General features: G+C 39.9%; 1 protein-coding gene across 1 annotated transcript; it reads right to left on the bottom strand.

Moving 5' to 3' along the window:
• Nucleotides 1-29,365: 29,365 nt before the first annotated feature.
• On the bottom strand, nucleotides 29,366-138,290 carry LOC137162252 (macrophage mannose receptor 1-like). Its single transcript, XM_067561855.1, has 53 exons — nucleotides 138,163-138,290; nucleotides 134,230-134,391; nucleotides 133,062-133,175; nucleotides 125,595-125,741; nucleotides 124,133-124,315; nucleotides 122,693-122,847; nucleotides 119,248-119,361; nucleotides 117,922-118,037; nucleotides 116,189-116,337; nucleotides 115,015-115,214; nucleotides 113,730-113,857; nucleotides 111,773-111,860; nucleotides 110,717-110,861; nucleotides 107,358-107,393; nucleotides 107,091-107,254; nucleotides 105,182-105,249; nucleotides 103,458-103,558; nucleotides 102,962-103,104; nucleotides 99,910-100,024; nucleotides 96,235-96,416; nucleotides 95,498-95,600; nucleotides 93,275-93,504; nucleotides 90,031-90,196; nucleotides 89,475-89,624; nucleotides 88,036-88,152; nucleotides 86,298-86,465; nucleotides 83,422-83,463; nucleotides 82,240-82,465; nucleotides 76,554-76,570; nucleotides 72,450-72,851; nucleotides 68,256-68,420; nucleotides 67,329-67,395; nucleotides 65,504-65,593; nucleotides 60,430-60,530; nucleotides 57,018-57,220; nucleotides 56,544-56,671; nucleotides 54,844-54,931; nucleotides 54,142-54,286; nucleotides 52,319-52,357; nucleotides 52,044-52,207; nucleotides 51,012-51,079; nucleotides 49,960-50,060; nucleotides 48,639-48,784; nucleotides 48,363-48,477; nucleotides 45,628-45,824; nucleotides 42,235-42,337; nucleotides 40,764-40,993; nucleotides 39,087-39,252; nucleotides 34,832-34,984; nucleotides 33,805-33,921; nucleotides 32,545-32,712; nucleotides 31,321-31,362; nucleotides 29,366-30,649 (listed from the first exon to the last, which is right to left on the bottom strand). The coding sequence occupies exons 1-53, from the start codon at nucleotides 138,221-138,223 to the stop codon at nucleotides 30,438-30,440; spliced, it is 7,200 nt and encodes a 2,399-aa protein (XP_067417956.1). The 5' UTR covers nucleotides 138,224-138,290; the 3' UTR covers nucleotides 29,366-30,437.
• Nucleotides 138,291-139,080: the final 790 nt, after the last annotated feature.

Raw genomic sequence — 139,080 nt, 5'->3', positions numbered from 1 at the left:
CATCTTCAGAAAGTCAGTGCTGTGGGATAAACATCATATTATGTTTGAGAGCAAATCAAAAGTCCCTTTGTGCAGCCTATGCTACTTCACAAAAATATGCACAAATCACTTTTGTACTAAATGACCAGCTCTAATAAAAACTGAGGATAAGCCAGTGTTTATCCACACTGCTTTGCCTTACAGCGCTCAAAGTCAGGTTCTCAAAGTCTGACCCATGAATCACTTATAGGTGATCTAAGGAGATACCTTTATCACAACAGGAAGTAGTCTGTCTTATACAGTGATGGTTTGCTGCTTGTTGTTGCCCAGGGCAGGACTTGTATTTTTTTAGGCCTTTAACCCATGATCAACTTTGTAGATAATATTAAATTGGAGACTTAGCATACAGAACCGAACAATAGTGACCTGAAAAGCTTAGTGCACTAGGGCTACAGGCAATGAATGGAGATTAAATAATAAATGCAAAGTCCTTACAATCAGGGAGATGAGGGAAACATGATGTGATCAAACAGCCCATCTCATTGCATTAAAGCAAGTTTCCCCCAACACATTTTTCTTCAATACATTGTTCTAATATTAATTATTCAGGTAGCCAAGAATTATAGCTGCTGCTGGAAGAATTAGCAGAGGAGGGAGCCAAGTAAGAGATTTGTTAATTTTAAGAAATGATCCCCCAGTATGAAAAAGTTTGAGACTTGCTGGCTTACATTTTAGTTTTTAAGTCTTGTTTGTCTATTTGCTTCCATTTGACAGCCTGCATGTAACGTTCCATAAAACATAAACTGTGTATATCTCCTCATAAGTATAAGACCGTAAAAAGAATAATTGTTTATGCTAAAATTTTAAAAAACATATGCAGAAGGTACAAAATCAACTACTATTTTAGCTGATGAAATACAATTTAGAGTTAATGCTTCATATATTGTAGTTGCATAATTTTATCCAGCTCAGGTTCTTATTTTATCACATTAGAGGACAGACTGTTCATTCCACTCATTGTTGGCCACATAATTCTTTGCATTTCTAGCTCCTGGAAGAGCACTGCTGTACTTTATTAGTGTGTCAGCGAATCTATCATCTGTTTGTAGTTGGCTGTGTCCTTTTTTTTTTTCCTGTAGAGGAAATAGACTGAATCCAGCTCCTATTAGAATTAGAGGGACCAGAATACCTACAATCCAAGTTGTATTATGAGCAGATTCAGGAGCCTCTTCATGCTTTTTCTCTCCTATAAGTGAGTGGAAAACAATTGCTAAAGAATATGAGAAATTCTAGGACTCTCACAATGGAAAGTAATACGTTTAATCTTAATTATAAAAGTAGTTTATTATGCCTGTATATTTCCAGTCCATGGAAGTATTTTGCACATAAGGACAACATATCAAGGGAAATATGAAACCTAAATAAAACTAAGCTTAATTAAAACTTAAACCCAATTTCCTGCATTCAGAAACAAATGAGGCATAAAGCTGTAGGATTTTTACCATTTTAATATAAAAAGATTACAATAAATAATTTTGTTTGTAGGATGAAATTTACCCATGGAAGGAAGTCACCTACCCATCACTTGAGTCCCATTTAATTTTTCAAATATGTGCATCTAGGGTGAAATTCAACCACAAAACAGGACTTTAGTAAGGGCCTAAGTTCTGGGCCTCCACCTAGGGATGCATATCACCCTTACTGTATGTGGTTTCTTTTTAATTTACTTAAAATAAAATAATCCCTTCCTTTCCTCTGTGGTGGCTTCTCAGTTGGTTCCATTTCATTAATTTTCAAAAGGAAAAAAAAAAGACACATACTGACTTTATAAATATTTTCATTTTACACAAAACTATACAGCAGCAAATACAGAATTAGTCCTTTGTTCATAATGTTGGTGCATTTATGAAATGAAACCAATGAAGATGAACAATGTGACAAGAATTTTAATTTAATATACTGTGGAACTGGGCCAAAATACCAAAGAGATCCCTTCCATACATTTTAGTTAATCAGATTATATAATATTCAGAGAGTTATTTTTCTAGTTACAGAAATATTTTCATGTTTGTTTGGCAAGTTTAGCTGGAAATTACTAAAAACACATGCAACATAAATCAAGTCTGAAAGTAAAGTTAATTCCAATTCAAGAATATGACACATGATATAAATGGTAATTTTGTAGAAAACATCAATCCCACCTCATTATATACTGCTACCTCTTCAAGAAATCGTAGATTTTTAATCTGAATGTCCTCCAATATTTGAAGCCAACACCAATTAGACCTTCAGGGCCATATTCTCAAATGCATGATTTTCTCTGGTTTCTATTATTTTTTTCCAGTTTGCCTATTCTGGATAATTACTATACTCTATTTTTTAAAATTAGCATCACTCCCCAGCATGTGAGAGACAGATGGATAGCTGTCCGCTTGAATGCAGATTACAACTGTGAGCAGAGGGACTCCTTCCCCGTTCATACATATAAAGGAGATACACTTATTTCATCACTGTCTGAGTGCTTTCCGCCATATCCAGCAACTAAAATGAAGTCTTCAGTGGTGCACAATGTTCAGAAACTGTCGCTGTTCTGATATCATGTGGGTGAATGGGGTACTCATGTGGATGGTCCTGATGTGGCCACTACTGAAGCCTGAAAAGCAATAACCTTTAAATGGGCTGGTCTTGTTGTCACTCCTTTCAGAGATGGGGCTAAGATCTTGTGAACTACTGTGAAGAAAATTATGAAGCATGTGAAAACATGCTGGATGTCTTTGAAGGCATCTACTGAATGTACCTTAGCTACTTGGGATGGATTAAATTTCTATTTTGTCAGAACCTTTGATGAGGAAGAGCACAGAGATGCTGCTGGACCACGGAAATGGAATATTGATGAGCTTCAAGAATCCTTTGACGAAGGTGTATTTATTGTTTTTGAATGCAGTGCTGCTCATGTTTAAAAAGTTCTACTTACTCCTCCAAATCTTTTGCACTCAGCAATGATGATACTATACAAATATATTCTTTTGAAATCTGTGCAATGCTCTTTGATAGCTGCAAGTCAAAATGCTATGGAACAAAATTACAGACTCTTCTGTGCACTTACTGACATCTGAAGTGCTTGTGGGCTTTGAGACGTAACTATTCAGGAAAGAAAAACATGAGCAATACAAGAAGCATATAAAACATTCTTGATAGAAGCTGTGCAATTTTTTTGCAGAGCACTGTATTACATGAAAGAGGCAATGCCTTACAAAACCCTGTATTTAAGAACCTGGCTTCTGTTAATCCAAACAGTCATTTGTCAGCATCTTTCTCGGATATAAAGGTGAAATTGATAAATTTCCTGATTTGACTAGTGAACAAGAAATGGATTCTCTGCTTTCTGAATTTAGCAGTTATCAAGTCTGTGATGCACTTCCTGAATATGAGAGCACTATGAGAATTGATGAATTTTGGCATAAAAATATCTCATTGAATGACCCAGTAAATGGCCACGCAAGATGGTCTGTGCTTTCAAAACCTGTAAAATCCATATGTTTAATCCTCCACAGCAATGCTTCATATTAAAGACTATTCAGCATAGTATGGAAAATAATAACTGACATGAGAATTTCATTGGGAACAAGCCCTCTTATCCAGTAACATGGGCTCAATCAGTATGAAGAGGAAATAGTGGTGAGCAATACGCTATGTGCCATTCCAACTGCAAAACTCGGTATCTTTTCCCACCTTCAGTGTCACTAGTGGCAGCCTTCACCTGAACTGTGCAAAAAGGCAAAATCTGCCACATATACCAGTGTGGCGCTGGACCCCAGCTTGCCTTGCTAGTCAGGGACATCATCTGTTTGGTTTAGTCAGGCCACTCTCAGGCTGAACAGGCAGAATTCCATACTCTATTTTGTCCATCAATGAGGCCTAATTTCTGAAGCACCAATTTTGATCCATTAATTTCTGGTCCCCTCGTCTTCCTGTTTCCTAGTCATAATCTTAATGCAGTCCTTGGTGGTATCAGTCGACCTTCTCTGTTTAAATTAACTCAGTCTTTCTGTCTCTTACATTGTGATGGGGTGCCTGCCCCTCAGCGCCACGAAAGGATTAAGAGGGCCCTTGGAAAGGTTTTGAATAGAAAGGAGCTGCATGGCAGCCAATCAGGGCCCAGGAGGCCAGTATATAGGGAGTGACAGAAGAGAGCAAAGACAGTGCCTCCCAGGAGCTTGAAGGGGAACGAATGGCAGTACCCTGGACAGAGCAGTGGCTGGCTGCTGGGAATCAGCAGAGCCAAAGCCCCTGAAGCAAGGGCAGAGAAGGTACTGGGGCTGCGGAGAGGCAGCCCAGGGAAAGCTACGGAGGAGTTGGGGGAGATGCAGTGAAAGGCTTTCGCACCTAGAGTCCCTAGGCCGGGACCTGGAGTAGTGGGCAGGCCTGGGTCCGTCTCCCAGCCCAATATTGCCATAGCACTGCTGGTAGGATTGCAGTGGCCACTGTGGGAAGTGGCCTAGAACGGACTACAGAATCCACCAGAAGGGGGTGAGCACAGACTGTGACTCGAGCAGAGGGCTGAGTCACGAGAGCAAGGGTCAAGTGGAGACAGGCACGTGACATCGCAGAAAGAGGCGTCTGCCTGGCTGAGAGCTTATTCTCCAGATAATCAGCAGGAGGCACCAATGTGGGAAGTTGAACGTGCTACATACATCTTTTCTAAAACACTTTTATATATCAGATCATTGTGACAACTCATGAAAATTTACCCACTTTCCACCAGTTAGGCTCACAATTAAAGGAGGCCTGCTAGCCCTCAATTATTACAACAGAACCTATGCCCTGGCTAGGATTTATTTAAATAATTCATTATTGTTGTCCTTAACCATACTGACAATAGTTTTCGTTTTGATATATTTAGCATCCCTTATCAATTCCATACATTTCATATCTATTGATTTGTAATCATTGCTACCAGCTTCCTCTTTTTAAAATGTTATGTATATATTTTTTTTTATTGCTTGCTTTCATCACTTAACCAGGATGATTTTTTTTTTAACCAAACAAGCCTTCTTTTGTGATTGCAGCATTTTGGGAGTTTTGGGCATCTAACAAAATAAACAATTCCCAATTGTCATTCACATGCTATGTTTAATTTTTTCCTCACACTCCATTTTGCTCCTGATAGTTTTCAGCTTTGGGAAACTGGCGTTTTTAAAGCACTATGTGTATATATTATTGGTTGGGATTATATATCTGTTTGCACATAACAAATGAAATTAGGATATGATCACTCGCACCGAAGCTACCGTCAGTTTTTAGTTCAGTGATCAGTTCATCTTTATCCATCAGTATTTGGCTAATGTAGAATTATCACAAGTTGGTAGCAATAATTTTTGTGTTGGAAAGTTATCCTCTATTTAAATGCAATGTTTTAATAGTAGCAGCAGCATAAGAACTCCAGTGTATGTCCCTAGATTTTAATTCCCCATACTAAACACATTTTTCTTACATATTATAGATATATGTTTAGGAAGCCATTCCGTTGTCTGATTTTGTCTATAGCAGACCCCCCACTAGTATCTTGTTTTGTGATTTATCAGTAGATACATTGATCTATAAGCATGGCAAATCCTGTCCTTCTGAATGTAGAAGGCCACCTTCTCCCCTTCTTTTCACTTTATCTTTCCTAAATAAGGTGTATCCCGTGACCTTAACATTCCGATTATATGAAGCATCCCATCAGGTTTCAGTAATGTCAAATATATCACATTTCTTTCAATACATGAGTATTTCAAATTCCTATTCCTCAAATTCTATTACTCAGACTTCTAGCATTGGTACATAGGCAACTGAAGAATTTTGTCTGTTTACATTCCTTGATTCTTTACATTTATTCTACCAATGGCTTGAAGTTGGCACTTTAGCATAATCTAAAGCGATATTAGCCACTCGGACTGAGGATTTAAGAATCCATGTAATAAGGTCAACCATCTCCCACACACCCCCTCATGGCCGGGGTGGCTCTGTGTGCAACCTGCCTCAGTTTCTTCTTCATTTAGGTCCTCAAACTGCACACAGGCTTTTTATGGCCAAAATACCCTTCCTTGGGGCCTAAATTTATTAACAAACTCAAAATGGAACTCCAAGTCCTAAATGAAAATTCAACAAAAGTCCACACAAACAAAAGTTTCTCTTCTCATTCCCAGGCCGAACTGGCTGGTGTTTTTTTTTTTTTTCCTAACCCCATGAAGTTTGGTCTCCCTGGCTGTCAGCCTTCTGGCTCTGGTTTCCAGGCCTAAACTCTTCCACCAGTGAAAGGCCTGCTACTCACTGCAGTTCTTCTGCCACCTCTACCACAACTTCCTCTGATTGTCTCTCCCTGAGCATTGCCATGATCTGTGCAGCTTCCTGCTACTTTTTATAGGGACCAGCTGTGCTCTATCAGGCCCCAGTGAGAGGTGTTAATGAAGCACAGCTGGGGGCTGAACCCATTCCCATTTAAAAGGCCCAGTTCACCATGAGACAATCTACACAAAGGAGCTGCACCAATTTAACAAAATCAATTTAGAAATGGGCTTAGCTGAATCAGTGCATTTTTTGTATAGTTGGGCCTTAGGAGCTAGGGCCCAGATCCACAATGGTATTTAAAATACTAAATACCTTTTTGGATCTTGGCCTAGAAGCCACCATCTACAGCAGAGCTACCCAATTGCTCTCTATCGTTCTGATGTAAGGATGGCGCCAAGAGCTTCCAGCCAGTCCCTTTGTTGACTACACAGAAATGGCTGGAATCTGCCAGCCTCTCCACTACTCTTCCTGCTACTCTCTGAATTGTGCTGCTGGGGAGAACAGGGAAAGAAAGGCATCTGCAACAAAAGGATTTTGTTGCTTTAAAGAAACAAAAGGGGGGGGGGTTAAATTTGTGAGGCATAGCCCCATTAACCACTCAATACCAGCCACCCCTAGGCACCCTGGTATGGGATTTCAGAGGTCTGAAAAGCCTGCGTTAGAGTGCTATAAACGTCAAAGTTAATCCCAGCTTTCACCGCCTCTTTCAACAACCATTAATTTTGATTTTAAAAGCAAATAGATGCACTTGAATACAACCCGCAGCCCAAATAAAAAACAGAAAACAGTCAAATGAAGCTGGGTAAATCAATTGGCACCCATTAACTTAAAAGGAAAACCATAGTAAGTGGGTTAATTGCCTTAGCACTTGGAGGTTAAACTTTTTTTTTTTCTTAATCTGTATCATGAGGTTACATTTCTTTTGACTCAGATTTTTTTTTTTTTTTTTTTTTTATTAAAAACTGATTGTTAATCTTTGAAAAGGCCTTCAACAAAATGGGGATAAAGCTGAGGCACATTAACTTTGGACAGAGAGTTTATCCCAGGCCCAGTTCCAGACCCACATCCAATATATAATACATACAAACCTAATTTCATTGCAGACCAACTGCACTGAAACAACAGAAACCACTTAGGCCATGTCTACGCTGCAGCGCTAATTCAAATTAGCTTAATTAGAGTTTCAGAAGCTGATTTATAGAAATTGCAGCAGACTGTCCACACTACACTGTTTGTGCTGGTCTCTTGCATTTACACTGGCCAGCCTTAATTCAAATTATAAAGCAGTGCAATGTGGGTAGCTATGATGGTTGTTTGGAAGAGTGTCCTCATCCCAGGATGCAACGCTGATTCCCCTACCCTTCACCCCCGCCCCAAACAAACAGGAAAAGGATTTTTGTGCTGGGTTTTTTACTCCCCCCGATCGCCATTGCTGCAGAGACATGGAGACAGCTGAGCTCTGCACTGTAATTCTAATCGTTACAAATGCAATGTGGCTTATCATGGAGTACTTTAGAAATAGAGCAAGAAGGCAAAGCAGGTGCTACATCTATGCCACCATGGCAGCCATGCTACAGGCAACTGAGCAGAACAATTCCCGATTGCTGCAGGCTGTAACATTTCATCTGCATTCTGTGGAGTGCAGGTTCTGGTGCAGGGAAACAAGCACAGACTAGTGGGACCGTATAGTTATGCAGCTGTGGGATGATGATCAGTGGCTGCAAAACTTTCGTATGCGAAAGGCGATTTTCCTCGAACTGTGCTCAGAGCTGTCACCGTCCCTGAAGCGCATGAATACTCGCTTGAGACAGGCCATGACGGTGGAGAAGAGAGTCGTTATCACTCTCTGGAAGCTGGCAACCACCAACTATTACTGCTCAGTTGGGAATTAATTTGGAGTTGGTAAATCTACAGTGGGCGCTGCCATGATTCAAGTGTGCAGTGTCATCAATAGACTTCTGCTATGAAGGCTAGTGACTTTGGGAAATGTGCAGGACATAGTGGAGGGGTTTGCCACGATGGGCTTCCCAAACTGTGTGTGGGGGGGCCATTGATGGGATGCACATCCCCAGCTTAGTGCCTGCACACCTCGCAACCGAGTACATAAACCACAAGGGGTACTTTTCCATGGTCCTGCAGGGGCTCGTGGATCACAGGGGTCGTTTCACAGACATTTATGTGGGGTGGTCTGGGAAGGTGCATGACACTCATATATTTCGTAACTCGGGACTGTTCTGTAAGATGCAGGCGAGCACTTTCTTCCCTGACCAAAAAATTGACGCCAGGGATGTGGAAATGCCCATAGTGATCCTGGGGGATCCTGCTTACCCCTTGCTCCCTTGGCTAATGAAGCTGTACACCGGGCACCTTGACAGCAACAAGGAGTGTTTTAATAAGAGGTTAAGCAGTTGCAGAATGGTTGTAGAATGTGCCTTTGGGCGTATAAAGGGTAGATGGAAGAGTCTCCTCACTAGGCTGGACATGAGTGAGAAGTACCTCCGTTCTGTGATATCTGCTTGCTGTGTTCTTCATAATGTGTGTGAAGCCAAGGGGGAAAGGTTCCTCCTGGGTTGGGCTGTGCAGGCAGAAAGACTGGCCACCAGTTATGATCAGCTTGATGAGAGCACTATTCGGATAGCTAACTGCAGAGCACTTTGCATTAGGGAAGCTTTGAAAACCAGGTTCTGTAATGAGATGCAGGAGTGATTTCTGTTCAAGTATGTTGTTTGCCTTTGATGATCCTCCCCCGCCCCAACCCCCCTTTGATATCTGTGCCTGACAAATCCCTCCTGATCAATAGCATATATAATAAAAAAAATGTTTTTGAATGATGCAAAACATTATTTTTTAACATTCATGTCATGGGGGAAGGGAGGGGAGTGAGGGTTCATTTACTGTCTCCAGAGGTAGGGTGGTAGCTTGCTGGGGTGGAGAAGAGCACGTACTGCATCCTGGACAATCTCCTCTGAGACCTTGTGGTGTGAGGGGAGGTGGAGGGCAGCGGAGCCCGCATTTCAGGAGCATTGTCCTGCCTCTGCTCCTGAAGGTCCACAAGACCTCAGAGCATGTCTGACTGATCCCGCAGGAGTTGCAGCATCTCATGCATGGTGCTGCGATCAGTCTCCTGCATTTGCCTATGAGTGTCCGTGACCTTGTCCATGATCTTGGACAAGGTCAGCCTCCACGCTCTTTGCTCTCTCTCTGCGGATGTTGAGGCATTCATGAGCTCGGAAAACATGTCATCTCTGGTTTTTTTTTTCCTTTTTCTAATCTGAGACAATCTTTCCGCAGCATTTCTTAAGGGTCGGTACACTGCCGAGGTGTCAACGCAATGAAAGAAAAATAACAAGGGAGCCAGAGTTAGCGGAGTGAAGAAAGTGATACAAATGTTTCTATTTCAAAAAGGAGACCATGAGACAATGTAGCTACAAGCAGCAGAGTTAATAAAGTGATAAAAATGTTACTATGTACATAATTAGACCATGAAACAATGTAGCTAGCAAATGATTTCCTCTCTCTGCTTGTATTTCAAACCCTTACAGAGCTCAGCTGCGTAGGGCTTGTGTCTGGGTGGGGGGGAAATCTCAGCTCGGATTTCAAACCCTTACAGAGACCAAGTGCAGACGGCTTGCTGTGGGTGGGGGGAAATGCTTAAAACAGAAGAAGCCATGATGCTGGGTACCTTGATTGCAGAGAAGATTCCTGCTGTGGGGGGAGGAACATGGCAGCCCTCCCCTGAAAAGTTTTTCCAGGCGAGGGAGGCATAACAGATTACATACAGTAAATTTTTCCAAGTGATAACAACTTATGATAAACGTAGCCTTTCTCAACACATAAATCAAATGAGGCCTGGGTTAGCACCCAGTACAGGCAATGAAACACCTGAGATCCCCCTCGTGCCCCCCCCCCCACCCAATGTACAAGGACAGAAATGCTAATAAGAAAGAAAACTCACCAGATGTGCCTTTTATGGGATCATTTGTGCTGTCCTGTGTGATGGTGGACTGCTCTGGGGTCAAGAATATGTCCTGACTTTCTGGGAGAATGGACACCCCGCTCTCCTGCACCCTGCTCTCCACAGCTTCCTCCTCCTTGTCCATGGACTCCCCCTCATTGATCATGGACTGTGAACTAGCAGAGGAATCGATGCTGCGGGGATTCATCGTGGTGGGATTGCCCCCCAGAATAGCAGGCATCTCATCATAGAACCTGCATGTTTTGGGAGAGGAGCCAGAGTGGTTGTTAGCTTCCCTGGCTTTCTGATACGTCTGGCGCAGCTCCTTGATCTTCACTCTGCACTGCTGAGCGTCCCTCTTGTGTCCCTTCTCCAGCATGCCCTGGGATATCTTCCCATAAATGTCCAGATTCCTTTTGCTGGCTCTGAGCTGAGCCAGAACTGACTCCTTGCCCCACAGCCGGATGAGGTCTAAGACCTCTGCTCAACTCCATGCTGGAGCGCGTTTGGGCTTTGCAGTAGCCATGCTGAGAACAGTGGGAAAGCTCTCTCCACACTGGCAGCAAGCACAGGAAATGAAGATTCAAATCTTCCCAGGGCTGCTGGGGGGAAGGGGGCTTTAAAATGGTGCACTATGGGATACCTTCCGGAGGTCAATTGATTCGAATTAAGTCTGTTTGCATCCACACTGACACTAATTCAAATTAACACATTCAAATTAGGCACTACGCCACTTGCAGAGGTGGTCTTATTAATTCAATTTTACAGGCATCTTAATTTGAATTAACAGTAGTGCCAGTGTAGACATGGGAGTAATTAATTTGAATTAAGGGACTTTAAATTGACCTAAGCCACCAGTGTAGACCAGGCCTTTACAGATTTACTCCCCTTTGATATCTTATCGAAGAAAGAATTAAAAGACAAAGCCGTTCTACTGTAGCTGGACTACATTTTCCTGCCGTTTTGAGAGGCAGAATGCATGCAGCATGTAATAGGGAGATGCACACTGTTATCTCTCATGGCAACGTATGTAATTTCTTCTTCATTGTTTCTACTAATCTAAATTCAGTCTTTCAGACAAAGTGTGTAGCTGCTCTTTTTCAATAGAAAAAAGGTTGATTAAAGTTAAAAGAAGCTTCAAAATTTTACAGTAAATCAGAAAAGACATTCTCAGCTTTTGCATTAGCTCAAACATATTGGCTAAGCACTAAGGGCTCAAATCCTGCTGAGTGGCCCCAATCCAGCAAAAACCTTTGTTTAACTTTAAACATGTACGAAGGCAATTTGATCTAAGCACATTCTTAAAAGTTAGAGCTTCTTAGAAATGTGTTAATAGCAGGACCATCATCTGATAACTTTAAATGATTATGAAGAGGTAATGCTTTCTCATTAGTTGAAAGATGCAACTGGCTCTTCATTAAAGCCTGATTGCCCACCCTAGCCACCTGTAACATAACTCAGGCTCTTTCTGTTTCAAAAGGTGTAAGCCTATGGTGTGACTAGCAGAGGAGATTTTGGCCATGTCTGTGGTGATTTGAGCACACTGTTTCTAAATTATGGGCATCAAAATTCTAGGAGTAAATCACATTTGGTGCAATCTTTATGCTTTCTTGTTTTTGCCACATCATCTCCCAAACATCTCGGTACAGAATCTTCTAATCTGGATTTTTCAAAACCTCTTCAGGAGTCCCCAGAAAACTGTGTATGAGAAGACGGGATCCCTATTTTGTGGTGTAATTTGACAAGGTGTTCATTGGGTAATGAGTTACAGAGAAGAGAGAGCGTGCGTGTTTGTGCGCATGTTCACAGGCGGGCATATATGAGAAGGCCAGTATGGAATAAATACTGACAGTACAATTTTCATCTGTGTTACAGTCAGTTATTTCACAGAAAATGTACAGGCTTAATAAATACTTCTGCAGATCTATCAGTGAGAGAACTTCAGGGATATATTATACACTGTGTATATTGTTTATGGGGCTTTATTTAAGAGTACTAAACAATGTTTATAGCATAACTTACTGCTGTGTTGGTATTTAAGAGGAAGACATTGTTAATTGGTGTAGAACAAAACTTATATTTTGTTTAAAAAAATGTATTTGCAAGATTCAGTCCCAAAGTGACCTGAAATGCTCAGTGTAGTGGCAATGACCATGGAAAGGAACCTAAGACTTGTGTCTTGTTTCAGAGCACTTTCCAGGGAGTGGTGGAGGATCAGTAAGAGCAACAACTATTACACTGTTATTACAATTCAGTTCTTTTATGAATAGACCTCTTGAAAATCACTATAACATACACAAGCTGTAGAGCACTTTCCCTAGTAAGTAGCAACTATGAGAGTAACTTGACAAGGATAGCAGGCAATAACCCTATGCAAACACAGCACATGATCACTAGCTAAGTAAGAGAAGCCTGGAGTGAGATCCTTACCCTCTTTCCAGCCCCTCTATACTAGTAAAAGGGCTGGAGAAGTGCAAGAGGGTCCTAAAGTCCCCATATGCATCCAGGGGAGGATTTCCCAACAGAAGCATGATGGAGGACAGCCACAAGGCTGCCTTTTGAGGACCCCCCCACAAGCTTTGTGTAGAAGTATGCTGGGGGTGCACTGCAGAGATTCCCGGAAGCATTCCTACTCATGTGGCAACTTGGGGAGGCTGCCAGAACTTAGGCACCAGGGCTATTAAAGTTATACCAAGGGCCTCCCCAGAAAACACGCTAGGATTGGTAGGACAAGGCCACTTTAGGACCCCTCTCCCTATGCTGGGAGTTTTATGGGTGCACTTTTAAGAGGCAAAGTACAGAATCTCACCCCAGCAGTCTATGGCCCCAAATCAAGAAAGAGCACATTAGCATGTGATTAAGTTTAAAACTTACCCATTTTGTTTTTGAAAAAATCTTCCATGCTTTCTTTATACATGATAAAGGGCACAATCCCAATTATTTCCCTTTTTCGGGTCATCTGGTAAATAATTTCCTTCTTTAAAAATTTACAATAGTTTTTCAGTTCATCTTGATGTCAATGGAAGCTGATGTTGGACTGACAGCAGTACAGAGTTTTATGGACTAAAATGCAAAATGTAATAATATGCATCTGCAGCACTAATAATTCATTAGCTCAAGGCCCTAAGACAGGAAAGCCTCCCTATTCAGGAAAGAATGTAATCAAAACCAGATGTATTTCAGAATCAGCTTGCATTTTATTTGTAAAAACAATGATCAAGGGTGTTGGGGTAGTAGGTTTAGTTCCATTATTATAATGTGAAAATCAGAATAGTTCTGGGTCCTCTAAAACCTCAGCAATGAAATTTTGATTTTGTGAAACCAAAGCTAAAACTAAGCAATTTGCAACTGGAGTCCAATTTGATCAGAATCACTATGACTGTTGGAGTGAATGCTGGGATAAAAGGTTTTAATATCTGATTTTTTTTTGTTTTATTTTTCTGTGTTTGATATTATGAACTTCTTTTAAACAAAAGAAAAATAGATTTGTATATATATATATAGATTTGTATATATATACTATAATATGCAGCACCACTGGCCTCTGCTGGGTGGAATCAGATTTGTTCAAATGTTTGTGAGTCTCATTCTTTAGCTAGTAGCTGGCTTGATTTTTTTTAAAAAAAAAGAGAATCTACTACAACTGACAGCTAGAGTAGATTTATCATTTACTCTAGAATAGTTACCTATGTTTCTGAAGCAAAAAGTCATGCCTTCAGTATTATTACTTATATATGAGGTTTAATTAACAAACAAGCTGTCTGTGTTTTTGGCTATCAGTTATTAAAATAGTTGCCAAAGGGAAATATTTGTTTTGGTAAATAAAATTACAGGAGAGTAAATTTCTTCTATAAGGGAGAATGACTTTTTAGTTAAATGAATATTCAGGGGGTATCTTAACTGTCTTGAACATGTTGCAATGCCTGCAGTCTCTAATCCATGTTAAATGTCCTCTCTGACCCAATGATATACATGAGGAGAGAGTAAGAGCAGAAGAAGAAAAACGAAGAACTTCTGTGAATTAATATCCTTCTCTGGATCGCCCAGTGCATTTTGTCTCCATTATATCCATTTTTTAGATTTTTATATGCAGGGAGCAGGGGTTGTCTTTACGTTATAGTATATAATAGCAACAATAATCAAAACCTATTTTCTAGAAAAATTTAACAGGTTAATGTAGGTTAAATGTAGTGATATAGTGGTGATTTAAAGTAATACACTATTGTTTGCATGTGTACCACTGCCCTCTGCTGGGTATGAATCAGACTTACTTAGGTGCTTGTGATTGGCCTACTCTGGAGTCCTGCCTATAAACAACTGTATGGAACTTCTGTTATGAATCCTTATACCACGGGAAAACTTGCATGGTTTCTGGATTTGAAATCCAAAATTTGTTCCAGGTTTATCAAAAGTTTAAGTAAAACCCATTTCTTCCCATGCATTTCCAGAAAGAATTTATGGTTTTATTTGAAACCATGCACAACTTGGTGGCTTTGCTTAATTTTACCCAAAAAACTAATAAAGGTTGGTGCTTTTTGCTGAATTTTTTTATTTGAATTTTTTGCTGGTTCAAAAATCAAGTGCTAAATGACCCTCGGGGAAGTAAATTCACAGACAAAAGATAACAACAAAAGACACCTGGAAACTGGAGCATTTCATTTATTTCTAGATAGTGTAATCTCTTCTGTATTGTTAGAGCTACCAGATATCTTTCTTTTCCTTGTGCATTTTTAAGCAGGTGGTAGTGTATTCTGTTTCTAACATTGTAGATGTATAGTTTAGCTGGGATCCTTAATATATGTAGCCCATGTAATCCTTACATTTCATTCTTTGTTGTCCTAACTTCAGGCCTGATTGTGCCCTGAATGGGAATGGAGTCAGTGGCTTCTATGATAGTGTTTCCCACATCACTCAGATCTTGCACAGAGTGCTCTATGCATCTAAAAATCCACACAAAAGAAATGGGTGATCTTTGGACAAGCTCGGGGAGATGCACAGCAAAGCTTACTGGAAAAAGAGTATAGCTTGAGACTGTATTACATTTCCAAAGTTCCCACGTCATGGTGGAAGTTGTGTGGGGCTGCTGCTAGCTGAGGAAGCTCTTTAAGTATTGCTTCAATCAAATGAATGCTTTAATAGCCTTTATGCTCTTTACAGAAAATTATGATTGTTCAGCTTCATAGATTGTGAAAAGGAAGTGTAAAGTGATTGTAGAATGAGCATGCACTGATTGGCTTCATGGAAGAATTATGAAAGATCTTAGAACTTGCTGGATAGCCCTTAAATCTTTCCAAGGAACAAGAGGCTGAACTAATGACCTCCGTCTTGAAAGGACCCAATCATAAACCATAATCTAAGTATTTTTTTCCGAAAGGCTTATATTATAGCTCTTTGTTTAATACAGTAATGATTAACTTCAGTCTTTAGTCAGTTAAAGAAACTCTATACCCCATAATTGAAATTGTTAAATTCAATTGTTTACCATCAAACCGTTCACAGACAAAGTAGTAATTTTCATCTCAAGATGTTGTCTTTCAGGTTCCATCCAGATCCATATAGACAGTCTATGTTCTGTTTTGGCTCCCCTCTGGCCCATTTTGCAATATACCTCATTCTCCACTTATCAACCCATTTCTAGTCTGTCTAAAAGCAAAATAAATTGAAATGCCTTACATGGTAATTGAGAGGAAGCATCACTATATAATTTTAAATTTGTAGCCTACAGTTTCCATTATCATTAATAGACTAATAATACCACATGAGCTTTTTAAATGTATTAACATTATTTATATATAAAACATGTATGACCTTTTGCACCTGGCAATGAGTGAAGTGTGCTGAACAAATAATGGAGTCTCTGCCCCACATAATTTATTTGGGGAAAATACAGATGGTGTAGTCATATTATGTGATGATAAGACTTTTTTATTCCACTTGTGTATTGGGATAATGTTAAACAGCAGCTACTAAAGTTAGAAATTTTTAAACTCAGATAGCATGCATCCAAGAGTTTTATAAAAGCTGGTTGAGGAGCTCAGTGGACCATTAATGTTGATATTCAATAAATCTTGGAACCCCGGGGACATTCCAGAAGAAAGCTAATGTGCCAATTTTTAAAAAGAGTAAACAAGATGACCTGGGTAATTATAGGCCTGTAAGTGTGACATTGTTCTCTGGGTAAGATAACGGAGAAGTTGAAATGGGACTCGATTAGTAAAGAATTAAAGGAGGGGGATGTAATCAATCAACATAGGTTTATGTAAAATAGATCTTGTTAAACTAATTTGATAGCTTTTTTTAATGAGATCACAAATTTGGTTGATAAAGGTAATATTGTTGGTGTAATACACGTAGATTTCTGTAAGGTATTTGACTTGATAACCATTTTGATTAAAAACTAGAATATAAAATGAACATGGCACATGTTAAATGGATTAAAAACTAGTTAACTGAAAGGTCTCAAAATGTAACTGTAAATGGGGAATCATCATCGAGCAGATGTGTTTCTAGTGGGCCCTACGGGGTCTTGGACCTGTACTATTTAACATTTTTATCAATGACCTAGAAGAAAACAATCACCACTGAAAAAGTGTTCAGATGACACAAAAATTGAGGAGCGGTAAATAATGAAGAGGACAGGTCGCTAATAAAGAGTGATCCGGGTTGCTGGGTAAGCTGAGCACGAGCAAAAAATATGCATTTTAATATGGTTAAATGTAAATGTATACCTCTAGAACAAAGAATATAGGCCCTACCTACAGCCTGGGAGGACCGTGTCCTGGGAGGCATGGACTCTGAGAAATATTTGTGGGCCATAGTGCATCATCACTGAACATGCCCCCCCAGTGTAATGCTGTGGCCAAAAGGGCTAATGCAATCTTTGGAATTGCATTGGAATCTCAAGTAGGAGAAGAGTGATTATATTACTTCTCTGTTTAGTACTGGTGCGACCACTCCTGGAATGCTGTGTCCAATTCTGGTGCCCACAATTCAAGATAGATGTTCATAAATTGGACAGGGTTCAGAGAAGAGCAATGAGAATTATTAAAAAATTAGTAAATCTGCCTTATAATGATGAAGCTCAATCTATTTATCTTAATAAAGAGAAGGTTAAGGGGTGACTTGATTACACAATCTGTAAGTACGTACATGGGGAATAAATGATTAATAATGGTCTCTTCAGTCTAGCAGAGAAAGGTATAACACAATCTAATGGCCCCAAAAATCAAACCTAATGCCTTAGCTTGTGGGGAGTGGGCAATGACCAAAGTAGGGGATTGCTTGGAAGAGCAAAGTATGGAGGGGACTGTTTCCCTTAGCTGTTACGGTAGCCATGAGGGCCTGTCATGAACTCTGAAACTGTTAGTGAATGAGGCTGTGGTGAAGACCGGGCAGCAGCGGAATCTTCATCACCCATGGTGGATGAACCCTTCAGATCAACGGCAATGGTCGCCATATAGCTGAAGGCGAAGTACTAATAGTTAGGAAAATGGCTTCAGTCACTGTGCTTCTGTTCCCCCTATCCCAAAGTGTTGAAGTATTTAGGGACAAACGATTCAATATGGCATGTGACATAGGAGATGGTCACAACGGACCTTTGCTGTCTAGGCAAACTGATGATGATGAATGGCTAGAAGCTAGTCCAGGGGTGGGCAAAATACAGCCTGTGGGCTGGATTCGGCCCCTCTAACTTTTCTGTCTGGCCTGCCAGTCTGCCATGCAGGAGCGCTACACTGGAGTGTCAGGCAGCTTTCGACCAGTCGCTACCTGACCTTCCTGCTTCTGGTCATATGGCTGAAAGCAGGATGTTCGGGAAGTGACCGGCCAAGAACCACTAAGCTGCCTGATGCTCCAGTTGCCAAGGTAACTGGAGCATTGGGCAACTTAGTTTCTCAACCAATCTCTACCTGAATTTCCAGCTTCTGGTCATGTGGCCAGAAGTTTGGGTAGTGACTGGTCGAAAGCTGCCTGACACTCCAGCATCATGTGGCCCAGGAGACTTACAGAATTTGTGAAGTGGTCCCATCTTCAAAAATTATTGCCCACCCCTGAGCTAGTCAAATTCATACTGGGAAAAAAGTGTACATTTTTAGCAGTGAAAGTAACTAACTATTGGAACAACTTAAATTATTTGGTTTTATATGGGAGGTCAGACTAGACAATCACAATAGTCCCTTCTGGCCTTGGAATCTATGATATATATGTTTGTTAGAGATGACCAGGTCAAAGAAATTCACCTTGCACTTGGAGCAGAAGGTGGTGAGGTTTGATGGTCCTTAGCTTCTGGTGGAGTTCATTCCACAATTTTCAGCTGGCCCTTGAGAGACCTTTGTCTCCTGCACAGATAAATATTATCCTTATTGTAGGAAGCTCCATTGTGTTAGAGGAACAAAGTTGTTAACCACAGTTTTCATCCTAGAACTTTAGATGATCTTTTAGATACACTGGGACCAGGCCATGAAGCACCTTAACGATAAGGACTGAGACCTTGAACTTGTTTTGAAATTCTATGGAAAGCCACTGTAGAGAGCTGAAGACAGGTCTGCTGTATTCACAGTAGCCTGTGTTGCTGAGGATGGTGTGCTGCAGTGTTCTGTAGCAGTTATAATTTCTTAAGTGCTGAAGTTTTCATGCCCAGATATATCGCATTGCTGTATTCTGTCCAAGAGGTGACAAAGGCTTGAATAACTGAGGTCAGGTCATAATTCACCAGAATGGGATGGCATCTCCTAGTCAACTAGAGATGACAGAAGCTTCAACAAAGATTTAGTAAAGGGAAATCATGCTTCAACAAGGTATTAGAATTTTTTGAGAGTGTCAACAAATATATGGACCAGGGAGATCCAGTTGATAGAGTGTTCTTGGACTTTCAAGAAGTCTTTGAGAGGGTCCCGCACCAAGGGCTCTTAAGCAAAGTAAGTAGTCATGGGATAAGAGGGAAGTTGCTCTTTTAGGATCAGTAACTGGTTAAAGATAGGAAACAAAGGGTAGGAATAAATGGTCCATTTTCAAAATGAACAGAGGTAAGCAGTGGGATCCCGCAAAGAGCTGTACTATGACCAGTGCTGTTCAACATTCATAAATGATCTGGAAAAAGGAGTAAACAGAGAGGTGCCAAAGTTTACAGATGACACAAAATTACTAAAGATAATTAAGTCCAAAGCTGACTGTGAAGAGTTCCAAAGGGATCTCATCAAACTGAGTGAGTCGGCAACATAGTGGCAGTGAAATTCATTTGTTGATAAATGCAAATAATGTATGTTGGAAAACATAATCCCAACTATACATGTAAAATGATGGGATCTAAAGTAGCTATTACCACTCCAGAAAGAGATTTTGGAGTCATCGTGAATTGTTTGCTGATAACTTTTGTTCAATGTGCAATAGTAGTAAAAAAAAAACCTAACCAAATATTAGGAACCATTAGGAAAGAAATAGAAAATAAGAAAGTGGCATTATGATATTTTCTATTTAAGTCCATGGTGTGCCCACACCTTGCATACTGCAAGCAGTTCTGGTCACTTTGTCTCAAAAAGATATATTAGAAAGGCAACAAAAATGATTAAGGATATGGAACAGTTTCCATAGACGGAGAGACTAAAAACACTGGGACTGTTCAGTCTGGAAAAGACATGTCTAAGTGGGGATTTGATAGAAATCTATATAATCATGAATTTTGTGGAGAAGGTGAATAGGGAGGTGTTATTTACCCCTTCACATGATACAAGAACCAGGGACCACCCAATGAAATCAATAAGGGCAGGCTTAAAACAAATATAAGGAATCACCTTCACACAACACACAGTCAACCTATAGAACTCATTGCCAGGGGATGTTGTGCAGGCCAAAAGTATAACTGGGCTCAAAAAGAATTAGATAAGTCCATGGAGGGTAGGTCCATCAACGGCTATTAGCCAAGGTGACCAGGGACACACCCTAAGCTCTGGGAGTCCCTCAACCTCTTTCTCCCAGAAGCTGGGATGGGTTGAAAAGTATTGGATCACCTGCTGATTGCCCTCTTCTATTCATGACCTCTGAACCATCCAGGACTAGCCACCGTCACAAGACAGGATACTGGGCTAGGTGGACCATTGTTCTGACCCAGTATGGTATTCTTATGTTCTGAAAGGGATCTCTTAGGCTCACCAAATATATATCATATAACAAGGGGAGATGAAAGAAATTTCAGCAGCTAAACTAAAACACTGTCTCATAACACACAGTATGATTTCACCTTTTTGACAATACTGCATGGGAAAGGTGGAACTAATGAAACGGGGTAAAAGTCTAAGAATAAATAATGGAGAATTTGTGAATAATGCACTAACTTGGCTGTGGCAAAGTAGCATCAGTGACACAGGGGAACTTCTTTGCCCGTAATAGTAAGAAAGAGAGAGTTGGAAGCCATTATATCTCCTCAGAAGGGATAAGGAGAAGACCAATATAAAAAGTTTAGAAATCTAGATAGGAGGATTCTTGCCAGTCCCACATCATTAATAATAATAAAATATTGTAATACTTTGCATTTCTATAGGTCTTGTAATTCAAGGATTTCAAAGCAATATACAGACAGTTCGTTAATCTTCACAATACATCAGTGAGATAGATATGTGTTTTCACTTTATTAGAGAGGGAAAATTGAAGTATCCAGTGTTTGACTTGTCAATTGTCACATAGCAAATCAACCATCAAAGGGGAAGGGAACTACACTTGCTTTCCCCATTACTTACCGCTGGAGAAAACTAGTGTTTTGCAAACCAACATTAATTGCATATTTGATGGACAAATGTCAACCTAAAGAGGGATGTTTAAGTGATAATTCTGTTACTCTGGTAGACAAAGAATTAACAAACAGCACAAGATGAAGACAATCCCTGTTTTGTTACACTCACTATATTAATAAATGAAGCATGTGAGCTTTGGAAAAAGGCTTTACCTCTCATCAGTTTATAGCAAGAGAATGTGTTAACCATAAATATAACAGCAATATGCCACTTTGTTCATAATCTCAGAAATTAATTATGAGGTCTGAATCAACTATCAGTACATCTTCTGCCACATTGTGTTTTATTCCTTTTGCATTTTATCTTATGGAAAAAGTGATTCTCAGGGTCTCACCTATTTTAGTTTGAATTAGTTCAGTTAATTGATTGTTTTGTTAGTATTCTAATTTAAAACAGAAAGTAACCTACCTTTCTTTATTTGACAAATCCAGTTAAGAAAATATTCATGTGGCACATCATCCCATTTTTATGGAATACTGTTTTCTGATCACTCCACAGAGTTAATTTTCATCCCCAAAGCTGGGGGTCTATTGCCAGATTTTATACTTCACCTATGGTATAAACACCACTTTAATTTTTGTTTCTTGTTAATTACAGAGTAATTGTACTCTTTGCAATAATACGTACTGGCAGTATTTTATTAAATCACTAGATGTCACTGTGTGCTGCACATTGTTCCAGATAATATATGGCCCCTTATATATAAAGCTAGATCAGACAGAAACTCAGGATGTGGGGGACACGTATTTGTATAGTTGTTTTCTGTAATAAATGCCTCCTTTTTAAGGAGGACCATGGTTCCATGATTCCATACATCATGAACCATTGGTCTGGATAACTCTTTTACATTCCTCTGCCATGGATGTGGTGGAGGCCAAATTATTCTTTCCTACCAGCACAACACCTGTGAAGTCTAGACAAGTGGAAGTTTGGAGGTGGTAGATAGCCTGGTGAATCCAAATGGCCTCTATTTGGAAATAGAATGAAATACAGTATTTTAATTTGAAGAGTATTCTTTCTACTTCACAGCTCCAGATATGACTCAGCTCCAGATATGTGACTGTGCTGACGGCAAGAAGGGGCAAATATGCTCTCTCCTCTACTTGTTTTTCGCTTGGTGACAAACTTGCTGATGTAGTTTCTAGATATGCTGGGTAACTTTGCTCAACTGCTTGTGGCATCAAGTGAGGATTTTTGAGTTCTTCCCAACAGAACAATGCCTGGCTGTGTTGTGGCAGAACAGAGAGCCTGTGGCAGCCTAGATAGACAATGCCCTTGCAAAATCCAGAACACACGAGAGCTCTGCCTCTGTAACAAAAGGCAGGTCACACTAAATGACTATAGTGATCCCTTCTAGATGTAAAAATTATTAATAAATATAGAACTACACAGTTGGGAACAGCAATGACCACTGACTACATTTCACTATAAAAAAGCTTGCAACAATGAGTGACAACATATTCCTTAATATGAGCGCTGTTAAAGAACTAGAGGAGGGTAACGTAAGAGGGAAGGGGAGCAGAAATATACAGAGAAAAGATTGCTAAAAGGACAATACATTTAGAAAGACAGCTCTGGGGAAAAAAACCCTGAGTCACTCACTGGAGAGCCATCACTCCAAACAAATCCCTCATACATAAGGTTAAGATTTTGTCACAGGTATTTTTGGTAATTTGGTCACAGACAGGTCATGGGCAATAAAAAAAAATTCATGGAAGCCTGTGACCTGTCAATGACTTTTACTAAAAATAAAGGGCGGGACAGGAGGGACTAATCAGGGATGCCAGGTGCTGCTTCAGCCCCACTGCTGCTCCTGCAGTGGGGTCTGACCACTGCTGCTCCAGCCCTGGACCTAGCCCTGCTCCAGTCCCCAGGGTCTGCTCCAGTCCAGCCCCAGGGGCTGCTCCAGTCCAATTCCAGTCGCTGCTCTAGCCTCGGGAGCTGACCTCCAGTTGCTGCTCCAGCCCTGCCGCTGCTCCTGTGGTTGGACCAGAGAGCTTCTCCAGTTCCTGTAGCTCTGGTGGGGGCTGGACCCAAAGAAGTCACGGAGGTACATTAAAGTCAAGGAATCCGAGATCTCTGTGACAAAATCGTATCCTTACTCATATGTATGAAAGGCTGAAGTGACAGGCCTTTCTCCCTAAAATATTGTCTCTATATATAATAACATAAATACAGACAAAGGATGTGTGTCTTCACACACAACTCATTTAAGCTGACGCCCCTTTTCTCCACTCTGGCAGAGTAAGGGGTCTTAAAGTGTATGTGAATGCACTTTAAGACTATTTTATGCTGCCAGAGGTGTGTGAGGTAACTGTGTAAATGAGAATTGGGACCAATCAGTTTTATGACTTGCATCATATCAACAACTTGGAAGTCTCTCTATAAAAATATCTTACCTATGGTGGGGACATAAGAGAATGTTTAGAGTGTTAAACCTGATACTCTGGTGCATGGCACCTATTCACAGACACTTCTGTACAGGAGAGGCCTGATGTAATAACTGGGATTCCAAATTTACCCTTATTTTAAGGTCAAGTGTAAAATTACATACAAGTTTGTAAGATGGTACAATAATCTATAATAACAAACGTTGATGTTAAATAGGGCAAATTGTTTTCAATAATTAATTTTAATAACTGGTGCAAGAGACCCAGACAGAGAGACTAAATTACTCCAAACAAACAAACAGACAAAAAGGCTCCATTGATATAATCTAAGGACTAGGCCAAAATCATGCTTGGTAAAAACAGAAGAGCTGGAACTGGAAATTAGTTAACCAAAACTGGTATGTCAGATTTGGTCAGGCCAAATTGGTGGATAAAATAATTAGAGGATGGACTATTCCACCCATCACTTCCTTTTGGGTCCAAAAAAAAAAAAAAAAAAAAAGAGACGTCGGGAGGAAAAGAAGGAACATCAGAGAGAGGCTCTTGAGGTGACCTTCACAATAAAAACTGGCACCCCCACTGTCTTCTGGGACCCTGGACCTTTTTTGTCCTAATCCTAAGAACTATCCTGACCGGACCGGCCAGAGAGAGGGACTCAGATAACATTGTCTCCTCTACTGGGTCTAGCTGAATTTCAAACACCACTTCGGATTAAATGGAATTGGACTTTAAGAGCAGCATCATCTCAGCTAACTTACCCAAAAGGACAGTTATTGCCATCTAAGAGACTGTCAAACAAGGGGTTTTTCTTCTAAAAACTCTCTCCAGCTATATGGAAAAGGAACAAAGACTGTTGTTAAAATGAACGCCTTACTTAGTACTTTACATTTCTACTGTTTTAACTGTTTTCCCTTCTTTTCTGTCTCTTTAATAAAAACTTTAAAGGATTTTTAATAGTGTGTTTGCCATGGTACTAAGCAGGCGGAGGTCTCTGAACCTTGTTTAACACTGTTTAATGTTGGACAGTGACTGTGTTACTTTAACACCTTTGGCCCATATATTCTGTCTAAATTAATAAAACAGGCCCCCCAATGCTGGATTATTATTAATTTAGTGGCAAATGATAAAATACTTGTGTCTATTTCTGTCTTCTTCTTTTTTTGCCTTCTCTAAGTAAAGACAATGTTTGTGTGGATTATTAACTGCTTCTTTGTCTGAAAATGGTTCATAAAATGTTATTACTAACATGTGAGAAATAAATACATTGGCCCATTAAATATTTTACTATTGAGTGTAAGTTTTCCTGTATTGTCAAAAAGATCCCCAATTTTAGAAGGTCCCAAACCACATTCTGAAATCTGCACATGAACAGTATGAAGGTTTTGTAATATCTAGACCCTGTTTTTTTTCCAGTGAAACCAACTTTCAGAAAATAGCCAAAACATTTTCGTTATGCTTACACAACATATTGTACAACACAGTGCAGATACTTGCCTTGTTGATTTTTCACTTCTTGCCCAGATATAAATCTTATTTCCTTCAACAGGAATGCTCACATGAATAAAGCAAGCAAGCAAGCCTGATCCTATGTATTATCTTTCTGGGGTTGAGAACCCGCTCCGATAGCTCACTCTCCCGGGCTAAGGAAAACTTTGCCTTTCTCTAAAAGGTATTCTTATTTTACTTTTTGGTGTCCAATATTCTTACTACTTGGCCAAAGTGCTTGGGGGCAGGGGAAAGATTGGCTCAAATGTATGAAATAGAAATTTAACATGGTTATAAAAGCTGATGGTTTTTTTTCAAATAATGTATTGAAGTAACAGAGACTCAAGTGGGAATGGAAGAATCGTGTAACAAGTCACTCAGCCCTACTTCTTAGCCCTCCTTCTATCTGCTTCATAAGTGCCTGAAATCCTGGCTCTGTGGAGGCTATGGCAAATATATTTTAAACCTGAAAATTAATCCAGCTCAGAGAAGATCAGCTGGCACTGACACATGAGAATGCCAACCAGGTGTTGCTACCCAGCTGGCAAAATGCCATCAACATCTTTTTAATTCCTTTTTCTCATTTAAGCTGGGTTTCTTTTTTGCTTCAGTCAAAGGCAGTATCTCCTGAGGCTCCCTTATCCCGGTCCCTCCTGCACCCAGGGAGACAGGGCTAAGGCATCCCTGGGAGGCTATGGGGAAGTTTTGGGGCTGCCTCCCACAGACATCCCTCACAGTGCATACTGTCTAGGCACCCTGCACATGCAGCCCCAGGGAGGGCGGGGGAAGCCTGGGAGCAAGGGCCAGAGAGTGGCACGGGGACCAAGCAGCTGCCCTGCAGGGAGGCAGAGCAGCAGAGCTCCTGGCTCAGCATGGCCTGGGAGAGGGAGGATCCCCAACATCCCAGTAGCTGGAAGCTGCCTCCCACCTGGCAACTTTGCCCCCTGCTCCTGGCAAGCTCCAGAGCTGCCACACATGTGAGAGGAGCAGGAATAGGGAGTGCACTTGGCCAGGCAGTAATGGCACTTCCGGCCACTATGCTGGCTGCCTGCAGTGTTGCTCCAGTGAGAGCAGAATTCTGGGATACATCCAGAGGACTGCCAAGACCCAAGACACGCGGGGGCTGCATGGAAAGGAAAGGAAAGGAATAGGGCTCAAATTCTAGGTCCTAGCTTAACACGGGCTCGGACCCTGCAGCCCTGCTGGGTCCTGGGACACTGGGTCTGAGCCCTAAGTTAGCACATTTGCTGTGAGGATGCAAGGGGGGTTTGGCTTGAGCTAAGGCTCAGACCTGGGCTTAAATTGCTGTGTAGACATAGCCTAAGAATAAGCCTATGCAATTTCCTGTGGGTTCATGGCTAGGAGTGAACATGTGACTTGCTAGTACAGCTCCCGGTCTTAAAGGGTTCAAGAGCTGTAATAGGTGCACTGGACACATACATGCACCCCAAGGTGCAGTGCTTTGATTTAAAGAACAGGAGGAATAGCACTATATATTTGCCCTATCCAATAAGATCAAAGGCCAAACGTAAGTATTTAGCCCCAGTTTTTTTGTGGCATATACCAGATCTTTTAGAAGGTGAAGTTACACTTTTAGTTCTCTTTTTTTCTCTTGCAGTTAGAAGATTTTAGTAAGGCTTTCAATACAGTCTTACATGACATTGTCATAGCATCAGAGAAGATTAGGGTTGGAAGGGCCATCCATAGGGACATGATAGGGAACTTAGGGAAATGTGGTTTAGATGGAATTACTAGAAGATGGATGCATAACTGGTTGAAAAACTGTACTCAAAGAGCAGTTATCAATGGTTCATTATCAAACTGGGAGGACAAAGCTAGTTGGGTCCCACAGGATATCAGTCCTGCACCTGGTATTATTCAATATTGTTATTAATGATTTGGAAGTAGCATATGCTTATAAAATTTGTAGATGATACCAAGCTGGGTGGGGTTGCTAGAATTTTGGAGGACAGGATTATAATTCAAAATGACCTTGAGAAAGTGGAGAATTGGTCTGAAATCAACAAGATGAAATTCACTAAAGACAAGTGCAAAGTACTACACTTAAGGAAAATTCAAATGTACTACAAAATGGGGAATAACTGGTTATGTGGTAGTACAGCTGAAAAGGATCTGCGGCTCTAGTGGATCACTAATTAAATATAATTCAACAAAGTGATGCAGTTGTGAAAATGGCTAATATAATTCTGGGGTGTACTAACAAGAATATCGTATATAAGACATGGGATGCAATTGTTCTGATCTACTCAGCACTGGTAGGCGTCAGCTGGAGGGATGCCACACTTTAGAAAAGATGAAGATAAATTCAAGACAGTCCAGCAGACAGTAACAAAAATGATAAAAGGTTTAAAAAAAGCTGGTTTATGAGGAAAGATTAAAAAAACTGTGTGTGTTTAGTCTAAGAAAAGAAGGCTGAGTGAGGACCTGAGAACAATCTTCAAATATATTAAGGGCAGTTATAAAGAGGATGGAAATAAATTGTTCTCCATGTCTGAAAGTAGAAGTAATGTGTTTACTCTGCAGCAAGAGAGATTTAGGTTAGATATTAGGAATATCTTTCAACTATAAGGGTAGTTAAGCTCTGGAATAAATTGTGGAATCCCCACCACTGAAGTTTTTAAGGTTTGTAAGACAAACACTTGTCATGGATCGTCTAGGTCTACATGATCCTGTCTCAGTGCAGAGGGCTAGACTCGATGACCTCGTGAGGTCCCTTCCAGCCCTACATTTCTATGATTCACACAAGGGACAGGTCTAGAGCCACAAATCTGAAGAAGTCAAGGGTCCCTCATACTTCAAGTCTTGGGCACTGGTCTGATTGTAAGAATTTCAGTATCTTCACTTCTCTTATTTGCTTTCCATCGTTCCTAAGAAACAGATGTATCAGCATTTGTTTAAAAGGGAAACAGATGGTGTTTCTCCAGTTCTGGTTTCTACTCTCTTTGATCAGAGTTCTCCTTTTTTAATTAACTTGTGTAAGGATTTAAAAGACCTGTTTTCTCTATTGGTAACGGAATTTACCATTTCTTCATTTTGGGATATTAAACTAATTTAAGTGTTTGCAGGCCCTTTTGTCTTTATTTCATGCATGTGTAATGCTTCTGTCAGGTGTTGTTGGCAGCAACAAGGGCCGGGTTCAATATTCAAGGGTCCATCTGAACAATACAATACCGAACCGGCTTGAGCACTCACGACTAATTTGGGAAAGCTAAACACCATCCCGTAGCACCTCTAAGAGGCAATACTTCCTCACTCGCAAGCCCAGAATCTGAATATAGCAAAGAAAACGTTTAATAAAAGGGGGAAAGGAACCTGGCATTAATTTGGGAAAACACCATAACAATGAACAAAACTGCTGCCCCAGAGTACATTGGGCAGTATCCTTTGCCTCCATTCTCACTTTGTGGTATGAAATCTTGTTTTTACCAGTAATCTGACTCATAGACTGTTGACTGGGTAATTTCATACAGAAAGTACCAGAATAGAGCAAAATCCTTCATCCTTTAGAGTCTTTATGAGTCTATAAATCCTTCAACATTGTAACATTTGGAGCCTAACCTCCCTGAGTCAGCCTCAGTCAAAAAGGCACAGACACATGTCCCCTCCACTCAAGTGCAAAGGGTCTCACTGGTTAAATACTGGGAAGAAACACAGCTCAAGAAGGAAATGTATATTGACGGGTTGTGAGTGACGGTGCCTAGCACTGTGGTGTCAGGGCACTGTTAATAAAGCACACAGTGAAACCTATCCCTAAAAGAAACTATTTCCACCCTAAGTTCCCTCCAGCTACCAAACAATAAAGACACCTAATAAAAATGATCATTATATAGCAAAAGCCAAATAAAGGTATGTCTTGTACCATATCTGAAAAGTGAGCAGACGTGAGCTCAGAGGAATTGCAGAGAAAACAAGTATCAGAGAAGAGGAACCCCCCCCGTCAAGGTTGTCTTGTCACCTACCCATGGGGATAAAGCAAGTATTCTGAGTAATATTACAAAACGGCATAGGAGAGAATCCGTCTCCCACTGCAGGTATATTTTGATGAGCATCTGCCTCCCATATAGTTCCTGCTGCAGATGAGTGTTCTCATTTGCAGGTTTTTCTCTTCAGGCCACTGCATGCCCTGCCCCTCTCCTATTGCTTAGAGAAAGGCCATTCTACAATTTGGCATAGAGAACAGAAGTCCTAGAATTTATAGAAAGATAAAATAAGCCAACAATAGTTCTGCTACAACAAAATGCTGGGATACCATACTGGCCCATAGCATCTCAAGCTAATCATTGCTATAACATCCATTTGATTGGAAAGCCATGGAGGGGCCTATACTGAAATAGACAAACAAGTAAAATTGAAAAAAAAATGGAAATAGTTTCTTTAAAAAAATTATTTGTGTATTCTTTTTATTTCTCTAATTTAAAGACCTGCATGTTGCACCAGGCAAAAGCCACAAATAAATACATCACTAGATCATATAAAAGTGGCATCTCAGCATCCTAAACTCCTCATTCCTAAGTATTATTGTCTAACGGACAGATCATTTTCTTAATTATTTTAATTGTTAATTTGAAGTTGTTAGGAAAATGTTCATATTCATAGACAATTATAGAAATGCAAGATTATAGAAAATTATACAGTCTCATTTCAAAGAACACAAGTTGAAGGCATGAATGAAGGAAAATTTAAACTTGGCTTCCACCCATTTATTTATATATTGATGAGGAAAATATTTTAGTTCACACGGCTGAAGTTTGTTAAGATTTACAGAAATAAGATTATAAAATCATAAGTTATGAACTATGAAATATTTCAGTCTTTGCACATTACAGATAATGCTGAACTAATAGAGTGGTGAAAAATTAACATAAAGGCAGCATAATTGTATTACTTCTCTCTGGAGAGTTAGATATGGATATCCCAAAGTTATCCTAACTGAAACAACTGCACAGGATAAAATTCTGATTCCAATGAAATCAATATCATTGACTTCAGTGGGGTCAGGATTTCACTCACAGGTTTTTATATGTAGAGCTGATCTACAGTCCTAAAAGCTAAAAAAAAAAAAAAAAAGTAGGGTTCTTTGGTTCTTTGAGCTGAAGTTGGCAGGATACTTTGCAGAAGGAATTGTCACTGTTTGCATGAACAAGATGTCCTTTACTTGTGATGTAAAACCTGGAGATAATTGAATGCTAGTTCACTTTGCTGTGTGGTTCATTTTAGATCTCTGAAAATTGGGCATTTGCCCAGTTGACAAATAGTTCATACTATATATTTGATTTGACTTTTAAATCTGTAGATCTAGAAAGTTTGCTAGACTATAAAAGGAAGAATCACTTCTACCAATATATGTTATGTATTACATATACATATATGCAGAGATTGTGAGACAGAGTACTATTTTGGTAAGAGAAAGCAATGTTGGCCTAAGATTTCATTTATTCCAGTTGCATAATTTTATTAATATTATATAATATGTTTAATCTTTTCATTCAGTTAGGCAACAGTGTGCTCATCTTGCTCCTGGTTGTCCACAGATTTTTTTGTATCACTCATTCTAGTTACAATAGATAATTGGTTTTGGTTTTTTTTCTTGACATAGAAATAGGCTGCACATCCAGATCCCGTTAGAATCAGAAGAACCAGAATAATTACAAGCCAAGTGATGCTGGTGCGCGATCCTGAAACCTCTTCATCCTTTTTCTCTCCTGTCAATGAACACAAAGCAATTGCTAGACACTTGAATGATATGAGAGATTACAAGAACGTGGCAGTGAAAGATGATATCGCTCAACACAATTTTAAAAAGCAAGTATGTTCTCAGTTCATGGAGATATTTTGCTAACAGAAATGAAGGAGGAATAAAATAAGCTATATTAAACACCACAATTAAAAAGTGAACTTAATTAAAAACGAAAGCCAATGTTCTGTATTTAGATATAAATAATGCATGTTGTTGTTTTATTATTTTGAAATGATATTAGTAATATTTATGCTGTCCAGAAACTTAGACCCTGTCTACACTTACCTCTGGATTCCACGGCAGTCTATGGGAGTTACGCAAGCTATGCAAAAAACTTGCATGACTCCCGTCGACTTCTGGGCTCCTCTTCTGCGTGCCGTCTTCACTGCACTGTGCCAACGGGAACCGTGTTCCCGTCGACGCAGCGCTATGCCACTTGCGAAGGTGGTCTTAGTAAGTTGATTTCTGGATCGACTAAGCGGGTCTTCACTGACTGCTCAGCCGATCCAGAGAAATCGATCTGATAGCAGCAACTTTGCCGCCATCAGTGTGGCCATAGCCTTACTCTAAATAATTATTATGCTTTTACTGTATTTAAGTTTCTCCTTACTTTGCTTAAAAAGAAAATAAACATACCTTTCTTCTCTGGTGGCTTCTCAGTCAGTACTGTTTCAATACCTTTCAAAAAGAAATAAAGCAACACATTTATTCCAGACACACTCACATGGATGGTCCTGATGGTACCATCCCTAAAGTATGAAAAGCTTTGGCTTCCACATACTCTGCTTTTGATGCTGTTGAACTCCTTTAAGAGATGGAGTTAAGAATGTATGAAGTTCACTATGTTTGGCTGTGTAATGCTAAGTATCTGACTCTCTTTTCTTGAGATATTGGGCAGGAAATCAGATCTTGTAGGATTTCCAATATTTCCTGCATCAGTCTCCAGTACAGGAAAACACCTAAGCATGTTCTTATCTTTAAGCACCTGTCTATGAGACTTGAGCACATGCTTTAGTGCTTTCTAAAATAAGAGGCTCTTCTGAATGGAAGCCTCAGTTGGTTTAGAAACACCACAAGAGTATCTTTGCTCACAGTATTAGGGTATTTCTATTTCCTATCAGTACCAGGTAGTGTAAAGATGCACAGAAATATAAACATTTGAAGTTAACCAGACTTTTCTAATCCTCAAAAAAATCATGTTTATTTCATGTTCTGAAGAAAGGTTCCAATTGGGTTTTCTTTTATTTAATCTGAACTGGTTCAATCATCCCTAGTATTTTCCCCAAAAACTATTTTAATACCAAAGAAGTGCAAACATCTTAATAAATGTTATTTATCAAAGACCTTATAGTACACAGGAGTTGTGGAGTGTTACAAAATTGACATGGGTGTGAATCACAATTCTGTACTCCATCAGCAGGTAAAATGATGGGGAATAAAGGAATTCCAATTCTAGCATAAATTAAAAGGAGACTTTTCATTGCCTCCATCACAACAATAATTTGTATATATATTTAATATGAGATGAAACCAAAGTTTTTACTTCTAAATCCAGTTGTGTGTGATATTTTTGGTGAAATCCTGACCTCACTTAATTCAATGGGAGTTTTGTGTTTAACATGGATAAAATCTGAAGTATAATGAAGTATACTTAATGAAGTATAAGTGATCTTTGACTACACCTTCAATGTATATGGTTTTATACATATATGCTACACACTCAATATCTGTAATACAAATATATCTTGACTATAGAAAAGCTTATGTTCTGTTATAATACTATGCTGCACACATTTCACAGTAGACACATATCATACATATTATTAGCCATAACCCCAATATATTGCAAATATCACTTACTCTCGGATTTTTTACAAATATATCCTCTTTTGTAAGAACATTGAGCATCATTCCAGTACCCAGATGATGCATACATTTCGACACACTTCTCATTACTAGAACTTGAAGGCTGTCTCTCATGCCAGTTGACATAATCCACTTCAGTGTTGTCACTCCATACCCAATAATCTAATGTTAAAAAGGAAATATATGATCAACTGTTTAGACTGAAAGAACGTGTTGAAAGTCTTAGAAGTATTTAAAATGCCAGAATGGAAGTATCAACAGATCAAGCCCCAGACTTTGTAAAGGAATCCTCCATTCTGATTTTAACCCCGTCAGGCATCTGATGATATTTTAAGCTTTGACTTAATCACCCAACCAAGACTACAACTACTGGATCACATGTACTAGTAAGTAGTCTTACTACTTCTATGGTCTGCATCCAGATTGAGTTGTTTACTCATTGTTTTTGATTTCAGGGAAATGTGTTTTACAGGACAGATCAGATCATAGTTGAATATTGTATTGGATAATATCTTAACTACAAACTCATGTCTAAGAAAGCTGCAGTGATTAGGAATTGACAAACAGAGAGCGCACAATTACCATAATTATTTCCAATTTTAAGTATGAAGAAAAACTGTGGTATGTGTATGCAGTAATTGTTGGCAAAATTTGTCTTTATGTTTCTTATATACTCACATGGCATTTATTTTGTTTCCTATCTCCCTTCCTTATCTTTCTGACTTCATCCCAACCAAATCCTGTTTTCCTCACAAGCATACCTAAATTCCTACTAGTTATTACAGATTAATGAGTTGTTTGAAAATTATCCCTTTTATAAACAGGGCTGGCACTTTAATCTGGACCTGGATTATTGTCAGTAGGAAACTCTTAAAGTGAGCAGAAATTTATTTACAAAAAGCACAGTATAGGGTTAAAACTGTAATACTGTACTCAGCTATGTATTTTTAAAAACATTTCAGGATAGTTTTATTGCTGGATAAAAGCTAATTCTCCAAGATTCCTTTTAAAATGAAGATAAAATGTCTGGATGTTAATGTTAAGGATGGGGAGAAAACTGGGAGGGAAAAGAATTTCTTATAGACATCTTATAAACACTTTAGTTACAGTACTGTATACGCATAAATAGTTAAAATACATACTATTCAATGTGTAAGATTGTCTCTAAATATATACTTTATATGTTATAACTTCCTAAAATATGACACCACATTTGTCTATTTATATTTCTGAAAATTGAAAGTAAGAAATTACCGTTCACATTTTTGACCATTCCTGTCCAAAAGCTTCTTGTTTTACTTTCAAGTGGCTTTATGCTATGTGACAGAAAGATGGATTCAGCATGGTCTTCTATAGAAACCAAAGTAGCATCTGAAAAGCATTAATAAGACACATTTAAGTTTTATCATTGAAAAAAATCTGCCTTTTGGGAGAAAAGTTTATTTTCTAAATTTTATGAACAACTGAAATTCTTGAGGCTTTGTCATATCATTGATTTTTGCACTAAACATCCACTGCAGTGAATGGGATTTCTGCATGTGGAACAATGGCAGAATACAGCTCTTCTTGTATTTTGCTTATTAGTGTAAAATTACCCTTTTTCTTGTGACTAAATTACCTATATTTCTATAAATTACTCTAGTGGTTTATTTTTAGAATACTTGTAGAATATGTATACTGTGTTTTTGCTATTTGCCCAACCATGTCATTGCTTCTTAGCAGACTAGATGCAGTGCTACTGGAAATCTTGGTACCCACTCTTGAGATTAAATTGTTATTAACCACTCAGAAATATAGTGTCTGATATTTAATCTTATAAGATCTGGCTAGAAGACAGAAATTTACTGGAACAATTAAAGAAACATGGATGGGTTAGGGATTACCCGCTAGACAGAGTCTCTATGGTTTATTATCCTAGGGAAGTTCTCCCAGATTTACCAATAGGGATGAGGGTTAGAGTGCCTTTCTTCCTTCCCCCTCCGCCCCTACGGCCATCTGCCACTAGAAGATGCTCACCAGCTTGGGAGATGGTGCCCAAAACTGAGAGTCTTCCACCTGATCTGGGTGTCTTACCAACTCCACAACTAGACAGTGAAATTAATCAATCTAGTTTTGTTATCCAAGGTGTGTGAAATCTATATAATAAATAAAAATCATTAACACTGAAAAAGTCAGTTTAGTTTTTTCAGTGAGCTAAAGTTTGATTACTATATTTTGGAAATATATTGTTTTTACATATGTCTAATTAAGTCTTCTCTCTTAAACAAAAGATAATACTCACCTAGTTGAGTGCATTCTCGGGAAGCCTGAGCCCAGTTTCTTGTATATGAGGCCTCAATGTAGTAGCAATGACTGCGGAAATGAATCCAAGATCTGTGTTCCTCTGATTCAGGGCATTTTCCGGAGAATTGTGGCAAATCAGTAGAGGCCATAACTGTTAAGAATGGAAACTTTCTTACTAATAATTTCCTTTCTGCTAGCAGCATCTCCCACAGTTCTGGACATCTGGGCTGCTCTCCTCTCTCTGCAGCTCACAGAAGCAGATCAGTATTTTGGAGCCTCTATTGTCTGGCCATACCCTCTCTGCTCCTGCTTGCTGCCTGATGAGTTATTCCTGAGCTGTAAAACTTACATAACACCATTATTAACAAATATTCCAGACGTAACAAAATAACTATGTACATTAGATCAAGGAAGATGGTCTAACCACTTAATATCTGATCCTTGACTAATGAGCCATCCAGAGTGGGTAGAATTGTAGGAAATGCAGCTAGCAGAAAGGAATATATCGGTAACAAATTTTCCATTATGCAGCCCAGCATCTCCCACAATTCTGGATGTCTGGGAAGCAGCAAACAGTGAAAGTTTGGTAAGAAAGAAATACTCACTTTTTATGAGCTTGCTCAAAAGTGTATATTATTTCTGGGCCACCATCTGCAGCACCTTCCTGCCAAAGGAGGCTTTTGCAGAAGATGGACGGTCCACCAGGTAGTACATAATGAAGGTATTCGCTGAAGATCAAGTGGCTGCTTTGCAATTTTCCAAAGTGTATGCGCTTGATTGTTATGCTCTGGATCTTGTGGAGTGAATCTTGATCCCTTCTGGGACAGGACCTCTAACGATTTGCTGCCTTCCACAGTACATAGGTTAATCTACCTAATTATGGAGGACTTGGAAGCATTCCCTGGCATTTTGGGTGGAAGGACATGATAGGGAACCCAATCATCTCATGGATTCTGTATGCTTGAGACAGATTTCAACACTGTTTTGACATCTATGGTGTGACACACATTTTCAGCTAGATGTTGTCATTTTGGACAGAACAAAGGAAGCACAACCTCTTGGGAAGTATGGCAGGAGGAATATACATTGGGAAGAAAAGATTCTGGTGTCTCAAGCACCACCTTGTCCTTGTGGAACATGCAGTATGGCTCTTATAGATAAGGTTGTCAGCTCTGAACCTCACCTGGCACACATGACAACTACTAAAAATCAAGACAATGGATAAATAAAAGATTGATATTGAAATCAGAGGCTCAAAGAGATGGCTTCTTAGAGCCCTCAACACTAGTGGAAGGTCTCCATTTGGGAACAGTGGACTGACGGTCAATCCCTGGTGAGGGATGCTACAGTGATGTTTACCTTTGGTGTCTCAGCAATAAAGCCCTTTGGATCTTGAATGTTATAGAGACCGAGGCTGTTCTTGTTAATGTGCATGCTCTTATCAGGGTTATTCCATTTATCCCTAATCACTTACTCAAGGAGGAGTGAAAGGGTATTTCAACCTCATGGGAGGACTTTGCTGTGAAGCACAACCTCTGTTGGCGGTGCCAGCATCTTCCCGGTTGGGGGGGGATTGAGGTGGGCCTTAGTTTCCCCTCACCATGAGGTCCAGCCCCTCTCAATGGCCCTGACTTTGCTCCTCTTCTTCTCCTTTAGGCTCCATGCCCTGGTCAGGCCAGAAGCTGAAGCTGAGCCATGATAAGAGCTGTCCAGTGAGCCCTGGCTGCTGTGGGGAGCCCCAGACAGCATGCTCCGGATAGAGTCAGAGGCTGCTCTCAGGCACTCTGCCCACGCAACCCAGGGCAGGTCGAGGGGCCACTGCTCCCCAAGGCGGCCGAGATCCCTGGAAGGCTCTTACCATGACCCAGGTCCAGCTTTCAGCCTGGCCAGAGGGTGGGGCCTTGGGGGAAAGAGGAGGAGTAGGAGGCGGGGCCACAGAAAGGGGTGGGGCCTTCCACTTCTAACAAGGTTCTGGTGGTGCTGGTCAGAGGACCTATATCACCTGAATTTTTTGTGCTTTTTCTCTCTTTTTAGTCTTTTTAGATTTTTAACCATTTTTGTGAACTTTGAGGTGTAGGAACTCTGCTACTGCTTTGGTGAGGCTTTTTGTGGCTTGCCTTCCTTTGAACCTGGAGCCCTTTTGACAGGTCTGTCTCAGAATCCATCCTCATTGAGTCCTATTTCTCTTGGAAGGGGGCAACTCATTGTCAGAACCCTCTTGGGTGGTTTGCGATGGAAAGGGGCTAAGTAGAAGCCCTGCTTCTACCCCCAAAGCATTCATGGTCCACTTTAAGACTTGAGGGGTATGTGCAGATTTTTGGCCCTGCAAGCCTCTGCTCTTTGTTCTGCAGGGATCCTCCAGGACTTACCCCTCAGTCAAGTGGGCAGAGTCCTCCTTGCTTTTGGAACCTCTCCCTACTTTGCACTGAAGCTTCTGGTCCACCTTTTCCCAGCTGGAGACATGGCTGCCTTGGTGGGCCTGTCTGTCTGACTCACAGCCCTGGAACTTAATGGAGGAAGGGACAGAAGACCTGGTGTAGGCTGGGCAAGCTGATCCTGGGAAGACTGCCTCATCTATAGAGCATCACTTGGATTTGACCCAGTGATTACTTGGCTTCCCCTCCCTGCCTGAAAGGGGAGAGGAACTGGCAGGAAGATGCTGCAGTAGAGGTTCAAGGAAGGTTAAGCCCCTGAAGGGTTAACTGAGTCAAGGAGGTGGGGGAGGAATGCCAAGGAGGGAGGGCACTGCTCCCCAATGCCTAGGCAGAAAAATTAAATAGATGGAGAAAGGGCAGGAGCAAAAAACCAGTCAGTGTCTACTGCTGGGAAGGCAGAGAATCGGGCAGCAAGTAGGAGCAAGGGGGCATGCCCAGAAACCACCTGGTGCCAAAACAATGATCTGCCTCCATGAACTGAAGAGAGAGGAAAGTAGCCCACATGTCCATAACTGTGGGAGATGCTGGGTCACAGAAACTATATGGTCTGAATCCAATACTTTTATGAATGGACTGACAAGATTTTGTGAAACCACAACCATCCTGGCTTTCCCATGGTGTACTAATCACACAAAATAAATCATCTACCACAACTTTCTGAACTTTGCTGGGGAGACTGTAATTATTATTTTAGGTAAAAATCCTGAAAATCAAAATCAAACTTACTTATCTAAATGAATGGGTTTTTCTATGGCAAGGGGTAATTGGGCCTGTTTTTTTTTTTTTATTATTATTTGAGTTTGCAGAGGGATTAGATGGGCCAAGTAGATTTGTAAGTGATTGTTTAGATGGATGATAAAAATAACTAGAAAAGGTGTATATTGTTTTGTTTTGTTTGTTCTTCAAGGATTTGTTTGTTTTGGTTTTGGTTTTTTTGGAAGGGAGCAAGAGGATTTTTTTTTAAATGGGGAAAACTCATTTTCAATTTTTTTCCACTGAAAAAACTTATCTTCTCTTATTTAAAGACAAAGTTAAAAAGTGCAATAAAGTGTTATTGTTAAAAGTGAAAAGTTTTCATACTAACACTTCAAAGTAAGGGTGTTACTTTCTCACTTACCTTTTTAACTTTTCCTCTCACTTATTCCGTGGAGAAAAAAAGGAAAAAGCTGAGTGAAAGTGGGCATTTCCCATAATCTTACAGTGAAAAATTTCAAAAATCTGAAAAAATTCCATTTCTCCCCCAAAAAATTATAGTTTCAATTTTTTTTGGAAAAAACATTTAGTTGTAAAAGAAAATATTTGTTTGTCAAAACCTTATTTCTCAGTGAAATTTTTTTTTTGTAAAAATTTAAACCAATTCTAAACTAAATTTAGTTATTAATATTGTCTCTCACAGCAAAGCAATATGGTTTTATTTATGTCCAAGAATTCAGATAATAAAACATTCAATCACTGAAACAACTTTGTTTATTTTGAAGAAAATTTGCATTCACTTACACTTTAAGATCATGCAGAGTTTTCTTCTCCCTAACCCTGGACAGACGCTTAAATAACCTACGTGAAGTACATGATGATTGCTCAGGTACATAGGAATTGAAAAGTGATCTTAATAATGAATAAACTGTTTGGCTTCTGGGAAGAATTTTGAGTTTTTAGAATTTGATAGCCCCTAAATTTTGTCTTGTTTTTCTCGCTTGAAGGAACACAATCCTAAACCATAAATCAAGTATCTTTTCCAGGGGCTTATTGTATAATTCGTCAGTATACCTAATGAAGCTCCAGGCTCCCCAGTACAAATTGTTAAATTTTATTGCTTACCATCAGACTGTTTACAGACAGAGAGGAATTTCTGATCACAAGATGCTGTCTTCCAGGATCCATCAAGGTCTAGATAGATGCAAGCTATTGTTTGCTTTGGCTCTTCCCTGGCCCACTTAGAATACACCATTCTCCATTTATCGATCCATTTGTAATTGCCATTGGTCTGGAAGCAAAATCAATTCAAGGGTGGCTTATAGCACAACTATAGCATTATATAGTATTAAAGTAAGATAGCATCAATATATAATTTAAAATTTGAAATGTACCAGTGAGCAACTCTTGTCAGCAGCATAGGAATAATAAGATGAATAATGTCACATTATGAAGGTATTATTATTATTATTACTATTATTACTATTAATATAGCACATACATGACTGGAACTGGGCAATGGGTGAAATGTGCTGAACAAATAAGATCTAATAATAAAGTATGTTATAAATTAATACAAACAAAGAGCAGCCCTTATAGCAGGAAATTCTTTGGGAAGGTGATAAATTTTCCCCACCTCCTCTCCTTAGACCTAACAATTATTATTAGGGGATATTCCAAGTATAATGGGTGACATGAAAGAGGGTTCAAAGTTGGGAGTAGGTGGAGTCAAACAAGAGGCAATGTGAGTACCCAACTTCCCTTAGACCTGCACCGACAGTATGGATGGAGGGGTTCTTAAGAGGTATTATTTCTCAAGAGCCATCACTATGGTTGTATCTATGTAGTCATGATTGTTATTCCATGTTGAGGAACATAACAGGTCAAAACATACCTATAATCCAAATATTCCACTCTCCACAAAGAAACTGAAATAAAATTCAGTATTCCGTTAGAGACAAAAATGTCTCTACCCATAATATGCCAATCTGGTTTTTATGGAAAAGTTACATGAATCTCAAATTCAAATGGGAAGATAAACCCATATACCAGCATGTGGAAGTATCGTATCTCATAATCGCTCTGCTGATTCCGTCTTGTTCCTGCTATCCATTGTTGGTATCTCTATAGCTATGCTTGTCTGTATCCAACATAAATCAGAATATGTTGGATGGATTATTTCCTAAATATACAATATTTATGCAACAATCTAGAAGATGGGGATTTTTTTAAAGTAGCCATTAGGGAACCTTGGATATGGAGTCACTGCAGAACTGACCCCTGGGATAAACAAACACATGACAGAGAAGGAGGGGTTTGAAATACTTGTTCACTATGTTAAAGAATTAGTACAAAGAAAAATGACCTCTTCTATCTGCTGCTGGTCTCCAGCTCCCACCTCCACTTTTGTGGGTCTTCCTTTCCCACGCTCTGCTTCTCTCCCTACCAAGTCTTTCAAGGATTCCCCACACCCACTGCTTCTCTGCTCAGCTCTCCTCTACATTTCCGCATTCTCCCATTTCTATGGCTTTATGTCTTTCCATCACACCTTGTACCTGTAGCTGCCTATTGCTGCCTGCTGCTTGTCTCCTCCACTTCTTCTATAGTCTCCTTCATCTCCATTTCTTGCTTGCTCTCACCCTTGTATTCTGACAGGAATTCATAATGATTTCAGGTGCTCAGTTTGAGACCACAGTGGTGCAGCTAAACCAGTCTTGTGGTAATAGATGCACCTACCATTTAAATAGGGAATAAGGGCTTTAATATTACCTGGAGAAGCAGCAACATATTTGCTGTTCTTACCGCATTGCTGTTAAGACCAATCCATACAGGTTCCCCATATTCTAACACCTGTAGCCACAGAAATGATTGGCTGTAGGGATCTAAAACACTGGCAAGTTCTGAGGATTTGTCCTTGCAGTTTTTTTGTGCCTCTTCCCATTTCATTTTGGAACGGATGACTAAATAGCTACTGTCACCACAACGGGTAAAGCCGGAGGCTGGAATTGTTGTTGGGGAATGTAGTTTGGGGTCTGTAGTACAAAAGAAAAAGAAAAAAAAACCATGCAAAGATAAAATTTGGGTGCATAGATTTATCTTGTATCAGTGAACAAGAAACATCTGCTGTCTTCAAAACGTAAGTAGTGTAGCATGCCGATGCTATGAACTATCAGGCTAAAGGTGCTGGGGCACAGCTGGGGCAAACCCAGACACAAATTAAGCATTGTACAGCATTAATTATTAAGGCAAAATCTCTTTCTCTGAACATTCATGAGCAATTGGTATTTTCAAAATAGCAGTGAACACTCTGAATGTATTTTGAGGTTGGGGAGGATGGTGAGGTGTACAAAGTGGTGTAATGCAGTAGTGGTTTACATCTAGAGTTTTGAATTCGTACCTGGGTAGACCAGAAGTGAAAATGAGTTTGATACAGTTTCCCTTATCCCTAGAAGTCATTTATTCCCAATACAGATCCACAACTAAATTAGATATAATTAGATTTCACTGCTCAAGAGAAGATCAGGACTAGCAGACTGTTATAGACCAACAATGAGGGTATACTCTTGAGTTGTGTATGGAATTTCACACAACATTAGCGCAGACCATGTCTAGATGAAACAAGTGCCACTGTATTACACCCTTAGCGTTAACATTTACATTGCCCACATGGTAAAACAAAAAATGAAAAGCAGCACTCTAATACTGGGAAATCTTACTAGATACTTAGTCGCGTTCATTATGATTGAGCTTTTCTTGCAAAAACTGAAAGCTTACTTACTAATAATGGTAGTTCTTCGAATATTTTTCACCTATACAGGTCCACTCTCTTAGAGATGCAAACACAAAACACTCTCATTATTAAAGTAAAAAACCTTCAAAAAGCAGTGACTACAGTGCATGCATCCTCATGGTAAGAAACGTTTGGAGAGAGGGTGAATAATAAGGGTCTGCAGCACGCGTGCTCCCTGGTTCCATTCCAGTGGCACAATTTCTGCTTCAAAGAGCATGCCATATCCTCACTGGTTACACACAAAGGGACATCTGGACAGATTTTGCAAACCATTACTCTGAATGCTCCCTTCTGTGCCATGGTAGAGAGGGGAAAATGTGACCTTATCTATTTATTTTGATGAAGCACACTAGCATTGCTCAGGCAGAGAAATTCATTTCACTTACAAACAGGGTTAATCTACTGTATGTAGGAACCACATTTAATCCATAAACAATTGGAAAATGAGTTTTTAGTTTGCAAAACTAGTGAAATAGAGCTCACCACTGTTCATCTGGCATATAAAACCTCTGTCTTCATGACATTCTTCATCCTTCCATTGCCCTATCTTATCAACAGGACTTGTTTTCATAACAACACAATCAAGCTAGGAAAAAAGCATATAAAAATTATCAAAAGAATGTCAGCAACAAAGACATTTTCCTCCTTCTGCAGCTATTCAGTTTCAGTGCCTGTATTCCTGCACATTTTAATGTTGTTGGTATTTTGTTGTGAAATTTACATTCCACAAAACCTTCTCCCTTGTGACATTTCTTTACAGCCAGCTTCTATTCCTATGGGCTGTTTCAGCACTGCTGCTTCCTTGGCTCTGCCTGCTTATCAGTTTCACATTTTTATTATTCTGGAGATACTGGAGAGTTACTGCTATTCTTGAGAAGAGAATTAAATGCAAAAAAGCAAATGTACTAAAATAGGACTATAAACATTCTGTCATGCCATCACCTTTACTGGTTAGTGAAGAGCTCCCAATTACATTTCAGAATTAAATTTAGGGTTAACAAGATGGCAAGGAAACTTTTAAAATAAGCTTTTAGTGGTGCTTATTGTGAAAGAAAGTACTGGTGAGGTATGAAAGGAAGATGACGAGACACAGAAGGAGAAAGGATGGTCAGAATCTTCTTGGATTTGAATCTTAGGCTAACTCTACACTACAAATTTACATTGGTATAACTGCATCACCCAGGGGAGTGAAAAATCCACACCCCTAGCGACACAGTTATACTGACCTAACCTCCAGTGTAAACAGCGTTGTGTCGACAAGAGAACTTTTCCTGTTGACGTAGCTACCACCTCTTGTGGAGGTGGGTTAACTATGCTGACAGAAGAAGCTCTCCCATTGCTGTGGTAGCATCTTCACTAAAGCAGGGAAGCTGCACTTCTACAGCTGCACCATTGCAGCACTGTATGTGTAGACCAACCCTCAGTTATTGTGACATGACTCTGTGACAGTCTGTACCCCTCTGTTCACCCTTTTATAGGACTATGACAAATCTTGTACAAAGTATGCCTTGTCAGGTATTATTTGAAAACTCATAATTTACTGATCATTATTGTCCTGGTAAAATATGTGTGTCAACATTGTATGTAAAATTATAAGATTCTACTGTATGCTGTTATTAAAATATATTCCTAACTGCAGAGCAGTCACAGACTGGATCTCCAGAAACAAAAAGTCTAGTCAATGCCTCAGCCAGATGTCAACTAGATCAAATTGGTCATCAACTGGTTAAATGGACATTCTTTGACAGGAAAGAGGGTCTGAGTGAAAAATCTACATTTTGACAAAGAAACAGGTTGGGGTTCCCACCCACACAGACTTTCTAACTCCATAACCACAGATGGAGATGTCTCACAGAGAAGAGAATGAACTATAAGAAAGGAGAAGAGATGTCCCAACTTATCTCTCCCTTTCTATCTATCCACGGCAGCAACAACACCTGAAGAACAAAGGAAGCAGCATTGGATAGGGGGAGAGATCCTGATTGAAAGGAATTTAGCAAGTAAGCTGTGGTGAGGGAGACACCTTTGCTTTGAATTCACTTAACTTGCCTTTTACTTGCCTTAAAATGCCTTTTACTTTTATTTTCTTGTAACCAATTCTGATTTCTTTGGCTCATTACTTATAGCCACTTAAAATCTATCTTTCTGTAGTTAATAAACTTTTTTTACTGTTTTATCTAAACCAGTGTGTTTGGATTGAAGTGTTTGGGAAACTCCATTTGAGATAATAGAAAATGATAGGTACACATACTGTTAATAAAATGACAGACTTTATATGAGTTTGTATTGTCCAGGAGAGGGTGGGGCAGTACAAGACATGCATTTCTGGGGGCAAGTCTGGAACTGGGAATTGATGGTGTTGCTCTTCAGTGTAATTCATGAGTCGCTGGCCAAAGCACTCATACAGTACAACTGCAAGTGACTTATATGCTGGAGGCTGTGTGTGAGCAGACCAAGAGTGGTAGCTCTCATAGCAAAGTAGTGTAAAGGGAATCCCAGGTTGCAGAACTGTGGGGACACAGCTGTTCAACTGTTCATATTGTACACTAGGTAATGTCACACTTTCCTTTTAAAGATATGTTCTGGACAGGATAGCTCTACATATCCATGAGGTCATGCTGCTCATTTAATTAACCACAATCTGGACCATTCTATCTTCTGTTTAGTTAGGTCTTTGGGTAATAATGTTGATAAAGAGGGAAGGACAAATCAAATGATCACACTTGTAAAAACTCAGATATTTTAAATTAAAAAACACTGGTTAAAGATGGCACAATACACAATTTACACCCAATTTCAAATAAAGTGTAAAGTGTGTGTATCTGGTGGGGAGAGGTGATGAGGGTGAGAGGAAGGAACAGAAGATGAATAAATTGGTAACAAACAAAAATAACAAGTGTGACATGTTCCTACATTTTATACTATCCTTACATTTTTTAAATCATTTTTACTGTTTTACTGAGCAAGGGAAAAATTCAGTAGCCCCTACTAATCAGGGACATGTACTGGATGTATGTGTGCACATGAAGAATGAATGGGTGGGAAAATGCAGAACAAACTGGGAGAGGTGTGGAGTGAGTTGGGTCTGGGGAATCTATCTGTGGGTCATTGGAAAGACTGGGAATATAGTGGTGTGAAATGTAAGTTGTGAATGCATGGAATGGATGCAAGAGGGGTAAACAGGCATTATGTCAAGGCAAATCAATGTATATGTGTACAAATATATGCTAAATTATGTTAATTAAAGTATACTAATTTTTTGTTTCAAATGTTGGCAAGGATAAATGAGGATTTTCCCAAGTGTTAACTCACCATAAAACAATGAGCCTGATTGCCAATTTCTAATTTCTCCCATTGTTGCTTCAGAAATGTCTATTGACCTTTTGAAATATCTTCAGACTAACTAGTCGTTAAAAATATTGGAAGAAAAAAAAAAGTGGAAGACGTGGTATCTTCCCAGCTCCATAAACACATTCTCACGTTTTATTACCCACAAGCTCTTCCAAAACAGATGACATCTCTTTTTATGTCAGTGATACTTAAAAAATGTTCTCTGAACAAATAGCTAATAGTTTTCTTTTGTATCCTTGTGACTGAAGTCAGCCCAATACTCCTACAATATTTTAGAACATCTTTGAAAAATTGCACTTTGTTCTTTTGTGAGAAATAAGGGAGTGATGAAAGCCACCATTTAAATTCTATTCTTCCATCAACAGAAGACCTGAATCTTGCAACATTACAACTCTATTCCTAAATGCAATGGACATGAATACAGGAAAAACAAAGAGGCCTAGATAAGAAGTAAAGTGAGCAGGTTACGTAAAATCTGATTGCCTTCTCCAATGTGTTTAATGAGAATCCCTAATTAATGTTTACCTGATACAGATTTTTGCCATCCTCTGGGTGCAGAGAATCATATAGGGTGATTTCTCCAACTACTGGTGAACCTGCAATCCAGTTTGTGTAGTAGACACCACTTCCATCTGTCCAAACAAAGTGTTGCTCAGAATTTCTATCATTCAGTCCAATCCAGATATCAGTTTGTGCATCTTGTAAGTGGTAAGTGAGGAAAGCTGGAATAAAGCCAACATTTTTTATTAAGAAAGGAAGATGCATGAGGAAGGAAGGAAAGGATACCTTGCACATGCCTTCCTCTAATCAAGGAAGATGCCAGCATGTCCAGAATTAGAGCACAGTTATAAAAAGAAACAAAACCTGTTTAATTATGTAATTTTAAATAATCTTGTAAGTGAAACATTTTACATCTTTAGATTAGTATCTGGTAGAGCAGAATTGGACCAGAACCATGGATTAAGACTTTTGGCTTGGAAAAGGCTCAGAGGGTGAATGGCCTGGATCTGTGGAGAAATGTGTGTATGGGAGAAGCAAAGCACCGAGTCTAAGTCCACTGCAAACCTATCAGGTCCTGCCTGCTCATGTTGTTCTCCACTCAGGAGTTCGAATTGAACATCCATATCTCTGAATTTAGTGTACTTCTGTGTTGTGCATTAAGGGGCACTCACTGACATGATGAGTTAGTGCACAGGAAGCCAGAAGGTGTTTCTGCTGTGCAGCAGCAGCTTGCTTTGCTATAACTCTCTGTATGTACACCACTACAGTGCACTAAATGTTTCCTAAGTAAGCCCTGAGATGCTCCATAGTGAACAGCACCGTAACACACTCAATTTAAAGAGGCGTGTGGATGGTAGTAGCAGCAGGTGAATGGTGCATGGAGTTGGTCTGGTATTGAAATAACTGTGATTAATATTGTTGTCCCTAGGCCTGACCAGTTAGCCAAAATTCAGGATGTTTCCATTCGAAGGAGAAATTGAGGGCTCAAGTCAGGGATTTCTTTGATGCAGTCCCATTTATTTATAAAGAATCTCCACAAATTTCTCTTTCCCTGAGCACAGTAGAAACAAACAGCAACAGGCAATTTCCTTGCTTGGTACTTCCAAGTTTATCTTGCCAGTGAGTCCTGTGTCCAAGGATCTCTGGCTCTCTCTGTCTCTTAGGGTCACACTGATGACTGTTCCTCTCGCTGTTTTTTTACCTCCCACACACAGACACACACATACATGCTGGGTTTCTAAAAATGTTGGTGGGGCCCGGGGTGAAGCCCTGAGTGATGGTGGACAAAAATTTTGAAAATATTCTCAGAACCCAGCTCCCTGCTCCAGAATGAGACATGGCAGCTTGGTAACCTGGATGGACCCCAGGGGAGCCCCTGAACCTGGCTCCTCGCTCTGGAAGGAAAAATGGTGGCTCAGCAATCTAGGTGAACCCCAGGGGAACCCAGGGGAGCACCCAGACCTGGCTCCTTGCTCCAGAAGGAAAGACGGTGGCTGGGCAACCTGGGCAGCCCAGATTACTGAGCTGCCATCTCCCTTTATGGGGCACGTCTGGAAGCAGAAGACGTGAAGGGGGCAGCTTCCTCCAACTCTTCTGCTTCTAGGCCAGCTCCAGAAGGAAAGATGGTGTTTCAGTAACCAGGGCTGTCCAGGTTACCGAGCTGACATCTTTCTTTCCAGAGCAGAGTCAGAAGTATTGGAACACCATTCCAGCTCCCCAAAAAGCTTTCTGGAATGCCGTTCCAGAGCGTTCCAGTGTAACTCGAGAGCTGGTATGGGGCCTTTCCCCTTTGCATCTCTGATACAGCCCCAGAACATTAATGGGGCCCAAACTTCACAGACCCCTATAATCAGGTGCCCATGCACACAACTGCACCCAGTCAATCCTTTAGCCCCTGTGTTTGCAACCACTCCCAGGATTTGCTGTGGTGCCCAGTACCTTGGATGGTAGACTCTTATTATTTCCTGCTATCACTAAATTAATGGGGCTTAACTGTTCCTCTTATTGCACCTGAAAGAAGGATGCGTACCCTCCACTTTAAACAGGTCTGCAATAGTCTGTAGATCAAACATCCACTTGATGGCAGCCATTAACACCTTCCAGAATAACAATACGTAGAGCTAATATCTTTTACTGGATCAAAAGAAGAGCTCTGTGAAGCTCAGAAGCTTGTCTCTTTCAGCAAGAGAAGTTAGTCCAATAAAAGATATTGCCTCACCCACCTTGTCTCTCTCAGGCTATGATTACACTATAGAGCTTACAGCAGTGCAGCTGCACCGACACAGCACTGTCCACTCCTGCACTTAGGTCAGTGTAACTTATGTTGCCTAGGGGCATGGCTTATTCACACCTCTGGGCGACATAAATTATGCTGACATAAGTGGTAGTGTAGACATAGTCTGAATTTAGTTTATGTTAGTAAAAAAAATAAAGGGGGAAACTACTACACCACTGGACGAACCTACATCCCAGTTGGTGTGGCATGGGAACATGAGGTAAGCACAGGCAAGCAACCATTAACACCAACACCACCCAATGTACCTGATGTGTGCTACTTTCATCCTGCTGGCGGGTACAATAAAGGAGTTTTATATGTTATCAAAATAAATATATTTCCCAGAAGGATGGTTGATTAATTCTTTCACCTGAACAGTAACAGGAAGAGACAGTATAATACACAATTTCCTTTCTTGGCATGCGTTTCTTTGCAGGAATTGACTGCTGTCTCATCTAATCCCTAAAGGGTCTACATACTGTACCTTGCACTTGTTCATTAGGTATGCTAGCCAGGTTTCCTCCCAACTTTACACAAGCTCTGCGTGCAGAAAACCACATAACTCTATCTTCATTTCTGGAGCCAAAAACTTTGTAACACTAGGGGAAAAAAGGTCAGCTATTTACTTTATAAGCAAAAGAAAATGGAAACTAATTCAATCGTATTAACTATAGTATATATTATCCAAAGTCAGATCTGGATCTGAATTTCTTCTATTTGTGTGATTAATACAGTATATTGTAGAAGTTTCCTATCATACCTTATTTCTAAACAAAAGCCACGTTTCAGGACACCCTCCTGGAGGAGAAGGTGCTGCTGTCACAGCAGATCTTGAGTTTACAGAACTATCGTGCCTTTCACAGATAAAGGCATTTGGATAACCACAGTTGATGTCATTCCACAAACCTGAAAGTCATATAAATATAGAAAACAGGCCATTGGATGAGTCTGACATTTGTGGTGAAAATCTATCACCTCCTCCTGTTTGTATTCTGTCTGTGAATGCTACTGACCATTCATCAAGTCAAGTGTCACCAGTTACTGTACTTGAAAAGTTAAAAAATATATCCTGCCTGCACTGCTTGCACAAAGGCTTTGAGCTTGCTAATTCTTGGGTAGTGAACTGTTTAGGTATCTGGACTTCAGTGTAAGTGGGAGCAGAAGCTATGTGGGGGAGAGTTACAGTTAAGCACTTAATGTACTGTCATCCTGTACTCTGAGCTGATATTTGAAGCTTTTGGGCATCTATTTCCTCATTCTCAAGAGTTCAGACTAAAAGAAAGACAGTGTATGGCTTTGTCAGAGGAAATATGGGATTAAGCACAAACCTCAACATGCTTATTAGGCACTTAGCTACGTTCCCCATTCTTTGGCCAGCCTTTGGCCTTGTCTACACTAGCACTTTGCTGGCAAAACTTTTGTTGCTCCAGGTGTGTTTTTTCACACCCCTTAGTGACAAATTTTGCCGGAATCAGCGCTAGAGTAGCCGTGTTATGTCAACGGGAGAGAGCTCTCCTGCCAATATAATAAAACCACCCAAATGAGCGGTGGTAGCTACGTAGGCAGGAGAGAGTCTTCTGCTAACATAGCGCTGTCCACACAAGTGCTTATGCCAGGAAAACTTATGTCACTTAGAGGGATGTTTTTTCACACCCCTGAGCAACAAAAGTTTTACCAGTATAAATGCTAGTGTAGACCAGGACTTACTCTGGTTATCAACTGGGAGTGAAATCCTGGCCCCAGTGAAGTCAATGGCAAAACTCCCATTGACTTCCGTGGGACCAGGATTTCACCCTTGGTGTCTGCAGAGCAGTAAACTTTTAAAAGAGGGTTGGATTCCCCTGAACTCCTGGTTCCACTCCTCACTTTTTAGCTTGCACTTTTGCCCAACACTGCATTTGCTGTGCGGGATCTAACCCCAAAGAGGGAGGATCTTTCATTATGGGTACATTTTTTTTTCCAAAGTTATCTTTCCTGCAAATAAAATGAAGGGAGGTAATTTAACAAATCTATGGGGAAAAGCTAGAGCCATACAAACCCATATACACACACAAATGTCAACATGTTGCTGTGAAGCTCACCAAAGTTTTTATTCATGACCACACAATTTTCTTCAGCATTTGCATAATTTGGCTCATTCTTGGCCCAAGCTACGTAGTGCACTGGGCTTCCATCCATCCAGCTAAAAAATCAAAAGAGCCTAGTAATTACTGGTTAAATTGTTTTCATAAAAGAGACTATGCAAATCCATTTGTTTTATTACAGAAATCATTTGATGGAAATATCACAAATATAAAAGTATATTCACTGCTTTGTACATATGATTTTAGTCTCAACTTCCATTGGGATTAAAGGTAACTAAAGCCCTGCACATAAGGTCAAGAATACAGTATACATTTTATTTTGTATTGTATTCTATTATCTCTGTATTCATAGCACTTACAGTCCCAATAAAGAACCCTTCATTAAAATGCAGATCCTTTAAAACATAATTAAACTCATTTCATTTCATTTCAACACAAAATATAGCTACCTGAAACCATTTTTATAACTCCCTTTTAAGGCTCATGTGATGGGATGAAACCTCATCTCAGCTGGAAAGAGTTAATAGCCAATTAGTTGCACCTATGCTATAATTAATTAGTGGCTTCTCAGGCAGAGGGTAGTGTAACTAAGAGGCATCAGGTGATAAGTTAATGGACATGGGACACCATCAAAGGCAGAGAGAGTTCAGTCTGAAGGGAGGAGACACAGGGAGCAGAGTGACTTCTGTGAAGGGACCTGAGACAGAGTCTGCAGAACTGATACCTGAGGAAGCTGTCCAGTGCCCAGTACTGGAGCTGGGAAAGAAGACTCCTGAGCAGCTGAGATTGGAAATTGAAAACAGAGCCCTGAGAAAGAGTTGATTTTTGAGAGATTTTGGGACATTAGTTTGAGCTCTTGTTACCCCAAAAGGGATCTGACTTAGATCCTTCTCAGCTGGAGAGTTGAATTGCACAGAGGCAGATGGGCCCATGGGTCACTGGAGATGAAAACTACTGCAGAAGCTCACCAGCACTTTATGAATCAATGCACTAAATACCAGATGTTAAATATTCCATGGGATAAAACTAGATATTGCTTGTTTACTTACATAAACTGTTGATCGACATCCAGAATTAAACCAATGAGATATGACTCCTTTTTGCTGTTCCTTAAAATCTAAACACAAGGATGTGATTTAATTAAATACTTCAATATATATATAAGTTCTTTGATATGAAAAGCAGATTCTTTTCAAATTATTTGGATTGAAATAATCTAATGGACAGTCAGTAGAGGTGACAATGACTTGTGACTCTGTGGAAGTATGGATCACATCTGCAAGTATTCAAACTTTTGCCTCATTCTCTTGAGTGCTTTCTATCTGGTTCTGGCTGCCAGACTGCTATAATCAAAGCTGTTAGAATTTATTCAGACCAGCCTGGCAAGCATATTCCCTATTTTAAGAGAATTTTTTTTTTTAATTTTAAGAAGAATCTAGTTTAAATTATTTAGGATTTTCAGAATAAAAAAGTCCCCTAAATGATTCCTTTTAGAACAATCCATTAATTTACTAAAAACAACGAGAGTCCTGTAGCACCTTAAAGACTAACAAATTCCTGTGGGCATAAACTTTCGTGGGCTGCAACCCTCTTCATCAGATTAATGAACTCATTAAATTAATTAATTAAATCATTAATTAACTGTGCCTCAAAATCTCCCTTCTATGCTTCTTCATATTCTCTCTCACACACCAAAAGCACAAGCCTAATGCACTGATTTATTTGGAATAATGACTTTATGATATCAACAATTCTGTTAGTTCTCACACTCTAAGTGCTTTGAAAGTTTCAAACTTGACTCAAGCAAAACATTCACTTGATTCAGAAGAGTATAACTGGCTGAGACCAGTATATTTGACTTTTGAGCCTAATAAGCGGAGCAGCAGTAGAATTTGACAGCTATTATTTTGAACAATATTTAATTTTCTCTTATGAAGCTGCTTTACATATGTCCATTTTCAATTAATTTTCAAATCTATTACAGACATTACAGTGAAGAAATTTTGTGAAAAGGCACATTCTCCTGTATTTCATAAGCATATGCTGACTGTGCTGAATTAAGTAATAAAGTGTTTGCTTACATATTTCCACAGAAATTTTCTTTCACTATTGCTCTCAATGACAACAAGGTCTCCAAAATTCTTCCTGCAGAACTCCTTAGCTTTTTCCAAAGGAACACTTTCTGTGCTGAAAAAATACTGCTTGTCCCCATATATAATCCATCCATCTTCAGTTACTTCATAGTCTGTAAGATAAATAATGAAACTCCATGTTCCATACCTGTTGTGCATTAAATTATGCTATTCTCATCATACAGTATTATTCTCCATGTAAGAGGAAATATACAAGAGCTTACTGGCAGAAAAGCTTGTTTGTTCTGGTTTTAATGGTGTTCCTGGAAAGGAAAAGAGAAACAAATTTTTCATAGTTTTCATGTTTGCTCATAATATTAAAAGAAATTTTTTAATCAACAAAACATCATTTTGAGGCCCTAAATTTTTAAGTTTAAAGAAAGCATGAATCCTTCCAATGTACTGGATTTAAGAACGGCCATACTGGGTCAGATAAATGGTCCATCTAGCCCAGTATCCTGTCTTCCGGATTTCAGCATTCTATCATATGATTTACACTATGAACTACTTTTACATTTGTGTAATAAAATGTGTTTTATGGGGGTGAAACTAACTTATCCCCTTAAGAAGAATAAGAACAAGTAAGTGATATGGTCCAAATCATTGGCATGTTCAGATTGACTCCTCACAGCCCCTACAATTTTAGCAGCAATAGAAATGGAACGCTGCTGTTTCTTCAACTGCTGCTAGACCTTTAACTATAGGGCTTCAAGATGCTCCAGAACTGAGGCACAGTTGCCAGTGGCCTAGTAGACAAAGAGGCATGTCTCAGCCCTACGGCAGATTTTGAGTCCTGTATCTGGCTAAAGGGGGTAAGCCTGTCTACTGAACAGTCTTGCCAGTTAATTTGTTAGATGAAGACCTACTTTAATTGTCCTTTCAATGTAAGGACATTCCGATGTAAGGAGGGGGAGGGAAGGACAGAACAGCTGGCTGCCACCTTAAAAGCCTAGGAGAGGGGAGGGGTGTTGTGCAGAGTTGTGTACTCTAAGTTGGCCAAAATAGCAAAAGTCCAACTCAGTCTGTTAAATAAGGTTGGTTATGAAAGTCATCCAAAGTTAAAGACAGGAAAACTGAATTAGTCAAAACAAAAAAGTCTACTGATACCACCTAAGGACTTTGTTGAGATTATGACTGGTAAACAGAGGAGGATAGAACTGGAAATGAATGGATCAAAACTGGTGAGTTGGAAATTAGGCTGAACCGGTGGACAAAATGATGATATAGTGGGCTATTCTGCCCATCACTCCTTTTTGGGATCTTTAAAAGAGACTTCAGAGGGAGGATCAAAATAGCTAGAAGAGTGGACTTAAACATTGAGCTTTACCATCGTGGCTGCCACCCCTACTATCTGTTGGGACCCTAGGATCCATTGTGCCAGCATTGCAGTTTAAGTGTCCTGATCCTGAGAGATGTGCTGAACAGACAGTGTCAGAGAGAGAACCCAGATGACTCTGCCACCTCCACTCCTTCTGGCTAAATCTCAAATGCCACCTGAAATGTAAGACTTGGGTTCTGCTGCCACTGCTATCTCATGTGTCCTTTTCCTTCCCTGCCTTATTTCTTCTCTTTTCACCTCTTGTTTAGTAAGAGATGAGTTTAACCAACCAAGACAGCCTCTTCTGCAACACTGCTGTAGGCCTGTGACTAACGAGGCACCTGAAAACAACACCCTAAACAACCTGATGCTGATAGAAGTTTGCCAGGTCTCAGAGTGGCTGATAACAGCAGATGCTGTGTCTGTGCTTCTACTGCAGTGAGGTTGCACATAAGACTCAGCACCAAAGACAGAAGCTGCATTTTCTCTGTTTGCTGTTCTCTTCCATCTTCTTTTGTACGTGTTGGTGTCAATGAATGATTTTAATGACATTGTTTATAAGGTCTGAATTAACTTCATCTCATTATATCTGTGACACACCACTGTGTCTCATTCTCACTGCATGTCACCTTATGGAAAGAATGATTCTCAGGGTCGCAGCAATATAATCTGAATTAGTCCAGCTAGCTTTTTGTTTAATATTCTAATTTAAAATGGAAAGTAACCTACCTTTTTCTATTTGACAAATCCAATCATTAAAATATTCACAGTGTGTGTTAATCCAGTGCATGGAAAACTCTTCATTGATTGTTCCACAATGTTCAATTCCATGCTCATTACTGGGTTCAGTATTATACCAGTTTTTGTACCTCATCTATAGGAGAGACACAATTTGGTTTTTATTTTCTTCCAAAAGAGGAACAGTAATTATGCTCTGCACTATCAAGGGAGGATAAAACACCCAGGTTTAATTTCAAGTCAGACTTTTGCTCTTTGTGCCAATACCACAAAGGTGTGTTATTAAAGCAACATATTCAGGCTTTGTAAGAAGAGACATCAAGTGGGGTTAAAAATTAAGTGGGGACAGGGGAACTGCATTAAATATCTGCATGCAGTGCCTAAATACATATTGAAGAGACTGTATTATATCTTTGTCACAGTAAGATAATTGCCTCCAAGCCAGTAATCAGGATCCATGAATAGTCCCTACTATCCTTGTTTTGATGATATAATCTCAAAGACTAATGGGCCCTGTTGGATTCCAGAATGCTCTGAGGGGATTGCTGACCAATCATTTCACTAGTGAGCTGATGGCCTGCTGGAAGATTGTAAGCATCTTCAGCCTACATCCATTATTGAATTGGCTCCCAGTCGCTCCCAGGATGATGAAGTTAGAAAGACAGTTATACTGCTAAAAACTAAATCACTCACTGGAGAACCATTGCTCCAAAGAAAGCCCTCATCAGGATCCAGGCAAAATAAACCAATCCAGAAAGGCCGATATGATAATCCTTTGTCCCTAAAATGTGTGATAGAAATAGAATAGAAATATAAATATAGCAGGATATATGTCATCATTATACACAGTCAATTTTAGGATTTACAGTAGTTCACCAAATTTGAAGGCTGTCTGTAAAAATCTCTCTCATATCTGTTGGAGGCTTAATGGCCTATTCAGTACTTCAAACCTAATAATTCAAATTAATTGTGTCAGGATCTGCAGATAAATATTCTGGGTCATGGTAGTGAAGTGTTGACACACACCTCTGTACAGGAAAAGTCTCAAGTACTGAATTACCAGCAACTAACTTTGATGGAGATATTCAAAAGCAGAAAGTGCAGTTAGGTGTAATCGTCATCAATAGTTTGCTGTCAGACTGTGAGGATGTATGCATTGGGGCCAGTACTATTCAATATTTGTATTAATGACTTGGATAATGGAGTGGAGAGTATGCTTATCAAATTTGCAGATGACACCAAGCTGGGAAGGATTGCAAGAACTTTGGCGGACAGGATTAGAATTCAAACTGATCTTGAGAAATTGGAGAACTAGTCTGAAATCAACAAGATGAAATTCAATAAAGGTAAGTGCAAAATACTACACTTAGGAAAGAAAAATCAAATGCACAAATACAAAATGAGGGATAACTGGCTAAGCAGTTACTGCAGAAGATCTGTAGGCTATAGTGGATCATGCATTGAATATGAGCCAAAAATGCAAAACAGTTGCTAAAAGGTTAATATCATTCTCAGGTACATTAACAGGAATGTTGTCTTTTCTCAGCCCTGGTGAGGCATAAGCTAGAGTGCTGTGTCCAGTTTTAGATGCCACACCTTAAGAAAGAGGTGGACAAATTGGAGAGAGTCCATAGGAGAGCAACAAAAAACGGAGAAAAAAAAAGGGGTTTAGAAAACCTGATATGTGAGGAAAGGTTAAAAAAATGGGCATGTTTAGCCTTGAGAAAAGAAGACCGGGGGGGTATCTGATAACAGTCTTCAAATATCTTAAGGGCTGTTATAAAGAGGCTGGGAATCAATTGTTCTCTATGTCCACTGAAGTTAGGAAAAAAAGTAATCAGCTTAACCTGCAGCACTGAACATTTAGGTTAGATATTAGGAAAAACTTTCTAAGTATAAGGATCATTAAGTCCTGGAATAGGTCACCAAGGCAGTTGTGGAATCCCCGTCACTGAAGGCTTTTAGGAACAGGTTAAACGAACATCTGTCAGGGATGGTTTAGCCTCTAGATATATCTGGTCTGGCCTCAATGCAGGAAAAAGGATGACCTCTCAGGGTCCCTTCCTGTCCTACATTTCTATGAAATGTAGTTAGAAATAAGTCATAAATAGAAACATTGGCCATTCATTTTTCCCATTGTTAAGTTTTTTATATCATCTGAACCAATTTTAGAAACTCCCAAACCACACTTAAATCAGTAGATGACAATTCTGTTTAAAGTGTGAAGTTTTTGTATTGACTCAACCCTTTTTCTAATAAACGTCTATACATATTTAAATATTTTCACTCAATTATGTCAAGAAGGATCCAAGAGCATTTTTAATTATTTGTATACAACTTATTATACTGCAATATTGTTATACTGAAAGACCAATTATGATGCCTATACTTACGCTATTGAACGTTGTATCACTTGTTGTTCTTCTTCACTATTGATGGCAGCCAGATCTCCTCCCCTCTCTCTACAAAAATCTTGAGCCTCAAGCCATGATTTCTTTTGGTTTCCTTCTCTCACAAAAGGCTAATGATATATTTAAAAATTAAACACCGTATATTATGCTACATGCATTAAAAAAAAAAAAAGATATTTTAGCTATTTTCCTGTATGGGGACTTCAGACAATCTGAGAAATCAAATAGTTAATCATACAAAAGTAAACCTATTTAACATGGATCACAGAATGCCTTCTTCAAATAATCTGTTGTTTTACTGATAATTGACAGTTGAAACGAGACCCATAAATAGTCTGCATTGTTTGTTACATTTGTACAATAGACTGGGAGTCTCTGAAGTTTAGACTTTCTTTGTATCTATCTATATGTATTATTGTGTCCAGTTCACTATTAGTTTGGAAATTTGATACTTACTTTGAAGCATGAATTAGTGTTATTGTTTGAATCCCAACCAATGGGACATTTGGAGTTAGAAATTTTTTCTGGAACAGGAGGATGAAGGGTCATTGCTTCAGCTGGTTGTTTGCAGATAAATTTTGCCTTTTCTTCACAGTCCTGAACATCCCATAATCCAGCTGCACTCCCAGTTCTCATTGCCACACATCCTGGTTTACTTCCTTCATGATATATAAATTAAATTAAAATGTGCAGGGTTTTTTTTTCTTTTTGTTACCCCTGTAATTTTCGTATCTCATTTTATTATGATTTATGAGAATGAAACCTATATTGGCATTGGGTAATGGCTATCTGGCTGCTCGAATAAGGAGTTTTGCAAAGTGAGTCATGTCAACTGAAAAGACGAGATCAGAGTTATTTGGTTATCTCAGCTCCTTCTCCAAAAATTTTAAATCTCAAATGAATGAGCAGTATCTAAAGGACACCTTGTCTAGGTCTTTTCAGTGACAATGCAAGTAAGCTGTTACTCCGTCATCTTGAAATGACCAGGATCCTACAAATATCTTCTGAAATGCTCACATTTCCACATACTCACTTGACTTTCACAATGTTTGTTTGGCGGTATGTGGGCTCAGAGCCTGAAAGCCATCCGGACAAAGGTGAATAAAGCAATAAAAAAGTAAAAGATTGGAGGAACAAAATGGATGACTAGATAGGAGTGTGGAAGGAAGCAGATACTGAAACCACCAGCAAAAAATTTGCCTGCAAACTAGCCATGATCTTTCAGCTAGTTTTCGGTAGTGCTTTTTCTATCCAATCCCTCCTCCATCATTCTCCACAGTGTGGCTTTTATCCTTGTAAGGAGTGTGAAAGAAGAGCTACAAGTAAATTACCTTTGTCTGAAGTATATATTTAAGGAGCTCAGTCTTGATTAGTCTCTCAAAAGCACAATATCACAGTGTGTCATTAAGGACAAATGTTTTGATCCTGGCTAGTTGAACAAACAGAAAATAGTTTGGAACCACAATCAAAAGCATGGGGAACTCCTTTTAATTCCAAGAGAAGCTAAAGCAAATGCAACTCAAGAAAGAGGCATCTATTAGATGTTCATGATAAATCAATGGGACACAGACCTGGAGCCTGATTCTTTGCAGTGGTGCAATAATAAGTGAAAAGTGAATGTAAAATGCTACCAGATCAGAATGATAGCATTTCACACCAGTTGGTCCTAGTGTAAATGGCTAAACATTGCGCAGGCCAGAGGAGGGTGAGGCCCATGGCACTTAGTGATCTGTGATACTCGTCCATAAACAGCAGGAGCAAATTTCAGGATTGTGATCCTACATTTTGGCTTTTTGTCTTGATGGATTAAAAAGCCGACTAAACTGATATAGACAGCAGATCATGCATGCCATCTCTCAGAGATACCAAAACTGGCAATAAAGGCATTTGGGACAGATTTGGAGCTGTTCTGTAATACTTTATGCATAATATAGATTAGTCTCATTTTGGGGAAGTTTACTATATGAATATATTGGGTGAACTCAGGGTTAAAGCCTGGCAACACAGAAGAACAAAAAAACTATAGCCAAGTTAAAAGAGGGGCACGCTTTCAAGGCAATAGTTGATTGGGGGGAACCAGACTGAGACACAAGAAACTGTTGGGTGAATCTGAAGAAGTTAGGCCTGCCCAGGTTACTATCAGGGAATGATAAGACATTTACAATAGATATACATTAATACTGTTTGTTGTTTTAAAACTTTTTTTCCTCTAAAAAAGCTTTGTTCCTACAGTGTTCAAACCAATACCTTTTTTTTTATAAAGAAGGCTGTCTGATGTAGAATTGAGTAAATAATTAAATGAAAAATCTGAAAAAAAATTACTTCAGTTTGAACTTACACTCTTTTTTTCTTTTTTTTTCCTCACCAAAATTAAAAGGATGAATAAAATCATTTTGAGTCAAATGAAACATTTCCTTCAACCTGAACTAAACTTTTTCTGCTTTACATTTTGTTTCGGATGTCTTTTCATCCTCTTCCACACTTGAAAAAGAAAAAAACCCTCCTAATTTTCAAAATGAAACTCTTCTTCAAAATGAAAAGTCAAAATATTTTGTTTTGAAATGGCCAAATAGTTTGGATGACCCCCAAAATGCATTTTTTTTTTGGCAATTTTACTATTCTCCTCCAAAATTTGCCCAGTTCTAGTCTGATCTCTGTGTACCACTAGTCAAAGAGTCCTGAACAGAAGAAATGCAGGTGCTTGTACTCAGCCAGACCTGCAGGGCAATAGCAGTTGTAGCCTAGGACCAGTCAAGGAATGGGAGAATTGTGGGAATCACACAGAGAGACAATAAAGGGAACAGAGATTCAGCTTCTCCTGTAACCATGGCACCATTCACTGGAGATGTATTGGAGAACAGTCCAGTACTCAATACATCACCCCAGCTAAAGAATGAAATTTCCCTGCAATTTTGAAATTCAGCCTTTTAAACACAGACTCATGCCATGGGACTCATCTACATGGCATAGCAATATACACCAGAGGGTTCTGAATTCTAATGCGCACCAATGTGTTGCACACTAACTGGCTCATGTAGACCCTGCTAGCATGCAGTAAAAGTTCCCTAATGCACATTAACACAGTAACATTGAAATAGTACTACACTGATGTGCACTAGGGGACTTTTAGTGAATGCCAGCAGGTTCCACACGAGCCAGTTAGTGTGCCTCATGTTGCTGCATATCACAGGGTATACTGGCACTTTAAGAGTAAAGAGGATCCAGAAGACCTGTTCAAGGGACTTGGAATTAACAAAGGCCCAGGAAATGGCCTGGTAGTAGATGAGATGAAGTGGTCCCAGGGAATGAGGAGTTGGATATGGGGAAAACCTCAGGATGCTGTTCCTTTAAGGGCCCAGTATCAGAAGCCCTGGAATAGAGGGTGAGGCAGGGCTTCCCTCTCTTCCAGCCAATTGGGAGGAGTTCGCTGAAGCAGGACAGTATATAGATTGCCGCCTTCTTTGGAACAGGGTTGATGTAGGCAAGAGAAGAAGCCAGAGTCAGAAGGCTGAACTCCAGGGAGAGATGGCTATAAGAAGAGACCCTGTGAAGAACAGGCTGTACAGAAAAAGAGTTCTGTATGTGGAAGAGCTAGAAATAAGTATAAAACTTTGGATTGCAGTGATGGGACTTAATGGGGAGGACTGTTCGTGGGTATTAAACCAGCCCCAAGTGGAGGCAGTAGGACTTATAAGTGGCCCTGTAGAGGGAGAACAAGGGAAAGCTACTGCAATGGGAACTCTGACCTAAAGGGATTGCTCAAGAAGTGGCAGCCCTGTTAAAATGTGCATTAGAATTCATACACCTGTGGTGTGTATTGCTGCACCAAGTAGACAAGCCCATGGAGAGTACCCATGACAAAACATACCAGGCATTCCTGAATTCCAGTGCGTGAACAGAACAGCTTCACCGTCGGTCCACTTGAAAGTCCCTTGTTTCTCTACATCTGAAAGACCGATCCAGAAATATTTTTCAGGCCTCAGCCCAATCAGACTAGTCAGATAGGCTTGCTCGTATCTGTAAAGAGAGGAGGTGTCAAACTGAGATTAAACCAGGTTCTCTCATAATTTATAATGTCTACAAAGACTGGAATTTCAAAAGCTGCTCAAGAGCTGGCACAGGTATATTTCCTCTTTGCTGCAAGGCACCATCCTCTCTCTATATCTGCATTAACAGTGTTTCAGCCTTTAGTGTCCTTCATCTACTGTATTCCCCTCTTTCATTTTCTTCATTCTCCCAAGCCTTGGATTTCACCCAAACCCTTTCAAACCATCCCCTTCGAAACGCTCTCTTTCATCTAGAATCTCTGCCTCTCTCCTGCAGGTCCTTCATTTGTGCCCAGCTTTCATTCTGACTTTTTTGTGTTTTTCTCTTTCTGCTTATTTCCTCCACTTTGTTCTTCATTATCATGTCATCATCTCATGCTGACACCTCTCTAAAAGGAAAACCCCTCCTTAGGCTTTGATTTAATTTACAGATTTGCATTTGGATTTTTATTTTGGATCTGACTCATCCTTGCACTGCTCCCTTTTTATAAGGTCCTAGCACCCCAACTTATGGTTATACATTCATAAAACTTAGTTTCAATAACATTTGGTTTTATATGAAAATGCATCTCTGATCTACACAGCTTGTAGCAGGAATAGCTATGCTGCACTGAACACTGGCTCTTATAAAGCAGAAGCAGGCATGGTACAGGGTGATATCTGGTAAAGCAGAAATGCAATTTTCCAAAACAAAAACTTTGTTTCTGCTCAAATGTAATTTTGTAGAACTACAGATGCAAATGTTTTTACTTTCTACCTGCTTGGAGTACTGTCAAAAGCAAGCATATGAAATATAATATTTAGTTTGAAAAAAACATGTATTTTCTGAGTAACTTCCCATGAAATAAAACATTTTTAGTTTTAATTCAAACTATTTATATTTATCTGTCTCAACATTACAACTTTTTGAAAAGTTCTTAAGTATTTTAGAAAGTTCTATGATTATTCCATCAAAAGCACAAATTTAAAAGTGTTTTTCATACCTCTCTCCAACAGTTGTTAGATAACCTTTGCTCCTTTCACAGGCTTTCTTTGCTTCTGAAAATGTTACAAATGTATGTCCAATCAAGTAACAGTAAAAACCATGTCTTTCCCAGCCCTGTCAACATCAATGAGGCATGACCATGAATTAGTAAGAGATTGTGATATAATATATTAACTGTACTCTACCCTTTCAAAATGATATATTAATTTGGAACCCAATAATAAAGTTACAAAAGTAACTAAGCCTAAATAAACATCCACAAATCTACAAGTCAAAGTGATGATGAATTATCCTCTTCGGACAATTGTCAGCTGATAAATAAGTGTTACTGTAGTTAAAAAAATTATAACCATATAGAATAGAGAATATATTCAACAACAGAAACAAATTAATAAATTAATTAGTCAATTCCCTTGATCAAAGTAGAAGATGGGAGTGTTTGTTTTGTAGTGAAGAGCTATATAGTTGCTGTGGCAAAAACAGTAACTCAGAACCAATGGGAATATTTGATTAGGGTTTCCTAGGTCTATTTAACTAAGGCTGTGTCTGCACTACCACTTATATCCGTATAACTTATGTTGCTCAGAGTGTGAATTCTACCCCCTGAGTGACATAAGTTACACCGACATAAGCACTAGTGTGCACAGTGTTATGCTGGCGGGAGTGGTTCTCCGGCTGGCATAGCTTATGCCACTTTTGGGGGTGGGCTTTTATGCAGATAGGAGAGTTCTCTCCCTTCAGCATAGAGCGTCTTCACCAGACGTGCTGCAGTGGCTCAGCTGTATCGGTACAGCTGTGCTGCTGACGCGCTGTACGTGTAACATGCCCTAAGAGAGTCAAGGTGGGTGCGGTAATATCTTTTATTGGACCAACTTCTGTTGGTGAGAAAGACAAGCTTTTGAGCTACACAGGGCTCTTCTTCAGGTCTGAGAAAGGCACTCAAAGTGTCACAGCTAAATACAAGGTCAAACAGATAGTTCAGCATAAATAGTTAGCACATACTCTAAGGGACCATTCAAGGTGAAGTGACCCATTAACACCCCTGAAGCAATAGGACAAAAAAGGCACAATTTAGTTGAAAGGGTTTAAACAAATGGAAAAAAGAGAAGAAAAAATAACAGGAAACAAGGTAAGTTGTTTGAAGGTGGCATCATTAATACAGTTCTAGTGCTTAGTCATTTCTAATAGTTCAGATTTTCATTAGTAAAACACAACATCATTTTGTACCTATTGAGAAAGTGATGTCACACAATTCAGAAATCCCCACTGTGCCACTCAATGGCTAATTACACAGTGTTGAGACGTGTGTACACTAACAAGAATCATGTATGCCCAAAGCTACAATACCAGTTTCCCTCTCATTCAGAGATGGTATTGAGAGAAAATAGAGCTTATATATATGTGTGTGTGTGTCTGTGTATGTGTGTAAAAAGGATTTCAAATCAAATGTAATTTAAATGAAAGGCCATATTTTTTTCAGATTGAAAATCATCAGCAAACATAAACTAGCAACTTGCTAGTCACAAATACAAAAATATCAAGCTACTTCAAGGATGATTTTGTCTGATCTAAACCAAATTTATTTTGTCCTTACTTTCCGGCAGCCAGGATCAATGAATTCCACTGTTCCAGGAGTGTCTTGCAATGGATGTTTTTGGCAAATGTATCCAAATTTCTTATCACAAACATTGTCTGCCCAGTATCCATCCTGAAGGTAGTTTGGGAAGAGGATTGTCAGTTAAGAGGAACTAAAATTCTTTACACAACTGCTTATTTTCTTTTTTTATTTGTAATGTTCCTTTAAAAGTAAAAAGAAATATTCTTATTATTTTCCCCTGAAGCTAATTCATGATTGGTTTATAAAGAAGCTATTACTTTAGAACTGAGTTGGCCTGAAATATGGGATGCAGAGTTACAAGGATTGCTGGATATGCTAGAGAAGTAAATTAATTATCATATCTGAATACTGATCTAAATTTCTCTAAAATTTAAAACCACAAACTTGTTGAACAACAAGAGATATCATCATATGGTATTATCCTAAAACAAGTTCTGCAGTTTTTGGATAGCTAATTGAAAATAAAAAGCAGAAAGAAAATAGGAAGTTAGTGTATAGATATGATTGCATTATTTCACCTGTCCTTTCATAACAACACAATCTTCTTGTCTGCTGTTTGCATGGGTTGGTTCTCCACGTAGCCACTTGGTGTATGTCACAGGTGTCTTATCACTCCATTCAAAATACATTTGAATCCTGAGATCATTCAAACCAATCCACAGCTCATCAGTTGGCTCTAAGAACATAAATTTGGCTATGTTTTTATCAGGATTGGGACAATCGATAGGAGCAGGATTTCATGAAGATGAGCTGTAATGTTGCATTACAAAGCCATTTCAGAGAAATTGGTAATGGTGTCTATTTATCTATTTCATGTTCCCTTCTTCATTCAAGAAGACTTAGGAAATACCACCAGGAAAGTAAATCATTCTAGTTAGCAGCAGTGTTGGCTGTTCCTTTTGTGACCACTACAGTTACTCAATGCTGCAGTAACTGGGGCTGTGATTTCCTTCTAAAGATTTCTTGTAAATACAGCAATGGTAAATTCATATCGATCATCCAATATAGTTTATGGATATTTTTGTGTATATTTACCTATAAATATCCATATAAAATAAATATAAACCATTATATAACTATAAAATTTCCAATTTTTAAACTTACCCACATGTGCAAATTCCTGCCCTATAGAAATACTCACTGTACCCGAGCTGAGACACTATAAAGCTGTGTTCTTCAATGTTGTGGATACTGGCCAGATCGCCATCCTCCTTTCTACAGGAAGTCAAGGCTTCTTTCCAGACTTTGGGCTCCCTGTGAATCACGTAACAGTCACCTGAGTATGGCAACCAGCCCTCGGGGCATTTGTTAGACTGAGAGGGCTCTAAAATAAATACAAATATTTCAGAACAATTCAAATTAGAGTCCGGAATAAGTGTGCTTAAATTTTAAATTAATTATGTAATTAATTAAAAATAAAAGCAGAGTTAAGATACCGGTAGTATTTTCTCTCGTTCTGCATACAAATGTATGAGGCTTTTAGACCTCTCTGCTATGATTCACAGAACTTGATGTAGAAAATATAAACACATTTAACCAAGACAGAAAGAAATGGGATCAGTGCCAACTGGATTTCACAGTTTGAACATATCAACACTGCAAAATGGCCAGACTTGGACAAAATGATGTTTTATCATTTCAGATGTAATATTTTCACATAATTCATTGCATCTAATTATATATTATCGCATACTGCATATGTTTACTTTCTGCATCATAAGTTCTCATTAAATAATTTGTCAGAGAAAGGATAGCTGGCTTTCTTTTATCAGAAAAGTGATGCTGCAGTAAATCTAATACCTAGGGACTAATTTCATTTGACTTTATCATGAGCTGGTATGAGCCCATACTGCTGTCTTTACACGACTTCCAGCGATCACCCTGCTGATTGCTAAGGCCCAGATCCAATGACTGCTCAAGTTAAGAGGAGTCATTCTTGGAAGATCAGAACACACTATAGTAGGTGTTAAGCATCCTGAATTCCTATTGGCTTTATGCGGGAAAGCACAATTCATTGTACTTTTTTTGTGAAGTTAAATGATATCAGGATGTGCATGACTTGGATGGTCATCTCTGTTTTTATAAATAAAAATCCAAAATATATAAATAAATCATTTAAAGGTGGGCGTGTTTTGAATTCCAGGAAACTTGCCAAAGTTGAAATAATGGTATTCTTTCTGGAGTGTCTAAAATAGGGAAATGGGCAGAATGGAAATAGCAAAATAGAACAGAGAGTGTATGTATGTTTTTAAAAGAATTACTCTTGGTTGAAACAAGTTTGTATTATCATATAAATAAAAATACATTTCTGTTGCACATCTTTTGCTGACCAAATCCATACAATTTAAATAAAAAGCTTTTACTGTAATTTTTATTGACCAACCTACCAGAGGGAAGGAAGAAAGAATCCAAAGTGGAGTTTTCCCTTTTACAAATATAGCCAACTTTCTGATCACATTCACGGTTTTCCCATTTAGCACTTTTTCTAGGATTTAGTACTACACAGATTTTTCTAGGATCCAGAGAGGGGCTTCCTTCAAGAAATGAATTTAAAACAAGTGAATTTCTTCGTAGGCAGTGCACATCCTCATGTCACTAGCTAAAGGAACAATTTGTTTTGTATCTTTCATTGATATTATTACTTTTATACTGTAGCTAAAGAAATATGTTAAAAATAGCTTTTTACTTGGCAATGTCCCTTTAAACACTTATAATAAAACATGAATGACACAACATCTGATGTAATAATCAACAGGTGTCAGGTCATACTGATATGACTGCTTAATAATGAACTTAATGGGATAAATTCTGCCCTCATTTACACTCATGAAATCTGAGGACACAATTTGGTCCAATATTTGTGTCCACTGCATATCCTCCGATTGGCAATTGTGCATAATTCCAGCTCATGCTAGGAATTATATACATATGTATTGGGAGAAGAATGCACCCCAGTGTTTGACTCACCAGATGCTAATAATAAAGAGAAATTTTATGCATTTAGGGGAAACATTCATGTTCCTTTTATACATTCTATTTTTATTTAAGAAGGTAAAAGGAATTCAGTGGAAAAATCACATTTGCTAAAATAATTGGACACAGGAGAATTTTATTTCTGACCTATATGCCCCATTGTCAAGTAAATGCGGAAACGACATGGGTGAAGGCTGTAGGAGACCAGAGCACAATGCATCTTGTCTCAATGGGGTGGAACAGAAAGTTTGATGGGACTGGTGTAGAATAAAGAAACTCTGGAGTCCTGGGGAAGATAAGAGCAGATCTGGCTACTTGGGCTTACCCCAGCCACTGTGTTAGGAAAGGTAGGTAGCCATATACCACAATTCCAAAGGAACGTTAAGATTTGGCGAGGGTCAGGAAAAGGAAACCAAATGTATTTGCTCAGGAAGCAAATATAATGTTGAATAAAATTGAAGTTTTTGGGGCAGCTGAGATCATGACAAGAGTTTGGAATTTGAGCCACTTCATTGTTATTATGACCACAGTAGAGATTACTTCAGGGCTAGAATGTAAATGCAAGGGGATTCACAGGGTCAAAGACTGTCTATGATATAAGAGGAGAAGAAAATCCCGAAAGTAAAGAGGAGAACCTCTGAAAGAACCACCATTACTGAGAGCTGATACTTTGAGATGCTCTCAAATGGAGATTTGAGAGTTTAAGAGGCACAAAGAGAATGTTAGATGTCTTAATTGACTCAACGGTACCTCTAAATATGTTCTTCATGCAACCCATCTGTTACCCAAACAGAGGCTAGGTAGGATTTTATTAGATTTTACTTTTGATATAAGGTTTTCTCTTACTTTTCTAATGAACTTGGTTTCCTTAAGATGATGATTTCTGTTTTTTTAATTTTCAGATAACGTTAAAAACAAAACTCCACTGTCACTGTCCACTTTAAAGTGGAGCTCAGCTCCAATGATGTTCTATTCATATGGCTCTTAATACAACTACTATGCTTATAGGTGGGGTAGTACAAAATTGTAACCAAGATCCATTCAGCATTCTAGCTGCAGATTTTCATTCTTAAAAACATTCTAAAAAATTATCCCTACCTGGAGCCCAGTTTAAATATCTGAAAGGCCTGCCACCACTCCATTGCCATCCACAGTTGAAATTCAGACTGTTAAGTCCAATCCAGAGATCAGATCTCGTCCTGTCAATCAAATCTAAAGAACCAAAAGAAATTAAAATACATCATCATACATTTGTTGTATAATACTTTACAGCTTCAAAGTTTTGAAGAGATTAATAGTTGTCTGCTTAGTGGTTTCCAAACATCAATATGGTTTTGTGTTTACTTGTAGTAAATATATTACACTGTTATTAAAATATATATATGGCAAAAATACAAATACCATATTATTTGATCTGAATTGGATGTCATTAACCAGAACATTTAGTGTTTGCAATAAGCTTTGGAAATAAAAGGCATTATGTGCTGCAAATAATATTTTTATTATTAAATTTACTCTAAGTTTTGATGCAAAATCATTCAAAGGCTTCATTCAAACAGAACCTCTATTTATGTGCACAATATTTATGTGAGCTGCTGACAGAGATAATCTAGTCAGGTGCTTTATATGAAAGGAAACTCCCAAAATGCTGTCAGGGTTGGAATTTCTATATGAAGAACAGCTGGTTTTCCAATCCAAGCTTATAAATGGCAGGATTTAGTGTAATATGCAACAAAATAGCTATTCTTTCAGTCTTATCATACTAAGTACATTTTCCTAAACTAATCCAATAACTTTTCTTTAAGATTGATCCAAGTCCCACCTAAGTCAATGGGAATCCTTCTATTTATCTTAAAGGGAATTGAATCGGACACTTTATAAGTAATTTGAATGGTAATTCCCTGTCATTTCAAAAACATAACTTTCAGAGTTTAGATATTTTCCTAAGTTAGCACAATGCTAATTTCAATAGTGTCATTATTTACAATATATGATTAAACCATTGAAAAGTTAGTGATCCTACACAGAAAAATAAACTTATGTTTTCACTCAGAATTGCTTTGATAACTCACCTCTCAGATACGTTTGCTCATGTATCTCTGTGATACTTAATAATTTTGCATTCTGTTGCTGACAGCTTTTCCGTGCTTGGTGCCATGTTAGAGCTGATTGGAAGTTTATCTGGTACTGGACACCTGTTAAAGGGTCTGTAGTCCAAAATCTGTGAGTTTCATTATCTGCATGAGAGAAATGGGATGCAGTGTTGCGGTTTATTATGACCGATGCATATAAAATGAATGATAGAGCTTAACTGTGAATGTATTTGTAAAATCGCACAGCTCCAACAGAAAAAACAGAATCCTTTCTTTAAAAATGGGAGTCTATTGTGCTTTCCCACGCTGACATATTTGGGAGATGGAGTCGGGCAAGCCAGGGAAGGATTAGAGTTGACACAAGAGTCTGCAACCTCAGAAAGAAGCGTGCAGGACCAAAGGGGTTATTTGTTTCTAGTTATGTCACCAGATTCAACACTATGACTGGCTGCAGTATAAGCACACACATCTTCATTGGCTGGTTGAGGCAGGAGTGGCACAAAAACAGTCGGCACAAACTGGTGAATCTGGCCTTTGACTTTCTTTCTCATTCTGAAAAAGCAAGGCAGTTAAAAACCAATGACGACATTGATGCAATAGTAAGGCTGAGATTGCATTTGTATTATCTTCTGTAAATTCAGAGTTTCTAGTGTGACCTCCACTCTAACGTCATATGCGTACCCATTTCAATAGAGTCTCAGAGTCATAGAGGCCAGAAGGGACCACTAGATCATCTAGACAGACTTCCTGTAAGTCATAAGCTACCAACACCACTCAGAACCTGTACACCAAACACAACAACCAAAATAAGACTAAATATTATAGCCCACAGGAAACTAGACTATTATGTGCTACAGGCAGAGAATAGGAGGGACCGAGGTCCACCAGTGCTGGAGACCTGTGCAATGGCAGGGAAATGATTAAGTGCAGGCCCACCAACAGCAATTCCAGGCCCAGGGCAGGACAGTCAATGCCTCCCCGCACCCCCAAAAGAGTTGGAATAGGTCCAAGTGGGCTTCTGCCAGAAGTTTTTACTTATTTATTATGTGCCATGCAGGTTCCTGGGTGGCTGCGGAGTTGGTATCTGCTACTCAGCTTCCCGGATCCCTTGGACTCCCCATGGAGATTACTGATTAACTTGGGAAGCTGAGTAGCAGATAAAACCTCCTCAACTGCATGGGTACCTGCATGGTTAAGGTTAAGATTTTGTCATGGTTATTTTTAGTAAAAGTCAGGGACAGGTCATGGCCAATAAACAAAAATTCACGGAAGCCCATGACAAAATAGGGGCTGACGAGGGTAGGACTAAAGCCTAAATGGTGTGGGGTGCAGGGGAGAGATGAGAGGCCGAGTCCCACTGCAGAAGAGGTGGGAGTCCAACACCCGCTGCTGCGGCAGTTCAAAGCAGGGGTGGCTGAGATCTGCAGCCTGCTGAAGAGGAAAAAGTCACAGAGGCCTCTCTGAAAGTCATGGAATCTGTGACCTCCATGACCTAATCTAATCCTTATGCATGGTGCAGAATAAATGAGCTCGGCTCAGGGGAGGGGCAGACATCAGGAGCAGCAGGGGCCTCAGGGGAAGGGGGCATGTGGAGGACAGTGACGTACCAAGGGTCTCTGGTCTCTGTGGGCCAAGCCTACATTTGTGTCCCCCTCCCAGACCTCATGCCCCCCCACACGCAGGGCAGGAGGGGTCCCAGCACTGACCCCCAACTGCCCCGGGGGAGGGGGGGTCTATACCTGCAGGTGGGGTGTGAGGCGTGGGGAGTGTGCAAATGTAGGCTTGGCTCTGCTACCTCTCTCCTCCCCTTATGTGCCATGTGGCACCTGCCTCTCCTGCTGCAGTGGCAGCCCTGCAGCCCGGCGCTGGCATGGAAGGGATGGAATCACCTCACTGGCCTGGGGAGGAAGGCTGGGCCGGCCCTTCACGACATGTGGGGGGAGGAAGCACTGAGGGGCCCCTGCCTTCGGTACGCCACTGATGGATGAGAGGAGGATATGTATCTATCCTCCCATCTGCCTGGCCCCTTTTAAATCACCGGGCCCCTGGGCAATTGCTCCCCTTGCCCTCCGGTGTTGATAGGCCTGATTAAGTGGGATATGCTCAGATAATCCTGGCAAGTGACCTGCACCCATTGCTGCAGTGGAAGGTGAAAGAAACCCATGGTCACTGCCAATCTGATCTGGGGGAAAATTCTTTTCCGACCCTACATATGGTAATCAGTTAGACACGGAGCATGTGAGCAAGAACCAGACAGACAGCAACCTGAGAGAGAGAATGGCTGGTGCCCCTGCCCACCACCCCGACTCAGTGTCCCATCTCCAGCCATGGCCACCCCTGATGCTTCAAAGGAAGATTCAAAGGAAGGAGATAAAAAACCCTCCGAGAATACATTGGGGAGGGAATAGGGGAGGAAAAGTCTTTCATTGCAGGATTAAAGAACATTGGGCAAGGTCACATACTATTTGGGAAATAAAACAATGAAAAGAAACTTCAAAGGAGTATGCTACTCGGCAATAAAATTAAATGTCCTGATTCTACAACCCTTACTCATGCAGGGTCAGGGTCGGTGGCCTATTCCATTCCCTTTGTACCACGCATCTCTGCTGACATCTCCCAAAGGGATATACATCTAACATAGCCAGCTCCTATGTCATCCTACCTGCAGCTCCAACATAGGGGGCCTGTCAGGGGTGGAGAGGCAATATGCTGCTGCTCTCTGGAGCCAGCAGTGGGACAAGTAGTCCCTTTTAGGGCAACTGATAATGGCTCCCTAATTCACTGATAGTTGCATGCTGACTACTGTAGAATTTAGAATTGCCTAAAAGTGCTGCTCAAAACTCTGCAGTTGATGACAGTCCCAAGCCACTGTTTGCCATCTGGGAGCTCTTTTTTTTATAACTATAGATGCATAACATAACATATTATAGGGCTGCCTTGTAATGCGTTAGATTTCGCATTATTGCTCTCTAAGAAACATTATAGGGTGGAGGCAGAGGATGATGTAAAGTAAATCAGTTCAAGTTTTTGACTTGTGAACGTAACACTGTCAGTGACATTTCATCAGTGTGGGTCTATTTCCTAAATATTGTGCTATTATATATTCTAGGTCAACATTCAGAACTTACATTTTAACGGGCAAAATCCATACAATTGGTCTGTGTCAAAGTCTGCTGTTGTTCCACACCAGAGCAAGCCATCTGACCTGGCAGCATCTGTACAGTCAGCGTACCATTTACCAATGAGCTTGAAAGGGAATACGCAGGGTGCCCCATTGGCATTCCCTAGCAATGTAAATAAATCTGAGGATACAAAAAAATGATGGAAGTCAATATAGAAATAGTAATTAAAATAAGGATGCTTGAGGTATCCAACTTTCTAATCCTCTGTATCACATGTGGGAGGGTAGTGCATGCATGGTCACTTGTGGCCACTTGTTTTACTATCAGAGCGGCATAAGACTGCCAAGGAAGCACTGAAGCAATGGCGTGACCTACACATTTGTTCCATGTTATCATTAGCTGTGGCAGCCGGAGATTGAACTTTCAGAACTCATGCTCCTGAGCTAGTGGAGGCAACTAGTTATTTTCACTAAATTCATTTTAAGATAAGTTTCTCTGAATGGAAAAAAATTGTGTACCTCATATATAAAAATGGAATATTTTAAACTAAATATCTTTTCAGTTCATCCCTTTTCATCATGTAAAGTCACACACAGCATCTGGAGGGAGCTGTACACAGAATTGATTTTCTTTTCTGATATTAATGAGCCATCAGCATTGAAGTGTAAAGTAAGCAGAGATAAATTTGTGCTTTTTCATCCAGTAACGGCAATGTAATTTACCTGTACATATACTGTAGCTGAATAGATAAACACCGTTACATTTAATAATTAACAATAATGTAATTCCATATTTATTTTAAAAATAAAAAGACAAGTATTACGCTTTTTTCCTTCATGGTGCTGAACAAATCATACCATAGTATGACTCATGTAAAGTGAAGTGTGTCTTCAGGGTTGGAGTGTATGAGCCCAGACATACTCAACTACAGTCTCATAGGAGAACTGAGCATGGTTGATTATATGACCTGATGAATATAAATCAAAATGATCTAACGTGTACACAAATAAATTAGCACATAACAATGAAAAGATTCATTTTCAGACTTTACCTTCATAGCCCTGAGAGCACAAACCATCTGTGGTTCCATAGATCTTCCACTTACTCCTTACACCTGATTCCTTCTGCAGCATAATATTTCCATTTTCTCTGCTGTCAGAGTTAAAAAACAAATCTTCTCCTTGGATTGCAAGAAGGGTCTCATTTCTGCATTCCCATTGTTGGAGTTCACTTGTCTTGTTACAAGGATACAGAGTGATCACCATCTGGTCTGTCTTTGAAGGTACTCCCAAACATAGCTGCAATGCTACACTCATAAGCTGGTGATCAGAGACCCACCTGAATTTTTGTGACTCAGTGTCCTGGTTGCAAGAGGCAGTTGTGACAGAGTTAGAATTCTGAGCTTGTACACAGTGCTTGTGGTCTTCATTATATATTACAAATATTTCATTATCTGCAAAACAAAATGAGAATAATTAATTCATTTGGGTTAGAGAGAGGTTGAGGGGAAAACTGTAAGCAGATGTGAGGTGACGTTTTATTGAATCAAGTCTGGGCCTTTTACCCATGTCAAGTGATTGTGGGCTCATGTCCCATTTATAGTGACAGAGACAGTATATTCAGGAGCCCTGGTAAGTGGGTAATAAAAAATCAGGTGTGATTTGTACATACATAACACAGAGAAATGTTCCAGAGGGGTAGCCGTGTTAGTCTGTATACGGCAAAAACAACGAGAGTCCTGTAGCACTTTAAAGACTAACAAATTTAATGTCTGCAGGCATAAGCTTTCATGGGTGAAAGTGGGTTACAGCCCATGAAAGCTTATGCCTGCAGAAATTAAATTTGTTAGTCTTTAAAGAGCTACAGGACTCTCATTGTTTTTGTTATAACACAGAGAGACAATCAAGAAAAGAAGAAATGTAACCATTTATATTGTACCACATTTTAACTAAGCAATAATTATAATGGAACTTTCTTTTTTTTCTTTAATTATATCTTGAAAGCACACTTCTTCCAACTAGCTTTTCTAGATGCCCTAAATGCCCTAATAACAACTATGTGGGTAAAGCCAGACAATAGCTACGCTCTCAAATGAACTCACACAGGAAAATGATAAAAGACAAAAACACCCTATCACCCTGAATACTTGGCATGAAGTGATCACTCTGTATCTGACCTCATCCTCAAAGGAAATCTGCTCAACACTTTCAAAAATCAAACCTGGGAGCTTAAATTCATTACTCTGCTAGAGACTAAAAATCATGGACTGACCAGAGACACTGGATTTATGGCTTATTACAACAATCTAACTCACTAGCCCCCTTTTTTTGTCCTATGACTGCAGAGATGTTAATGGCCTACTCTACCTTGAATGGTCCCTTACAATATGCACTCATTACTTACGCTAAACAATCTGTTCCACCTTGTATTTTGCTGTGATACTGGGAGTACTTTTCCCAGACCTGAAGAGGAGCTCTGTGTGGCTCGAAAGCTTGTCTCTCTCACCAAAAGAAGTCGGTCCAATAAAAGATATCACCTCACCCACCTTGTCTCTCTAATATCCTGGGACTGACACAGCTACAACTACACTGCATACAAAAATAGTAGCTTGTTATCTTGCACAATTTCCTATGCCCTTTCATTAGTGCAGTTACAGTAAGACTCTAATATAACTTATACAATTAGATGATAAGCAAATTCCAGCTCCTGCAACAAAACACAGTATGTGGAGGAATGGTTAAGCAACATTATAATTCATGTCAATATGGATGGCTAGTATTGGCATTTGCTTTGTAGAAGGAACTGTGTTCCATCTCCCGAAGCCTTCTAGCTCTGGGGCTTACACAAGTTTTGAAGGAGCTCATGTGTGGCATTTTATACAAATTATTTAATGAGTTAATTTTTATATTTGTAAATAACTTGCGTGTAAGCATAAATCTCAGCTTATGGGCAACATACCCTGCTCCAAGCAATGGGGTGAGTGTGTGCTACCTGGGAGGATGGCTGGGGTCTTACTGGAGGGCTATGGTTGCTTGGAGGAGTGTGGGGAGGTCTTGTTGGATGGCTGAGTCTGGCTGGAGGAATCTGGGAACATTTCTGAGCCAGTTCACATGTTGCCACCACCTGCTTCTGCTGGCTGTTCCTTCCCTGCTTGGATCTAGCAGAGGGAATTCAGCAACAGAAGAGACTGCCTGGCCTGGTGGAGTAGGTGCTACAGGAGCCCTTTTGTGGCAAGGTGGATCAATTGCCCCCTACCCATAAACCAGCTGTGTGTGTGAGGAGGATCCCGCTGGACTTTCAGAATGAGTGACAAGGGTGCCGAGTGCCTGAGTGTCAAGTGAGGAAGCCTTTTACTTATTTATTTGTTGTTGTATATTCATAGGTGGTCGGTGGTAAGGGCCTTTTATTTCATTCTTCCCAGTGGAGGCAAATTGTTTTTTAATGTCTAAAACAAAACAACAAAATGAATGATGGGAGACTGAGGGGGTCAATTGCCTGAATCGCCTGTATAGATATTACCTCTATCTGATTACATTAGCTTCTGAGTCAAATGAATATACCTTTATGGAATTTTTAAATAAAAATAACCTCTTTTATATGTACAATAGGCCTGGGCCCCTTTCATCCCTGCCTTTGATCAGTGATTTTAAACAAGTCTATTGCCCACAATTCCATGCTGCAATTGTAGTGTGACAACAGAATTTCTTATCAAACAGAATTCTACAGACAGCTATTGATACAAAACATTCTATTAGATATACTTAAAACTAAAAAGGAATTATTCTAGAGTATCACTAAATATTTCAAACATGGGTGTCTAAAGTTTGGATTCTAAATCCATATTTAGGAATGTCAGTGGAGTTGGCTTCATTTTCAGAGCTCCAGTACACGCACAACTCCCAGTGACTTCCGCTCCTGAGGGCTAGATTGCGTCTTAATATCACAGCTCTGAGTGAACAGAGTTGAAGAAGCCACAGGGCAGAATCTGGGAGACTTTGAGTAATCCAGGTCCATGAAGAAAGATGATCTTGTGAAGGCACTGGATTAAGATCAGGAGATATTGATTCAAATTTCCTGTGTGACACTGAGCAAGTCATTTAATCTCTCTGTGCCTCAGTTCTCCAATTGTACAATGGGAATAACAATAAATCATTTTCTTCTACTCTTTTGTCAGTTTTGTGCGTTTACATGGTAAGCTTCAAATGGGCAGAAAATGTTTCCTATGTATTTATATAATGTGCTTAGCATAGTGGTTCCAATACCAGTTAGGGCCTCTAGGTGCTACTTAATACTAATAATAAGGTATAATAAGAATAGTTCATCTTGGGATACCAGTGAAGTTCACACTTCAGCTGCAGTGGTGCAGTCCTTTTAAATAAACTCTGATGGCTAATGCAGAGCAAGGGGTAGGCCAAATTCTACTCTCACTTAAGCCACTCTTTTGGGTGGCTAATACGTCTGGCAGTGTTGATATGAAGTAGCTTCACTTAGCAGTTATATTGTGTCTGATCCCTGCACCGGGGTCCACTGAAGGATCGGAGTAAGGCTGCTTGCACCCTGTCCCCATCCCCAGTACATTAATGCAGGGCTAACCATGATCTAGCCTAAAAGTTCTTATTCAGAGTTAAATATCCACATACAACCTTACCTCTGCCCTGTGCCAATGCCCACAACCATCTTCTGTCTATATCCTGGATACTTTCTTACATCCAAGCTTATATATTTCTAACACATATCCGCACTGTAACATCCAATTATTTATATGCAAGTCACAACTTATCTTTTACAAGCTCATTAAAGTGGAAGAGAGTATAGATTCACTACAACATTTTACTCTTTTATATAGATATATGTTGCTGATTAAATCAGATCCTGCAGGAATCTCCAAGACTGTACCTGAGTGTGTCTGCCACTGCTCTTACTTCTGCTGCCCTGCTAGGCCCTGCCCCTCCTGCTTCTGTAAATATTCACTTTCCTCTGAGAAGGGTCCCACACATCTGGATAAGTATTGCTATCCTATTTCTTTAAACCACTCAAATTAAGATTAAGAACAAATGCAAAATAATCAAACTGCATCAGAGTGTCAAAGGAAAAGCATGAGAAGGAGAAGCACTTTCACATCCACTCTTACAGGGGAGACAAAACAAGGACTTACCCAGTAGCTGCAAAGCACTGTAAATGAGACAGATAAAAACCAGCAACATGGAGAGAGTCATCACAAATGTTTCACTCCTTTCCACCAAGAGATGAGCCGTAATTAGTTGCAATCAATAAAATCCTTCTCAAACAAACTAGGTGGCAGATCCTCCTCAGTTTCAAAAGGCTGATAGATCAAGGGAAAGCTCTGAGCTTAAAATAAGGAAATATCCTGTCACATGTGGCATTTTAAAATAACATGAATTCACAGTGTAAACTTTGCTTCTAAGAACAAAGTTTCCTTCCATAGAAATGCAGGCGATAAAGTAGTGACAGTCAATACTGTTTTTCTGGACTTATGTTAGTTTTACAGATGAATCAGTTGTTGGATTGTCAGGTCAATCAACTCTCTAGTGAAGCTATCAGAAAGCAAACAGAATAAAAGAGCAAAACTATTCCCTTTCCTTCAAAAAGGAACATTAACTCTCAAAAACATATATAGCAAGGAAGCTATGGAGCAGAGAATAGAAAACAGGCCTTCTGAGTCCAAGGCCTTGTTGTTACTGCTAAAAAGTTATATATTTTACCTCAGGGTAACTAACATGTATCAGCTACACCGAGGTTAAAAACAAGGTGAAGATAAGGCACTCCAGTTGTAGTCTGAAGTAAGATAGGCCAGGTCAGCATGATACTTCTGCCTGGAGTTGACCTTGTCTAGTTTATCTCACGGTAAAACGAAAATATCTATTGTTCACTGTGTTTTTACCTCAAGATAACTCATATACGTTAGTTTTCTTGAGGTAAAAAATATACCTGATTTAGCAGAGAAGGCAAAGTCTTCAGGGCTATGCCATCATGTGCCCTATCCACTGGACCATGCTGCCATTGAAGAATTAGGAATTTAGAATATTGTAGACCAAAATCCTGAATGTCAAAAGGTTTGAAATAGCTAAGGTTCTAACACCAACATTACAGCTGGCCATTATCTTAGTTTATTCTCCATTTGACAGAGAGAGCCTCCTTTTGAAAAAGAGACAAAGGTTCCAAAAGTCATGTAGATGCTTTTGAAAGTTTCACCTCTTGTGTCACCAGAAACTCCACAAACCTGACCTTCCACCAACAGACCTACAATCTGGTTTACATTGCACAAGCCAAGAGTAAGTTTACACAGTATATTTAACATTTCTTCCAGCATAAAATGAAGAAGGTAGGGGTGGGGAAGACGAAGAGGGGAAATGGCATGCACGATTTTATATTTTTTTGTGAATTAGTTCTCACAATTACAGATTGTACTGTTTGAAAAATATGAATTAAATGACAAAAGGCATTCAGCTAACTAAAGAGTGAAAGCATTGCATCTATCAATGAGGACACACTTCTTTGAAAGAAAAGTTGTATTAGACCCTTGCAAAGAATGGTGACGCACCTAAACAGGACATTATGGATCTGTATATGTGCTAGAAGAGTTGTGACTCAACAGTTAATCTACATGGTTATACTTCCTCATATACCAGGTAGGATGAGAGAAGCTGTAACTTGAATTAAAGATGGGTAGGTATTTGTATGCTCTATTAGAGAAGCTGTCTGATATAACAGCTCATCATAAACTCAAGAGGGAAGGAAGAAACTCTGAAAAAAGGGAGGAAATGAATAAGTTGCTGAATTCTAAAGAAATGTCAATAAACAAAATAGCTACTGAGTGTAAGGTTTTGCCTGTTTCCTGCCTGACTACCAGAGAGTTGTTCACTCCAGGCCTGCTGAATCTCCAACAGGTCCTCTGCACCATGTCACATCCCTCCCACCTTGATTTATAACCGACAGTCCACATGGCATGAGCACACTCGCTCCATCTGCCATGAGGGGACAACATACATTTAGGTGACATGGGATTTCCCCATTAATAAATGCAGCGTCATGTACCAGTATGTGATACTTGTTTTGGTATCTTCAGAGGCATGAAGTCAGATATGGCTGTGTTCAAGATGAAAGGGGCCTCCAGGAGATAGTAGTGAAGGGCCTTCATTGCCCAGTTATTAAGACAGGTGGTGGTTTGGGTATGGTTGGAAGTCACTGTGAACACAGCCATAGTCCAATACTTTGACAGAACACTGTAGGCTAGACATAATTGGCCTAACCCCAAATCTGATGCTACTAGATTAATTATTACTGGAACTATAGACCTTCAGGCACTGGAAGAAGAGCCTGTTGTCTCCGTGGAACAGGTTAAGGGAGTCACATTCTACCACAAAAGAAGATAAGATAGAGCTGAAGTGCATCTCAAAGATGTTTTCCCTCTCTGCTCTTAAAGGAAGCTGTTTTTATAGAGTTCCCTGGATAGCCTCTAAATTGGGGCTTCAGCTTCAGTCTGCTTCACTACCCCCTTTTGGTAAGGCCGAGAGGTGGCAAAAGGCAGCAGCAAAGAGGGCCTGGTCCAGCAGGAGCCTGCAGAAGGGGACTGGCTGAGGCCCCAACCAAGAGATGGACACTGCAGCTACGATGGTCAGTACAGAGAAAAGCAACAAGGGAGAGGCGAAGGACACGCCCCCGTCCTCTGGGGTGGATTCGGCTCATTGAGTTCATGAATTCTGTTTGCACTGGTTCCAAAACCAGTGCTGTGTTACTTCCTTCCTTTTATTAAAAGGTTTACTTTCTACACTCAGACTTTGTGCTTGCAAAAGGGGAAGTATTGCCTTTTGGGGGCGCTCAGGGGATAGTGTGTGATTTCCCACTGGTGTGATTTCTAACTGGGTGGGGGCTCAAGCTGGTTTGGTGTTGTATCATTGACAGGAACCCCTAGATATAGACCTGGCCCTTTGCTGCTGCCAGCTTTGCCTGGCAGAAGGGTTACAGAAGCATTTGTAAAACTCTCAGAAAATACATTCTTTACTCAAAGAATAAGTGGTGTAAGATACAGTGTGTGTGTGAGGAGGGGTTGATGCACTGTGTTAGTCATACCCAACAAATAAGTTGAATTCCCACATTAAAGGCAAACGAGCCTTATCTATGAAATAGATCTGGTTAAAATATTTTGAATTCCAGATTATTTTGAGGGGTGGACAAGTTTTTTGTGCTAAAAATTTCATGAAAAATATTCATGAAATTTTCAACCAATTCCCATTATGAAGTCAGTTTTTGCAAGATGTACTGCAAGGGGAAAGCATAATTTCATCTGAGTTCAAGAAGCACTTTGCAGACCTCTGGATCTAAAATGAAGCTATGTCCACTTCAGAATTGGCTTACAAGTACAGGATTACAATAAAAGGCATGGGTTTGAGGACAGAAACCAAGAAATAATGAGGATCCCTCCTACTCTAATTCTTACAGAGATTGTCTCATATTTATTAACTTTATGATCTGAACTTCTAACATTTGTTTGCTATTGCCTGTTGGAAACAATTTTATTGTTATTGGTTTTGATAGGAAAGAGATGCTATAGTATTTCTAGTTCCTGTTTCTATTAGTCTTTGTATTTTAAACTTACATAAGAACTTAAAAGACCTGCTTCCTTTTTCTCTATTTCTCATGTAAGTTACTGTATCTTCATTATGGGACATTAAACTACTTGTGTGTTTGTGAGCATCTTTGTCTTTGTTTCATTCATGTGCAGTATCTGGTTTAAAACTGGCTGCTAGATAAATCTAGTTTAAACAAGAAGAAACCCTGGTGACATAAAGATCTGTTTTTTTTACTTTTCCTGCCGTAGAAAGCCCAGACCAAAAATCATGTTCTTTTGCACCTCAAAAACACAACTACTCATTTATGAAAAGTAAAAACCTGTCTTTATCTATTTAATCTGAGGATTACTTAGGTACCTATCACTATGTCACCCAGGCATCATCACAAAAGTAAACAAAACACACCCTTTAACCTGGTCCTTAACAAGCCAGAAGCTGACTCTGCCTTAAGCCTTCTCTTCAAACATTAAAAGGCCTTCATTAAAATGTCATTATTTAGAAAAAGCCAAATAATAAAGATATATCGTGTACCATATCTTAAAAGTAGCCAGACATGGGCTCACAGGGATTGCAGGAGAAAGGGGCTCCAGAGCAGAGTCACTGCTTTGAGGAGGGTTCAACTTTGCAGGTTTTTCTCCTCAGAACACTTGAAGCCTTGGTTCGCGTCTGTTCCTTGGAGATAGGTCTTTCTGCAATCTGGCACAGATTATACAAAATGTACAGAAAGGTAAAAGAGTCTAATATGGCGGTATGTTTGAATGCTACCAAGAAATGTTGGTATGCCTTAATGCCATACTGGTCCATAGCATCTCAATTCAACTCAATTCACAGAAAGTCATAAAGGGGCAGAGCTGGATTTCCAGTTAGGTATAGTAGGCATGTGCCTAGTGGTCCCAGTGTTCTAGAGGCACCTAAACAGTGGCAAATTACCGCATGGGCCCATGGGACCCGGTCCCAGGGTTTCCGGCCAATTTGGGGGCCCCACACAAGCACTGGACCTCTGGCACCGCCCCTCTGGCACCGCCCCCTGCTCCTCCTCTCCATGAGGCCCCACCCCCTGGCCAGGCCAGAAGAGCATATTCCCCACACGGAAAACACAAAGGTCAACTGTAGGCCGGGGCGAAGGGGGGCTGAAGATGCTGTGCCTAGGGGTGTGTAAGGTATAAATCCAGGCCACAATGAAATGCACAACCAAGTCAAACTGAAACAAAAATGGTCACAGACAACTTTATTTTCTATCTGCTTTACATTTATTTCTCCTTTTAGACAGGCATATGTTGTACATACTTTATTGCTCCCCCATGGTCTTAGCCCACCCATCTCACAAGTAAATGCTTCACTTGATCAGTATCTCTGCATGCTAAATTCATCATTACTTATCTAAGTTTGTGAGATATATCTTCTGTTTATATATTTTATGTTGTTACTTTGAAACTGATACAAAAAAGTTCATATTCATAGAATCTTATAAAAATGCAAACCTAGAGAAAAATAAACAGTCTTCTTTAGTTTACAAAACTCCAACTGAAGGTGTGAATGAGGGAAAGCCATTTACATTTGGCTTTCACCTATTCATATATTGTGAGAAAAGTATTTTAATTCACACATGACATAAATTTGGTAAGGTTACAGAAATCATATTACAAAAATCACAAGCTGTGCAGCTAAGATTATAACACTGAATTAAGAGTGGAAAAAATAATTTGTGTAAAAGTAAGATTATTGCATTTGATATATATATATATATATATATATATATATATATATATATATATATATATATATATAAGTTACCTTGACTGAAATAACACTACACAGTCTTTTAAATGTTGAACTGATATATAGTCCAAGCAGCTGGATCTCTAGAGTGACACCATGGTGAGAGAATTCTCACTATTCACCTGTCTTGACATTCTTTACGGATAATGGCAATGCAAGACTGAAAACCAAAGATGCTTACGTGTTAATTCACACTGCTGTGTGTTTCATTTTAGTTTTCTTCAGTTTGTCTATTTGCCATAATTATAGTTAGCCACTCTGTATATTTTCATAAGTCTTCCCCTTGTGAAATTGTTTTAGGACCTTTTCAAGATTACAAAAGGGATAATTGCGTCTGCTGGTATGTATACAAAACATGCAGAGCTCAAAATAGTGTACTAGGAGAATGCTACTTTTGCTTAAGATTTCATTCATTCCAGTTACATACATTTTTCTTGAAATAAGGTATATGATTCACTTATTTTATCACACTAGATAACAGTGTGTTCATTTTGTTCTTTATTGTCCACAGACTCCTTTGTGTCACTCACTCCAGTTACAGTATCTCTGTGCTCTAACAGCATGTTATTGAAGCTGGCATCTGTTTGTAGTTTATTTTGTCTTTTTTTCCTGAATAAGAAGTAGGCTGTGAGGCCTGCTCCTACTAGAATGAGGACCAGAATAATTAGCATCCAAATTGTGGTGTGGGCAGGTGCTTCTGAAAATAAATGCAAAATAATTACTAGAGAGACAATTGTTATGATAGATACTAGGCAGCAGACAACAGAAAACCATCAGCTTGATTCTCCTCTCACTCACATTGAGGTAAATCAGGAATCAACTCCTTTTGAAGTCAAGAGGTTATACCCTCAACCATCCTATGGCCCCTGTGCACACTTCAGGCAGGGGGGGAAAAAAAAAGTCCGGAAACTACCTCAGCCACTCTACTGATGATTTCCTCAGCCTAGAATTTCCTCAGTCTAACATACCATCTCTACGTCAATCCTCTCCCAGCCTTGAGCATGGAGAAAGTGACTGAGATAAAGAGGAAACAAGGTGCCAATGCAGTTCAGCTATCCTGAGATGCCACAACAGCCCCATGGGATCATAGGTAGCTCTAAATCATGCTGGGGCTGAACTTAAAGTCACCTTCTTCCCCCACCCCTGTGACCCCACCTACAGTCCTATGTTGAGTGCAGGTCAGAGAACGGGGAATATTTGGTTTAATAGATTTACACCTGTGAGGCATCCACATAGGGGCATACTGGGGAGGGGAGAGGGCAGGCTGATGGGCAGAGCACATGATCCCAAGGGTAATCTATGGGTCATTTTAGCCCCTGGTTGGCCCAGGAACAGGGGAGCAGAAAGGCAAGCCCAGTATTTTATGCTTGAATATATTTTCAGTTTGCAGAGATCTTTTGTGATTGTAAAGAAGTGACAGCATGGAAAGAAGAATATGGAAAGAGAGTAACCCTACCCCCCAACAATGTTAATTCAAAACTTTCTCCCACTTAAGAAGGGAGAGAGTCCTGCCCCTATGCATGAATGAGATACATGAATAGTTTAGCACACTGAAATGCATTTGATAGTAATTATGTCAGAAAATACAGTAAATAACAGTTATGAATTTATGTGGATTTATCTTTGAAGTTATTTGTGAGAAAATGGTCCTACCTTTTTTAATTATTGGATTCTCACTTGGTTGAGCTTCAATCACTTTCAAAAACAAAAACAAAAAACCCCACATTTAGTCAAAATCTGCAAACACCTGCATTTTATCCTTAAAATATATAGGCAGGAAAGCACATACTGTGGAAAGAAATACAGCTTTAGACATATTGCTTTATTCATTTTTTGTAGATGCGCTAAATGAAACTAATAAAGATGAAAAATGTGATACCCATTGTAGCAGAACCAAAACACTTTAGTGATAAAAGTGTCTTACTTGCTTCTTGATTAATAATCAAACAACATCCAAGCACAGTGAGATCCTAATTCATGAAGGTACTTAAGCATGTGAGTAGTCCCATTGACTTCAACGCATTACTCATGTATTTACAGTTACACATATGCACAATGACCTGGTTTCTGTGAACACAGATATTTGTAGTTGTTATTCTTCCAAAAAGCCTTGGGAATTACTTAAAACGTATAACGCGCCCATCATGTTTTATACCTCATTTAATGCTAATCCACAAAGAATGGCCAGAGCCTCCCACCTACCCCAACTGTTCTGACCACTCTCCCCATTGTACCTCTCAGGCAGTGCAAAGATACCAGACTTGGCCACAGCTTCCTAGTTGACAATTCTCCCTGTGGGAGATCTCTCTGCTGATGTAAAGCCTCCAGAGCTGACTCCTATACCAACTGCTCACTCAGCCCTGGCAGAGCTGGCTCCCTGTTGGCCCCACATCTCTTGCACTGAATAGATCTAAGTACAGGAGAGAATCTGGCCCAAGATATTTGAATCATGAAAAAACCTCCCTAATTTTCTGTGCTGTACATAGCCTATTCAAGACATAATAGGCTTTAATTTAATATGCTCCAGTATTCGCAGCCCATAAATTTTGCATCTAAAGAGCTCAGATCTCAAACACTTGATTTATAGCAGCTCAGTTGTCTCATGCTGTTTCTCTGTGCTGTACAATGAGGGTGCTGTCTGCAAGGCTTTTAAAATTAACACCACTTCCCAATGCTTAGATGACAAGCGGATGATTAAGAAATCAAGGGCAGATTTCAAAGACAGGCAATGGGATTTCACGGCTATTAAAAGGCAGACTATCTTTCAGGCGCAGCCCTGAGCAGGAGGCAAGACGGTCCTGCACCTCTCCAACAGGAGCAGCCTGAAACATCATGCTGAAGGGAGGCATAGTGCCTTTCAGTGCCTTTTGGAGAGCAGAGGGAATGTGCCCACTATGCCACCAGTTAGAAGGCTGCAGCATGCACTCTAGCTCAGCAGCCAGTCAGTTCTGAAGGGCAGATGTGACCACAGCCACGCTCCCTTCCTCTCGCTCAGCTGGGGCTGGACCCTGTTTCAGGGAACAAAAGGATGAGAAGGCTCCTTGCACATTCACCCAACATTGTGCTTTCACATAGGGACTGGGGACAATCAGTCCCAAAGGTACTAAACAGGTGTCAGCACCGACTTAGCGCTTTCTAATATATTTGGCAACAAAAAGTAAACTGTTGGTCTATAATGCTATGAGCTCATGATATAAGATATAGGAAAATTGCCTCAAAACAGGCACTCAACTCATCTAGAAGACCCTTATGCTACCATCTGCACAAAAAGCTGCGATGTGATGCAATCTCATCCTCTTAAGGGAAGAGACTAATAATAGGTGAACCTTGCAAACTTTAGAACTTATACCAACCCGTGTGGGTTGCAAAATTGGGCAGGAAAACAAGCTTGTGTGTCATATTTCTAGTACTTACTGTTTGAATTGAGTCAGAAATACAAGAGTAGCATAGCTCATGGTATTTTGATACATCTGCTTTCTGACAGAGGCAGATGGTGCTGAATTGCACAGAAATAAAATAAATGCTAACCAATGCACTTTTTTGAGCTTTTAAAAGGTTTCCATTTGTGTTCTGAATGAAGATCCAGTTTAGTAATTGCTTAACCGGAATTGGCCTCATTGTTTCCCCTCTACTTCTTTTCCGGAACACAGTACATCATGTATCTTCACACGATAAGAGGAAGAAAAGAAAATCACTGAAATGCAGTTCTTGTTCTCCGAAAGTAAAAAAATTAAAGCAGGTTAGAAAAGGAAAGAAAAAAAAATCACAGAAATGTTTAAAGAATTTTCAAGTTCAGTAACATCCTGAGTTATTGCTTGAACATTCTTCTGTCTATGCTCACAGAGTGCAATTATGTGGGAATGTCTGAAACCGTATACAATACACCATGGAGAGTACCAAAATCTTGGTATTACTGAGGTGTCTATGCACTTGTCGCTGATATTAGGTAATAACAAATAAGATATTGGGACATCTACAGCAGTAAGTGGAAGGAAAGCCATTGAAGTTCCATGCAGTTAGTTTTGGGTAAGCCATATGAGGCATACATTAGATTTGCACAAAAATTGGGGCTGGATAATCAGCTGGCCCATTAAACTTTGTAAAATGTAGAATATTTTAAAAAATCTCATATACATTTTGTTATGTGCTCTTTCTTAAATTTTGATTTCCTCTCACACTTACCACCCCAGTATGTTAGAGCAAATAGTATCCTGGCACTCTAAGTATGGACAGACTTATGTAGCATGAGCTCTGGTTTTTGATATTTTAGTGTCAAACGCAAAAAAAATGGCTCTAGATTATATTCACACCTGATATTTGTGAATAGGGCCTTTAATCTGTGGTATTTACCTTATGTGAATGTTCAGACATTTTTGGCTTTAAGTTGTAAACACAAACAACAAGGAGAAATGTGAACACAATGTATTTCAAACAGCACAACAGTATGTATTTTGTAGTATATGTATGGTGGTATTACTACTAAAATAAAACCATAAACATCAAATCATACAATTAAACATATCACTTACTCTTTGGTTTCTTACAAATGGAACCTTTTTTGGAAGAGCAGGGAATGGTATTCCAGTATCCTGATGATGTAGACATTTCCACACAGTACTCAAGCTCATTACTTGAAGGCTGTCCTTCATTCCAATTGACAAAACCTACTGCAGTTTTGTCTAGCCATAACCACTGCCCTAATGACAAAATTAATTAAAAGAGTAGTTATAACTCACTGTAAACGATCTTGGTTAATATGTTTCAGTCTTAATTTATAATTTCTTAGTTTCTAAAAAGAAAATTAAAAAATAAAAATCTTCCTGATGGTTATTTCATGACATATAAATAGATGTTTACTTCCGTTTATTCTTTTCCAAAGGAAATAATGTATTTATCTTTGCAAATTATGATTCATAGATATGGAGAATTACATTTTCCAGGTAGATGGGACAAAAGTTTCAAACTTGGGTATTAGGCACCTGACTCCACAAAATTACCCTACTTTTATTTAAGTACCTAAAATCATATTCAGGCAACTCCCACTGAAAAGCAAGCCTATTTTGCTGAAGTTCTTACATACTTCAGTTTAGGTAACCTGGTTTTGAAAATTTTGGTCATAGCTGCTAAAAGATCTTAACGATACTGGAAATATTAAGTGGTGGAGAAGTCTTCGGGCTGACATCAGACTTGGGCTAGTTTTGCTCCCTTCCATTCCAACATTCTCTTTCTTTGTTCACCAGAACCCTGTTTTCCTGGTAACCGCAAGTCTAATTCTTTCCTTACAGCTGAGTACAACTCCTTATATTTGGTACTGATTAACTAGTCATCAGCTATGAAAAAAAGACATCCTCTAGCTAGGTGCTCATTGCACTCTGAACACAGGCTACAGGTCAGGACAGAAAGATAAGTGTCTTTGGGACCAAATCTGGCCCTGGCTCTGGCCCTTGCATACCACTCAAGTGAGGTGTAAAGGGGCTGTAAAGGAGCTGCAACAGGAAGAGGAAAATTCCCCTGGTACAGAAGCAGTGTAAGGCTGATGCAAGATGTGATATGCTGTCCCCTTGCAGGCTGGCAGTAGTGGGCATGCTGGAGGTAGTGATGGGAGAATAAGGGGATATTCAAAGGGATGGGAGAGGGCATGTCATAGCGCTTGGTGCTATGTGAATTTTGGGCTGCAGTGCAGTCCATAGGCAACTGTGAGAGACTGCTATACATTAGAGCAGCCTCATGGGCAGCTCTAATTTAGGCAAGGGGCCATTTTGGCTCCCACAACAATCAAGTATATGGGCAGCAAAAAGGCACCTTCGTCTCCTCTTCGTATGAGCTGCACCTACTGTGTTGTGCCTCTCAGGAGATGTATGAGAATCTATCCCTTTACGCTTTTCACACACTTGTTACAAAATGTAGATAATAAGTACAGGGCTATGAAATTCCTTAGGTCTCCAGGCAGGCATAAGGGTCCTCTCATTTGGATCCTATTATATGCTTGGGCCCTAAAACTGAAACCAAACCAAAAAATCAGAAGTGTCTCTTTTATAATATTTCACGGGACGTACCCTTGTTAGATGAAACCAATACCTCCAAGTAAGATTTTCAAAGTAAGATCTCATAGGTCTAATTCATTTTTTGTAACTACGTAGTCATCTTTTCAGATGAATTTCTGTTTTCTGTGCATTACAGACTGATAAGTTATGACATATTTTAATCAGCTTTCAGTGTATTGAACACAGAATATGTTTAATTAAATATCAAAATTAAAATAATTACCATCAACGTTTCTATATATTCCTGTCCAAAACCCACTTGTCTCTCTTTTATGTGGCTCTATAGTGTCTGCTAGAAATTTGGCTTCAGCTAAATCTTCTACTGAAACCAAAGTAGCACCTGCAAAACATTAGGAAACAAATAAGCCATATCCTGTCATAGAAACCAGTCACAGGTTATGGCTTTTGATACAGTAGGAGGATCTGTAAGAAAAGCCCCTGCCAGTGGGTAACTTAATAAGGTGTAAGTGGGTGTATGACTAGAGAGAACAGCAGGTTGTAAGACTGTAAGGCGGGAACAGTGTGGATCCGAAGTGATACAATCCAAAGTAAAGACGCGTGGATTTCACTGCAAACATAATTTGAAAACTTTAGGTTACATCATACTAACAGAGCATTATTTTGAGGCTATTGGAGAAATGTATATTTATAGACAGCATATACACATGGTTGTCATTCTTTTTTGGCAAATGAGACAAAACATTGTGGAACTCACTAAAGTCCACAATATTTTGCAGCTAATGGTTATGGGATTTGGTTTATGGCCTGATTTTTTGGGGAATTTTGTGGGCTGGAGACCCCAAAAAGTTGGGGTGAAGAGGGCCCTGATGAGGACTAGGGATGAAGGAGCTCATTCCCTTAGGCTAGGGTAACTTCTCCCTCCTTTTTCCTTACCCTTGCCTACATAGCCCGCAGCTCTGGATGTTGGGAAGCTCTGCTCCAAGATGTTACATAGCTGGTTCCACGAGCCCTTGAAACATTGCATGCTCTATCTTGAAATGGAGTGGTGAGGGGGGATCAGGAGCTGCTCTTGGATTGGTTTGGTGGTATAGTGAGGGGAAGGAGCAGGGCAAAGGCAACAGCATCAGGAAGAGAGAAGGAGAGAGCTGCTTCTTTCTTTGCCTCCCTAGGTTACTGGTGGGTCCTACGGAGGAGGGATTTTGCAGCTTTCAGGCAGTGGGTGCCACCCACTTTTGAACTATGTCCCACCTGTTGATAGATACTATGACATAACCACAGTTTAGGAAGGGTATTTTTTTTTTTTTTGGTGCTCCTATTTCTAAATTTGTAAGGACACTGTCAAATGCTTTAAGCCAAAAACTGAGGGTTCAATTTATGATTTTAAAAAATAATTATGAAATGTGATGATAGAAACTCAAATATAAGAGCATTGTACCAGTACATGCATGCATTAGAATCAAACAGCAGATATGACTATAAATGACCAGGGAAACTGATCAGCTTAGTTTCATTGTCTAAGGTAAGTGAAATGCAAAAAGCAAGCAAACAGCATTAATGGTAAATGAAAAGTAAATGAAATGTTAAAATTCTTTGTTTTATCATGCAAAGGTTTTACCATATTAGTAATACAATTAAGGATTTTTAAATGTGAATTTTATGTGAACATTAAAGTCTGACCTCTTAATAAAAGAGGACACTCACCTAATCGAATGCATTCAGTAGAGGATTCAGCCCAGCTGGTCCTATGGGCATTAAAGACATAGCAATGGCCATGGAAAGGAACCCAAGATATCTGGTTTCTTGATTTAGGACATTTTCCTGGGAGTTGTGGAGGATCAGTAGGTGCTATAACTGTTAAGAAGCAGTTAAGAAACCAAAGTCAATGGGAATTTTGCTATTGACTTCAATGGGGCCAGGATTTCACCTATTTAGTTTAAAATCAATACATTTTGGGGAAAAAAATAGGGTTCTTAAAAGTTACTTAAATGCTTTTACTATAAGTAGCTACTACTAGCTCAATAACAATACCAAGTAACAGATGCTCCCAATCACAGATTATCAGCACAAGATAATCTATATAAATCAGAATCTTCATCATCACTAGAGCTGAGCAAAATTTAGAATTTCAATCCCATGGGAAATTTAGAGTTTTTGAAAGTTTGTTTTGTTCTGATTTTTAAATAAATATAATATAATATAATATAATATAAACAAATTCCAGGGCACCAAACCCAAACTGTTACATTCAATTGCTTACCATCAGACTGTTTACAGACAGAAAAGTAATTTTCATCACAGGATGCTGTCTTCCAGGTTCCATCAAGGTCTAGATAGACACAGGCTATTTTCTCTTTTGGTTCCCTCCTAGCCCAGTTAGAGTACTTGATTCTCCTGTTATCAGTCCATTTGTAAAAGCCATCAGTCTAAAAGCAAAACAAACTGAATTAACAAATGGTAGCTCATAGACACAAACATGGTACACGTAAGCCTCCTTTTCCAGATCAGGGGATTCATACATAACTCCTGATGATATATGCACCCTATTTTTGCAGGAAACACACATATGCCATTGCTATTATAACCCCTTTCAAATTAGTACTGAGAGGTCTCAGGTGGTGTAGAACAGCATGCCTTATACATGTGTAATCCTTCCGCCAGGTGGAGTCGGCAGCAACAAGGGCCAGGTTCAGTATCTAGGGGTTTCTGTTAACAGCCCAATATAGAACTGGCTCAAGACCCCACCCAGTAATCTGGGAAAATTAAATCCAAGGCACCTCAAAGAGGCAATACGTCCCCACTCACAAGCACTGAGTCTGTGCTTGTGAGAAAACTTGTATTAAAAAGGCAAAGGGGACCCAACATTAATTTGGGAAAACACCACAATCACAATTCAAAAGCATGTGAAAATAGGCAAACTCCAACCCCCAGTGTGTTGGGCAGTGTCCTTTGTCTCAGTTTCTCCCCTTGTGGTGCGAAAGTCCAACAAACAAATATCCTTTAACACAGCACTCCCTTTTCCCTCTGCTGCACCCCACTCACAGTTGGCGGTTCTTGGTTAGCGAAGGCCCAGAGTTCAGAGGTGCATTCACAGGTTCACCTCCTACCCCTGAGGGGTGGGTGTTGAGCAATGCTTCTCCTGCTGCAGCCTCTGCAACTGGCTCACAGCCGCCACTGTTTCACTGTCACTGATGCCTCCTGATGTCTATCTACTGCCACTACCATCTCCTAACCACCACCACCACCACCAACTCTCTGTCGTCAATCTCTGCAACATCACATTCTGAGGTTCCACCACTTAACCTCACTTTTAGTGATTTCAGCAGGTAGTGGGGAACGTGACTGCCAGTTCAGTTTCTGTGGGTTTTTTTTGCTGCAACACTGTCCCATGCAAAGTCTAAGACTTAGCCCTTAGACCTGCTCAGCAGTGATGTCAGCTCCAGGAATCACCAACCAGAAACAAGGATTCTTAATTGAATCTAATCAGCTCTGTCTTTAAATGCTGGAGAGGGGCAGGTCAAATGGTGTCTAGGATTCTTTTGGCAGAGTCCACACCACCAGGTAGAAACATCTGTCCCCACTCACTCTCATCGGTATTTGCAACTCTTGCCCCCTGCTTAGTAACTGAGGTTCAGTTTAGGGTGACCCCCTCAATCAGGGCATGCTAAGCACAGTTCTGCGGCCCGTTACTTATACAGTATGGATAACAACACATCACTACATTCAAATACTAGAGTGATTTGTAACTCAGAACCAGCCAAAATTGATCATTTTGGTAAAGCAGCTCCATCTGCTATGTACCTAGGCAGAGAAGCTATGTTTATGCAAGCATGGTGTGCTCCTGAAGTCTTTTCTCCAAGCTCATCACTACATGTTTGGGGAGAGTTCATTCAGATCTTGCTTACACATTGTAATAGAGTGTAGTCCTTTAAAGGAAAGGTGAGGTTGCCTGAGTGTTACTGGGGCTCGGTCCCTTAAGGAATAGTATGTTGGGAGATATGGTTCCCCAAGATGGGTCATATGACCAAGAGAAGCCATATGACTACCAAGACTATATATGATTTAGTTAGAGGGCATCCAGGCAGAGGCAAAACCTGGGTGGTGCCTCTCACCTCAGGGACCTGGGAAGATTTGACTTAAGAGGTGCACTGAGAGGAAGCAGGGAGCAGGAGGTGCCTACAGAGAACTGACTTTGATCAAGAGAGTGAGGGAAATGCAAAGTCTGGAGAGGAGACACTAGAAAAGTTATTTTAGAGATAGAATTTTGAAGGATCCCAGAGAAGGATGAAGCAAGAAGGAAAAGGTCTAGTCAATACAGAATTGGTGTGGGCTGGAGACCCAGTGTTGGATTCTCTTTTTAGGGGCCTCAAATGAAGGATTTCCACTCCAGTGAGAAAGGGAGGAAGTCTCCCATTCTCCCTTTTCAGTCCTGCATCATCAGTGTAAGGAACTTGTTAGCCCTGGTGAGGTCAAAAGGGTTTAGTGAATAAAACAGAGGCAACTATGTCTGGGAGATAGAAACACCATTACAGACATGTCAATGTGTTAGCTCAGCAACAAGTTACATTGTCATCAGAACTAGCAGTGTTGGATCATGTATTCAGAAACACCACACAATATTTATTATAGGGACACTTGAATTGCAGCCTTGCTTTGATGTTATATTTCTCAGTGAAGAGTCACAATTATGATTCCACACATACAGTAATCCATTGGTTAATGATAATTATCACTATCGAGGGATCTGAACTATGCAGTTTATTTGGGACTATTACCCTAAACCTAACTATTTTATGGAATCATGACTGATTCCACACCAAGAAACATACTGTAATACGTCTGACCACGGCTACTATCTACATATCCCCAAGCTAAGTAAACCCAAGTTTTAATTAAGGATACAGAAGCTTCCACCCATAACACTCCAAACTCTGTTACTGAAAAAAACTGCAGCAGACAGAAACTCAAAGAGAAGAAAAAAGTTCCACAGGCACTATATACTTTGCTAATCTACAGTAATTGTGTCTCTTTGCCCTCTGTACAGCAGAATTTGCACCCACCACAGCCACAACCCCTGGGATAAACCATCAAGGAAAGAGGGAGGCTTTTGCAATATCTATTAAATAGCAGTTTCCTCAGAAACAGAAAAGAACATTCTTCTTTCACTTGCTACAGTATTCCCTGTCTTTACCATTCCACCCCAATTTCCTCAACTCCTCCTCCAACTGCTGATCAGCTTTCCTCACCACATTTCCATTGCTCCCCTTCTCCACTCACTACTTGTTTCTCTTGCCATGGCTTCCCTGCTACTCTAGCTACATTTCAGGATACTTTTGAAGGATGATGTCATAGAAGGGTTAGGGATTCCTACACAACCTGATGCTCAGCTTGAGACCTATCAAAGCCCTATAAAAATGGATGAAGTCAAAATATAAAGGAAAGTTCAAGCTCTATTGGGAGAGCCAGCATACTATTCAAACCCCATCTCGGTTTGGTGTTCTTACCACATTGCTGTTGAGACCAATCCACACAGGCTCTCCAAATTGCAACATGTGTAACCACAGGAATAAAGAACTATAGTGATCCAAAATGCTGGCAAGTTCTAAAGATTTTTCCTTGCAGTTGTTTCGTGCCTCTTCCCAGTTCATTTTGGAACGGATGATTGAATAACTACTGTTACCGTAACGAATAAAGTCTGAGGCTGGAATTGTGGGGGAATGAAATAATTCAGGGTCTGTTGTTTAAAAAAAAAAAAAAAAGCTATGAAAATTTTTGCATGCCTGGTTAGTTGTACCATTGTGCCACAAATAAATGCAGTATTACAAAAATTAAGTGGGACAGCACAAGCACAAGTGAAAATCATTCCTAATTTACAACCCAAAGAAATATAAACAATGTATTTTGATGAATAGTGGGACACTGAATCATGTTTGCTGCTCAAATCTAGAACTATGAAGCCTAGTTTTGGTCACAAGTGAAAATGAGCTGGTGCTTGTCACAGGGTGGATTTCCCCCCTAACCAGCTCTTAAATTCACCCCACACAGACACCACATAAATCCTCAAAAGATGAGTACATAGGGGTGGGGTAAATTGCATTCTAAATGGACAATCAAAAACAACAACTAAATACTCATTCTTCCCTTTCCAGAGTTTAATCCTATCGAAAAAATTTGGGGTACAAACAGAAAACCAAATCAGATTTCTTGCTCTGACGGTATGTACGCAGAAATAAGACACAAAGACCTTGGCTGAACTGTGCTCAGTGTAGGGTTTGAAGGGGTAGGGCAAAAAATGGCTTAAAGCTGCTGCATTTGTGCTTACCCAGTTTTAGCAGCAACTGGGGAATGTGTTATGCCAGCCACAGATTCCCCTATGTAAAGGGAATCCCCAATGGCCATGGGAGCAAACGATCTGACCCAAATTTCTCTTCTTCCAGTAGTCCCATCTGTGGCATTCAGTCAGCTATCAAGCTGAGACCAGCATTTACCCACAGCTAGCCACACCCTCTCTCTTCCTTTGGGCTTTAGAAGCATAAATGAGCTTTGGATGCATTTATTCTCCAGTCACTTCCTCCTCTGCGGATATAGGAAGAAAATTAGGTTGTGAACTTTGGCCCTACCTGGGTAATGCCAGTCAAACTATATCCCGCAGACCTGGATAAGTAGTATAACCTGCTATAGTGTCCTTAACCTAATCCCCAGTAGACATTTTTTCTCTGTTTAGGATTTTTTAAGGGCATGATTTTATTAGTTATATCTTATATTATGGAAGTTACTGTTGGACTTGTGTTTTTTAAATATTAGCCAGGGCATGTAACGGCTGGGATATGCACTTTTTTTTTTTTTGTTCTTATATAATTAAATAAGCACTTACAAAACCGCAACAAAATGATGTACAAATGAACATCTCTGCTCGTGAGAGATGCAAGACTAGAAAACACAGCTGCAGACATGAGATACAGAAGTAGAGTTTTGCAGAGCAGTATACATAGAGTCATAGACTTTAAGGCCAGACATTTTACCTTCCCATGAAGTGCCAATTAAACTGCAGCAATTTCTCTTCTAATTGCAGCAAATCAACCCAACAATGCCATGACCAATGGCATGTCAGTTCAAATATTATGAAATCAGTAGTTACTTATTAGTTTTTATTATAGTTCAGCGCTTTGGCACAAACTCTAATATTTTCCCAGGACAAGATTTTCAAAAGTGATTTTAAGTTTTTTAATTTTAGGGTGTTCAACCTGACACCTCTTAAAAGGTTCTGATTTTCAGAATGTGCTGACCACCAGACCTCTAAAAATCAGATCCTTTTGAGGGGGTCTCAAGACGGACACCCAAAATTCAGGCACCCAAAGATATTAGTCACTTCTGAAAATCTTGGCCACAACTTATAAATGGGAAAATTGAAATAATAACCTTTTCACCTTTCACTCAAATTGTGAGTAAAACCACAGTCTCCATACTCTGTGGGTGAAATGCAGATGAGCTGAAAGGGAAATCCACACCCCCAACTCAGGGTCATAAATTAGGATGCCGGTGCAGTCCTTTGTCCATGACAGCTATTCCATCTAGAATATGTGGGCTGTAACAGAAGATGCAGCTTCTTGGCGCCAGATGCTTGAGGTACAAGCAGTCACAGTAAATCTGTGTAAACAAGGAACTCTAGAACTCAGATGGGTTATTAAATGTGCTTCAACTTAGAAGGCTGATTAAATGAAACTCACTGCTGTCCATCTGGCATATATAGCTCTTGTTCTGTTGGCAATCATTGTTTCCCCAGTTCCCTTCCTCTCCTTCCAATCTCTTCATCATTGCAATACAGTCAGTCTAGGGACAAAGGATGCATGAATTAGTAAAAGCTGAAAAAAAAATTCTGGCAAAAAATAGAGGTTACTTATTAATAATCAGGCCCAATAAGTCTTTTTCCACTCTAATTTTTTATTCTGTGGCTTATTGTAAATAAAATGACTTTTTTAAGAAAAGGAAACAAGTATTTACAATTTTGGAGGAATTGGGTTAAATATAAGAATTTTCTTAAAAGCAAAAATGCACTTCAGGACTTGCATTTGATTGATACAAGAGCATTTGTCAAGTGCTGGAAATCCCTTAGAATGCAGCCAGACTGTTATGCTGTTACCATACATACTCTAGTGTAAGAGACAGTAACACAAAGTTTAAAAAAACATCCTGGGCCACACTGAGCATTTGCAATAAATGTAACTATTAAAGCCCCATGCAACTATAGTTCTGGATTTCTGCAAAAAAAGATTTGTAGTCACAACTACTAGTACATGGACACAATGTAAAGAACCTGAACCCTCCCCTTGCAGTACCACCTCCTGCTGCAGTGGACGTTTGCATTGAATGAAAGAGTCCTAAATGAGAAACAAGTTGAATTGTTTGCATAAATTTGATTCTGCTCCCCAAGCTCTGGTGGTTTAGACATATTTTTTCTGTTTACCTCCTGAGTAATAAATGTCCAGTCAATACGTATGTAACGATCTCTAAATGGGAAACCCGTGGCCCACTTTGCATAGTCAAATAAACTGCCATCTGTCCAAAAGTAACGATCTTCATTGTTAATATCATTCAATCCAATCCATGTTTCAGCCATGATATCCTTTAAATGGAAGGTGAGGAAGGCTGCAAAAAACCCAGAAGTATATGTTTTACAAGAAGGGTTTGCCTTTCTCCAATCTCTGAAGACACCAGCATGTCCAAAACTTGGACCATGGTAAAATAAGTAAATAAATAAATAAATAAATAATACAGCTCAAGTACTGAATTAAAAAAACTTGTAAATGCCACATTTTATAACTCTAGATTAGTGTCTGATGGGGAGATTGAAAGGAATGTCTGTTACACAAATAGTAACTTAAAAGAGATAAGATGATTCAATTAAGAAAAATACAAATGAAGGTTTTCAGTATAAAAAGTTTAACCACAACTCAGGGAGAAGATACAATAATAGTACAGCCACAATACAGGTAAGTTGTATCCCTTCTAGGAACTGCTTTTCAGTACCCTATGCAGGGCCGGATTAAAGTTATGAGAGGCCTAAGGCTAATGGGAGGGAAGGACTTAATTACATATTGCAAAAAAATTATGAAGTCATCAAACATTTATTTACATACAGTGTGACAAAGCTCTTCATCTACCTCGGTGGGTCCAATGCTTCCTTCTAGCAGTAGGTCCAGAAATTGCTTCACACCTTAGTGTTTCTTCCATCCTCTAGTGGTGAGTGAGGGTAATGCAGCCGCTCTAAGATGGCTGATCCCTGCTGGCTCCCAGTCCTGCCTCTGGTTCTCTTAGGCCCTTGCCTCTTCAGTGGGGTTCTTGTCCCTCCAAACAATAGCCGGTGGAGGATGGGGGGGCCTTTTCTACCCTCAACTCCAGGCCCCAACCCAGGGACCCTACAAGCAGCAGCCTCACGTCGTGGCTTCAAGAAAGCTGCTAGCTTCCCTGGGTTAGTTCCCGTGCCCCTTGACTTAATGTCCGTACCCTGCTTGGACATGGGCCTTTCCTGGCCTCCTTGCCAGGGAAGGTTCTTGACCTCTGACAGCCCCACAGGTATGGTAGTGCCCAAACCAAATGTGCAGTTCAATCATCCCCTTACGCTTCCAAGCCTGGGAAAGGTCCTTTGCCCTCTTCAGGAAGGGTTTTTCCCTCCCCCAGTCTTTGTGCCTGCAGAGTCCTCTCCTGCCAGCGTTCTGATCCTTCTCCTAAACCCTCCTGGCTCTTCACAGCGTCTTGCCTGCTCAAACACTCTCTGGTAGCTTGCCTCACTCCCACAACTCCAGCCACACCCTTTCTCTGGAGGGGAGGCTTTTTAACAAATCCTGGGTGAGGCCTTGACTGGCTCCATGTGTATTAATTAATCAGGAGTAGCCCCTGCTCAACTACCAGGGGAAAAGGGATTTACTGATCCTGGGGTTGATATATCAGCCTTCTAGCACTCTCTGGTAGCCATCCGGTCTGACCCTGTCACAACATATAGTTACATATTATTTATTTATGTAAAATTAACTAGTTTATTCTACTCTCACTGCGCTCAATTCTTCAAACAATTTTTTTTCCCTAGCTTTAGCAATGGGAAACTCATGAATGATGTCATCATAATTCAAAGACTGACAATTTCATTCTCAATGCTCAAAAGGGACAAAGCACTGAGATGCTTTTGAGTCATGGTAGATCGGAGGACATTTTTTACCCTGGTTAGAAGAGAGAAGTAATGTTCTCCGCTCCGTTAGTGATCTTTAGTGACAAATACAGCTGCAATGCAGTTTCAACATTTGGGAAACATTCCATCACATTGGATGTACCAAGTTATCACTGAATCCAAATAGATTTGTTTTCATCATCTTTTCTCCCTATATCTGGGAGTGATGTGAATTCAACGAATTGAAGAAATTATTTTGTAAAATCTACTGGGAGATCTGGATACTTCTGACACAGATTTTAGATACCTACACTGACTTCAGAATTTGAAATGTTAGGTGGAAAAATTTGTCAGTACACTAAAGGTTTTGTCAATATTTTCATAAACCTCGATCCTATGTTCTAATGAACTCTTCAGTCTGTTGATGACTGTGATGAAGGTATTAACTCTGAATGTCTCCTTGTCACTGAAGGAGTGGGCAATTGCATTGTTGAATGTCTTCTGTTTTTGCAGCATTTGGCTGACTTATACTCATCTTTAGCAGTCCTTGAAGCCTCTTGAATTTCATATCCATCAAACCTATCCTGTATTTGTTGAAGAACAGTTCCAAGACTCCTCATTAGGTTTACAATAGTGGAAAGGCCAATTTGAGCACTTTGCAAGCTTAGAGTGCACCTGCTGAATGGCTAAATTATATCATTCCAGACCTCACACAAAATATCAGTTTCCAAAGTGTGCATCGCATCACTCAGGATCTTCACATCTTTTCTTGTTGCTGATTTTTGAGATTCATCATCCGTGATGCTCTCTAGTGCTTCAAGGATGTTGGGTTATCTCAGAACAACTGCATTCACAGCTTCAGCATTGGCACTCCATCATGTCCTTGAAAGTGATTTGGGCTCCGAACATCCCTTTGGTAGTGAATCTCTAAGAATTATCTAATGACGTTCTTACAATAAGCACGAACTTCCAAAAACTGGTTTTCCATTTGGGTATCAATTCCGCCACTAACTTTTTTTCAGGCATAGTAACTGCTAACTGACAATGTATGCTCTCACTCATTGCCTGATTGGTAATGTATGCAGTATTCTTCCAATCATTGAAGTCTTCGCAGAACATTCCCCACTTTTTGGTATCAGAGAACAGGTGGCAATAAAAACAGTACTTTCTTCTTAGAAGGCGACTAGACGAGCCTTTCTTGCTTGCCAATCTGTTTGTTAGGCTTCACATATTCAAACATTGATTTGATCAGATAACAATTCTGATTGGTGTACTCTCGCTTTGTCAATGAAAAGTCAGCATCTAGATTCTGGCATTTCTGTGGGCCCTTCTCAGTCCGATATGCCATGAGATCTTGAGAATTCATGTCCCACTTGGCTGGATCATTGGAGAGGGATATTTTTGTATGACTATCACTGAGAAAGTCTTCAGAGGAGTGCAGTGAGACTGCAACTAAAGAAGTCACAGGAAGCTGCTTCTTTTCATCAGGCGCAGCAGATTCAGTTGGATTGGTACTCACCTGGACTTCCTCACCACCAGCCTTAGTAGGAGAAAAAAACATTAGGAGAGAAGGAGTATCTTTCAGCACCATATCTCGTCTTTGCCGCCTTTCTTGGCCTTCTTCAATTTCTGCCATCCTCCTTTCTTTGACATGGTTTCTATTGTCCTGTGTAGGCCTACTATGTACAAAGTTCAATATTGCTTGGGCCCACAGATCTGGCCCTGATCCTATGCATAGTGTGTTCCAGAAGGCACTCAAGTACTATAGTGATTCATGCTAGTATAGAACTTTAATTTAGCGAGGTATGATATATTTTTCTCAAAGTACTTTTAATTTATTCTTATATATAAATGATTTACTGGCAAAGGCAGCATACTTCAATGTAGCAGCCTCAAAATTAAAGCTTTAACCTACGTTTATGATTGTTAGAAATGGGTTGATACCTCATTTAGTACCAGAGAGTCCAGATATTATACCTTGCACTTGTTCATTATGTATAGAAGCCAGGTTTCCTCCTAACTTTATGCAGGTGCTTCTTGCAGCATGCCAAGTCAGTCTCTCTTCTTCACTGGAGCCAAATATTTTATAACACTGTGGAAGGAAATGGATTAGAGAGACATTTTACTTTAAAGTGTCAAAGAGAGTGTAAACCATGAGATTTGACCCACTCCTACCCGCGCATACTGAGCACAAGGGGTGGGGGAATGTTTTTAATACTAGTGCTGCCAGACAAATATAAAGGGGTGCAGCCATAGGCGTGCGCAGCACATTTCATTAGGGTGTGCACCCAGGGAATTTTCATTTTCATCTTTATCAGGGGTTTCAAACTCCATTCCACCGGCTGGCCACATTTGAATTACCCAACGGCGGAATTCTCAATGCGTCCTAGTCTCCGACGCAAAATCTTGCAGCTTCTTCTTTTTCGGCGGCCGCACGCTGTGTGCGAGAAATCGCGCACCCTCCAGTCTTTTGGCAGCAGCTCTACCCTCCAGCATCAGCGCCGTGGGCCATCTCGCTGTAAAAGGTTCGCGGGCTGGATTCAGCCCACGGGCCATATGTTTGACACCCCTGCATTAGGGTGTGCCTGGGCACACTGGGCACACCCCCTACGCACGCCTATGGGTGCAGCTGATAGTGTGTGCAGTACTTCCATGTCAACAAGCCATCCAAGATGGGTGTTGGAGAAGAACTTATGATTTAGATGGTCTCTTGACAAAGGCTATTGATTTCAGTGGTATGGTAGAAGGGGTTAATTCTCCATGAGTGTCCAAGCCTGATCTAACTGGATTAATGATGTCTGGTCCAGGTTCATTAGTGAGACTGGGCAATAATTTTAGGATAAGATGAAATTTAATAATCAATGTATACAGGAGAGATGGAACTGAACAATATAATGCAGACCGGGTTCAATCCATGCCTGTTTTGGCAGCACCTCGGTGGTTGCTGTTGATCAATTAGGTGGGAGCTGTGGCCTAATGGATAGGGACTGGGATTTAGGAAACCTATGTTCTATTCCTGGCTCTGCTACCAGCCTGCTAACTGAGCATGGGCAAGTCATTTCACCTCTCTTAGTTTCCCGGCCTGTACAAAGGGGGATAATGATATTAACTTCCTTTGTAAAGCGCTTTGAGATTGACTGAAGAAAACTGCTATATAAGAATTAGGTATTTATTATTATGTAAAATACGGTTTTCTTGTATGTGTATTTAACCTTTAAAGGTCTAGGAATGTGCAGTCTGCTGGAAGCAGCTGCTATTCTGGCTATGTCTACACTCATGGCGATGTGTAGAAAGCAGATTCTGCATGCCCCCCAGCATGGGTATAAATAGCAGTGTAGACAATGAGGCACTGCTTACATGAGTAAAGACACACCAGAACCTTATGGCATATACCCTACACAGCTCTCTACTCACCAAAGCAGTGCCCCCCACATCTACACTGTGAGTTTTTGGGGTGTTTTTTTTTTAAGCAGTGTAGTGTCCCTCTGCCTCCCTGCCACAGAGAAAGACTCCAACAGCAGTCAAAGGCTTTACCAGGGATGAGACAATGGGGAAAGGCTCCAGCAGCTCCTTGCTGCCGGAGTCTTTCCCTCCTGCCTCCATCTTGTCAAAGCCTTTCCCAGATGCCTCCCCACTGCCAGACTCTTTCGCTGCCACATGGAGCTACATACTGCAATGTGGATGTAGCCTGCTTTTCACTGTGGTATGTAGCTACACGTACCCTACACGTGCCACTGCCACAAGTGTAAACAAGGACTTTGCATTCAGTTCAAAGGAAACAGCTACTGTGTTTTTTCAGGGAACACATTATCTTCTTCATCCTTTTTCTGAATTTTAGCCAAATTCAAGTCACTTTGATTGAATATTTATGAATTCTGTTTGTTGCTTGAAAACATTTTGGTCTAAGGACTGCATGGAGTGGCAGAAGAACAGAAGAATGGTTTAAGAGAAATAAGCAGAGGATTTTCCATTTGAGTATCTCTAGTGGGTTTGCTTTAGGGATGAGAAAGTGGTCTGCTCTGGAGCAAACTTTGTGTACGGAACCTTTGGCATGTCTGCCTTCCCCAATCTCTGTCACCTCTCGCCCTCTCATTAGCATGTTAGAGCCTTTAGGGCAAAAATTTCAGCTGGTGTAAACCAGCATATCTGCTTTGAAGTGTATCAATTTACACCTGTTGAGGCTCGGACCCTTTGGGTAATCAATCTTTTGTAAAGTTTGGTGACCCATTAAATCTCCCCATTCAGTTGGTGTCAAGGATAGTTTGGGCAGTGACCCAGTTAGACGTAAAATGAGAAGACAGTTTTTCATTAAGTGCATATATATTTAACAGGAAGAGCTGACTCTTTTCATGTAATGCTGATATAAAAATTATCTCCCTGATTTGGCTGAGTGATGACTGACTGGAGACGTATATTTTTGTTAATGAAACTGGCTACTTCCGTCTTTTCCTGACCTTACATAAAGGGACTAGTTCCTTATTTCCATGTACTTGTGGTCATGTATATTTCCACTTAGCACAGCAAGAGAACAATGTAGTATTTTCCCCAAAAGATTTTAATATTTGTTTTCCTTTTGACTGAGTTATTCAGTTTGCTCATATTTAAGATGACAATGTGAAAATGTCCTGCTATTATTTAAAGTGGGACCTAATGCATTTTTTTTCCAGTTCACTCTCATTCAGAAAATTGTTTACACTTTCTGCTCACTAGAACAGCTGGTATTTTCATTTATTAAAGTTGTCTAAAACAAACACAAATTGCAGAAAAAGGATGGATAACTGTGTTTTAGAGCCTACTAACAGATACAAAAGTCAGTCCTCTGTTAAAGGTTCTCAAAACTCCCAAATTAATTTGTTAGCGATTTAAATATGAGAATGACATCACCAAAATGGCCCAGCCAGCCAGTCAGAATGCAGCTTTCATTAATACGTGTCGAAGCTGTACAGAATGATTTATAAGAAAAAATAATAATTCATTTGCTCTATATTTTAATTTCCCTCACCAATACTGTAGATGTTGGTTACTGTACCTTATTATTAAACAAAAACCAGGTTTCAGGACATCCTCCCAGAGGAGAAGGTGCTGTTGGAGCAAATCCTGAGTGAGTGGAACGGTTGTGCCTTTCACAGATAAAGGCATTTTGAATACCACAGTTTATGTCATTCCAAAAGCCTGGAAATAAGTTAAATACAGAAAATCACTTTCTGAGACTGACATTTGCAGTATCACCCTCAGAATGGTGAGCCTCTGACATTGTCAGTTAAACCCCTGCCCACAACAGAACTCATTCCTTAACGTTTGTCCTCTTCCCACCCCCACTCCCACAAGGAGAGTGGCCTAAGAAGCTCCTCCTTTCAACACATTTTTCATGAAAATCTATTATTGTGTGTTATATACCTGTTTATTTCTTAACCTTAGATTTGAACACACACATGCACACACAGAGGAATGAGGCAAAATTTTCATATACATTTTGCGCCATATTAACATAAAAATCCATTCAAAAATATTGTCATGTTACTCACCAAAATCTTTGTTCATGACCACACAGTTTTCATCATTATTGGCAAAACTGGGTTCGTTTGGGGCCCAGGCTACATAGTTCACTGGGGTTCCATCCAGCCAGCTAATAGAAACAATATGACAATAGCTACTGAGTATGTAGCCTCATAATTGTTTTAGCATTACAGGAATCATTTGGCAAAAAGTTTAAGCGAAATACCATTCATAAAAGTGGGAGTTACATGGTGAAAGTCCCGTGCATTAATCAGCGGATATAGTCTTTATTCATTATTATTATTCCTAATGTAATTTTTGTATTGTGGTAGCACCTTCAGGCCACAATCTTATTGTTGTTCCATTTTACTAGACTCTGTACAAAAATATAGTAAAAGACAGGCCCTTCCCCAAAACCTGAGAAAGGCTGAAACCTCAAGGTCTCACCAGCGTGCCAGCCATCTCTTTGTTCCTTCAATATTTAATGCTGGGTGGGAACATGTCACTGTAAGTTTGATCTTCATGTGCTTTCTTTCTATTTGACGTGACTAGGGTGACCAACTAACAGTCCAATTTCAGGACAAGCACGATCTCAATTGCAGGATATCATGGGACATGGCAAAATTAAAATAAATAAATCCTTTTAATGTAACCAAGAGCACTAATTTCATTCTGTAACAAAATAGCCTGTTTCAGGAAGTCGTAGACAGTTAAAACAACATATTTAACTAAATTCTGAATTCAATAATTAGCTGCAAGCTATCGATAAACAACCCTGCCCTGCGGCTGGCCCCCACCCCTTCTTCCCGAGGCCCCTTCCCACCTGGCCTTGCTCCTTCCATGCCCCCCCGCACTTGCCCGCCAGCCAGCCCCAAGCCCCCCGTCCTCAATTTCTCCCTGAGCCCAACGCGGAGTGGAGCGGCCCACTCCCGATTCCTAGTCCCGTGTGGAGCACAGCAGCCCGGCCGGGCAGCCTTCCCCCTCGCCCCTCCTCTCCGCCCGACTCCTTATTTTGTGGGACATTGTGTAGTCATTTCAGGAAGCAGACAAAGAATCCAGCTGCAGGATGATTGGTCACCCTGTGCTGGTGTGGAAGAATGAACTTATTTCTAACACCTCATTTGACTGCCCCATCTCTTTGTGCTCCAATGAGGGAGCTGACACTGGCAGCGCCTCTTTTCCCTTCCCTTCCAGAAAGCCCTTTCCAAGCATGTTTCTAAAACAGTCATTCTCAAACTGTGGCCCACTGGTCATCCTGAGAAAGCCATGCTGCAGACTGTCCTTGTTTCCTGCTGAACTGATGGGAGAGGCTGATGAAATGGAAAGCACATGTAGACAGCATGAGTGTCCTTTTTGGAAAAAAGGAAATCACACTTCTCATACTGAGGACGTCCATAGCAAGGGGTACAAACCACAAGAATAAGAATCTGCAGAGCTTGGCATCTTTTGGAGGAAAAACTTTACAAAACACAAAATAAAACAAATCAATAAACCGACGAACTTTAACACACTGACATCACTCACTCACATTCCCCCCAAAATTCAGAAATTGAAAAAGAAAAGGTTTTGTTCTTAAAACACTGGAAAACTGCATTTCCACACAGACTTTTCTGCTGAAACTAAGTCTAGAATAAATTTTTGCAACAGAATTAGCAAACCTGGAAATGGAATATGTAATAAACTCAAATCTAGCAGTGCTAAAGAGCGCTCATTCATTACTCAGTACAAGCTTTAACATTTCTTCTTAACTTACCTAAATTTTTGATCAAAGCTGACAGTTAGGCCAATGTAATAGGAATTCATTCTGTTTTTAGTGTAAATCTAAAACAAGAAGAGATGACACTGATTAAAAACTTTATTTTTTATACTTAGCAGAAAAATAGAAGGGACTCAGCCACCTCTGTGGTGCTGTTTGTCACACTGGCTGGATTGGGGGGGGGGGGGGGGAAGCATTTAGTATATTGTTTGACATCAGTATTTAAAAAGCATAATAATTAATTTAATATATGCAATGTCAGGTACTGATAGAAAGGCTATAATGTGCTAAGTAAGCTGATGATGTTTATGTTCATGTGTTATATGTGTAATGGAAGTTATGGATATGTTTGATATATCTGTATTTCAACTTGTGCTGCCTGAGACACACCCCAGACAGGATGGCTGCAGAACAATAATGGCGCACTGTTTAATGGCCCACGGGGAGAAGCCAGGGATATACCTAATGAGTCACCAGGACTTGCTCATGTGACTCTGGACTCCATTTTGGTTCTTGTAAAATTCCACAAGCAGCATGGCGAGGGCCAGAGGATATATAAGGTAAAGGCCTAGGAATCCATTCTGTTCTTCAGTCAGGATTCAGCTTCAGCTACCAACCTACCTCTGGATCAGCTGATCTACAACTGAACTGAAGCTGTGAAACAAAGGATTGAGACTCATCCAAGTACTGGATGTATACCAGAGGGACTATACAAGCCTGCAAACTCCACAATTCTTCTAGAAACCTGATGTATATGGACTTTCAAATCATTTGTATGCATCTGATTCCTTTAATCCTTTAACATTTCTCTTATTGTTTGTTCCTTTCTGTTATAATAAACCTTTAGTTTTAGTTACTAAAGGGTTGGCTGGCAGTGTGGTATTTTGGGTAAGATCCAAACATATATTGATCTGGTACTGTGTCCTTTGGAATCAGAGGGACCCTTTTTAGTAAAGAGCATAGAGTTTAAATAACTGGTCTCTTTACTGGACCTAGTGGCTGACTGGGAGCCAGAGACTGAAATGCAGTAGAGGGGGCTGTGTGTATTCATATACAGGCTTCTTGATAACCGGTTTGGGGGAATCAGAAGCACAGTTTGTGGTGGGTTGGGAAGTCTGGCTTCGGCACCATCCACCAGTGCTAGGAGAATCTGCTCTCCTTTTGCAGCTTGCCCTGACCTTGGCATTTTCAGGTGGCTACCCTGGGTATGGAACACTGTTTTCCCCTTCTTTGGATCCCATGGGTGCAGAGCATGATCAGGTCCATGCTACGGGTAGAAAGCTAGACAGGAACAGTCAGGGAGGGAGGAATGGGATGACAGAACAGGGATGCACATCATCTTCTCCCTGCCCTTGAGCTCCGCAGAGTACAGACAGAAAAGATAATACAGCCTGGGGCAGCATCTCTCTTCTCAACATTCACATGCCTTTTCTCTACCCACCAAAAGTAAATAAAATCCTAAAATAAGATTGCAGGCCAGGGCTTTTATCTGGATGGTTGCCTTTATGTCCTCAGCTGCTTTGCTGCATCTTATGCCTGAAGCATTCTCATCAATATCAAATGGTGTTTCATTAGAGCCATTAAGGCCTAATTCCATATGCCTGACTCAGTCCAAAGTCTTATTATATTTGGAACTTTTGAACCTATCAAGTGGAACAGCAGCACAGTTTGGAAATCATTATTTTGCACTGTAATTTGGTTGTTAAGACGCTAATTTATGTCGTAGGTACAAATGTAAATGTAATGCATTAACTATGCTGATCTAATGTACAATTAACGTCTTAAGGGGTGCAGGGCAGGTACGAAGGGACTCACTGCACTCTCTCCAAAGTTTCAGAAGCAGAGTATGGGGCGTCTCTGATCACTATGTTGAACATATTTTTGAATCAATATGTTTGGATCTTACATATCTCCATAGAAACTTCCGTTCACTTTCACTGTCAATGACAGCAAGATCTGCAAACTTCTTCTTGCAAATATCCCAAGCTTTCTCCAGATGGACATTTTCTGTACTGAAGTAGTACTGCTTGTCTTCATAGATAACCCATCCATCGTCAGTGACTTTATAGTCTGAAAGATAAATAAAGAAGTTACATATGCTGCATTTGTATCTGTACTGTACACATTTTCATCATACAGTTAGATTTTTCTGGGAAGAGGGAATGAAACCTACCAAACTTGGTACTTGGTTCAGGTTTTAATGCTGTGCCTGAAAAACAAAATATCAGCATGAACTATATCTCATTCAAGAAAATTTATTTTGTGCAGTATCTTATGCCAATGACTTGCAGAAAAAAAGGAACTAACTATTATCTTATGAACTGTACTGATTTTTGACATGTACTTCACAAGACTAACATAAAATATATTTATCATTTAGAATAATATCATTGAACAGTTACATGTGAAGAAAACACAAGTCCCCATAAAGTACTGGATTTGCAATAAGTACGCACTTTGTAAGCTACCTTTAAATGTGCTTCAGAATATATTTCCTTAGGTGAAATCCATGGGTTCAGACATCATGTTCCTACTTAGACTGTAATTAATTATTTCATTAACATTCTTTGATATAGTAGGGGTCAGAGCAAGCCACTGCAGGCACTGGTCAGCACTGATGTTGCCATGATCCTGATTTTTCATAAATATTATAAATAAATCTCTGTCTCCTCACTGATTCATGCTATCTTGATGGTTTGGTTCTTGTTAGAAAAGTGGTTTTTTAAGAGGAGCTTCAAGGGACAGAGGTGGGCACCTTGCAAAGGAGTTCAGGGAAGTCAAGCCAAGCGGAGAGGACAGGGTGGGAGAAGTCATGGAGGTGATTGTTTGAGAAAGTAACAAGGAGGCAGACAAGGTGGGACTATTGGCAGAGTGGGCTGGAGGTGATACAAAACCTGACATAGGAGAACAGGTTGTAAGGGCTAGACTGATGTAGAGCCCCACAGCCTGACTCTAGCAGAAATTCTAACAGTTAGAACTTTAACTCCCTGGTTAGAAGGTGGACAAGGAGGAGGGAACCATCCTGTCCCTTGTCACAGGTCCAGGTATGACCCCTTGCTAATACTTCCACTTTCTTTAGTATGCCTTGTGGGGATTTTGCGAAAGGCCCATTGTTTCTGCTGTTATCTTTCCTCCTTCCTTCTCTGACTTTGGCTGAGGGGAAGATATTATGAAATAGTATGAATGAGGAACAGAGGTTCTTTAGACTATTGCTTCTAGGATATTGTTTGGGTTCTAATGGTCAAATAACCTTAATTTTGCCCTGTAGCGATAACAACAAGGAAATAATCCTATTTTTATTGTATGTCATCAGGTGTGCCCTGATATAGATAAAAGTGATTTATAAAGATTTTAAGGTTTTTTTCATATTTTTCCCCATATGGTGACATTACAGGACAGAGTTAAGGTTGTTTAGATGCCTTAACTGTACATTTTCTAACCTTAACACATTTGGTTTTCTTGTAAGCATAACCTCTGAATTTCCTGAGTTTGCAATGCTTGATTTGAACACAATTACAATATCCCTGAAATCTAGTTTCCCTAAATTACTCTAAAGTTCTCCTAGCCTTAGCTCCCTCTTAACCTAGTTTTTTTATCTTATTTTTTAAAAATTACTCAGAATCTCATACATGAACAGTAACTATTGAACCCAAAGAGGCTGTTTTCATGTGATATTTCTACTGAGTTGCAGATATGTAGTAGCAATCTAAAATAATTTTTTCTGTGTTTTAACTTTTAAAGGTGATTTGCTGGTGCAAAGCAGCCAGAGCCACTGATTAATTGAGATGAGTTTAGAGGTGCTTCACATTGCTAGAGCAGTGCAAAAAAGCCAAAGCATACGGGTAGATCTGGCTCCCAATTTACAAATTACAGTGGTTTAGACTAGAGGGTTGTGTTACTAAGAAGGAAAACCCAGTCCTTTAGTCCCAACATCTCTGCAATTATGGGCTCTCCCTATATTTATGTTTCAGTTCCCCTGGCCGTGCTGCAATAGAAATAACAATGGTGATTTAAAAAATACAATATTTATATGCTGGTTTATACACTTTTACAATTCCTTCCTTAAGGAATAGTATGTTAAGACATTGCTTGAGCAACATTATATCTTACAAAAGACAGTCCCTTGGTCACACCAAAGCCAAACAAAAGTGTAAAACATTACAAAATCCAGGAATTGATAACAGAACTGCTATCCTCTCTCTGCAGTGATCGGAAAGTGATAGAACAATAATACTTATTCAGAACAACGTTTACTTATTTTCATTTTATTTCTGATAGGTTATCCATGATGAAGATGAACTGATCAGAGCTTTCCAGTTTCTCAAATCCTCCTCACCAACCTTATGGAGCACTGAAAACACACACCATACAAAATGTAGCATTTAAAGTGCTAAAAAGGGGCTGCACAGGATGGGCATGCTTAGCTGGTGCACAGAAGCCAATATTCTGATGACTTTGAACTCATCGTTGTCATGAGTAATTTACTAGAAGGATAGCGTTGATTCGCCAAATGACAAATGGTTTTTAAAGTGAAAGTCCAATACGTCTCCTGGTGTTCCGGAATAGTCTTTCTATCAGGATGGATCTCAAGGGTTCAGCGGTTTCATTGCATGTTGGGCAGCTGCTGCTCCCTCCCTCACCTCACCCTCAGACAGTTTCTTGTGTTCCCAACTTTCCTTTTATTTTAGGGATGTAGGTAGTAGGTGCTTTTAAACCTGCCTCCCAGTTATCTCTGTATCCTGGATGATATTTCCCGCTTTTCCCCTTTCAGACAGGTTCTGGTGCCCATGCCCTCTGCTTATGCATTCAAATACTCAGCTGGGAGGAGGGGGGCAGAAAGTCTACCCACAACCAGGGTCAAAATGAGCTAAATGTTTATTTTATTTAGTATTTGTTTCAATATTGGTAATTTATTCCTATAACCCAGCCCCTCGTGGTGCCACTCACTTTTGGGTTGTGCTAGAGCAGGTGACCTTGAGGGAGGAGCCTGTGAGCCACTTAACAAAGTGGGATTTGGGGTATATTGTGTTACCACAATGACCTTTTCTACTGCTGAAAGGGGGCAATGTTGGTGTAAGCTAAATCAACCTTTTTATTTTTTCCTCCTTGTCAGAGCACCCTTATTATATTCTCAGACAATATAAAACAGAGAGCTACTTTTGCTCAAGGAAACTGAAGCTCCTTTGTACTTGCCTTTGGACAAAACAGATCCATGTAAAGGAGGAGATAAGAAAGAATGATACTCCTGTTAAAGAGATAGGCATCCTTGCACTGCAAACCTTTTCAATATATGGGGAGAGTGAAGTAAAGCCACAGATAAAATGACAGGGACCCTTTTTGACCTTCTGTATCTCTGAATTTAATTGAGAGATCAGAATTCATGTCCTTACTTTTTAACTATTGTGTTTCCTTCCTGTGTTTTCAAACAAAGAGTGATTTTTCCATATCACACCTATTTTTAATTTTAAGTAGTCCAACAAACCGACTGTACTTTGTTTATATTGCTGTAATTAAATACAGCAGTAGTCCTACCTTTTTTTATTTCACAAATCCAATTAAGTAAATGTTCACAATAGAGGTCATTCCACTGCATTTTTTGATTTCCCTCAAACATTCCACAATGTTCAATTCCTTTGTCATTATTGGGTTCTTCTTCATTCCAGTTTTCATAAATCACCTATGGTGGAAACACAGCCTTATTACTAGTTACTTCTATATGAGGGAGAATAGCTGTGAACTGCACTGTCAAACAGCCTCAGGGATTGATCTTCCCTAGTGTTTCATTTCTGAGGTCAGTAGGAGCTAGTGTGTTGTGGAATAAATCAACACAGTCCTTGTACAGAGGGACACTCATATGGGTGAAAAGGGCAACACTGAGGGCTGAAGAAGTTGTACCTACCCCTCTTCATCAAGTGGTGGTTGCTATGACTCAGGGCTGCAAGGATGGGATTGTAACATGGTGTAAAATAGGAGGAAGTGTAGTACATACCTATAAAAGCACTCTATTTCCCCTATGTCAGAGTCCTTTATCATCTCCAGGATAAGGTCAGGGCCTATTCTCACTTCCATGAGGTGGCAGACTAGTTTTAATGGTCTAGGCTCAGACATGAATAGGCCCTATTGGGAAGCAGATTGCTCTGAGGAGAAATGCTGACCTAGTGGGACATTATAACTATCTTTGATCACAGGTATCAACCTATTAACTGTCAAGACTCCCTTCCCCACATTTTCTTTCAAGATTGATATCCAGGCCCACACAATATGAAGCAGCAGGAAAGGCCACTAGGACACAGGTGGTGTAGGACATTTTCCAATTCCAATGTATTGTGGGATTCAGATTTCATGTACTCCTGTTTTTATGGTTGTGTGGCTATGGTGAAAGATATGAAGTGATTCTTTTCCTCCATCACAACCTCTGTGAATCACTGCACTTATTTGATGCAGTTGCAGAGGAAGTGCTGCTATGGAACTAGGTATGAAAGTTTAGGTGGGAATGGGAAGGGAGTAAGAAAAGGCTCAGAAAAGATTATAAAAAAGATATTATAAGAGCCAGAAATACAATTATTGACCAGCAACTAATATACTTACTGGAGTACCATCAATCCAGGTATATCCTTCATCAGGGTTCAAGTAAACCAAACCCATCCAGAAACGCTGGAAGAGAAATCCTTTGTCCCTAAAATATATTACATAATATAGATATGTGATTGTATACAATAGGACAATGATATAAGCACTTAATAGAAAAGATATTTTAGAACTTTTAGCAGTTCTAAAATTTTGAAATTTTTATAAAGTTATCTCATAAAAGGAACAAAGGAATGCAAAGGAAGAAAATATGTTTTTATTCATTTGTGTTTCTTCATGATGTATGTTGAGCTATTCCTCTCAGAAAAGTGTATTCTTCTTCTTTTCTATCATAGACATATTGGCCCATATTCACTCTGTTTGTGCTATTTCAATAGGAAAAAAAAACCAGTCCCATCTCTCCAGAGGACATAGAACCAGTTCCACCCCTAAATATGTCACAGTTCCCATGTAAGGGGTTTGATCAAGGCATGCTGGTTTCTTCCACTTCTGAGCTCATAAACAATTCTTTGTGAACCATTACCAACTAGCAGAGTTTAGAACAGCTGCTAGCAACCACTACAGAAATGTCCAAATGACAGGGTGCCATAATCAGCTTCTGATGGCGATTCAAGTGAATCTTGAATACAGCAGATCATCAGGCCCATTAGGAATATCACTATTTGTCATCCTTATGTTTGATGAAGAACAACTTGAAGGACCAGAGAAGTTCAAGAGAGCTATCTCAGCCCTCTATCAAAGTGCATAGGGGTGTTGACTTTTCTCAGAGATTTTTTCTGTCAGCTGTAAGTCAGGAGTTTCGGTTAAGAGATTTCAACAAAAATTAAACTCAAAATAAAGAGTTGCAAAACAATTTAACTAACTAAAAATCTTTTCCTCAATTGCTCAGGTTTCACTTTCATGGTACTCATTATTATTTCTAATGCAGCACATACAATTCCAGACTGAGATCAGGGCCTCCTTGTGCTCGGTATTATATAAACCCAAAGCAGGAAGTAGTTCCTGACCCAAAGAGGTTATAATCACACTAAACCATAGATTCTTCCAGGAAAAAAGGGTAGACAAGGTCTGAATTTCTAATCTATGTATTGATAGATAGATGACCAAGCAAAACAAAAATAAAAAAGCAAATTAAAAAACAAATACATCAGACATGTATTATATTACATTATAGTATAAAACTAAAAAGGACAAAGTGGCCAAAAAAATCTCTTTTCCACTTGTAAATCAACCTTAAACTGGAGAAATAAGTTTATAGTACACCATTGCTTGTCAATTTAAATAACAAGAGAAAACAAACAAAACCACCATCTTTTAATATGCCAATGAGATCACTTGATATGAAGTCACTGGGAGACACCAGATGTTGGTATAATTTGAATAGAGTTACTTTCCAGAGAACATTCACACTTAAGTGACCTGATTTTTGAAAGAAGTTTCACCCTGACCTCAATTTTTGTGGGCACAATTTGGCACCTGCACATGCTAGCAATTAGCGGTCTAACTACCTGATTTGTGGGAGCAATCAAGCAGCTAGATGCCCAATTTTAGTGTTCACATCTCCAAAATAAAACAAAACAAAACAAAACAAAACAAAACAAAACAAAGCCCACTAACAAGAATCAACAACAGCTTTTCATAGTCAGGAAATAAATCTCTTCCAATTGTTTGTACATTTGATATATTATCATTCGTGAATTCTGTTCTACTTTTAGAAATCTCCAACCCATACACAGACATTTGCATATCAAGTTTCTGAACTCTGAGACACCTGTTACACCTCAATAACTGGTGTTTATTTTAAATACAGCAATTTAAAAATAAGTTGGGTGAAAGATGTAATGAACAGATTTTTATTTTAAATTAACCATTTCAGATAGGATACAAGAGTGCTTTTTGGTTATTCTTCTTCTACATGCCATTAAAGTGAAAGAAGAAATATTTTGCAGATACTCACAGTGCCATCTGCCATATTAGATGCTGCACTTCTTTACTGTTGATAGTGATCAAGTGTCCTCCTATTTCTCTACAAAAATCTTCAGCTTCAAACCATGATTTCTTTTGGTTTCCTTCTCTCAGAAAAATCTAATGAGGATATATTTCACAATAAGCTACTATATGTAATAAAATCAAGCAATACCCTGGGCAGCTACTTTCTCAGTAGTGGGATTTCATACAATCCGACTAACCAAATCAAAAGGATATCTAGAAGGAAAATAACAACGGGAACATGGATTACAGAATGCCTAATTCTTAGCACCCATTGTTTCACTTTGGGTTGTTTGAGCAAAAGCTGTCACAATCAGAGAGGGAAAAAGCTAGTCTGTATAACTTAATAGGAGCTCTGACCACTGAAAGGGGTGAAGAAAAATAGAGTGGTTATGTCTAAATATCCCAGGGGGATGAGAATCGGGAGATTACTGAGAAATGAATAGAGCAAAAACCTAAGGGATGGGAGAAAGGGGAGATGTGGAAATACGGTTCAGTCCTGCAAGGTGCTAAGCATTCTGATCCTGGCTCAGCAAAGAAATGAAGCATGTGCTTAACTTTAAGCATCACAGTACTTCAACATTCTTGACATTAAGCACATGCTTTCCTGGATTGGGGGCCCAGGATGCTCAACATTTTGCAGGACTGAGTCCATAATTAAGGTTAAGTCTTAGGGGAAGAGGTCTGAGCAGGAGGAAAATATTTGATCTGATCAGCAAGGTAATAATTTGAATGTGACACAATGTAAGAAAATTACATAGTCCTTGAAGAGAAGAGATTAATTTCAGCTTTTTTTACTCTGTATGCTTGCACAGGTTTGGAATGGTGCCAGGTTCCTATGCCTACTCATGTAAAACATTATTTTATGGAGACAATGTTGCCAACCCTCATGATTTTATCATGAGTCCCACAGAATTTGTTTAGTTGAAAATCTCAGTTTTCATTTAAAAAGAGAAAAGTATTTTTCAAGCCCTCATGGTTGAGAAGAAATTCTTGTAAACAAGAACCCAATCTAAAAAGAACCCAACATTAAAAACATTCATGAAGTTTAAGCTAATATCATGACTTCTTGGAATCCTGATTCATAATTTTTGAACACTTGGGGTTGACAATAGTGTTGCTAAAAGGAATCTCTATAAAGTGCACATTCAGCTACACAAAGCAGGTTATGGAACAACTGAGAGCAGAATTTAGCTCTCAGTGCATGGGATGGACGATGTGTAATGAATGAGGCAGGAAAGATTAATACTTACTTTAAAGCATGAGCTAATATAATTGCTTGAATGCCAGCCTTCAGGGCATGAGGGGGCAGGAGCTGGTAATGGAATTGGAGGATGTGTCACACCCTCAGCCCACTGTTTGCAGAGAAATTTTGCTGTCGTCTCACAACCAAGAACATCCCATAATCCAGCCGCAATTCCTGTTTCCATGGCAACACAGCCTGACTTTCGTTCTTCATGATACATAAAGGAAATTTTAAAAACCTAATTGACAATTACATATTTCTCTGAACTTGGGACTCTGCTCTAAATTTTTGTTTCCATTCCAATTTGTTTTTTAAATAAACTAAAGGATGGAGATTCTAATGCAGATGTAAAGTCACTTGGGCCCAGATCTTTAAAGGTATATAGGCATTGCTGTGCTCAGTGCTGCAATGCTTAACTGATCTAGAAGGCGAAGTCTCACTGTCAAAAGGGATTTAGGCACATAGGAGCTTAAATTCCATCGATCATGCATGGGATTTTGGATCCAAAGTGCCTAAATCCCTTTTGAAAGTAAAATTTAGGCTTCTAAGTGGTTAGGCATTGCAACACTGAGTGCAACGATGCCTATATACTTTTAAAAATCTGGGTCTTGGTGACATGTGCCATAGGAATACACAGAACAGTAGCATAGGTATGTTAACAAATCCCACGAGCCCATCTCTGCCAAATGGTGAGAAAACTCACAAAATGTGAACACTGATAGTCACACTTTTTCCCTCCCCAATGTGACCATTTTAGTCTAATAATCTACATATTTGCAGTTACTTCATTTATCACCTAAGCACCCTATAGGTCTAATTGTTTGGCCACTTATGTCCAGCACTAGTTTTCTCCAGTGTGATGAACTACGTCAATCATTAATGATGTGATAAAATTCTGAAAACATTGAGGATCCCTCCTTAGCATTGTCTTGAGACCTTCAAAGCACCTGCCTGCTCAACTACACTGGATGGGGAGTAGCAGCCCACTAATCTTTATGTGGCTAGCCTGCTCCTTACTCCTTCTCTTACTCCCCTTCAGGGATACACTAGAGGATCCATGGTTGAGACCTGTCCAATTTACCAGGGGACCGAGAGTGGAAATTCATGGGAATTTCAACATTCAATCTTAACCCATACTAAAACCACAGACAGCACATATCACACAGCACTGCAGTGCATACCAGGCATTGCTGAATTCCAGTGAGTGTACTGAACTGCCTCACCATTGGTCCATTTGAAAGTCCCTTGTTCCTCTACATCTGAAAGACCGATCCAGAAATATTTTTCAGGCCTTACCCCGACCAGACTAATCAGATAGGTTTCTTCATTTCTGTGAAGGAAAATAATGTTTCAAAACAATGTTAAACTAAGATTTAATCCTGGCTTTTCATTTTAATGAGATCATTCAGAACGGAAAACTTGATAAAAGAGTTAAAAGTTGATAAAAGGGTTTGTTTAAGTATATTAATTTATACTTTAAACAAAATCTGTTGCTGACACCAGTAAGGAAGCCTGATAATTATGGCATATTAATATTTTGGAATGATTCCTTCTCCTCATGTCCAATATAAGACATTATACATTTGTCTGAGAGTTAGAAGGGAGAAGGCAGAGGCAGAGCCTACTATGGTCTTGGTGGAGCTGCTATCTATTAGCTCCTTAGGTGTTGCATTTTGTTTTGTTGTTTAAATTTTGGAGCTACCATCTGCCCAGGAAATAGAGGGCCATGTGCTAAAAGAGACCCCACAAACGTTTATTCTCTGATTTTTAATAAAGGAACTGTTATTAAAAAAAGCCTTTTCCCCTAAAAATTGTGCTCAAATGTTTAATCTCAAAGAGATATAAACTAATTAAACTATTAGTTAAAAGAAAGATTTAAAATTATTACAATCTGTCAATTATGAATTAAATTTAAAATAAATAAAAATGATAAACCATTAAAAGCCATTAGAATCCATCAATTATTAATTAAACATTAAAATTGTCAATTATGACACAATGTACAACAACTCACAAGGTGTTCCACATTGTGGTAATTTGTCACAAATTCTGATGGCTCGTGTCACACACCGGCAGATTTGAAGACTGAGAGATGTAAGAACTACAGTTCCCTCACAAGCCAAATCTGGTCTAAGAAGAACAGTTTAGATATGCTTAGATCAAGCAATGAGAAGAGATAAAGGAAAAAGAACCTGGAAACAAGCAGGAAATGTTATTTGAAAATCCTGGATAAGAGTACAGGAAGGATTTCTGAAATGACAGAGCAGCCAAGAAAGTGTGGAGATGCCCAGAAGCAGATGCATGCATGAAAGCAATATGAAAGAACGGTTAGGTCAAATGGTAGAACCAAATTCAAACCACCGTATTCATCTCAATAAACCAAATCAAAATATAAACTTGCATGTTAAAATCCAAACCCAGATGTGTGTCTCCATTGCAAGTGGGGTCATAATAGATCTATAGGATATTGTTAATATCAGTAACAGAAGCAGACACAGAACATCAGAAATCAGAATGATTTCCTGGGAGGAAAAAGAAGCAAATAAATAAATAAATAAATAAATAAAATAACCTGTCTCCTCAAAATAATAATAATAAATAATAATAATAATAATTATAGCCTTCCTGTAACTAGGAAATGAAGTAGAGTAGAAGACTTCATTTAGCCCATGAGGGAACATCTCTTCAAATCTAATTTTACCTGGGAAGCACTCAGATACAGTTCTACCATCACAGAGCCTATAGAAAACCCCCAGGTACATATGTATTCATTTTTTCTGTGTAGATCATTTGTATTTGGCTCAGCGCTGTAAGATTTTGAAAAGTTCTAGTGTATTTTAAAAATTAGAAACTTCAAAGCTTTTTTCCATCATTAGCACAAATTTAAAAGGAGAACAAAAAATACTGTTCATACCTGTCTTCCACAGTAGCTAGATAACCATTGCTCTTTTCACATGTCTTATTTGCTTCTGAGAATGTTACAAATGTGGGTCCAACCAAATAACAGTGAAAACCATGTCTTTTCCAGCCCTGTGACAAACATCAGGCAAACACATGAGTTCTTGACAGACTAACCTATTGATTTTGCTCTGCCCTTTAACATATACATACGTATCAATGTGCAATCGATTGGTGAAGCTCATTTGAGAAAAAAGAAGAGACTGTGATGACCACACATAGGCAGGGCTGTTATTTAACAAAAGCTCAGTATTGTTGTTACTCAGGAGATGATGATGGGAGGTCTGCCAGGGGCTGCTCGCACTTGACCCATCTTTTCCTCCTCCCCTCTTATGTTTGTATAATTTTCCTGGAGAGGAAGGTTATCTTTCCTGCTCAGGATGACCTGACAATGATTTGCAGGCTTGGTTACACAAGCTCTAGAGGAACAAGGACATTGACTTTGCTCTGTTTAGATGGAAATTACATCTATGTAATTCAAGAATTGTGGGCTCTAAAACCTGGAAACACAAAAATGATTTAACATTTCAGATTATTCACATATAACCAGAGCTACCAATATCTGACTGCACTGGGTCTTCAAAATTCAAAGAAGGAGCCCTTGTGATCCATGCGGGGCTTGTTCCTCCTGAATCTATGATAGAGGTTTATCCAAAAGCAGCACAGATTAAACAAGTGACTTTTTTAGCAGGTGAGACTTGCTAAGATTGCTGATTAGGAACCATAGCTTGCTGGTGGGATTCAAAGTCCAGATAGGCAGCCCACAAGTAAGGAATCTGAACCAGATAGCTGGAAACTGCTTTGAACTGATTTCTTTTTATTAGTTGCTGATGCTAAAGACTATGAAGAGAGAGAAAATCAGAGATTTGAGACAGTGAGGCCTGTGCTAGGTGCTATGTTTGTTATTTGGTTTGGTTAAGAGTGTAAAATAAACATAGAAAGTTGTGAAGACTTTTTTTTTAAACCAAAAGGGTCTATGTATATTTATTACTGAAAGAGAAACTGGACTCCATTACAAAGAAGAGGATATAGAAGAAATGGAAGCATTCATATAAATGAAAAATGAATTCAGACTAGATTTGCCAGAGTATTTTCAGAGTGATAATAAAAATTGTACATACATCATCAACTTGCTAAGGGAAAAAAAACACCAGGCTCTTTCAAAAGTAGTTACTAAATAGAGGGAAGAGGTCATCATGAAAGACAAAGTACTTTAAAGAGCATGAAACCCAAAAGGCCAAATTACCTTTATAGATCCCCATACAATCACTTTCACACTTACTCTCTGGCAACCTGGATCAATGATCTCCATTTCCCTGGGAGCTTCTGGTAAAGGTGTCCTTTTGCAGATGTAACCAAGTTTCTTTTCACAAACATTAGCCGCCCAGTATCCATCCTGAACGTGATGGGGGGAGAAAAGAATGTCCAGGAAGAGGGATTCAGAATCTTAGGACAACTGCTAATTTCTTCTCTCCTTAGTGCAGGAACGGTGAAGTCCATGCTCATTTTTAATCTGTTGCATGAACTCATTGATAAATATAGATCTCATAAAAGAAGCAATGTGTCAGATTAAACACAGCGTTACTCCAGTTCTACACTACAGTAACTCCAGTGAAATGAGTAGAACTGGAGTAATGCAGGCTTGAATGTATCTTAATGAGCGTGTAACTATTTCACACTAACGAGTAGGAGACTTGCTGAAAAACCCTGAATTTTGTAGAACCAAAAGTGAAAACTACACAAAAAAGAAATCATAATGTACCACAAAATGCCAATTAATTTTGATGTTAGAAGTTTCATTTTAGTTATTTATGATAGTATGTTGTAATAAACTAGATGAACTTTCCTGCAGTATATTTTGTAAAAGAGGCCTAACAGCTGATTGCCATTAGATCTTTGCTGAGAAAAAGTCAATTTGAAATGATTTTTGTTTTTATTTGTGGTGTTTTGGGGGTGTTTTGTTACCTTTCATTTATTTATTTTTAACAAATCTAGTTATATTTCCATATTGCCCTGTAGGAATGAGAAACCTGGGAGGAACAAGAAGTAGGTGAAGTTCCCCCAGAAGAGTTAGGGCTTGTTCACACTTACCCGGAAATTCGGCGGCAGTCGACGGGAGTTACACAAACCACACAGAGTAGTTTGCATAACTCCCGTCAACTGCTTCTGCGCGCTGTTCACATAGCGCTGAGCCCAGCTCAGCACTACGCTAGTTGAGGAGGTGGACTTATTCAGTCGACTCCTTCATTGATTGAGCGGGTCTCACTGACTGCTCAATCGATCATGAAAGATCGATTTGGCAGCGGCGAATTTGTCACCGCCAGTGTAAACATAGCCTTAGTGAGGCTTAAGCAAGGAGAGTAAACAGCACCCTGAGCAAGAGGGGAAGAACAGAGGGTTTGTTACAGTTCCTTCCGAGTGTGCACCTACATGCTGCCTTTTACACAGGTTGAACCTGGAAGCTCAGTTTAGCACTAACTGACCAGCACAATGTCATACAGTAAGTTAGTGTCAGAACCAGGATTAAAATGGAGATGCGGTGGTCCAGTCATTAGACCACAATGCCTACTAGGTACTAATTCAATTCTCTGTTCTTCAGTATCTCTGTTCTTCCCCTGTTTAATAGGGGAGAGAGGGAATTAATATTTACCATTAATGGAAACAAAAAATATCCTAGGCAGAACTGGTAGTGACACCTAAATTAAGGTTGCCTAATACTTCTCAATATAAAACTCTGCTTTCATTTGCTTATAACTTTGCCAAACTTCAACCGTTTGAGTTTAAATTTTCTATGCTGGGTGTTTGCCTCAGGCTGAACTTTCAGCAAAAACACTTCAGCCATTCTCAGAACAAGTTTAGAGAAAAATACATTGTTTTGCCTATGTTAAAAAATATTCTTACAATCATTTAATCCCAAAACTCCATGCTTTGGAGCACTAGGGACTTCTAATTTGGCAGGGGGATGCCCTGGTGTCAGGGATGTGCCTTTTACCATCCCTGTGAAAGTCCACCCAATTTGGCAAGTTATAAGCCTCAGGAAAATATTAGTACACACATCTTGAGTAAAGGTTCTTTAAAATTTGGCAGCTATTTTCTCTGAAGTTCCCATTTGCACTGGGCTTGCTCCAGCCATGGGCTGCAAGGACTGAGTGGAATGGAGAGGGGTGAATAGCTGTGTGGGGCAGAGACAAGCTGTGTGGGAGGGATAGAGACAAGTTGTGAGGCACACGAGGCAGAGATAGGCTGCAGGGTGGTGGTGGATAGAGGTGGAGACAGGCTGTAAGAGGTACATGCTGGGTGCAGGGGCAAAAGGGCTAGTTAAGGAGGTACAGGAATAAAGGTTTGTAACTACTAGAGAACACTCCCTTCCAGAACCCTCAAGGAATCCAGAGTTTCAACATTCCTTTGCTGTCAGCAAATGATTGTTCACCCCCAGTGACAAAGTGTGTGTCTCCTCCCGCTCCTGTGGCTTGTCCACATAGAGGATAAGTGCCTGCTACTACTATCTGTTAGTTAGTAAGCTCAACGGATCGAGGCCTGTGCTCTAGATCTAGAGGTTCCAATCCTGTTGATCCATTTGGGGGGAGAGGCAGAATCAATAATATTGCACATCATAAAATGCATGCCTTTTCAGTTTTTTAAAACCAAAGAAATTATACACAAAAAGCAAAACAAAACAAACAAGAAAATCCTATATTAAAGGATATTTAAGGTTGTAAAATCAGGCAATCAGAAGTAATGTAGGATTTAAGATATCCACAGCCTTAAGGAGGTGTATAGATATCTCAGGTTTACAGATAAGGAAACAAACTCAGAAGCTGAATCACTTCCCTGGTGTATGGCCTGGTGGATTAGAAAACCAAGTATGCAGTAGACACTTATAATAACTAAATAAAGCATCTTGAGTGTCCAAAATCAAAGTTACCACTTCATGCTATGACAATAATAACAAAACAAATTTGGAATTTCTGGGCCATCAGGAAAATATTAGTCCTTCACTTTTGCTCTCATACACCTTTCAAATGCCCTGTTTGACTGGCCCCAAACTTACATGAAAACTGACTTTAAGCTAAGATCTGGCACGTGAAATTTCAGGTGGTTTCATTTGTCTTTGGTAAGGTTATGGAGAAGAGAGAATCATAGAATATTAGGGTTGGAATAGACCTCAGGAGGTCATCTAGTCCAACTCCCTGCTCAAAGCAGAACCAACTCCAACTAAATCATCCCAGTCAGGGCTTTCTCAAGCCGGGCCTTAAAAACCTCTAAGGATGGAGATTCCATCACTTTCCTCGGTGAGCCATTCCAATGCTTCACCACCCTCCTACTTAAAAAGTTTTTCCTAATATCCAGGTGTGTGAGTGTTTCAGAACCAGGCTTAAAATGAAAGGCAGTTTAAGCCTGAGCTATGTAATGATTAGCATCTATATAAGGCATATATTCTTAACATCTTATAGCATCTTAACATTCTCAACATCTTATAGCATCACTATAAGGCATACATTCTTAACAATGAGAGTAAATTAACCCTTGGAACAATTTACCAAGGGTCATGGTGGATTCTCCATCACTGACATTTTTTAATTAAGATTGGATGTTTATTTAAAATACATGTTCTAGAATTATTTGGGGGAAGTTCTATGGCAGTTGTTATACAGGAGGTGAGAATAGATGATCATAGTGCTCCCTTCTGGCTTTCGAATCTATGAAAAATAATTAGATTATTGTACCTGTCCCTTCATAACAACACAGTCTTCTTGCCTCTTTTCATAGCTGGGTTGACCACGTAGCCATTTAATATATGTCACAGGAGTCCCATCACTCCATTCAAAAAACATTTGAATCTTAAGGTCATTCAATCCAATCCACAGCTCTTCTGTTGGCTCTAACATAAAAGAGGTTGCTGTATTAATGATCTTTTTACTGGTAACAGTGTACATGTTCATGTCTGGAATGAAGTTGCAGTCATGAAAGTTGGGATATAGAACCCGGAGAGTTAAGTCTTTTTGCTTTAGCAAAAATGCAGATTGGTCCTTCACATCCTTCTCTTCTGTGAGAGTTAACCTGTCCTACACTTTAACATGGCTAGGTCTTAGACTCGCTTCAAAAATCCTGCATTTAAACAAAGGGACATACAGCTGTTTGCAAATGGCAGTGGATGGATACAAACCGTTTTTTGACAAACACTATTTATAACTTAAAGGAACAAAATAAGAACAGGAATAGACTGGTTTGTGCCTGACTCTGCTTTCTGTCTGCAGTGGCCTTAAAGGTGCTGGGATTGAGCAATAACATCCCTCTTAGCAAGGGAGGGCTGCACTAACTGGGAAAACCACAGTACCAGGCCAGCTGTCTCACTGTGGTCCCACCAACCAGCACTGGTTATGGTGGTTAGCCTGGCTCATATTTAAGGAAGTTGTATGTACCCTGTTCACCTTTTCTACGTCTCTTCAGAAAAAAAACAAAAAACATTTTCCTCATTCTGGTTCACAAGATAAAATGCATTTGCAAAATGTTGGCAGCCCCAAAACTCGGTCATGACCGGCTCCTGCAGATCCATGAAACAAATAAGAGGAATTTGGTGGTTTCTTAGAAAAAGAGGAAGCTGAAATAGCTTATGCTGACACCAACCACAATAACCCATATTTTATTTGTACAAAGTGACAGAGTTGTTTTTTCCTCACTGCTCTTCACCAGGGTACCAATGCAGCATTTAAGCACCTCCTTAACTTTAAGCATGAGTAGTTCCATCAACTTTAATGGGACGCCTCCAGTGCTTAAATTAAACACATGCTTAAATATTTTGCTGGATTGGGACCTAGCTGAGAAGACCTTGGTCACTAGGAATTAGTCAGGCTCCAATGCAGGGGACTGTGTTTGGAGGCACAAGATTCATACCCTTTATGCACTTAAGAAATCAGGCTGGCATACAAGAGCTGGGGTTCAGGGGCTAAAGTATATTTCTTTTCCTACTGTACATCTTTTTTAAAAACTTAGATTTTTGTTTGATAAGGAAACCAAAAATATTCTTCTGTGTTTATGTAAAAAACATCCATTAAGGCAGATCTGTTCTTTGGCTATAAATGTTAGAAGTAATGTTCAAAATAAAAAACAGCTAACTGGTCCTTATAAATACTGCAGACAAAACAGTTTCCTGTAAAAATACTTACTGTAGCCAAGCTGAGAAACAATAAAGCTGCACTCTGCAATATTATGTATACTCGCCAAATTTCCATCTTGCATCTTACATGAAGTCAAAGCTTCTTGCCATACTTTGGGCTCTCTGTGAATCATGTAACAGTGACTTGTGTATGGCAACCAGCCCTCTGGGCACTTAATAGATGCAAAGTGATCTAAAATGAAAATAAAAATGTTTTAGAGCAATGTAAAACAGAACAAAGTAAATGAGACTGGCAGTATTTTCTGTTATTCCGTATAAAATATAGGAGATCTAGCTGAATATCAGTGGAATTTGAGTTCAGAAATTCAGGAACGTTCAAGTAAGAAGAAAAATAGGATTAATATTAAATATGTGAAATGTGACTATAAATAGAATATGGTTCTTCATAATTTAAATGTCTAAATATTCTAAAGTGCCCAGATTTGGACAGTGCTACTGATTTCTGTCATATATTGCAGCGCTCTATAATTTTCAGGCATTGACACTCATGTTCTAAATCCCTTGGAACTGCTTATCCATAACAGACTATCAGAAATTCATTGTAAACTATTGGAACTCACTGTCTCCTCTCTAAATTGTCATCTTTTTCAATTGGGCCACCTATTTGGTTGACTAAATACAGATTTGAGACCCTAACTTTAGGCCCCCTTTTTAAAGAATCTTGACCCATTTCTTTTTCATGTTATTATTGACAATTAAAATACTGTTAAGTAAAATCTCTCCCCTAAGTTTGTCACTAGGCATTTACAGCAGCTTTTCCTGAATCCCTGGGAAATAGCCTATTAAAGATCACTAAAGATAGCATGTTTATGGCTGTGTCTGCTGTTAACGTGTCATTTATGCTTTGAGTCAAAGGCAGCCCGCAGGCTAAATGTAATCCAAGGAAATGTAAAATGTAGCCCATGGCCACTCTTTAATACAGAGATGTGGATAGTGAAAAGTACGGCTCCGGCTGGCCTGCCCAGATGAACCTGAAGCATTGCATGCTGTAGTCATCTCAGACTGACTCTTTGCATTAAAGATTAGGGTGGCTGTTGTGTGCACCTTTTGCGAAAATTAAATGCATGAAATTACAATGATGGTTTATGCAAATTAGGTCCTTGGCTCCTGTCAAGTTGCCAATATGGCTTTTACTTGTATATAATTTAGCCACCATGCTTTAGATGAATGAAATTATGGAATTCCTCCCTTGTAATTCTTCGTTTATATAGGCTAAAGGGCAAAATAATATCCTTCTGTACCAAGCAATATAGAAAATTATGTGTGTCCACCGGCTTGTGCATAAAGACATGCACACACACACACACGAGTGTTTTTAAAGTATTGCTCTTGGCTGAAAAATAACTTCTACTGTAATTTCATAGAAATCAAAATGCATCTCATTTTTATCCTTTGCACATCTTTGCAGTGTCTACAAAAATAATCACCTTTTATTAAATTGACACACTTACCTAAGGATATATTGAGAGACTCTAAAGTGGAGTTTCCTCTTTTACAAATGTAGCCAAGTTTCTGATTACATGCCTGGTTTTCCCATTTAGAAGCTCTTCTGGGATTCAGCACTACACAGAGTTTACCAGGGGCTGGAAAGGGGCTTCCTTTGAGAAACAGATAAAGCAGAATCTCCATGTAACTGCTGCAAAGAATCATGTGACCAAAAAAGGAACACTTTATTTCCTTTATGGTTGTTAAACTGACTAGACAGGAAGTGCTATCAAATGCACAGATTAATCAAACTGGAAAAAATTAATAGATTCCAAGGCCAAAAGGGATCATCTGGTCTGACCTCCTGTATAACACAGGCCACAGAATTTCCCCAAAATAAATCCTAGAGCAGATCTCTTAGAAAAACATTCAAATTTCAGTGATGGAGTATCTACCATCACCCTTGGTAAGTTGCTCTAATGGTTAATTATTCTCACCATTAAACATTTACTCCTTATTTCCAATCTGAATTTGTCTAGCTTCAACTTCCAGTCATGGGATCATGTTATGCCTTTCTCTGTTAGACTGAAGATACCATATTAAATATTTGTTCCCCCTGTAGATACATATGGACTGTAATCAAGTCACCCCTTACTCTTCTCTTAGTTAAGATAAATAGATTGAGCTCCTTGAATCTATCAGGAGAAGGCTTGTTTTCTAATACTTTAATCATTCTCATGTATCTTCTCTGAACCCTCACCAATTAATCAACATCTTTCCTGAATCATGGATACCAGAACTAGACACAGTATTCCAACAGTGGTCACACCTGTGCCAAATACAAAGGTAAATAACTTCTGTACTCGTATTTGAGATTCCACTGTTTATGCATCCCAGGATTGCATTAGCTCTTTTGGCCACAGTGTCACATTGAGAACATTGAGTTACAATAAACTTAGCATTACTTGTTATAGTAGGGAAAGAAAACTAAGACAGAAGAGTGATTTTTAAGTTGATGGTATCCCTTTTATATAGGCACAATTGTAAATCATATTTTTGAGAAAGTTAATTTTCGGGATCCAGTTTATGTTATATTTTGAATTATCCTTGGTCATATGCTCAGGGTAAAACTGAAGAACATATTTGGGATCAGGGCAGATTTTTCTCCTCATGGTACACTGACCGAGTTAGGGAGGATATTGGATTTACAGTTTTACTCCAGTTATCAGTACATTATGTTTTATTTCTGAATCATCTGTAGTGTCTTTAACAATCATCTCTTGTCATTTCATTACTATATACTTACACAATTCTCATTATTAGAAGAGTATATTGATAGATAAGTTTTTACCTTGATGACACAGATAATGATCATCAGTATAATTTCTTTTAAATTGTGTAAAATAATGGACAATAGGCAGGATATTTGGGCTAGCAGATTTGTTGATAAAAATAAGAAATTTCCAGGGGGAAAAATAATAATAGAATTGTAATATAATACTGGATCTGATTCTCCACTTCTTTGCAGCTAGTTGTCTACTGTGCATTGTGAGTATAAAATAGTATAAGTGAGTGGAGCATTTAAAACCCACTTTGCATAGGTGTAAATGATTACACAAAGTACTAGGTAGTGGAGAAACGGGTCCACAATGTTTGTTCCTTAGTAGTTCATATGGTTTGGCTACATATTCAGCACCAGAAATCATAACCTCTATGACAGCACTATTACTTCCACAACAATTACTTTAATTATGATGTCATCAGGGCACAGAAATAGCCAGGATGCAACTATGTGCTAAACCAGCCCCTCTCTGAAGATGCTGTCTTGTTCTCCAGAATGTCAGGTTTCATTAAAAAAAAGTAAGTCTCCAGCTATTGTGAAGAAAACCTCAAACATATGAACCAACTGTAAGGCCATGTCTAAACTTCAAACTTCGGTTGACACAAGTTATGTTGATGTAAAGACGCCAGAGTGAGTATATCGCTTGTGCATGTGCATACTTGGATCTTTGAGTCGGTGCTGTGTGTACTCACCAACGGTGCCTGTGCTGATGCACAGTGCAGTGCACCATGGGTAGGTATTCCCATGTGCAAATTGCCACCATTCAGTGCACTGTCTTTTGGGACTTTTTGGCAATGCTTGGTGGCGCAGAAACGAGTCATGCAGGGATCATGGGGAGCAAGGCGTCAAATTCCCACCTTGACACTGTCTCCATCCCATAATCTATATCCCATGATTTCTGCAGCTTTTCTAAAAAAATCCCACAAACCCATGTGGCACTTCTCACTGTCCGCCATTGCTGATGGAAGCATGGAGCCTGCACAACTCGGCACTACTGTCATAAGCCTTGCAAGTCCAGCATGCATGATCCTCCAGTATTTGCAGAGCCATAAGACGCACTGAATCAGTGGGGAACATGACCATTTCTTGGACAATAGATTGCTGTGGGACATAGCGAGAACCAGTTCAAAGTTGTTGGTGGCATTCACAGAGCAGCTGCAGATAGTGGCGCACCACTCCTGGGTCCAAGAAATAAGCACTGATTGATGGGATTACATCATAATGCAGGTTCGGGATGATAAACTGTGGCTGCAGAACTTTTGGATGTGCAAGGCCACGTTCTTGGATATATGTGCCAAGCTCGCCCCCGCTGTCCAGCACCAGACACCAAAATGAGAGTTGCACTAACAGTTGAGAAGCGAATGGTGAGGGCGCTGTGGAAACTTGCAATGCTGAATTGCTACTGATCCAAAGAAAATCATTCTGGAGTTGGAAAATCCACTGTGGGGGCTGTTGTCATGCAAGTGTGTAGGCCCATTAATCATCTCCTGCTACAAAAGACAGTGACTTTCAGCAATGTGCAGGACAGAGTGAATGGATTTGCAGCAATGGGGTTCCTGAACTGCAGTGGAGCAATAGATGGCACTCATATCCCTATTTTGGCACCAGCCACCTTGCCACAGAGTATGTCAATAGAAAGGGCTACTTTTGTATGGTTATGCAAGCATTGGAGAATCACCAGGGATGCTTCACTGACATCAATGTTGGCTGGTCAAGGAAGGTGTCTGATGCTCGCATCTTCAAGAACATGGACTGTTCAGAAAACTACTTTCCAGACTGGTAGATTCCCATTGATAATGTTGAAATGCTAATAGAGATCCTGGGGGACCCTGACTACCCCTTGCTCCCCTGACTCTAATGAAGCCCTAATACCAGCCACCTTGACAGCAGCAAGGAAAGATTTAACTACTGGCTAGGCAGGTGCAGAATGACAGCTGAATGTGCTTTTGGTAGATTGAAGGGGTGCTAGCATTGTTCGTTCAAAAGATTGGATCTCAATTAAAAAAATCTCAATGATTATAGCTGTCTGGTATGTCCTGCATAATATCTGCGAAGCAAAGGGGGAAAGTTGCCACCTGGGTGGAGGGTGGAAGTGGAGCAGCTGAATTTAAACAGCCCAGAACCAAGGGCTATTAGAAGGGCCAACATGGAGTTATATGGCTCAGGGAGGCTTTGAAAGAGCAATTTAACAGTGAGCCACAGAAATGTGTTGTGGTGAACTCTGCTGTCCCTGGCCCTGGTGTACTGGGGACTGCTAGGAAATGTACGGTGCTTGGTGTATGTCTAATGAATACAACACTGTCAATGCACCTATTAATCTTGCTGTGTTTGTTGTACATTAATGATTATTACTCCGTGTTTGTCACTGAGCCTATGAGTTATGCCACACTGTACATTAAATGTAAGTGGGTACTTTCAGAACTGCTAGGCCCTCTGCATAGATTGTGAACTACTAAAGATGAATTACTTTTCAAATAATAAAATTTTATTCAGGAACAAAACCAGTGCAAACAAAATTCTGTGCAATTTAAAAGCAAATATATTAAAAACGTAATAAATTAATGGAACAGAACTTAACAAGGAGAAAGAACATTTGTGTCCATTTTACCTACGCATACAGCGAGTGTGGCTTTCACAGGTCAGGTTACTGAAGCTGCGGTTGTCCTTAATGTCCCCCGGGTGGAGTGGGTAGGGGTAGGTATGTGGCCCTTGATGACACCGTATGTTGACACAATATGACAACCACGGTATATTGAGGGAGGGTGTAGGGAGGTGCTATAATGGAGTTCTCCCTGGAGGATAGTCTGGAATTGTTGAACCTATAGGTCTGTAGCATCTGTGTTCACTGCCAAGAAGTCCTAGCATGTCCTGGTGCGCCTCCCTCCCTCTCCAACTCCTGGCTCTTTCTCCTGGCTGTCTGCAGCATTCACCCTCCAGGGCCCTTGCTCACAGTCCAATGCAGAACTGGCTTGCAGGATCTCATGGAACATGTCATCCCAAGTCTTATCTGGCTCAGGTGTTCTGCGAGTATGGATCCTCTCAAAGCGGCAATAGCAGCAACTGCAGATAGAACACACAGAGGTATCATTGTCAAAATAGTCACGAGAGAATGTGAAAGTTAAGATTCAGAACTCCCTTTCCTTGCTCCCCTTAAAAATGTAAACAAGACAAGTTTATTGACACTTCTGTATTGGACTGCTTGTGCCCGGCCCACTCACAGCTTCTGCCAGAGGGACTATGGCCCACCCGGGGTGAGGGAAATGAGGTGCAAATTGCTCAGTTGAATGGAACTATGAGTGTAGAGCCATGGCACTAAATACTGGCACCTTTAGCCACAGGTGGTGGTAATGTTAGTTGATATCTCAATCCTGAGGGTAATAAAGGCACAGAGAGCACAACCGCTGCTGGCGTCCCAAAGCCATCCGGGCCCATATGCTGCTAGCCTGTGTACTGCAATGGTGCTTGCTAAAGTTGTTGCTGACTGGTATGGGAAAATGTCCTACCACAGAGTAAGAAATCTACTATCCCTAGAAACCTTCAGGAGAAGATTGCCAACTATCTTCATGAAAGTTTAATTAAGATCTCTCAGGAGGACTCAAGGGACATCCCTGTGTACAGACACAAACTGCTGTGCATGGTCCCCCTTGCCTAACTCTACAAGGGAATGAAAAGCAGATAATAATGCTACCTCTTTTTATTCTATTGCTACCTCGTCTAGTATGAGTAAATCAATGACAGTGTCTTGTTGCGTTGGGGTTGCCATCAGGGCATCTTGTAACGGAAAATACAATTACATACTTACCCCAGGTTCCTTCCCCTGAACCAGGCTCGTCTGTGCTCAGCTGTCGGGACTGACTGGACTGGAGTGGAGTCTCAAACAGGTCTTGGCTCACAGCAGACCTGGACACCTAGTCACATGTCCCACATCCTCCTTTTCTTTCTTGTCCTCACACCAGGGGCCTGTGGCTTGGGCTCCTTGGAGGTATCGACAGTTGTATGCGTGGTGGCGGTGAGTTCTCTGCCACATATGGCATGCAGAACTTTGTAATAGTGACAGGCCTGTTGCTCGGCAGTGGATCAACTGTTGGCCTCACTGGACTTCTGATATGCCTGATGCAACTCCTTTGCTTTCTCCTGGTATTGCTGCTGGTTCATATTGTGCCTTTTCCCCTGCATCCCCCATGAAATCTGCTCGTAGATGTCCATGTTTCTATGGCTGGTCTGTTGTGCTCGTGCAGTCTCTTCTCCCTATAGGCCCTCAGTTATTTCCCCTATGTGATGTATGGTTAAGTACGTGATGGAAAGGGTTGTTTACTCATTGCAAAGACCCAGAGACACAGGCGTGACCAACGCCTAGCTACCTGAGGACAGGGGCTCATGGAGTGTCTTGGGAGCAATGGCCACTCCAATTGCCCAGACATTTGGTATCTAGCAACAAACGATTTAGGAAGCCAGCTGGGTGTGACAAGCTGGAGAACAAAGAACTGGGGAGGAGCCAGGTGGAGTTGTTAAATTTGAGCTGCTGGAGGCAGGGAGAAGCTTCTGGACTGAGACTAAAGAGGCGTCCAGAGGTCTCTGGACTGATCCCGATGGACTTAGCTATAACTTTCTGTTCTCTGTGATAACTAAGGACTTTCTATGCTGTGTTCCAGATATCTCATAAACCCTTCTGTTTTTACAATGCTGGCTGAGAGCCATTCTAGTTTAAGGTCATTCTAGTTTAAGGTGCATTGCTCCCTTTGGGTGTGGACGTCTCGTCCAGGTGTCCAATTCAGATGGACTTGCTGAAGGGAATTCACAGCATGAAGCAGGCATGCTGAAGGCTCCAAGGTTTGGTCCCAGGAGGCGGTGAAGCCAACTGGCTTACCCTAATGAAAGAGTGTGGCCCTAATGGGTCTGAAACACTGAAGGGGTCCTTCCAGGGACTGTTCCAGAGCTGTTCAAGAGCGTGGGATCTGTGGATCCATGACAACACATGCATAACTAAATCAACACAAGGTGGCTTATGTTGATCTAACTTTGTAGTGTAGACCTGACTTAAGATGCAAAGAGGTGTCTGCAGAGAGCCTAGACCAATAACCATGAGCGGTGTGAACTGACCCCATTCATTTCTGTGAGATGTTAATGCAGGTACCCAGTAATGATAATTTAAATGTCAACATTGTTAATTACTTCATTGTACACATAAGCAAGGGTGGGAAAGGAAGGATAGATCCACACAAGTTATTGTAAGTGACATCTTATTTTGGTGCCACAAGTGGTTGGCATTTGGGAGACAACTCCCCTTATTTTCCATTTTCTTTAATCAAGAAGGAGCCCAGCCCAAAGAGCTCAGGGGAGCCCATAGGTATATTGAAGCCCCAATGAGAAGAAAACTAGCAATTCACATGATCATACTTCAAACATCTGCACAATCTACTGTTAGCAGCTTCTCATTTTGCCAACTCACATGGGCAGAGTTTATTTTGTGGAAGCAACTTAGAAACCACCATGTTTGCCCTCCCACCTCCAATCTCACCCTGTCACAAGCATTGGATTATGGATTTCAGCAAGGAAGTAAGATACAAGAGTAGATGAACACATACAAGTTACAATCTAGTTTTCATGCAACTGTCCCTAGAAATAAAAAATAGAAAATATGTAATAGACTGTATAAGCAACAATGGGCTTGATTTCTACTGCATTATTCCAGTTATGTTTAAATAAAACTAGCAGAATGCAGTGGCCTCTTGTCTCTAAATAGAATGTATTGAAGATTTTTGATGAAGCATCAGTTTAACTCTAAGGGTGTATAATATTTAGATGATGTGAAGAAGAGGCAATGTCTTTATTTCCTAAATATTTTGCTTCTTGTGGAAGCTTTGATTTATATTTTTCATTTTTGAATTACATTTTAAAGAAAAATTTGGATCAGATGTGTATGGTGATTATTAACTCCAAATGATATTAATTTTAATTAATAGACAAGGTTCATGCTTGTAGTGAGAAAAAAATACTGGAGTTGAAATCTATAATGTGCATCTGACAATTTTACTCTTAAAAATGATGGGCCAGACCATCAGGTAGTGTAAATCAGTGTCTTCAGTGGACCTATACCACTTTACATCAGTGGAAGATCTGTTTTGATGATTATAAATAGATTTACACCTACCTGGAGCCCAGTTTAAATATCTGAAAGGACTGCCACCAATCCACTGCCATCCACTGTTGAAATTCAAATTGTTAAGTCCAATCCAGAGAGGGGAATCCATATTTTTAGTTAGCTCTAAATGACAAAAGAAATTAAATGAAACTTTGAACCAAAGGAAGTAAAACTAAAAACAAGAAACATACATTTCTAAAACAGAACCAGTCAATGAAAATACTACTTTTCTGATTACTAAAATACATAGATAAAAATAGGAACATAGTACACATGTAAGCATATATAGGTAAAGGCTAGAGATTTCTGACTAACAGAAAAAATAAATGAACTTTTCATTTAATCACTTTTGGAAGAAGTTACTTCTCTGACCTTACATTGCAATACTAAGCTTTAGTAAAGGTTGATAAGATCATGATGACAAAAGCTTCTTTTTTTAGGGTAAGAGCTATTCCAAAATGACCCTGTAAGAGAGTCCATGGAGTAAACTCAGCAAGAAAGTTACAAGCATAGTATATTAAAGGATCAGCAGCACTTTTCTGGGCCTGTTCCAAACTGGTGTTTATGAAGCCTCCTTCACGACCTTTATAAACATTCTTCAAGGAGCTTAAATCATTAAATCCATTGGCATTATTGGAAGTGTAAGCATGTAAAATCCACTCATACTAGGATGAGACTAACTACCTTCATGGATTCTCTGGGAGTTATAAATAATCACTAAAGATTAGAGGAAACAAATTAATCTATGGATCAGATCATGGCTACTCCTGCACTGGGGTGGGAGGAAGAAGAAGATGTGGAGACAACCATCCACCAGGAGTTGATGCAAAATCTAACCAGAATGTTGCTTCTAATTTTTCCTGGTACACAAGATAGGACCAGCTATCATGGCCAATGTCACTGTGTTCCCCAAAAGGGGAACGATCAGTCTTCTTGTACTACAGACTAGGAGGGGGAGGGGGAAAAGGGGAACATGCATTTTGTCCTTTTAGAAGGTGACGTAAATCCTGCTGCCTTACTGAAAAGGTTTATCAGACAATGGAGATATACTTAGAATTGACACAAAAGGAGAAAAACCATTGTGGGTGAAACCCTGGTCCCCCTGGTTTTTCCATTAACTTCTATGCAGCCTAGATTTCACTTTGTGTTTTCACTCTTGATTATTTTGTTACTTTACCTCTCAGGTATTTTTGTTCCTGTATCTCTGTGATACTTAATAATTCTGCATTCTGTTGCTGGCAGCTTTTCATTGCTTGATGCCATGTTAGAGCTGATTGGGAGTTTATCTGGTAGTGGAAACCTGTCAAAAAATCTGCAGCCCAAAATCTTTCAGTGTCACCTGGAAAGGGAAGTAACATATAGAATATGCATTATGATTGACCCAAATAGACTCTGTTATGAAGTCTGTGATTCTATGGAATGTAAAATCTGTCAGAGTCCACCAATGTGTAATATTAATTGTAAAGCAAACAGCACAACTAAAATCAAACCAGGAGTTGAATTCTATTAGTGTATGTTTTAATATAGTCTTCTAAACTTCTGAATTTTTTTGCAGGGGGAGAGCTCGGGGTGGGTAGGTATTTTAAATGTATTTTTTTCTCACAAAATCTAAGATAGCCCTAACCACAGGTGAAAGCAGAAGGGTGGGCATTCAGATGAGCTGTCACTTTTGGGGCAGAGTATGCCGCTCATGCACACCCACGCCCACAGGCAATTGCTTCTGACAGTAGAGGATCAGTGAGGTTTAGGGATCTTGAGTTCCATTTCAGCCTCTGGAGGTAAGTGTGCTTTAGTGGATACAGACTCTTTTGCCCTCAAGATTGAACCCTCAATCTGTCCCTGTCCTGGTGATGACGCTTAGTTCCAGTCCCATTTTCCTCATCTAGTTAGTCTCAGTCTCCACTCCTCAGGTTACTTGCTGTACAAATCTTAGGCTATGTCTACACTGCCGAGGGAAGTCGACTTAAAGTCAGTCGACTTTCAGCAGCTGATTTTTAGAAATCGCAGAAGCTTGTCTACACTACTTTGTTCGCACAGGTCTCCTGCATTTACACTGACCAGCCTTAATTCGAATTGCAAAGCAGTGCAATGTGGGTAACTATCCCACAGTGCAACTAGCCGCGGTGGCTGTTGGGATGAGTGTCATCATCCCAGGATGCAATGCTGCTTCGCCCAGCCTTCTTCCCCCCGCAAACAAACAGGAAAAATATTTTCGTGCCAGTTTTTTACTCCCCGCATTCACCATTGCTACAGAGACATGGAGCCAGCTCAACTCCGAACTATTATTGTGAGTGTGACAAATACATTGCGGCTTATCATCGATTATTTTTGAAATAGAGCAAGAAGCTGAAGCACAGACAACACCGATGCCACCGAGTCTGCCCTGCTCCAAGCCATCGAGAAGCACAATTCCCAGTTGCTGCAGGCTGTAATGAGTCATCTGCAGTCCATGGAGCGCTGGTTCTGGTGCAGGGAAACAAGCACAGACTGGTGGGACCGCATCATTATGCAGCTGTGGGATGATGATCAGTGGCTGCAAAACTTTTGTATGCGAAAGGCAACTTTCCTCGAACTGTGCTCGGAGCTGGCCCCATCCCTGAAGTGCGTGAATACTCGCTTGAGACAAGCTATGATGGTGGAGAAGAGAGTCACCATTGCTCTGTGGAAGCTGGCAACCCCCGACTGTTACCGCTCGGTTGGGAATCAATTCGGAAGTCGGTAAATCTACAGTGGGCGCTGCCATGAATCAAGTGTGCAGTGCCATAAATAGACTTCTGCTATGAAGGCTAGTGACTTTGGGAAATGTGCAGGACGTAGTGGAAGGGTTTGCCACGATGAGGTTCCCAAACTGCTGTGCGGCCATTGATGGGATGCACATCCCTATCTTAGCGCCTGCACACCTAGCAACCGAGTACATAAACCGCAAGAGGTACTTTTCCATGGTCCTGCAGGGGCTTGTGGATCACAGAGGTTATTTCACTGACATCTCTGTGGGGTGGTTTGGGAAGGTGAATGACATGGGCGTATTTCATAATTCAGGGCTGTTCCCAATTCAAGTCTCCCCCATTGTGCTCTGTTTCTTTGCCCATCTATTTCTTTGCCCACCCACTCCCGCTGCCCATGCTTTCTGTCCATGATGGCTCCAAGTGCCAGTCTCATTCTCCAGACTCCTTGTCCTTTCTTATTGTCCTCCTGTCCCTTGGGTTCTTGTCCCAGTCTGTTTGCCCAGGCAGTCCCAGTTATCCCCCAGGCACCCTGGCTCCTTGTTAAATCGGTCATCCCTTCCCTGCACCTACTTCCCCTTCCAACTGGTCCCAGCCTTCTTGCCCTGCCAGTCCCATGATTTCTTGGCTCCTCAGCCAATCTCAGGTCACCCACCATCCACTGTCTCCCTCTCCACCTCCCTCTCCTTCCCTGGCTCCCAGACCTAGCCTACTTGCCCATCCAGTCCCATGTCTCACTCTATGCATCAGTCTTCCCCTTCAATCACTCCATGTGGATGGTACCAGAGCAGTCTGGTCACATGTAGGAACTGAGATGATGTCACACTACGGGGATGGTGCATGGGGAGGATGGTCAGCAGTACAAGCTGAAGCACGGTGAGTATCTCTGTGAGGAAGGCTCAGGCCCAGTCTGGTCAGCACTAGGAGTTGTGAACGGTTCAAGTATGCTCAGTGAAGAACCTTCAGAGATTTTCGCTGCTAAAATATAAGATGTCTCCACTGAATATGTGCCAACTGTGATTTTTTTCAAAGGCTTATAACTTGACCAAATTTGGATAGATTTCCACAGGAATGGCATATGCCAGATCTCTGACACTGAGGCTAGTCCCTGTCAAATTTACAGTCTCTTCCCCAAAGCATGGGGATGGTAGTGCTTTCCAAAGACAAGGTCATCAGAATTTAACAGCGAAAAAACAACACTATTTTCCCTCATTGCATTGTCAGAAATGGCTAAACCATTCTGGCTGAAATTTTCCCAAAAAATTCAGCGTGAGGAAGACATCTATGAAAAATGTCAGCCCAAACACAACGTTTGGCAAAGTGATAAGCAACTAAAAACATGGTTTCATCATGGAGAGTGTTGGGGAATCTTAAGACGGTCAGGCTACCAGCTCCGCCTCCTGAAGCTGTTTAAAGTTGGGCACTCAAAACACTGAGGCACACAAAATCATGTCACTTTTAAAAATGCAGAGTCTGTCTATCTACATGCACGGGCACACACACTTTACCTCTTCGGGTATGTCTGCACAGCAATCAGAGATGTGAGTGCAGCTTGGGTAGGCACACCTGTGATAGCTTTAACCTCACTAGCATGGCTAAAAATAGCAGTGAAGACATGATGCCATGGGACGCCGCATGGGCCGTATAAGCTTGCCTGGAAACCGAGGCATGTCCTTGAGTTGCTAGTCTGCATGGGAACCCGTGCGGCCACATGGTCACTGCTGTCTTTATAGCAGTGCTGTCTAGCTTAAAGCTAGCCCGGGTATATCTACCCGAACTGAATTCACACCTCCGAGTGCAGTGTGGACATACTCTTTATCAGCTACAACCATTCATCCATTCATCATGTAAACACATTGACCAGCTCAGAAATTAGAATCCCGCCCAATGTTGGGGAAGGGGCAATTCCTTGCTCTTGTAGCCTCTTTCTCAAAGAAGGTAGAGACATGGAGAATGTTGCCATGAAAAAAAATGGCTCCACAAAGTAACTGTACTATGGGTGATCACTGCACAAGGGGTGTAATGGCAAGGGAAGGCAGGGAAAGCTAGTTGCACCTTCTTCCCCCGTTACACACCCATGCAGACCCATCAATAATCCAGCCAGAACATTTGCAAGTCAGGCTATTCAGAATTAAAGTTCCTTCCTTTCTCTCTCTGTGTGCCTGTTTCTGGTATCCCGCTAGGCCCAGTGCTTCCCCCTCATCTTGTATGACTCTGCAACTACCCCTGAGAGAGGTCTAACACATCCCAGCTCTCAGACATCCTAGGGTTAATAACAAAGAAAGAATAGCCAGACTCTGCACCAGAGTATTACAATGCCTAAGGAAAAAATGAGCTGAAGATATGTAATATTCACTTTTTACAGGAGACACACAACAGGGACTTACCCAGCAGCTGCAAAGCACTATGCATGAGAGAGAGGAAAATGAGTAATGTGGAGAGACTCATGGCAGATGTTTCATTCCTTTCTTCCTTTCCAAGTGATGAACCGTAATTACTTGCTATCAATAAAATTCTTCTGTAAGGAGCTGGGTGGCAGATCCTACTATGTTTCAAAGGGCTGACAGATCAGGGGAATGCTCTGGGCTCTAAATAAGGAAATATCCTGTCACATGTGGCATTTTGAAATGATTCACAGAGCAAACTTTTCTTTTGTAAGTGAATTGCTCTTTACTGAGGGCAAAGTCTCCTTCCATAGAAATGCAGGTGATAAACAAAGTGGTTACAATTCAGTGCAGTTTCCTGGGACAATGTCAGTATCACAGATGGGTCAGTTGTTGGGTTTCCAAGCCAATGAAATTTCTAAAAGATATTAGGGAGCTAACAGAGTCAAGCCTTCAGCAGAAGAACACAGATAAAAGCTCAGCCTCTGCCTTTAACCCATATACCTCAGATATATAGTGAGTATTAAAGTATTCTAGTAAAATTGGTAGAAGCTCACATTTCCACCTGTCTAGAAGGCAAGGAATTAATTTTATTGCATTATTCAATTAAATTCACCCTGCAGGACAAGCAGAATTTTAATTCTGAAAACAAAAATTGCTTAATTTCTGAATTAAGATTTCAGATGTGCCATTCTCATTCATCTCAGCATACACATTTTGGATATCTGGACAAAAGGTATCTCAGAAATAATGCATTTCAAAGGTAATTTCTAGCTTTCCTGCGTAGGGACTAGACAACTGTCATAGAGCACTTTTGAGTGCCTTCTTCAGGAAAGGTTATGCAATTTATCTAATGCCTGCAGTGGGAATATTCACCAGTTCTGTATGTTATATTGTTGAACGGGTGAATACTCCCACTGC

The sequence above is a fragment of the Emydura macquarii genome, unplaced genomic scaffold (genome assembly GCF_026122565.2).
Source record: "Emydura macquarii macquarii isolate MOO-44397 ecotype Brisbane River unplaced genomic scaffold, CSIRO-AGI_Emac_v2 contig_2422, whole genome shotgun sequence".
Classification (NCBI taxonomy): Eukaryota; Metazoa; Chordata; order Testudines; family Chelidae; genus Emydura; species Emydura macquarii.
The sequence above is the reverse complement of the archived record's forward strand: the minus strand, read 5'-3'. Positions and strand labels throughout refer to the sequence as shown.

Excerpts from the sequence above, each read along its gene's own strand:
- LOC137162252 (XM_067561855.1), bottom strand. The coding sequence starts at position 138,223 with ATGAGTCTCTCCACATTACTCATTTTCCTCTCTCTCATGCATAGTGCT. Across the intron at positions 124,316-125,594 it reads GTCTCTCAATATATCCTTAG|ATCACTTTGCATCTATTAAG; the intron begins GTAAGTGTGTCA and ends TTTTCATTTTAG. Across the intron at positions 105,250-107,090 it reads GGAAGTTTCTATGGAGATAT|ATTTACACTAAAAACAGAAT; the intron begins GTAAGATCCAAA and ends TTCTTGTTTTAG.